Source organism: Strix uralensis, chromosome 1, assembly GCF_047716275.1.
Source record: "Strix uralensis isolate ZFMK-TIS-50842 chromosome 1, bStrUra1, whole genome shotgun sequence".
In the NCBI taxonomy this organism is placed as follows: domain Eukaryota; kingdom Metazoa; phylum Chordata; class Aves; order Strigiformes; family Strigidae; genus Strix; species Strix uralensis.
This window is the reverse complement of record NC_133972.1, coordinates 70,988,493-71,132,239: the sequence shown is the minus strand read 5'-3', so window position 1 is coordinate 71,132,239 and position 143,747 is coordinate 70,988,493. Positions and strand designations below refer to the sequence as shown.

Below are 143,747 nucleotides of genomic sequence, written 5' to 3'. Positions count from 1 at the left end.
GTAGTACAAAAAGTTATTTATGTGCTATATTTGACTTCACTGTTACAAGGTAATGTGAGTGTTTATTGCAACAATTTATGATCATGCTGCCTTAGTCGTGACACTATGAAGCCTACATATTTCTGCACATCATTTTTCAAATTATGGACTCTAAATGCAAATCTCTACCTATGCTACTCAGGTAGTATTGTTCAAACACATCTTGATGTGGACTTAATTGTATTCCTGGGAATTGGTTTCTTTTCTGGGGTATGCTAGTGATGAGAATGCTTTTTAGATTTTTAAAACAATCAGATATATTGGCACAAGTCATTGACAGACGCTTGTACCAGTGCAAGAAGAAGAAGAGAAAATTAGCAAAGTTCGAAGAGACAGGTGTGGCCACATGCCCTGGAGGACACACTGATTTGGTATTACTGTGGCTTCTGTGGTGTTATAGATAGAAAAGCTGGTGAAAATTTGAAAGTACAAGGGCTCCCTGCATTCATCTGAAAATGATTCACAGCCTGTTGTGCAGCGTTCCCTGGAGACTCGGGAGTCCATAAAGGTGAACCAAAACTCAAGCTCATTCTTATTTCACAAATCTTGCTAACTGGGAGCTATGGTCAAAGGTGGAAATCAATGTCCAGTGCTCAAAGGACAATGAGTAGGTACTCATAAGAAATAAAAAAAATCTAATGTTTCTTTGTGCTGGTACAAGTATTTCTTCCCGTATGTTCAGTCTGTCACCCACATTCTAGGCTGTATACAGAGTAATGAAAATGTCCTTAGCACCTTGCCATGAACTCTGTCTATCCAGGAATATGTTTTAGCATCTACTGAAGTAATAGAAAGAGTTAACTCATCACTTTCTACTGCAGTGAAGCACATTTCTTTGTAAAGTGCTGATTCTTGCCTGTTCTAGAGTGATCACTTCTTTTGTGGCAAAATGGCTGCTTTGTTTGCCATTTTATCCTTTTAAATGTGTATCCTTTCAACTCTGCAGTTCTAACATACTTCATCAGTACCCTCACAGAATGAAAGAATCATATGCACATGTACAGCATTTATTCTTTGATTTATGTATATGTTTCAATCTATAACATTCACAATCACAAGATGATTTAAAATGTATTAGGTAATAGTTACTTGCTGAAAACTTAGATTAGTCATGTTTATTGTATGAATGCAAATAGACAGTTTATCCAACATTTAGAAGTGACTAGGAATGATGGTTTTGAGGTTTAGGTCAGTAGGTACACAATGCTATTTTTCTTTAAGACTGTGTTTTATGAAACAGACATAAAAACATTTTAAATAAAAAATAAACTATTTTTACTGTAATTATCCCTCTGACAACCAGCCAGAGCATTACAAGCTAAAGTATCTTTGCTGTTTAAGGCCTTACTTGTGTGATTTCTATACAAGATTGCAATGAAGAATCATAAAAACAAGTAGAAGCTTTTTAGCCTATATCACTTCAAAGACTGCTTATTTTACTTGTAAAATGTCTCTGTAGTGATTAACTATTAAAAATATATGAACTGAGTAGATTTTAGGAGATTTTTTTCTTTTAAAAAAAAGTTGTGTTTAACTGTCTTCTCACTTGTTTTCCTTAGGGAAGATCTTTGTCATTTAAGACTTTCCTCATCTGGGTTTTAATCAGTATTTACCAAGGTAGGAGAGAATCCTAATTTTACTGAACTGAGAATTTTTTGTCTGCTATTAGCAATATTGTTTTTCAGCTGCAGGTTGAATTCCCAAAGCTTAACATTTCATCAGCAGTTATATATATTGCTTTCTGTTTATCTCGTAAATCGATATTCCAGTAGTGTGCCAGGCCTATTCAAAACACAGTGTGGACTGGTATTTTTATTGATGCATGTCACCTAAAAAAGGACATGTTTTTAATTAAATGCTAATCCAGAAAAATTTTAATGAGTGCTTATCACATTGCATTTATTTACACAGTAGTTTTCTTTCATGGAATGACAGAAGTACTGTCGAAGAAATCTGAATTATGTAATCAGTTAAAAGTAATTACACTTTCAACAGTATCTCATTTATTTGTAGCACTTGACAAAATCAGGTTAATTAACAGTTCATCAGATATATGGCACTAAAAGGTGTTTAATTTTCTAATAGTTTTATTTCTTCACAGTTTTACTTTGGTTGTTTTATTTCAAATGCAGAAAGTACAGTAAATATCACTTCTGTTCTTTTAGAAAGATCAATGTTACCTTATAAAAAAATTACTGAGCAAGTTTTCATAATAAGCAATCAAATGTTCAGTGTGCAGTTGTAAAAACTGGTACACTGAAATTTTATTGCACAGTATATTGTTAACTTTGTGTGCCTTTGTGTGCCTAGGTGGTATTCTGATGTATGGAGCCCTGCTGCTTTTTGAATCTGAATTTGTACATGTCGTTGCCATTTCCTTCACTGCCCTAATCTTGACTGAGCTCTTGATGGTTGCACTGACCATACGAACGTGGCACTGGTTAATGGTGGTGGCTGAATTCCTCAGTCTTGGCTGCTATGTGGCCTCTCTTGCATTTCTAAATGAATACTTTGGTGAGTAATAGTAAAAGTATTTTAGCAAAGAACTGTGCTTTATATTTTTAATATTTTTTCTCATTTTTTAAATTAAGAATAGGCAATGTTATGCTTTGTGCAATACAGCTTTCTCCATAAGAAATATGACTGAGGTGAAATTAAGTTTAAATAATGTTGGGTTTAAAATATTCTCTTACCCTTTTCTTCTACAGTTTGACAATCTTTATTCCTGTTAGTATGATTTATCTAGATGATAAACTTTACTCAAAGCATGCATGCTTCTCCCATCCTTGACCTATATCTTCACAGTCCAAACTGCATACCTTAAATTGGCTTTGAGATTTGCACTATGCTGCAAATACAGTTTTAAAAATATTAGCATCTTTCACTGAGTTGGTGAATTACTTCGTATGCCAGACCAAGTGGATCTCATTAGATCTAACCCACAAGCTTAAAAGAGCTGAAGTATTGCTCAGTGAGGCAGAAGGCTATTAGGGTAGATACTTTATATAAGAATCATTGTTTCATAATTATAGTAAACTTATATTAAGCTTGCTTTGCATTAAATTGCAGTATACTATACTGTGTCTTAAGGTTATGATTGTTCACAGTTCACAAGATGAAAGAACACATTTTAACTGCAAATCTTAACAGTCAAGGATCTGAGCATCAAAATAATACAGATTTCGTATCAAATTATTCTTCAGTAAAAACAACGATCTCAGTCTTAATGTGATTTTTACAAATATAACTTTTACAGAAATACATATAACAATTTTGATTATGCCTCACAAGGGGTAGAATCCAGCTCTTCCTCTCTCCGTTTTCCAGGAGCTGATGAATAGAGTTGCCCTTCTTCAATTGTCACTTCTCATAGCAGAATTAAATGTTATATGGTAGTTTCTAGGAGTCTCATAGTTCTGCTTTCACTCTCTCATGTCCCAGATGTTCAACATTAGGGTAATGTACTTATATAATATAATTTTTTTTAATCAGTAAATGCTTCGCTGCCTGTCCCAGGTGTTCTGTTACTTCCCAGATTTCTCAGCAGTCAAATTTTAATGAAGAAACAACCCTGCTGGGCTCTTGGTACTCATGTTGCACATTATTTCAGGTTTGCCAGAGTACCTTTTTCTGTTTTCTGACACTGATGCCTAGACTCTTTAATAGAGATTATTGGGTTGAGTCCTGAATCTCCACAGCCAGATTACAAATGAAAGGAACAAGCAAGAACAGATACAGGTACTGGCTCCTTAGTTCAAACTTCCAGGAACTTCATAAAGCAGAACTTGCTACTTCACCTTTGTAAGAATTTAGTATTGGTGACAGACAGTCCTTCCATCCTTTGTAGGTGTTGTTCAGTGAGAAACACCTTTAGGTGGTGTTCACAGATGTGTATGAAGTGCAGGGACCTTGTTTCTTGCAAACCTTTGCATAAAGAGGAGTTTTTTACTATCCTCATGTATTTGTTGGACAAGTCCAAGCAACAGAGTACATAAATGGTTGCATGCCTGGGGACTTAACTTCTGTATTTTTCATAATTAAGGGTACTGAAAAGGCTGCAATTTCATGGGCTTTTGTAAAGATGTATTTTACACTGTGTTATTCATCAGTTAATCTGGGAAAATGCATTTCTGTTAGTTTCACTTCTGCTTAATGCTTTACTCTTATTTAATCTGTCAAATTATAACTGGGGGGAGGGAGCCATTTTTGTGCATGTAATGTAGTATAGACCTAAGTGATGGTTTACAGTTCAAGGTGTAAAACAACTTCCATGTATCAGGGAAAACAATCCGGTCCAATAGTTCTTTACTTCATCGGCAAATAAACTGTTTCATTCAATGATGTTACTTATAAGCATCATCTCCTCCCAGAGAAATTATGACAGGGCACTCAAAAAGATTAAAATATTTGATACTGCTCTACAGCTCTGACTCATGGAATTAAATCAGTTTTTAGATTTCTGAGTTAATTGCACACAATGGCCTCATTAGATATGTCTCTGTGATATATTACATAGTCTTTTAGTATGTCTAAGCAGGCTTATACTAAAACTGTGTAACAAGTTTATATGTTGAAATCTAATATACAAAATATTTTTAATGAGTAAAGTTGGAGCAGTAAAGCATTTCTTTACTACATTTTCTGAAGTGAATTTTCATTCACATTAGAACAGTTCTGATCAAGCTGTTTATACAGTAAATTATACCTTGAAGTCAAGTGTAACAAAACTGCCTACCTACTCACAACCTTAAAACATGACCAAATATAAAATCTCTGTATTTTCAAACTGTTTTGGTTTAATTGCTGTTTAAAATATTCTGATTGTCATGTGAAAGGCAATAATATTCCAGTTACTGCTACTAACAACTTTTTCATTTCCGTTCTGTGTAGCTAACTTCTTTGTTTGGTTGGTTGGTTTTTTTCACATAACTTGTTTATTTTCTGTAAATCTATCTTTTCATTTTCATTCTCCCTCTTTGTGAAACAGGTATAGGCAGAGTGTCTTTTGGAGCTTTCTTAGGTAGGTGAATTTTAACTTTCCTTGAAGTTTTTTTTAAAGTCTTTAACAATTCATTAAAGAGTAATAAATTATTTAATATACACATTTGTAAATAATGGAAAAAAGCAAAAAACCACAATTCTTCAGGTTACCTGGGTTCTGGGATCTTTCCATGATAATTAAGTATGACTTTGACCATCACAAATGTAATCAAAAAATTTCAGTAGCAAGTGTAGAGTGTCACCATTCTTGTTAATATTTGTCACAAAAGATAGTTCTTTCCACTATGGCTTGTGGCAATATCACTATGTTATTTTCCCTTTAAATTTCTGGGCTCTTGTTTAATTCTAAGGTTTTAAGAATCATTCAGTCTAGTTGTTGTGACTGTTTCAGAGAAAAATAATCTGAATATGGAATAAAGGATCCAAAATGTTAGCAGAATTTCTGGTTGGGAACTTGTATTATAGTGTGTAAAAAATTATTCTTACTAGAAAAATAAGCTGGCTTAGCTTTTTATTATGAGAAAGCTTTTAAACTGAGATTTTGTTTCCCCTAAAATTACTTTGTGCTGCAAAACAGTGTAGGGACCATAAAGGAATTCTGAAGTTCCTGGCTGAAGAAAATAGTAGGCAAAATCAAAATGTTGAGGTTAACTTTATGTTGTTTTCTTGCCTTTTTTTTTTTTTTTTTTTTAATTCTGCATGGTCTTGAACAATGGCATAAGCAAACAATTGAGAGTTATATTGACTTTGCACTATGGAAGTTCCAGTTTCCATGTTACCAGCTCCCATTACTTATTTTCCCTTTTTATTTCTGCAGATGTTGCCTTTATCACAACTGTGACCTTCCTGTGGAAAGTGTCAGCAATCACTGTTGTAAGCTGTCTTCCACTTTACATTCTCAAGTACTTGAAGCGCAAATTTTCTCCTCCAAGTTACTCCAAGCTTACCTCATAAAAGTAATTATATTCCTATGGTTTTTCACTCACACCAGTCTGCAAATTGCACATTCACTGTGCTTTAGTGTCTACGGATTTATGTTGTTGGACTAAAGAAATTTAAAAAAAATAATAAAAGTGATAGAGTGAATAGAGCACAAAAAGAGGAGGAAACATCCGACAGGTACAATAACACAGAAGTATACTAACAAGACTATCAGATATAAACTAATTTTTTTCATGTTGATTTTTTTTTTATGTTCAGTTGGTATGATTATAAAATAAAACTGAATTCCCATTGATTTGACAGTGCTTCTGAATGGTTTCATTGCTACTGTAAAGGATTTTTTTCCTACTGTACTAATCTGCAAGTTGAATTGAAAGTTTCATTATTTATTACATAACTTCCCTTCTTTAATTATTACATAACTTCCTAATTCAAGTTCTTTCCTTTAATGTTTATATATGGAAAAGTTCATTCATCCATACTTACTATAACAAACCTAATACCTGTAAATGCCCGTGTCTGTATTAGCAGCTATTATTCCTCATCAGACATTGAGTAATATGCACTATTTGAATTATGTACAGATGTCTGCATAGCACAGTATTATTTTAGGAGCTGTTGTCCTGTTCTGTATTCTCCATTTCTGGCACCAGTAAATTACAGATCTGTGATGCTGACAGCAGTTCTTTAAATGCACATTACAGTCAGGTGTCACAAAAGCTGTTTAAAAATTAAATGATAAATTCTGTACATAACTTCACTGCACCTGTTGATCTGTACAGATATCAAAGACATGGCTGCTCAGTAAATATGTTTTCAAATTCTTATTCATTTTGTATTTGTAAAACTGCAAATAGTGTCAAAGTACATTTCTATATATGAGAAGTCCAGTAAACCTTGTATTAGCTAATATGTTTAAATTGCCTTGTAATCTGTTTACTTAGGTTACTCAGGTAAAAGAAAATAAGATGAACACATGAACATTATGGTAGGAAAATCTATCATCTTCCAGGTTGTAAATGTTATGTTTTTATAACTTAGTTTGGGTGCAAACTTGTTTAAAAAAAAAAATCAAAACATTTTTGCTTGTTGTAAACTGTCAGAGTTGAGTATCTTGGCTGAGTTATGACACTTTACAGTGATTGAAGATTTGTTCCAGAAACTCATATACTCTGATACAATCTGAAGGGTCCAAATACTGCATTCTGTACTGGAAAGTAGGAGATGTTATTTCAGTTTTCCATTGTAATATAACTTTGCTTTCTCAAGAAGTACGTATAAGGAATTTGGTGTAGTCTATTAATCAGTGGAAAAGAACAGCATAATTATCCATGCTTTATTTATTAAATATTTATGTGTGTGTTTTTAAAAAACACGTAATATGGATGCCATTTTTATGTTTGACTGTATGCCTGTGCAACATAATTCCTTGTTTAGTCTCTTATAACTTTGCCCTTATGTCATTATTATATTGGATGAGAAATATTTAAGTGATAAATATAACTACTTCCTGGGAGAGCAGAGGAAACTGCTGCAGAGCTATTTGGACTCCACTCCGTCAATTTTTGTTTTGAAAGTTTTTCTTACTAGCTATTTATCTGCGGTTTTTTTAAAATTTTCATTCCTCATTATAAAAGCAATAAAGCCTAATTTCTACCAAATATTATTAATGGTATATGTATTAAATAAGCTATTGCAGTAGTGTTTCTTTTAATTACACAACATTGCAGATTAGTTTGCTCTGTCCTTCTGTAAACTCACTTCTGTAAAACCCCCACAAGATGTCACTGTTCTTGCATACTAGCCGAAGCCTTTCTTCATATTATGTGGTTTTGGCAACTTAGTTTGGTTTTGGCTCTTAGTTTGTATTTTTAGTTTAGTCCTGTGATATTTTTGTGGCTGATTTGCTTTAATTTTCTATTTTTCCCCAATAAGTGGTAATTACTTTGAATCATTTAAGGAAAGTCACAAGCGTGCAGTTGTTCTGAAACATTGATGATGTTTTCTTCAGACCTTTTTGTCCTGTACATTGTGAGCTCACAACCATATGTATAAGATTCAGTAGATAAGCAAAAGCTTAGAGTTGGTCATCCTTCATCTATACATCAGATCTTTGACATTAGGTAGAAAATGAGGAAAAAAGCAGAAATTAAACTAGCAGTATGAAAGTGATAGTGTTACTGTAATACAATCGTATCCATGTGTACAGAATTTATAGTGTACATATATTAATCCTCAGCATTAAAACTGTGAGGTTAGTGTGATAGCAAACGTTTAGATCCTACACACAGATACAAGCCTTTCAGAAGTGGAGTCAATTCTCTGGAGTGCCTGCTGTTGTAGAGTATTTTCAATATACAGAAAAGGTCTAGTTTCAGCTAGAACTTTATTTTGAAGACTGCGTAAGTCTGATTCAGGTGACTCACCCTGCTTTTGAGGTTCAGTCACTGCAAAACTATGTATACCAGGAAAGTCTGCTTTCTATTCATTCATGTCACTCAGTCACAGCACTGTAAAGGGGTAGCGCTACCATATCACAGTGGTTGACAGGTAACAACATCAATACAGAATTTCAGTATTGTAATATGACATCTTTCAGTAGAAAGCTTTAATGTATTGTGGATTTCAGTACACATCACAATCCTTGGCTCTTGGATCAGAATGGTAACGTGTCCAGTGTGCAGGTGAATAAATTATTTCATAAGAATCTCATTCTGTTGTCATTTCATGTCAGTATATGTCAGGAATAAATCTGGAGCACCAGATCAGTTTACATAAACACAGATTTAGGCCTTGGATTTGCAAGTTACACCTAGAAGGACCTTAGTTTTATTTGGTATTAAATAAATGTTTACTTTTGTGAGCTGCTATGTCAGATATGTATTTCTGAAATGGTAATCATGTCTCTTTGAAAACATATTTGGAAAACAGTTTCAGAATTGGGATAGGATGGAGGAGCAAGATGTGAACAGGAAATACGTCTTCACCAAAGTAACATATGTAACAATACTGACCTATTTGGACCATGTTTAAATAAGCATGTGAGCTAAACATCTGCTAGATTTCCTACGTAGTTTGATGGAAGAACAAGGGAAAAGGAGAGATCCTGCAAAAAAGAAGTACTGGTAATTATTATATCGGTTTCTTTTGATGCTGTTCTAAACTTATGTGTTCATGTAACTGCTGGAAGACATTTTACTACAGAAGGTATTAGCTTGCAAATGGAAGCCAAAATTAAATCATTTCATACTTAACATTAAATCTGTAGCACTCTTCCATGAATGCGAGTGTTTACAACAGTGTTTTTATGTTCAAACTGAGCTTGCTGACACATACCATCAGAATTCAGCTGTGTGGTACATCCTGTTTTCTTCCTAAATTTCTGAATGGTTGTCCAAAAACATGCCATTGCTTTTGTATGTACATAGGAAGTGTGTATTATCTTGATGAGCAGCATCTGCTTGAGCCAGCCTCTATTATAAATGTTCTCCTACCTTGTGCCTGCAAGTGTGAGCTTAAACAGTTTTCAGTCTCCTTCTAATACATGTCTGCAAGAGGGAATTCTGCACCGGGAACCTTTTCAGACTGGTCACCAGTTCTGCAGGTATTTAAGCAAGAATTTTAAGATTCACGTATGTACTTAAACAGCTGTTAGTCATGAGGGTCAACTTCTGTAGATGAAGAGGAGATGATTTCCCTACATATGGCTTTTATGCCTATTTTTCCATGTTAGTAGGCCTGAGCAGTATAGTCTCCATACTCCTCTGCACCCTTATTGCTCGTCTCAAGGCATTCAGATTACTTTGAGGAAGAACCAACCTCATCTTCTGCTGGTGAGCTAGGTGGTGCGTTCCTGGGATCATCCTTCATCACTGGAGGTTGGGGCTGTTTGTGCCCGATCCACCTTTGCATATTTACTGTGTGAGTGATGGCGAGTCAGGCCTGGGGAAGGGCTTACTGTATCGATGACAGTATAGACTTCCTTAGAGGCTTTGGAGATGTGCTGTTAACAAAGATACTCCAACATGACACCTTTTCCAACTTTTGCAGAGCTTTGTATTCCTGAAAGAGGCTTGCGTCTGTTTCCAACTTGCATCCCTTCACATGTCCAGAGGAATTCATGTGCCTCCAACAGCCCCTGCTGGGCAAAGGAATTTAGTGTGGAGTATGTGGAGTCTGGACAGACAGTACTCCTTAAAAAGTGATAGCCACGGGAGGAGAGGTGGCTGTTCTGCTCTTGCTACTGCTGCAGAAGCTATTGTAGGTCCTGCTTACCCTGACATCCATTTGAATTTTAGCTACCATGGAGTTTCTCCTTATTTTTGCTGGCTAGAAAGGAAAGAACTGGGCCAGCAGCCTCTTACAACACTTCATTTAATAACCTTTCTGTATCTAGGCTGTTATTATTATAACTCAATTGAAACTTGAAGGCAATCAAAAAAGCCCTTCGATATGTTAGCCCCCTGTAGGGAGGAAAATCAGTACGAGTGAACGAAGACAACATGGATCGAACATCATATGTAAACAAACAGGAGGCGCAATATCTTTAACACTGTGTTAAAAAGCATAGGAATTCCTTTTGTAAACAAAACATACTTAAAGTGAGATACTTCCCAACAAGTATTAACTACCCAACAGATGCCCTCAGCAGGGTTCACAGCTGTTATTGTGAGTGGGAATTTGCTCAGCCAATTGCTAACAAAATCCTTCTCTAATAGGGAATGGCACTGAAAGACCTATTCAGTACTGCATCGACCAAAAACATAGTTTTGATCAAAATGTTTTACAGCAGAGGTTGTGGAAACCGGATGGCTTGAACAGGATAATGAAAGCACACTCCACAGTTGAGTTGACAAATTCTAATTTATTCTCCCATTTCTGACCAGATTTCAGCAAAACTGCAGCTGAGATTTCTCTTTACTGTAGTTTCCTCCTGGCATGTTTTCAACTTGTGATTGTAATCGGCAATGGCAAACCTCTAAATTGCTCAGAAGAAAAGTGGGTTTGAGGAATACTTAGCCTTTTTGCATTACTGAGCTATAAGAAAGATCATCATCTACTCAAGTTTTTTTTGTAACTATAATGCATGATAAGTATTTATGGCCCTGCCTTTATTCTTCTAGCAGTCAACTGTGTTTATTTCCTCTTCTCTTGACAAAAGTAGTAAGAATAAAGAGCTTTGGTTATAACATTCATGTAGCTTTAAGCAAGCAGTACACAAAATAGACCATTGTAATACTTATTTGTGGAACTGCTTTCCATTGTTTCTCTATAATGTACACATCTACTTTTCTCCATGTGCCCTCTGTGTTTTGCTCCGAGTTCTAAGCATGAATTTGATTTTGCAAAGTAAACACACATCGTGTGGAAGGAAATTATAGATAACTACTTCAAAAGCCTGTTGAAAATGAATTCCTGGCCATTTGGGCTGGAAGGCTGGGGGATGTTAATGGATGAGCAGACCTGTAAGGGGTGAGTGCACGTACATATGTTTTGTATTTATTGCAATCATCTATTGCCTATTTGAAGGAGAGATCTGGGAATTCTCAGTCAAGATGTTCCCTTGGGGAACACCTCTAGGCTGCATATGCTCAGTAGAGGAAGATGAGCTGTTGTCTCCCCTGTGTGTAATCACTGGTTGCTGCCTTCTCTTGCCATTGAATTCCAAATTCATCTGCAGGAACACAGCTATGTATGCACTTCCACAGCTTCTGGTTCCCAGAGTACCATCTCCCTTTATCAGAATACTGACTTCACCATGACAGTCCTCTGATTGTTGCTTATCTTGATCCCAACTGAACGGAGTTTATCCTAGCTGTAGGAGGTAGTTTTTCCATCTGAGTGTCATGAGCAAGATAGCTGACACAGACATGGTCTAGTACGTATTTATCCCTATCCAAATGCAACTAAAGCACTGTAGGCAATCTACCATTTAAAAACAACCAAAAAACCCAAACTAAACAGACAAATGTACAATTCTATCAGATTCTGGGAAGAGCTGAAGGGAAATGAGATTTAATGGCTTTTGAGACTTTTGCCCTGTGGCTGTAGTGGTTTTGCCTTGCTTTTATAGGTGCCTTTCAATTTTTGGCATAAACCTCTTCATGTGAGGAAACAGTAAAATATTTCAGGTTATTAAAAAAAGAATAATAATAATCATCTGATTTTTAAAAATATCCTAGCTGGAGGCTTTCACATTACTGTCCTACCTGTGCAGAGCTAGTTATAATTTTGCTAGGTCCTTTCACATTATTTTTGGTGTTAGAATAGATGGAGGGTAAGTGACATAGGAGGACATCTGTGCATTTGTTAGGAATTGGATGTTACAGTAGAGGATGCCAAAATTTAAGAAATAAGTATCTTGAAGTGTTTTAAGTTTACATATATTGTATGAGCTTAGAAATAAGGAGGAGGGGTGGGGGGATAAGAAATCTGCTGCTCACAGTAACAGGTTTGTGATGCCCTTGTGCAGACTTGAGAAAAAAAACCCCAATCTTACTAAAAAATAAAATAAATTCTATAACATATTTTCTGAAAATAAGACTTCTAAGACAACCCACACCTGAATGCCTGGGACTACTGAGGGAAATCATATTTTTAACAACCCATCTCAGGAACACAAGCCTGAAAGAAACGATTTCAGCCAGTCAAAATGCCATGCATTTCTGCCTCACTCTGCTATCACATCTGGCCCTGCTTGCGTTAGAAGAGATTTTTCCTGACCACGAATGACCCAGATGGGCTCTGCCAGTAACATCAGGCAGGATCCCTGCGCATTCACCTGTTGTCATGTTGCACTTGCGTTGTTGTGTTATCCTGAGAACAGAAGCCATGCAAAGGTGCCTCTGTGCTTCGGTCCAGTTGTGCCCACTCAAATGTCGCGAGACACCAGTGTAAGTAGTCCCCAGCCAGAGCAGTTTTCCAGCTGTTGAAGCAATCGGCTTCTGTGTAAACTGGTTTGTAGTGCTGGAAGGGAAGCAGGGCGGAGAAAAATAAGCTCTCTCTGTATAACCTGAAGCAGATTTCTTTGGGGGGAAGTGTGAAGAAAGCCAAGCTGCTAGTCACATAACCATGCTACTAGCTTACCATCTGTCCAAAAGCAATTACCTGGAAATGGCAGGTGAGGCAGGAGAATGAGGTTATAGCTCAGCTGTAACACAGAGCCAGCCCAAGTCACTGATCAGGTATTCCACAGCATGAGAGTCCCTCTTCCTGACGTGCAGGTAACTCACTCTGCCAGCTCAGTCGTACCAGCACGGTGAGTGATGGAGCTCACTGCCAGAGGATCAGGGAAAGGGTGTCTTAAAGCAAAGCCTGCCCTAGCGGCAGCTCCTTCGGGGCATGGGAGCAGAGATGCCTAAAACTGCAGAACTTCACATGTTCTGGTCAGCCACAGGAAATGCCTTCAGAGGCAGAAGGCTGGGGGAGAAAAGGGAAGCATGTGGGGAAACAATTTTGCCTGAGACACAACAAAATCATCCCCTCTACCCTCGCCCCCCCACCCCACATGTGGTGGGCTGTGGTGGAACATCCAGGCAGTGCCATGCTGTGGGATCAGTGCAGCAATTCACAGCTTCCACCTGCAGTTCACCAGCGTGGCAGGAAAGGACGTACTGTTAGAAGGTGTTGAATTCCTGCTTTTTTTGCTTTACCCTGTACCCAGCTCTGCTGCCTGCCATGGTTAGCAGAGGGAGCTTGTGACTCCCAGTCCATTGGGGAAAAATCAGAAGGCTGCTTGCAGTTATCTTGAAGGAGCTCTAAGCCAAGTCTATGGGTCTGGTCCCTTGCCACCCAATGCTCAGCATGGAGGTGCATCCCCTAAGCACAGCACGCTGCTTTGACATGGATTGAAGCCAGACCCTGCTCTCTTAGCAAGCCACTTGGAGCCACCCTGGGGACATCAGGAGCTCTCACATGTGAGCTGGTCTTCCTGCAAGCCATCTTGTAGATCATTTCATTGCCCTTGCCATTCCTCAGCACCTTGCTACCATTCTTGCTTGTGTTCTCCTCTGAGTAACATGGGTGTCTAGGGCCTCTTTGAAATCACAGCCTGCTGATCTTATAGCTGTTGACTCAAGCATAGTCACCTCTGCATGTGGGTCAGGGTTGGTGACTATAGTCAAGGCTTCAATTATTTTTGTTGTATTTATTTTTAAAGATGAGACACAAATTCCATGAGAGAGAGACTCATCTGGTGATCATGTGAAGAGTGTGATCAAGCAGCTTCTCGGGGCTGAGCTGCTTTCAGGCAAGCTGAATTCAGCACATGTGCTGCCAGTTCAGCTAAGGGAGAAATTTTGGAGGGAAGACACCAGATAAAGAGCCCTCCAGCAACTCAAGGAAAACATGAAAAACAAGGCCTCTCTATAGTCTTTCTTGTTACCTGCCAGTCCTGTTTGTGTCCCAGACATCTCCCAGCTCTTCTACTTTGCATCCCTCCTTTTCTGGTTTGATACTCTTCCAAGGCATGAAAAATGTGGGAACTGTATCTCTTCGTAAAAGAAAGAAAAAACGGGAGCTGTTTGTGAGTCTGCAATACAGCTTCCTATTATGCAAATTTCAATGTCAGTATCAAAACTTGAGGCAGGAACTAAGAACTTAAGAGATGTGAGGCAAATGAAGGGGGAAGACTAATAATTTCTATGGTTTTGCCCATACAACAGTTTCTATTCACATTTGGAGGAGGTCTCCACCAGGAGTCACTGGTGATTTTAAATGCTACTATTTTTAAGATGTTTGCTTTGTGAGTAGGTGCCTGGTTTCCAAAAAAATGCTAAGTACTCATTGTTGAAGCCTTCAGTCTCTTGACAGATCTCAAGCTGGTCAACCAAAATGATCAGTCAGAAGGGAATAAAAAGAAGAGTATAGGAGGAGCAAATAGATAATTGTTGTTGGTATCACATTATGGGCCCTGAGCAAGATGCTGGAGAAGATGATAAAGGTTATTTGGAGAGGGAAAGAGCCCCTTTACCCATTAATTAAGACATGACAAGGGAGTAGTTTTGCCATTACTGAGAATGGATGGAAGTGAGGAATGATGACAACAATAGTGAGATGGGGATAGAGCCATTGTGTAAGAAGAAAGGTCCTAGGACCTTGCCTAAGTGACTTGGGAGGAAAGAAATGGTACCTTTTTCTTACAAGGAGGCAGGGCTTTCATCAAGGTCGTAGACCTGCTGATTTAAAATCATGGGTATATGGGGGCTTGATGGTGTCATTTCCACAGAGCATGAAGGAAGGACTTCACTTTTAACCTGAGACTGGATCATCCTACTTCTGTTTGAGTGGCCCTTTGCCTTGGAGATTGCTTCACTTGTGTTTTAATTTTTTTCATGAAAATACAGTATGATTTTTATCTATATTCAGGAGTGGTCACTCTAGAAGTTAGTTGGTTAACTTTAGTGTAATTCCATACCTGTCACTCAATTTCCTCTCATCCTCCTGATCACTGCAATCTTACGCAAATATGTGCACTTCTGAGTATAGGAAATACATCTACAAGGACTTCTGTCCTGCTCCAAGGTCTGACTTGGTACCCTGGCTTGGTACTGCTTTGAACGGGTCCCAGCTCCTGCCCTGCCCCCGTACACTGCCCCATCAGTTCCCCTGCCAGAGCCTGGCTATTGGTTCCTCGCTTTGCCTGTCTTCCAGCGCCTGAACTGTTTGAATGCTTGTTAATCCTGTCAATGGAAAGCACAGTCGTGCTGTCAGACATGATTAGCGTGGAAAGTAATCGATAGAACTGAGGTTTCTTAACACAGCGTTATGATTGAAATAGCTGTAAACTAGTGTTAGGGCGTCAAAGGCAGAGAGAGAGAAAAACTGTACAACTCTCTGGGCCAGCACAGTTTCACACGCCACCCAGCCAGAATCAGCACCTGCATCCTTTCCCTTCTAATTCAGCATCCACGCTTTCCAAAACTGGTCTCGGGTTCTGTTTGAATTACTGATGTGTTTAAGAAGGTGAGAGTCAACATCAATAGATACGGGAGGTTTGCCTTACTATCTTATTTCTAAGGGAATTGCAGGAAGTTTCTTGTGAAAGCTGGTATTTTCACAAAAGCCAGAAGGGGGCGGTGGAAGCTAACAAATAAGTAAAATTCCGCATCCACTGTCATAATAACCAACCAAAAAATCCCCTCCTTTCAAGGTACGCAGTGCTCGTTTTCTAAAATTGTGTTTAGGTAGTATTGGAAAGAAAAGTTTCCTTAATGGCTTAGTCTTAAATCTTCCAGATGAGACAGAAATCACTGTTATAGAAAGGATTTATTTCCGGTGCAGTCGTCAAACACCATCACCCCAACATCTGTGGCTGGGGATGCAGTCTCCGCCTGACAGGTTAATTTATCAGCGCGGGTGTTGAAACAAGGTGGAGGGGTTTCTGACAGCAGTCCATCCAGGCTGGCTTCAAATGAAAGTCTTGACATTCAGAGTCTTCCCCCTCTAAAGTGAGTTTGTGTTTTTTCTTGAACTTTTAATTGGATGAAGGGAGGAGAAAAAGCCCTTAAGAGAAAACTACCTCAGGTAGCGTTTACTGTGATAACCTATGGATGACATTTCAGTAGCCATGGAGGCAGCTGGATCAGGACAGACTTCACGTCAAGGCCTTCATTAGCCACTTTTTGCCAGATTTGCCAGCCAGTAGGGTCAACCATCAGAAGCAACATATTCCTGTGCTCCTAGCAGGGCAGAATGTTTCATCTCAGCTGGATATTCCCCTCCTCACCACTTCTGAATCACCAAAGTCCATAGGACTGCTGTGCCAGACCCAGCATTGTGGTTGGGCCCATGAACCAACATCCTGGCAGCCCTTCCTCTGCCTACTCCTGCCACACTCCCGATCTTCGCACCAATGTTCCTGAAAGACCCTCATCACTGAACTGGGAGATCATGCTTTGACCCCTCCATGCTTATCCCGAGCTGATCTCTTACTGCCCTGCCTTTACCCTCCTCTGACCTACCACTGATACCAGCCTTAAACCCTAACTTGGCTGTTCATCCAAGCCAATCCCAGGATGTAAGTAGGAGTCTTTTACTGGGCTTTGTACTCAGTCACCCTGAACCACCTTCAGATCCCTCCTCAAGACAAATTTTTACTCTGAGGTCACCAAGTCTATCCAGCCATGAACTCCAAATGGAGGAGATAATTATGTGCCTGTGTATATGCCTGTGCATGCACAATTTCTGGGGCCTCTAATTCCTTGGGTCACTCTACCTGTTGGCACTTGGAGAACAGTGACCGGAGACAGGAGCCTCCAGACCTCCATACAGCACTGGACCTCTGCAGCCCAGCAACAAGTGGAGGAGCTTTCCAGGGGTGGAAGCAGAGGCTATGTGTGGGTGGGAATGGCCTTTCTTTGTCTTGCTAGAAGTTGCTGGCCACTTCTGTCAAATCAGTCTGCATTCACTTATTGGAGTGCATCCAGCAAAACTTGGAGCCAAATCCCAGACTTCCAGACTTGACAGCTTCGACTCATGTAACTTGAGAAACACCAAGAAAAGTATTTCATTGTGGCACAGCTCTTATGGACAGCTCAGGGCATCAGTGCTGGGCAGCAAGCAGGCAGCAGCCCCTCAGCAGTAAATGCAAGTGGCTTTAATCTCAAAGACTCAGCTCTAGTGACAGATTCTTCAGCAGAAGTCCCAAAGTGTCCCATGAACCAAATTTCAGCCCTTGTCTTCAGTCTGTCTTTTCACACCTGCCTTTCCCAGAATAAGCTTAGTGGATAGATCCAGCCTGCCATTGCTCTACCTCTTAGCTTAACAAAGGCATTACTGTCTGCATGTATCTGTCTGTGCAATTTGTCTTCCCTTGCACCACACACATGTCTGTGGGGAGTCTCCTTCTCACACACCACAGTTGAGAGACTTCTTTAATTTTGTAACTTACTTAGTGTGCTTAAAAAGCAACCTCAAAATAAATTTAATTGGACTCTTGGGAGGAACGGAGTAGAGAGAGGAGAGACCTGGAAGCGAAGAGGAAGAGATTAATTTGTATCATCTTCATGGTTTTCTTTAACTGTTCCAGGCTCGCATTTGATATACCTGCATTAACTTGAGGTGGAACAGTCTGTTGATGAGACCTGAGCCGCAGCGCAGACCTGGAGCCTGCTGTGAGGAGGTTGTGTGGTTTCATAATGCCTGTACTTTCAGTGTTGCGCTGGAACGTGGTTTAGAGCAGAGGAATTGTGAGGTGCTTTCTGGCGTTTTTGTTAACAATGAGGAAAATGATTCTCTGGCTTTGCAGAGCTGAGAGTCTCATGTTTGAACTGCTAGGGCTGAGTAGTTCATACTGAAAAACTTTTGCATGGCCTTTGAAAAGTCCTGCTCTGCAATGTGTGCCAAGCAGCTACAATGACTTAACACATTTGGTTTTCAGAGACTTGACCAAGGGATCCTAGGAAGAAGTCTGATCCTACTAATGTTTGCAAATGTGTCTTGTTCTAGCTACTAGTGAATTTGCACTCTCACATACAGCAACAGATGCAAGAGAAGAGATGGGGTTCTTCCCAAGACTTTCTGGTTCTGCATACTCATTTGGAAATCAATTTAATGCATTTTAATTGCCTATTTTTCTCCTTGGTTTTCTCTTTACAGCTACACACCATCAAAAAATAATAAGGTAGAGTCTAGCCAGGCAGGCTGCTAATGAGGAAGCTTAACTCAAGAAGATTTTAATTTTGAGCATTTGTTCTTCAAGATAGCTATTTCAGCATGCAGGGATGTCACAAAACAGGAATGCTGCCATTAGCTAATGGAACAAAGACATTGGGCTTGTATGTCATTTTGTTACATGAAGAACCAAACACCTACATCCTTGACCAAACTACAGGAGCCTGGCAATCTGTTTCAGGGTGCTGGTCCCCTCAGCCAAATCATCCCTATAAAGAAAACACTCATTGTGCATGAAATATGGTGTGAAAAGGACAAGGGAGATACAATGCAAGCTGTAAAGAAGGAAAGGTGTATGTTAAAAGCCCAATCTCTCGTCAGCCTTTCGTGATCTCCCTGGTAAAGAGAAGCTGATGTGGTTCAGTCATGACCTAGGTACCGCTGAATACCATATCTGAAACTTGCCATCGCTGTTGGAGTAGTACCCTGCAGGCAGCTGGAGACATCTGCGTTCAGCATCTCCATCATAACCCTTCATTTGCAACAGCACACAGTTTCCTGTCATTTCATTTTTTAGGCTGAAAAGCTCCAAGTTTCATCCCTGTCCAAGGCCACTGTCTTTGGAAACACTGAGCAGCTCAATGTTTGGTGTAAATCGGAGGGGAGGAGAGTATACTGCTCTACAGCATTGGGTTGTAGTTTGTCATTACCTGCCTTACATGAAATGTAAAGGATGCTCCTCAACAGTGCACAGCCACAAGTGAGTGAATAAAACCTTGGCACCTCATTTCATCACCTGGAAAATATTTCCTTTCTCCCTCAATACCTCTCATCCCCTGGGTTGTCCTATCATGCTGAAAGTACTGGGGAAAGGGGGAGCAGGGACTGGTGTTTACAGGCATCTGGCACAAGAGGCCATAGTCAAAATTGCTGCTAGAGTAGTCCAAATCCTATTCATAAAGTTTGTGAAGGTGAGCCCAGAAAAGTTTAAAGCAACGATTTTGTGTTTGCTGGCGTTTAACAAGGTTACTGACTCTGCATCAGAAAATGAGGTCAGTAAAAAGTATACAAGTATTGCAGTATCAATATTAGAAGGATAAACTTGGGTTAGAGAAGAGAGAAGTGCAATAAATAGGACGGTGCACATGAAGAGAACTAACAGGCCAGATCTCCCAGGGCTCAGTGCCGGGGCTTGTTCTGTTTAAGAGTTTTGTACAAATGAGCCCAAGGTTGGCGCGATATGCTGGGTGTCCAGATGCGGATGACATCATGATAGGAGGGGAGGCTGCTGATAAATTTCAGGAATGCACCAGACTACAGGAGGATTTGGAGACGCTGGGGGAACAGGCTAATACAAAGGAATTCAATATTACACAATGGAAGGTTATTCACACAGGGAGAACCAATAGCACATTTAAATGCAAGTTTAATGAACTAGAGCAGGAGGAAGCTAATGAAGGAAAAGACTCGGGCTGGTGCTGAAGAGCAGTAGGGGTAGCAGCAGCCCGACAAGTAAATAGTAGCGCAGCTGAGATTTGGAAAAGAGGGCTCATGCTACAGCTGGGGAGTCTTAAGACTTCACATCAGGTTGCTCATTTCGTGTGGCAACCAGGGTGCTCTTGGCATTGAACTCGTAGTCCAAAACAGGCCAGTCCCTGAGGGAGTCTACAAAGGGTACTTCACCACTGCCAGACCTGTTCTGTGCATCAGGACATGGAGCCGTGGTTCCAAGAGGAGATGCTACTGTACTGTGCGTCTTGGCGGAGACAGCTAAGGACATGTTTGGGCCCCCAGGGCAGTTGGTTGTGACCACATCTCAACACATTCTGCCTTTGGTGTCAGTCAGATCAGTCTAGATCTCCTCTGGCTGCAGGGGTAGATGCACTCAGGGACCAGCTACCAGCAGAGGGGAGAGGATAAGAAGGAATTACAGAGGCCTGTCACTAAAAGCAGACGTTCCAGGGGATGCAGAGCTTACAGGCTTGTCAAGAGGGAAAGGGGCCCCTTTTGCAGTGGGAAGTGCCACACGCAGCCTTTCCTAACTCCTGACCACCACAGGCTCAGCCGCTGGCCCCTGGGCTGCCGGGTGAAGCAGCACTGCTGCACATGCAGCCAGCCCAGGCCTCGCGTCCCTCCTCCTGGATCACCGCTTCCACAAAGCCTGCTGCAGCAATCCCGCTCCTACAGATGAAACATAGACATCTGGAAAAAACTGCTTTGCACTGCCTGAAAATGAAGGTGCGATCCCGCGCCTCGGAGGATGGATGAGGTGAAAGCCACCATCCCCACAGTGTGTAGGAACTGATACCTACCACGGGTCCCCACAGACATCGTAAATCTGACGTTTTCCTTCCCCTTCCCCCGGAGAAGGGTCTGCTCTGCTGCCAGCTTGACTCTGTGTGTCCAACCAGCCTTTCCTTCATTAAGTATTTTTGAGTGAGATAAAAAACTTGTTACCACCCTCTGTAACAGCAACTGGGGAAATCTGAAACACATGAAATATTTCTGGAGCTAAAACATGTTGTCTGGTAGAAAACTTCATCGCTGCTCCTTTGCAAGTCTGTCTATACTGAACAAGTACAAAAATTTGCCAATTCTTTAGTACAATTTTACAAACAGAGCATTATACATGCTCTTATTTTTTAACCACCCACTGCATTGCACATTTCAGGAAGAAATGCAGAGGATCAGCATTTTAGCTTTTGATGGTCATTTTGTCATAGGAAAGGAGTACCTGAATCGCCGTGTGGGACCCCAGACTCATGGAACAGAGCGAGGATTCAGCCCACTGTGGGAACCCACCTCAGTCCGGACCAGCCATGGAGAGAAGATGCTGCACACTGACCCCGGTCAGCAGCGAGGGGTCTGCCCAGAGCACAAGGCACATACCTGCCTGCAATTCCGGTTTGAAGAAGGGGCAAAGCCAAAAGGAAACAAAGCGGCACTGATGCAGCATGTATCATCATGAAATTATTTCTCTGAACTAACGTCTCGGTTTAATTCAGTTGCAGCTTTCTGTATATGGGTCTGGTGTGGCTGTCTGATGTCTGTCTTGATTTTTAAAAGCTGGTGTCTGAATGGGTGACTGTAGCTCCAAAAAGGTTTAAGGTCCTTTGCCTGCAGTCCCTGGCTGCATTCCTAAACAGTCGTTTAAAAAAGAGTCCACTAAATCAAAAGCCAGGTAAATCAACAGAGCACTCAACGTCGTAATGAGACCGGTTATAAGGTAAATTACAACATTATTCAAGCACGCAAAATTCCTCCTCTGGCATTTGTCCTGCTAAGTGCAACGCACCTTTAAAGTGGTGAAATGATTTCTGGCAGCCTGTGAAAGAGGCTGTGTCTGGGGGATGGGAGGCTGAGCCCAGCCCCTGCCTTTGCATCAACTTCTAACTTTGGGGGACTTCGAACAGCAGCTGGCTGCTGCTCGGGTGTGCTCTGCGCCTTGCTTGAAAGGGTCATGGATGTGCTTTCAAAATGGTGCGGTACTGGCCACAAACACCGGCGATGTGCTCCCTCACTTTCCAGCAAATCTTGTTACAATTCTCAAAGCAGGGGATTAGAAAGACTTTAATTAGGGACTTGGTTAGGGAGGCTTGAGACTTATAAATCTTTTGTTACAATGAATGAAACTCTGAACAGATGCTGATGCTTTTGAAGCTGCCAAGACCCAAAAGATGGGCGCGCAGACCCTGAGGAGATGGCCATTATTGTATATGTGAGATAAAAAAGGCTGTAAGGACAAGAAGCCCAAAACAGAACAAAATTTCTGTGCAGAGCATGGGTGGCTTTCTCTGATCTGTATCTTGGATTATGGGATTATGTGCATTTATTGTAAGAAAACATGTGATATTGGTAAACAGTGGAGAGAGAAATCCCTCCTGGCCATGCTTTCAGAACACTTTTGTGCAGACAAAGCTGAAAGATTCTCATTTTACAGGACACCATGCAGAGAAACAATTTGTCCCACATCTTGCAAGCAGGTCAGGGTGCAAGTCAGCAACAGCAGCCCTGCCTGTCTGTTGTGCCGTGCTACTAACCTATATCCTCTGGTCAGGCGACAACAAAGGCATTTTGGTTGAATTTGAGGTTCCCTGAGAAATGCTGTAGCTACTGTGTACAAAGCTCCACGCAAACCATCCCCCCCAGTCTGCGGAGGCCCAAAGAAAAGGAGAGAAAAGCAAAATGCAGGAGGGAATACACACACTCACACCACTTCTTATAATGTGAAACTAATCTAGTGAGCATAAATCAGGCTCTTTGGTGATTAAAACACCCTGTATAAATACTCTGCAGGTTTTGGGGTGTTCTTTTCAAGGATAGCACTACATTTACATGCAAGAGCTGGGGACAGAGGGCAGATTTACAGCTTTGATTGCACAGATGAACAGAAGGGATAAAAAGTGATCAAAAAGTGCCCATTCAAGCCTGCAGCACTTGGCTCCTTCCCGCAGCAAAGCAAGCATGTGTCAGATGGCCAAGCCAACACCAGCTCCAGGGGCCATGGGCGGCTCCAGCATTGGAGGGGCGCAGCCCAGCAAGCGCCAGCGATGTGAAGCACTGTGGTGCTCTGGCAGCGCTCCTCACCCAGCCCGCAGCTGGGTGGGAAGAGGGAGGGAAGCTCCTTTCCTGCTCCTGCTCTCCTTCCTTCTACGATATACAGATTTTTTTCTTCTGGTGATTATTCCAGTACAAACTGATTGCTGTCAGGGCAGTTGAAAATCAGCAGGAACCCAAAAAGGTTATGCCCTAAGATGGAGGCCCTGCGGCCTGCACTGCTCCCCACTGCACTACATCCCCTTCTTCCCAAACTCTCGCCCCAGTCCAGCTGCATCCCGTGAGGGCGAGTCACGCCGCACGGCCTCCTGTGAGCATCACCACAGCACCCAGCCACACGGACAAGTTTCTCAGCCTGACCTGGGCCACGTAAGCTGCTGCACGCTCGGTCTCAGCCAAGGCGGAAAGGTAGAGAGGGGCAGCCAAACTCTCCCTGGCAATTAACCTAATTACTGGCTAAAAGCATCAAGTGCTTTGTTTTCAAGAACAGCTGCCTCTGCTGCAGCAGGAGGGAAGGGGAGCACCGGCTCGCCCCCTCCTCCTTGCTGTGGGACCCGTGGATGGAGAGGGACTGCCCAGGGAGCCCGTACAATGCTCCGAGGCAGAGATGGACCGTGATAACAGAGGGGCCAGCGGAAGTGCTCGTGTGGAAAGCTGGAGAAGGCTGGCTGCACTGTGGTGAAGAGGGGTGAGATACGGCCTGGCCCAGCACCAGTGGCAAGGGAGAGTTTCTTGCTGGGGCACACATCTGCTCAGCCCTGTGCATCCTGCGGAGCAGAGCCTGCTGAGTCTCTTTAACCAAGTAGTAAGCAATAGGACAAGAGGTAATGGCCTCAAATTGCACCAGGGAAGGTTTAGACTAGATATTAGGAAGTATTTCTTTACAGAACGGGTTGTTAGGCGTTGGAATGGGCTGCCCAGGGCAGTGGTGGAGTCCCCATCCCTGGAGGTGTTTAAGAGTTGGGTCGACATAGCACTGAGGGATATGGTGTAGTTGGGATCTGTCAGTGCTAGGTTAATGGTCGGACTGGATGATCTTCAAGGTCTTTTCCAACCTAGATGATTCTGTGATTCTGTGATTCTGAGCTCCCACCAGCTTTGCTGTGATTTACCCACAAGGGATTAGGGCTGGTCGGGGGAGCAGCCTTGGACACAGGGAGACCCATGTCTGGTCTGAGTGCCCGAGCTGCCACGCAGCGAGAAGAGGGGCAATGGGGAGTGAAGCAGCGGGAGCAGCCGCATCTCCCCGTTGCGCATTGCCAACCTCTCCCCACACACTGGCTGTAGTGGGCAGCGCCGTCACCCAGCAGCCCAGGGCACGGCCCGAGATGAAGCTCAACAGGGAGACCTGCCTCATTCATCTTGCACCTGGCAGGCAAAGAAGTCCCACAGGAGAGCTAGCCCTGCCTCAAAAGGCAAGGGGGATCCCGTTCCAGGTCCCTGCTGACCCAGCGCTGGACGTCACTGTAAATTGCTGCAAATGCTCTAGACATTTTTCTTTTTTTTTTTTTTCTTTTTTCTTCTGTGGAAAGAGTTGTAGGTTTGTGTGTCGGAAAGTCCAAATTAATTAAGACCAATTGTAGCCATAGCAATTACGGGTAGGGTTTAACCAGTAGATGTAGGAAAGCGAGGCAAACAACGCAGGGCCGGCCAGGCGTGCGCGCCTCGGCGGCAGTGAAGAAGAAAGGACTTGGCATCTGGGAAGTGGCTTTTCAAACCGGCCAGGGTGCCTTTGCTACAATAATCCACTGAAACAACAGCCGTCTAAAAATAAGGTTGTTTTCTGTACTAAGCTCCTTTTAACTTCGTTAGTCATCGCCAGCTCCCAAAATAAGCTCCGTGTAACAGTCTCTCCTAGTAGCGGCTGTAAACAAACCCGGGGAGGCGGGCGGGAGGCGCAGGGGAAAGGGAAGAGGAGCAGCGGGCGGAGGCGGGGCGGCCCCGGGGCGGCGGGGCCGGGGCGGCGGGGCCGGGGCCAGGGCCGGAGCGGCGGGGCCGGGGCCGGGGCCTGGGCCGGGGGCGGGGGGCGGCCGCGGGCCCCGCGCTGCGCCGCCGGCTGCCTGCGCCGGCTGGCGGGGCCTTGGAGCGGAGCCACGGTGGTCCGGGCAACGGCATTAAACAGGAGGAAACAGACGGGGGATTCCGTCATTTCAGCGGGGAGCGGGGGGGCGGGCAGGAAAGGAGAGTCCCGCCGAGGGGAGCGCGGCGCCCGCCCCCCCGTCCCGCGCCTCACCCCCGCTCCGGCCTCCCGGGAAGGCGCCGGGATCCCCCCCAGCGCCCCCCTCTTCTCCCCGCGCAGCTCCGGCAGCCGCCCAGGCGCGCGCGGGACCGGGGGGGTGCCGCCCCCGCCCGCCGGTATCGCCGCGCGCCGCCCCGTGCCCGCCCCGCCCCGCAGCGCCCCCTGGCGGCGCCCCGCCGGCCCGGCCCCGCTCCGCGCCCGCGGCCGTCCCGCGGCTTCTGCGCGGGCGTCGGGCGGCGAGCCCCGCGGTCGTCACGGCCAGGCGACCCCCCGCGGGGGCCGGAGGGGCGGCCTCGGGGCCGGGGACGGCGCCGCCGGGGGTTGAGGGTTTTCCCCTCTTTTTTCCCATTCAGCTTTCCTTGAAAGAGAAGCGTCGCCCTTTTGGTCTGGGTTTGGGTTTTTCCCCACCCGAGGGGGCGGCTGGGGCCGGGGCGGGGGCCGGGGACTTGCGCCCCTCGCCGGGCGCGCTCCTCGGTGGGGACCGCCTCCCGCCGTGATTTAGTGGCGGAGCTCGCCCCGGGAGCAGACAGGATTTCGTTTATATTGGGTTTATTTTCAACCACATATGGGTGTCAGGCCCAAGATTTACGGGTTTTTTTTCGTCTTCATACACCAGATACGGTCCCCCCCCCCGCCCCACCTCTCCGCACGCCGCCGTCCGATCCTAACAGGAAAGTCGGGTCCCCTCCCGCCCGCGGTGGGGCAGAGGCGACCGAAGGGGGAGCGCGGGCCGCGGGGAACGGGGCTCGGCGCGGCCCCTCTCGGCAGCCCCCGCGGGGGGGCTCCAGCCCCTGCCGGGGTGTCGCGGCCGCGCCGGGGGCCGGGACGGGGCATCCCGGAGGTGGGAGGAGGAGTTCGCCGTGGGTTGGAAACCTCTCCTTGCCCCCGCGAGAAAGTGATGAGATACAACCGTGTTGCTGAGATATTTACAGAATAATAATAAATAAAATAATAGTAATAAATCTGGAGCGACTGAAACCGAGTCCACCGGGTCTGTTAGTAATTTAGCAGAATGGGATTTTCCTTTCTCTCGCCTGCCAGTTGATGCTCTTTTCCAAATTTCCACAGCGGGGGAAGCCTGCGATTTTTTACATAATGATTTCAGCATGCGAGGCTGCCTAGCTTTGCTTTGCCCCCCCCCCCTCCCCGCCTGCCTCCCCCTCTCCCCCGTCTCCCCCCTCCTTCCCTCCTCCTTCGCTTCGCGACCCCGGCGCGCCGCCCGCTCCCCCGAGGGGGGCACCCGGCTCCCGCAGGCCGCGGGGACCCCCGCGGGCGGCGGCGGGGCCGGGGCTGGGCGGGCCGGGGGCCGGGCGGACGCCGGTGCCCCGCGCAGGGGCGGGCGGCGCGGCGGGGCGGCCGGGGCCCGTCGGTGCCCGCCGGTGCCCGCCTCCCGCTGGCCGCCCGCCGGCGGCGGGGCCGGGGCCCGGCTGACATCACGGGGCCGGGGCGGGGAGAGGGGCCGGGAGGGGCAGGGAGGTGGGGGGGTGTTTTCCAGCTTTAAAAAGGCGGCGCCGGGCGCGCAGCCCTGCGTCAGAGCGAGACTTCCCCGCTCCGCACACTCACTGGCCCCCGTCCCCCGCCTGCGGCACCCGGCGGGCGGGCAGCGCCCGCCGCCCCGTCCCGCCGCCGCGGCGCGGGCAGTGCCTCCGAAGTCCCCACGCACACCCGCCCTCCTCTCCATGCCCCGGCCCCGGGGGGGCGGCGGCGGCGAGCTCCGGTGCCTCCGCGGGCGCGGCTACCACGCCGGGGGCGGCTCGGCCCCGGCCCCCGGGGCGTGAAGGCGGGCGGGGGGGGCGCGGCCGCGGGGCAGGCGGCGAGGGGCCGGCAGCGGCCCCGGGGCGCGGCGCCGGGGCTCCGCCGCCCCGCCGGGTGGATGCCAAGCGCTGCCCCGCCGGCCGCCGCCGCCGCCGCGCCGCCGTCGCGGGACCCAGCCAGCGGGGGAGAGAGGCCGGCGGCGGCCCCGCAGCGCGGCGCCCGCCCGCTCGGCAGCACCATGAAGGCGGCGGAGGAAGGTAAAGGGCGGCGCTGCGGGCGGGCGGGCGGGCGGGCGGCGGTGTCCCCCGGTGTTCCCCGGCGGCGGCCCGGGGGTTGGCCGGCGGCCGGTTGCCAATAGGTGTCTCCTGCGCCTCTCGCACGGCGCCGCCGCTACGGCCGCCCCTCCCGGGCCCGGGCCCGCTCCCGGGGCCGCTCCCGGCCCGGCCCGGCCCGGCGGGGCAGCGCGGCGGGGCTGCATCGCTCCTCGCCGCCAGCGCGGGGCTGCGGGGGCGCCGTGGGGCCGGTCGGGGAGAAAGCAGCTCGGGGATTCCCTCCCCAGACCCTGGGTTGATTTGGGGGGCAGGTCAGAATACACCCCGTCATCGCAGCCGGCCCTCGGCCTTGGGAAAACGAGGGAGTCTCCCCAAAAAGCGGGTCCCGGGCAGTGCCAGGCGCCGTACCGGCGGCAGCCCCCCCCCCCCCCCCCCCCGGCGCACCGAAACAGGCGGGCGGCCGGCCGGTTGCGGGGCCCTGCCGCGCCCCGGGGGCTGTGGGCTCCCCGGGGGAGCGCTTTCCCCGCCACCCCGGCTCTCTGTCGCGACTTCTCTCGGTGCCCCGTTGTAACCCTGCTGCCAAGAAGCGCGCTGAAAACACGGCGGCAAAGTTTCTGGAGAGAAAGATCGTGGGCGCGGGGCGTGGGAAGCGCTTTGCGGGGAGGCGGCTCGTCCGGGCTGAGCTCGGTCCTGCCAGGGGCAGCGTTTGGCTGGAGCCTCTCCTGCGCCAGTCGGGACAGTTTTTCTCCCGCCGCAACATCGTCACCCAGCGCCCCTCTGCCCACCGGCGAAACTCTCGCACCTCGCTTTTCCGTGCCCGCGCCTTGTGGCACCACCGCGCCGCCTGGCCCCGGGAGCGGGACCCCGCAGGCGGGAGCCGGGCATCACCTCCCCCGCCGCGGCAGGTGCGGGGCAGCTCCCGGCTGCCCCCTTCTGCCGTGCCCCCCCCCCCCCCCCGCCCCCCCACGGTGCTCCCGGGCTCCCAAGTCTCCCTCCGACCTGGTGCCGCCGCCGCTTTGCTGCCGGGGTTGCAGCGCCCGGCGGGGCTCGGGCAGGGCGCAGCGAGCCCGCACGTCGGGGAAAGAGAAAGTTGTGAAGACGGGGAGGGGGGGCCGCGTCCACGTCCGCGGTGTTTATTCCACAGCGGGGCTCCCTTCCCCGGGAAGCTGGACGGGCGCTCAGGACCCAGCTTTCCTTTTCTTTCTTTTTTTTTTTTTTTTTAACACAGATGTTTTCACTCCAGGGGTTCATTTCAGTTGACAGGATCCTGCCAATGCAAAAGCTACGAGCGCGGCTGTGACTGCGGCTCCGCTTCTGAAGCATGCGAGCGCCTTTTTGGATGAAAGTTAATTACGTCTTATTTAATAGCGCGGGCTTGCGTGCCTTGCACACGCCCGGACCTCCGAGGGCTGCACGCACGGCATTTCCAGAGCTCTGGGCTTCGAGGGCACTGAATGCACTAACTCGTAAAAATTACACCCAGAGGCAGCCGACACAAAAAGCGCGCTGGGGCCTCTTGTCAAAAAAAAAAAAAAAAAAAAAAAATTAAAAATCCCCCTTCTTTATTTCTGTGGCATTTCTGATGCCTGTGTTCAAACGTCGCCAGGTCTTGTCGATAGTTCTCTTCCCTGTTGATGTATTTTGTCAGGGACTGAAAAAATGAGGCCAGCCAGAAAGTGTGACCCAATCCAGGAAACCTGTCGGGGAAACTCAGGATCGCTGCCTGCAAATGAAGGTGCCCCTTGATTGCCGACCTACGACAATCAAAGAAAATCCTCTCTTTCTTGCTTAGCCTGGGAAGAAACTCGCAAAGTGTCCCGGTGGGAGGACCCCGCTTTTTTCTTCGGGACGTAGCGAGGTGCGGAGTCCTTTGCCTCAGAGAACGCGCGTGGGTCAAGGCCATGTAGAAGTTAAATTCTCCTTTAGGCTGCGGGGCTGGAGCAGGAGCAGCGCGACTGCTGTGTCCCTTGTCGGCCCTGCGCGGCGACCGGGACAGCTCCGCCTGGCTCCGGGGAGAGGCTCGGCCGGCAGCGGTTGGGCTGCTGGGTCCCTCGGTGGGCAGCGCAAAGGCGCCTGGCGGCACGGGGATGGGCCTCGCCGGGGCACATTTCCCCCCCCCCCCCCTCTCGTTTCTCTGTCCCCAGTTTAATGGCACCGTTTTAAACCGGATTATTAACCGGCGCGAGGCTGTTATTCCGTCCCCACATGTGGCATCACTTCGGTTTTACCTTTCCGTGGTCCATCTTCCCTCTTTCCCCAGGGGAAGGGGTGCCAGGCGAAATATTTCGTGGACGGCACCCAGATTTATGGCGCTGGCAAGTCAAGCCGCCCCTCAACGGTCCGGGACAATTCACCCATCCCGCGGGTACCAGGTGTGGGCGCGGCAGAGGAGCGAGGGCGGTGGGTCCTAGGGAGCTCCTCCTCGCTCCCCCCGGCGGGCGATGGGGAGCAGGCGCGGGGCGGGGGGGCGGCAGCGGGGTGAGCCCGGTGAAGGCGGGGGGAGCTGCGCCGCCGGGGCTGGGGGCCGGGGCGAGGCCAGGCGGCCGTCCCGCCGGTAGGCCCTGGCCGGGAGGCGGGAGGCGCGGCGGTCCCCGCCGGCGGGGCAGAGCCGGCGGGTGGAGCGGGACGCGCGTCCGTGCGGCGCGGCCCCGCTGCCAGGGTCTGGGGGGCCGCCCCTGGCCCGCTTCGGCACCACGGGGCGAGCGCGGCCCCGGTGGGCCGGCGGCGGGGATCTGCGCCTGCCAAGGCCTTTTGCACACCCGGGTGACTCAGCCCCGGCCCGTCGGGGGAAGCGGCTGCGAGCGGGGAACCGAGGGCATCCCCTCGGAGGCTGCCTCACCCCCGGCCCAGCGCAGACCCCGTCCCCGGCGGGTCCAAGCCCAGCCCAGCCCCGCGCGCTCTGGGGTGGCCCCGGGGACCCCGGGAGCTGCCGCCGCCCGACGGCTTCTGCGAGAGACGGGGCGGCAGCGCGGCTCGTCCCGGCGCGGAGGGGAAAAAGCGTAACGGGCTCTGATGGAAAAAAATTGTGTTTTCCTGGCACTTCGTAACGGAGGTTTCAGCCATAAGCCTGGAAAATGGTATTCCCTGAGTTTATAAGGGAATACCATTTCCATAACCGCTTTAAAAAACTATTCCTTTTGAAATCCGGCCTGAAGCTCGCTCGGGGAGCTCGAGAGTCGAGGCGAGCCGAGGGCCGGGAGCTCCTTTGCCTGGCGGAGGCTTTCAAACGGGACGGTGTCATCCGACAGAAGTGCACTTTTAAGCAGAAAAAGTCTCATTTCTTTTTCCCTAGCTGATTTTTCACCCGTAGAGGAGGGAGAGGCGGCAGGCCGGGGCAGCACCGTGCCTGCCCTGCGCCCCGCCACCTCGCACCGTCCCCGGGGCCCGCTGGTGGCCACCGCGGCCCGGGGACCTTTCCCGGCGCGGGGACCTTTCCCTCGCCGGCGCACGGAGGCAGCCGGTAACTTTAGGAGTCCCGCTTTAATGCGCTTTTTATAGCAGTTGGCACTAGTGGGTGCTGCAACTAAGTAAAATAAATAATAAATGAAAGCGAAGCCTCCTGGCTCGCAGACGCGGCGCGGTGGGGACCCCCGGAGGAAGCCTTAGCGGCCCTCAGCGAAGAGAGGGACACGCCGGTGTCCCGGCCGGGCGGGGACAGGCGACCCCCTGCCCCCCGAAGCCCCTCGGCCGAGGGCGGAAAGCGCCGCTCCTGCCCCGCTGCCTTCGGCGGGACCCGGTACCTGCGGCACTTAGTTCCCGCCGGGCGGGAGCAGGTGAAGTCCCGCTGCCCGGCTGCCCCCGGCCTCCCCATCCCGCCCCCAGCGAGCCGGGGGTCCGGGGCCCCTCCCGGTGCCGGCGCCCCCCACCCTACTCCGCGCGGGGGGCCGGAGGGGCTCCCGGCGGCGCGCAGGCTGCCCTGCACGGGCAGAGTCCCGGCGGGGGGGTGCGGGGGGGGCCGGGCACCGCGGTTGTTTGCATCGACCCGGAAACATCAACAGCCGGAGGGAGGGCGGATCGGAGGCGGCGGCGGCGGCGAGATAGGCCGCCCGTCGGGGCCGGGGTCACGTTACCGCCCGCAGCGGCCGCCGTCCTCCGCCTTGTCGGGGCTTGCGCAGCGCGCAGCCCCCCGCCGCCGCCGCCGAGGGGGAGCTCGGCCCGGTCCGCGGCAGCAGGTGTCCGGGCGTGACGGGGCGGACCCGACGGGGCGGGCCGGGGGCTGCGCCGCCGTCGCCTGGGTGCCGGAGCGGGCGGGGGTCGCGGCGGGAGCCATGACGGGCGTGGAGGCCGAGCAGGAGTTTGACTTCGATTTCCTCTTCGAGTTCAAGCACAGCGATGAGGGCGGTGGAGGTGGGTCGCGGCGGGGCGGCCGGGGCAGCGCCGGAGGGATGCTGCGGGGAGCCCTCCCCTGCACAGCCCGGTTCGGGGGGGAGGGCGGGGGGGGGGAAGGTTATCCCCCTCGCCCCGGGGGGAGCGCGGCCGGGGAGGGGGAACCGGCGGTCCCGGCCGCGCCGGGAAGCGGCGAGCGATGCCGCGGCGGCCGAGAGGGAGATGCTGCCCCGGCGCCCGGCGCTCTCCCTGGCGGTGCCCTTACAGCACCCGGAGGAGCCCGCAAAGGGAGGTGGCTCGGGAGGCAGCCGGTGCCTCAGGTTTGGAACTTCGGGGTCGTTTGAGGTCTCCAAAGGCCCGCGCTGCCCGCTCGCACGGCTGCCCCCTCGCCCTCCGCCGGGGCGACCCCCGCGCACAGCCCCCACCGCTCCCCACGCCCCCGGCGGGTAGAAGTGGGCATCTGGGGCTTGCCCATGACAGAGATGGGCCAGTTCAAAAACCACTTCTGTCCCCCCTCCTCTTCCCCCCGTGAGCTGGAGCTACTTAGGCTCAGGGTTTAGCTTGAAGGTCACCCATCAGTAAAAATAACGGGCCTGAATTCATCATGGGTCACACCGTTCCCAGCTCTGGTGTCTCCATCCGGCTGTCTCTTTTTTTTTTTTTTTTTTTTTAATGGCTTTTAACAATACTTGAGGTGGAAATGAGGCGAACAAGTCAGGAATTGACGGGGAGAAGGAGAAAGTTGTTGTTTCCTGGTATGAGGTTGAGTGCTACAGTGGCGGCGATAGCTGGCCACCATAAAAAGCTCTCGTACAAGTAGGTGGTTTAACGCAGCCTCAGAGTAAGGCTGTCTCTGTGTCTGTGCTTCATCTTTCACCTTTAAATTGAAGCAGGTTCCCAAGTCCTTGCCTGCATATCGCAGCTTGCCAGGACGCAGGTGAAGGCATAGTGCTCCCCTTCCTAACACTCCCCGATTGCCCGGCTTTCCGCCACGTTGCCAGTGTCCAAATGGTTGTTAGGAGACTTTCAGTTTTTAGGAAAAATGCCATTTTAAGAGTTTCACACCAAGCTTTTCAGGTGAGTGTCCTAGTAATTAGACACCTGGAAAGTGGAGGGGCGTAAGCAAATTAAGTGTCAAAGTCCTAGTGAGAAAAGTACCCAACTCCATCAGGCAGTTTTGAAAGCAGGAATTTAAACACCGAGCTGGACGTGGCTTCATCTTTAGCAATGTAAAATAGCCCTCACCTTCTCTGAAGCGCCTCTGAGCTGCAGGTGTTCAGCATTCCTATTTAAAGAATGTAAATAAAAGCTGGTGGTGCCCAGTGCCTTGCAGGATCAGCCCATTAATGATAGAAAGGAATAAAACCTTTGCTCTGTGAAGTTAACTAGATTAAAAAAAATGATTTTTTTTTTACGTTGTCACGAAGTGAAATGTAATATGTGAAGATGTGCTCACAAATCAAGGGGTCCAATTTCTTGTCCCAGTTATACTTGACATAAGTGTGGATTTGTTGGAACAGAACTGTTGCAAACCTGCCCTGGTCTACCTGATACTGAGGTGTGGCTCCAGATACTAAAATACACTACTGAAAGTGTCTTGGAAGTACGTGCACTGGTCCTGGGGGCCTCTATGGATCACAGTTGTGACAATGACTCCATGTTAAAGCGTTACCTTCCTTTTGTCCCTATCAGCACTGTCAAAATACCCTACACAGCTGCATTATGTAATGCAGTTTCATGCTTTTGTAGCCACCTCCATCTCCTGCCCCTGAAGACTGGCGTTTTATTTCTGCATGTCTAATTCACCCTGGTGGGGAAACCATCAGCATGTTACGAATGCTGACTATGTATGTGCATGTGATGAATTTTATAAATATGGAAGTTGGGGAGAAGAATGTGCTTTTTGAGAAGTTGTAGCTGATGGTTTTTAACTCACAAACCAAGGACTCGTTCCTGTTCCTAGTTCTGCCTTTGGGATTTTATATTTGGTGGGCATACTTTCTACATGCTGTCTGAAAACTTAAGATACCTAAATATATTTGGAAGGCTTTGGATCTTCTTTCCATTTTGAGTACTATTGTGTGAGAAGTTGTATGACACATTATTGTTCTTGGCCTTTTAAAAGATGACGTTTTAAAAATACGCATAATATTTCTAAAAGAGGCTATTCCTTGCCATGTGCATTAGGGGAACTTGTTGCTTGGAGCGCTCAAGGCTGTCTTTTAATTTTCAAATAAAATGGGATTCCAAAGGCCGGTCTTAGCCTTTATATTGCCTGTTGTATATATATGGCCTGGGCTGCAGATCTCCAGCAAACTTTGGTGTTTGAATTTCACCGTGGTCATGTATTTTAAGAGAACTGTTGAGTTCACAGTACTTTTCACGCAGGTAATAATTATTCCTGCTATTTTGTTTGTTTGCCTGTTTATTTTTAATAAAAGATCTAAAGGTGCTGATTCCGCAGTCAGCAGATGCTGTGAACTGCATTCACAAAGCCCACCTGGTGGACGCAGAGCCAGGGCAGCAGTGGAGCCCGCAGTCCACTGCCCAGGGCGTCTGGCTGCCCCGTGGGGACCCGCTGGTGGCAGTGCCCGTCTGTGCCATGTCACCAGTGTGATCCACCTACCCGCTGGGCCAGGAGGCTGTGGAAGGGCCCGTGGGGCGTGCGTGGAAGAAGAGCCTAGCCAGCGTCCCGGCAGCAGTGCCTTCCTCTGGAGCTGGAGGGAGAAGTGGAGGGGTTGAAGCTGCCTTGAAAGTGCTGCTTAGACCCGTTCTCTGAGCTAATTCCTGAAACAGAGAAGGTCTTACCACTGTTGTACCACTTTGGGGGTTTTTTCCGTGAAGAGTGAGAGGGTTGTGATGGTGGTTATGGTGACGCTGAGTGGCGCAGCTGCGTGGCAGGGCAGCAACAAAAGGGGACTAATTTTGGAAGGAGGGGTCTCTAATCCCCCAGGCAGATCTGCACCTCACTGTGACCACTGCAGTCAGATTATCCTTGTCAAACTAGCACCTCTTTCTCCATAGTTCCTGCCTGCCTTGTTGTTTGAATAGAGTGCGAAGCTCCAGCATGCTTTGAATAATCCAGTTTTATTTGTGGCACGCTCTGGTGTAATTTAATGACCCTTCCTCAGTAAATGGCCAGTCTCTGAAGGCAGACTAGAGAGTGAGTTCAAAAGGTGTTGTTGCTCATCGTTCCTGACTGTTACTTGACATGACATACATCAGCTGGAACATCGCAGAGTTGCTGTGAAACTGCGACAGCACATTAATTTTTCCTAAGTACCGTTTACCTTGGAGTCGTTGCCAGCGAGAAAGGCGAGCACGGGATCACTGGAGGATGACACCAGAGAGGGCTGAGCTGATAAACAAAAGAAAGAGAATAGCTGGCTGTGCTGGTGTTACCAGCTCGGAGGCTCGTTTGCATCCGCAGCGCTTGCGGGGAGCGGGTCGCGTTGGGACTGACAGCTGCAGTAACTAACCCAGCTTTTCCCTGTCTCCCCAGGGAAGGTGGGCAAGGGTGATGGCCAAGGGAGCTTGCCTCCTGGGAGGGAAGGGGACTAGCTCCCTGTGTGGACCGGCTGTGGCCAGGGGGGGACACAGAGTTTCCCTCTGTCCTGCAGGAAAGTGCCACTGCTGTAATAAACCTCAGTGAAGGCTGATGCTCTGCAAGCACGGCTTGGGGCTGGAGTTGGGGCTGGGTGCATTTCCAGCCTGCTGAGAGGAACCTGCAAAACAACATCATCCAAACTCACCGTTCAGCGACTGTTGTCCCTGATAGAAAGGTTTTGCTGCCTTTTCCCAGTATGGCAAGAGGTACTGGCACTGGGGACTCAGGCCCACGTGTGCTGGTGATGCAGAGCCTCCCTATATCACAAAGCACAAGATTGATGACTCCTGATCCCACCACGGGATCGGGACATTGCCCTTGGTTGAGGGCTGCCCAGCTCCCCACATGTGGCCTACCGGTGTCTCCGGATGGCAAAGAGAGACATGTGTACAGCCCCAGGACAGGGGAGGGAAGCTGAAGGAGTCCCTTCAGCAGGTCAGCAGTGAGGTGAGGCAGGGATGGTCTCTCCTCCAGACCAGCTTTGAGATGCTGGTCCCCATAGCGCAGCAGGGATGGAGGCACACGAAGGGCGGGTTGTTCCCCTGAGCTGGATCAGAGAGCCTATCAGTGCAAGTCTGTGGTGTGATCTGTCACCTTGCAGGTGTTCCACACCGACTGTGCAACTATTGCTATTGCTTTTATACACCTGGAGCTGTTAAATGGTTAGACCGTTGGCCGAGAGCACGCTGCTGGCAGCGCTTGACGTGGCGCATGCAGTAACCAGCAATTTCACTGGAATTTAAGCTGTCGCAGAGCAGTGAGACATCCATGTTTATCCTTCACCTGGCCTCTGCCAGTTGGGCTGGAGGATAAGTGGTCCCAGAAACCAGAGCAGGTCAGTAGATCCATCTTGTTCCAAAATCTGAGTTAACTGGAACCAGTTGGAAACTTGCTGTAATGGAAATTTCGGTTGTGTATAATTTTTTTAACAGAATGCAGTTGATCATGTTCTTCTCTTTAGTCTGCCTCCACTTTTGTTTTTGTCCTGTGTTTTTGTGTGTTCCAACTTTTCAGGGAGGGATTAGGCTCACTTACATAAGAGCATATCTCTTGAGCAGCACTGCAGTCGCTGAATGCTGAAGCAACATTGTTTGAAGACTCAGATTTTTTTGCTCTGAAGGTTCACATAAGAAGAGTGTCCTCAAGACAAACTCAGTCTGTGTATGTCCCCCTCCCAAGATAGCTTGTCTTGTGCTTTTCAGTTAGTGGCATTTTCAAGGACACTAGTCTGCAGTTTCTCCCCTAGCGTGGCATGCCTGCAGGCTGGGTTGTTAAGGAGAGCTGTGCTTTTGTGTGTTGTGCCATATCCCTCTACTCCAGCTGGGTATGTTACTAAGTGAGTATATTTGTGCAGCACCTCATATCATTCTTTTTTGTTTGTTTGTTTTTTCCAGAACACTATAATTATACATCTTCAAATGTAAATGCTGGCTTGCCTCTAAATGTGGCACATTCCTCATTGTCAACTCCATGTCATGGCCTTCAGACATCAAATCCCGTCATTTCAGTTGTCCCATCGACAAATCATCCTTCTGGATACGGAGGACACATTGACAGTGGGGCCTCCGAGTATTACCTGCCGCCAAACATCAGACCTAATGGAGCTCCAGCGCTGGAGAGCCCTAGAATTGAGATCACTTCCTACATGGGACTTCATCATAACAATAACCAGTTTTTCCATGATGAGGTTGAGGAGGCCATCCCAAATGCCAAGCGGTCGCCTTCCACTGCCACTTTGAACTTACCGAACATCGAGGCGTACAGAGACCCGTCCTGCCTGAGTCCAGCGAGTAGCTTATCTTCCAGAAGCTGCAACTCCGAAGCGTCTTCCTACGAGTCCAACTACTCGTATCCATACACTTCACCCCAGACCTCTCCGTGGCAGTCCCCGTGTGTCTCTCCGAAGACCACTGACACAGAGGAGGGCTATCAGCGCAGCATGGTGGCCTGCACTTTGCTCAGTTCCCCGAGGCACTCTCCATCAACATCTCCCAGGACGAGCATCACGGAGGAGAACTGGCTGGGGGCTCGCAACTCCAGGCCTCCATCTCCCTGCAACAAGAGAAAGTACAGCATCAATGGCCGGCAGACCTCCTACTCCCCGCATCACTCCCCCACGCCTTCTCCGCAAAACTCGCCGCGAGTGAGTGTCACGGATGAGACGTGGCTGGGGAACACCAACCAGTACACCAGCTCCGCCATCGTTGCCGCCATCAACGCCCTCACCACCGACAGCACCATAGATATGAACGACGGGATTCCCATCAAGTCGAGGAAGACTGCCATCGACCACACCCCGTCCATGACTCTCAAAACTGAACCGGCTGGCGAGGATCACGGGACCATATCGCCAACTGCCGATTTGTCACCAGAAGACTTCTCCAGCTTTCAGCACATCAGGAAAGGAAACTTCTGTGAGCAGTACCTGTCCGTGCCACAGCATCCCTACCAGTGGGCCAAACCAAAGTCTCTGTCTCCGACATCCTACATGAGGTAAGGAAACCCAGCTTAGAGTGCAATCCTGATAATATCTTTATTGCATGCTTTTTTTTCCTCCTTCCCCTTCCTGTCTCTGCTTCCTGCCAAATCTGCCCATCCACTCATTCCACTTAGCGGTATCTTGTGACACTGCCTCTGTTGTTGGTGTGGTGTGACCGTGAATAGAGCCTTGAAGGTTCAAAGAGGCTGTCCTAGGAGCTAGCCCTGTGTGGGCTGTAGCTGGTTATCTTCCTCCCAGGGGATAAGTCTTAGCCCGGGCAGACTGGAAATGGGGTATTCAGAAGCTTGTCAGGCAGCAGGACAATTTGGTGCCATCAAACCTGTGGCTTTAGTTAAATAATTCATCATGTCTTAGTATGTTTTTATTGCAGGACAAAGACATGGTCTCACTATTGTGGCTGTTACAGGGCCTTTTACATTTACGCATTATAGGCAGTGAATACAAACAGAATAGGGATATGGGTGTTTTGTGCATTATTTCAGCTTTTACTTCACTTTATCTGCAAGCTGCTTATCAATCTTCTCTTCCTATCTATGTTGGACAGTGATTTTTTTTTTTTTTCCCCCCACTTCCCCACCATTTTTATGTTTAAAGAAGAAAACCTTATTTGTCAGCTGATAATACTCAAATGTACTGGTCACATATATTTATCACAAGAGGACTCTGGATAGGAAGCACCACAGAATAGCCAGAATTTGAGTTACATCCATTGCTTTCTCTTTCAGTCTCGGTCTTTATTTTGAAGTCTTCTAAAGGCTGTATACACAGAAGCATGTGGCGCAGGAGAAGAGTTTGGCTTTCCAAAAGTTTGTAGGCTGTTCCCAGTCCCTGGTTGTGATGACCACCCCCTCTCCTCTTCTTCCCAAAGCACACCTGCCTTCTTGCTTTTGATAGCAAAGCTGTCTTTCTCAAAATGAAAGAAGTGGGCTTGTAGCTGTAGTATTTTGATTAGCGATACATTCCTTGGCTTTCAACCTTGCCCATCTCACTTTTCTCCAGCCAGTACCTCTCTGCCTACCGAAGCTGAGATTGAGTGATCCATGGCCCTTTGTATTACAGCATGTAGTGCTGCAGTCCCCTTCCTCATCGTTCTCCTCTTCCTTTCTGTGTTGCCCAAGTTTCTCACAGGACCCTGGCTCAATTCAGCTCTGGGAAATACAGCAATTCCTTTGAGTCTCGCCGAGCCATCAAGAGCTAGGCGGTTGCTACCTTTTGGAGCTGGGATAGAGACACCAAGAAAACCCTTCAGAGCCTTCCCGTGTACTTAAAAAAAAGCCTTTTATGTCCTCCCACTGAAGTGCCAAGTAGCCCATGTTCATCAGAGAGGCTGGCCCTTGGCTTTTGCGTTGGAGGGCTGCTTTTTGCCAAAGACTTCAAGGGCAATAATAGGACAGTTTGACCAAACAGGCTTTTATCTTTCCCTTGCAGCAGGCGGCCCATAGGTGCTTTTGCTGCAGTCCGTCAGGAGGCACCCGGCATGCCTGTGTGCTAACACAAACAAGAAAGGTGAAACGTACAAAACGGAGCCCCACTACGTTGTGTATTTTAACATTTTTTTCCACTGTTTTGGTCTTGTATAAAATATGTTTCCTGGTTTGCAATATGTTTCCATGTGATCTCATTAACTCGTGCTCTAGGGCAGTTGGAAGTTACTGTCGAAATGTGATTTTAAGTTATTTTACCAATCAGATACACTGACCGTGCTTCCTTCCACCAAAAATACCTCTCGTTTTATGTATATGAAAGTGCTGGGCAACTGAGCACGGACGTCAACAGGATCACAGCCTACGCAACAGAAACTATGTTATTTTAAATCTTTAAAAAAAAAATTGGTGAAGAATTTGTCACAACAGAGCTGGATTTTTTTCCTGTTATGTTACACATCTGTTCTATTTCAAATGCGAGGGCTGGAGGGGTGGGTTCCAACAAACAACTCGGGCTCCAAAATCTACCCGGTCATAATGATTTCGAGATAACCAGATTTGATTACCTCCTCTGTCTCTTCCTGAATACGCGGTACAATTTTCATAAAAAGCCAGCGTGCCTTGGAAAATCACTGACGCCTTTCCCTCCTTCTCTTGCATTCCCATCTCTTTGGGGGCAGGAGGGAGCAGGCTCAGGCAGACCGTCAGCTGGGTGATGCCTCCTTTCCCCGGGGTTTTATAGCGGGCATCAGTCTAAAAGGGAAACTGCTTTTTTGTATTCTAAAAATTGACGATGTTTTTCATTTGTTGTAATTAAAGCTCAATCCACTTTAGCCTTTTCAAATCCCGGAGCAAGGGAATAATAAGAGTATATGATAAGAGTGTAATAATGCCTGCCTCAACAGAAACATGGTCCTTCTGTGCCTCATGCTTCTCTTGGTTGCTTATGAGGACTGTGAGCTCAGAGGCTCAGCCCGGTCCCCAGGTTGTGGACTCTTCAGAGCAGGTTTGGGCTCGCACGTCCCCCTCGAGGGCTATGAACATGTGACTCTATTCCTGCATGGGAGAATTGCAAGATGGGGTGGGAGGGCAGAGCCTGACCCAGCAGTAGAGGCTGAAGCTGCACAGGGCAACCCAGCTCTGCTGGGCATTTGTCTGTGGTGCTTCAGTTGCAGCCCAGGGCCTCGTGCCAAATCTTTGGATGTAGAAAATATTTAGAGATCAAGCAGAGATTTTCAGGGGAAGCTTTGGAACAAACCGTGAGGTAGCGATGGGAATCGTACTTTTTCCAGACCAAAATGGGTTACCTAAATGTGCCAATCTGCCTCAAAAGCTACTGGAGGTAAATTGTTACACAGAGAGTCAAGAGATGGTCTTTGTGAAATTCTGCTTTAGCTTTTAGTTTCAAGGTCTTTTTTTTATTTCGGTATTTATGCATTGTGCTGTCTCACTCATATGCAAGAAGGTTCTGTCTGTCGTCCTTCTTTTATAGTTAATGTAGCAAACAGTTTAAAAAGAAGCACTCTACCAGGCAGTTACTGTATGAGCAGGTGGTGCTCTGTTTCTCAAGCACTTGCTGTCTCAGTTGTGTCCCTTTCTGTGATGTTTCTCCATCGCTCATCAGTACTGTGTAATGCAGAGTCTCTTATAGGCAAAAATGGCAAAGCCAAAATGGAAGTACAGGACTGGACTTCTGCCGTTGGGTATGGGGGCAGTGCTACTGACTATTTCCAAAACTAAAATCCCATTTTTATTTTTCACCCGCTCATTAGCATGTCCCGAACCCTATATTACAACAAAAAGTATAGGCACTCACGAAAGTGCCGGATTTCTGAGTATCTTACACATTTTTTACGACTTCCTCTTTATCTGCTGTATTTGACTAAACACAACCTGAAATTTCCTAGAGACAGTTTCTTACTCATTGGAAAGTAATGCATTGTAGTTACTTCAAGTGTCATCAGTTTAATCCAAGTGTGTTGGCCTGTAACACTTGAGTTTTCATTAAAAGTAGTGTTTTTTCAGGGGAGGGGGAAGAGAAATGGTTGGGCTTATTGGTTGGGCATATGGCATGTATGAGGTCTACCACACCAAAAGGAGCTTCCAGGAATAGACACGCAGTTCCAGGTGGCTTATAAAAGCTCCCTACTGTATTTTCTTGTGCAGTTTATTTTTTTTAACCGTTGAAAGCCACATTTTCTTCAGCTGCAGTCTCAGCCTCAAAATATACATGTATGTTCTTGACCTGACAGACACAGGGTCATGTAGTTTTACATATGGAGGCTGTAGTTTGCACCCAGAGAATGTATGGCTGGATACCTGTCTACCAGTTGCAAAAGCATGTTTGGCTTTTATCTGCATCAATGGGCTTGTTTATTTTTTGTGGATTGTTTGGATACCACTTTTGTGACTCTGACAGTATTAAACTCAAGCATGCAAAAATCATTCATTGAGGCCCCAAACCGCATGATTTCCTTAAAAATCGTGATTTTTAGAATGTTGTGTATTTTTTCCTTCTTTCTTTTGATTTGTGGATTTTGCTCTTGATGCTTTTTTTTTATTTTAAATAGATGTTTTGGTCCAGATCATGAGATAGAGGACAGCCTTACTTGGGAGAAGTTGAGTTTCTCAAGAAATTGGGGGTTTCTGAAGGTGGAAAAGGGCACCAGATATCTTGAGATAGTCACCGGTGCAGCAGCACCGGATTTGCTGACCTGTGTGTTCATGGCGAACTTGTGTGTTTATGGCAAGCGAGAGAGGAAGTTCCTCAGACAAAGCAAAGGCAGGGCTGTCTGGGCAAGAACCAGTGAAATGGGGACTTGTGGCTGAGTGTCGGTGACCATCTCCTGGGACTTCTTAGTGTTGATTGAGGGGCAGAAGCAGTGAACAGGGAGGAACCCACAATGCCTCTAACCTTTTTCCCTCTCCTGCTATATTCATGCTGGATGGGGATATTTAGATGCTTCAACAAGTTCAGTTTGCCACCAGGTAGCAGCGGCTTTTGATTACATTAGGTTGCTTGTACCATAAGGCTGAAGACTGCTTGGAAGACTGTCTCAGTAAACTGATTTTTGTTTGTTTGATTTAATCCTCCTCACGCTTTCTCCTGACTGTTTTTCACTTCATTCAAACGCCCCTGTGAGCATTTTACTAATGGCCTTCCTTCACCAGCTTGTTTTAGCACCATGTGGTTCTAAATTCAGAATGAGCAGAGATGCGATGCCAGCCACTTGTTACGTCCATTCCTGTGGCAGTGCTTTCTTGTTCTTTCGCTAAGCCAACAAATGCAAAATTTCCCATGCAAATCGATTTCTGAATGTGACATTTTAGGGCAGTAGTGTTAAGTATTATCTGGGAGTATGATGACGACTCGCATTTTCAGACTTCAGCGTGAGGAATTCCAGTGCGCCGCATGCACTCCATGGAGGAGCTACTTGCTCTGCATGCCAGCAAAATACAGCCAAGTCTGGGGTGGGACGCAGCATCTATTTTAACAGCTCGCAGCCAGATTGCTCAATTGTCAGACAGGAAATTAAAAAAAAAAAAGAAAAAGAAAAAAATAGGAGCAAAATCTACCCGTGTTAACTCATAGGTGAAATATAAAGCAGGTATATTTTTCTGACCACAGTCAAGTTGGTGGACACGTAGGCATCATCGTTATTTTCTTACTCTTCCAAAAAACACACGAAGATCTTTAACAGGCATCCGCTTCGATGTGAGACTCTGGTAATAAATAATAAATTGGAACCATATTTGCATTTGGTGCACAGTTGGAGCGGGGGCAAGCTAGCAGCCTGGTAAAAGTTTCAGCAGCCCTGTGGTTTCTCTGGTTTGTGTTTTTGTTTCTAAAGGAACATTCCCTGCTAGAAAAAATAAGTTTAGTGCAGGGCACCCAGTCTCAGCCACACTCCTTCTAAGTCACTTTGGGTGCTGAAACACACTTTCCAGCCTGATCTTCCAGGCAGTGGCTTGTGCTGCTGTCAGGCAGCTATCTGGGGTAGATGACTCCATGCTGTGGTACTTGGCCAACGAGCAGGACTGGCAGTTGTTCTGACACCTTTTGCACAGCAGCCTAGTTAAGGTCAAAAATGCTTGCAAATCTCTTTTTTTCAAGTGGCCTTGTGCATCTAGTAGCTTAGAAAGTAATGGTAATTTAATTCCCAAATGCATAGCAGTCATGAAACTGGGGCTTAAACACCTTTGCAAAGTTTAGTAGAAGTTTTTGGCTTTGTTTCCTCCCTGTCTATATTCCAGTGTGCTGCTTAGTATCTTTTTTTTTTTTTGTAACTTGATAAATCTTTCTGCTAAAGGCAGAAGTCAGCCAGACTGGATAATCTGTTTTTGATTTAATCATATTGTGTATCTGGTGTATGCAAAATAAATCACTATTCATCTGTTTTGTAATCTGATTTATGTAGGACGGAGTTACATTGAGCAAGTTTTCTACAGCCTAACACCAGGTTTTGTGAACCCGCCTTGAAACAACCATGTCTCATTACAGCATTTAGGAAGGCTACATTTAGATTTATTATGGCATAGAAAGGAATGGAATAAGTTTTCGGTTCATGGAAAATTCGGTCTGAGGGAAATCCACCAATGTATATTTGGTAGGAAGACTGCATGGAGACCTTTTATTTCTCTTTTTGACCCCTGTGGAGGGGCTCTTCTCCCCTCCGCGTGATGCCGGCTAGATGAGATAGTTTGCGTCTTTTCAAATGGATAAGGTTTATTTGCAGCAACCAGATTTGATTTTGCCACTACACCATTTGCTTGGTGACTTTTTCCTTTAACCACGTTTAGCTGCAGGAAATTAAGTGCATGATGAAGATAACCTAACATAGGAAATAGCTCTGACAGCCCCAGCCCGTGACACTGTTAAATGCATCATTCTGCTTCCTTTATCAGGAAGAGTGCCATTAATTGTCAATTTATAATTGGGCAGGTGGTATTTTGGAATTTCGATGATAGATTGCAGGCTAACAGCAAACTGTATTTTTATTTTCAGGTTTTATGTGAGAACATGAATTTTACAATTTAATTATACTGACATTTTCGGGTACTGATTTGAAAGGGTTTTTTCTTTGTTTTTTAAAAGAGATGTAATTAGTTATGGAAGTATTACTTACTTCCATGCATCTTAAAAAAAAGTCCCTCTTCACTTGAGGGTTACATGCTGCTGGTCAGAGTTGTCCTTTTTAATTAAGTGTTAAAAATTTCTAATCTGATGGATGTTGTGTTCTCAGAAAAAAAAAAAAAGATCCATCAAGTGAGAATTTACTTAAAACCAGAAACATCTGTTTAAAAATGTGTGCTGATCATCACCAGGAGAGACACAGCTGTTTTGCTCTGCTTTTTGTCATTTATCATTAGTCAAATATGGTTTATCCAGAATTTTTTTTTTTTTTTTTTATTTTTCAGACTAAAGTATGTGTACCTAATGTGCTAGGCAAAGAGTAGTGGCTATATACAACGGCCAATTGCCTGTAATTTTTTGCCATCTCTTCACTCTTTGTGTGAGTGTCTAGCAGCAGAAGAGCTTCTCCTCACCCCCAAGGTGGTCCCTGGCCATTTTGGGGGGAAGGTTTGCCCAGGAGCTCAGAAGATGTAGCGTCCTGCCTTTAGCCAAGGCAGGGGCTCCCATGCTGGGGCTGGGCGGGGGTGTGCAGTAGCCAAATTCAGGATTTGGCCCTAGCTGAGTCTTGCCTTTGCAAAGAGTTTCCCACTAGCTCCTGCTGGATCCAAATGTTCATGGGAGCTGGGAACCCTCACAGAGGCATCTTTCTTTTGGATCAGCTCCCGTTTGGGCTGAGCTGGGAGCTGTGTGGCTACTTTCTTCTATCCCCCTCTGTTGTTTTTGAGGATGCTCCATGTCCCGAGGACCAGGGAGCAGAGTAACTGGAAGTTTGGAGCCTTCGACTCACCAGCAAGCCATGCTGGGGTAGCAGAGGATGCCCAGGGAGTTAGGGTCGTCTTGGTCTTCACCCAGGGCTGGGACTTCGTGGCTCCACCTGACCCCTGTAGTGCATGTCTATAGGCATTTAAATCACAGGGCTCAAATTTATAAGCAGTGAAGAAAGATAATGTAGAGAAACTTAGCACCACCTGAAGTCCTATCAGTGTATATGCACACATGCACTAGCAGACACAAGTTAAATACATGGGTGATAAAGGACTGGATAAGCACTTAAAAAAAAAATACAGGCAAAGCAAAACAACCCCACTGTTACAAGTGGTTAAAGTCTCTGTCCTGCAGCAGGAGACAGCAGGGATGCTTTGAAGGGTGTAAGAGCTGTAATGCCTGAGGAGCCGCAAGCGTGCTGGGCTAGCGCGTGGATCACTGGAATGGTAAAATGGAGTATTCAGCCTCCAGCTGGATATGTGCTTGTTATATATGCATCCAGTGGGGAAGGTCTTCTGCATCCTTTCCTTCCCAGCCAGCTCATCTCAGCCGTGATTCACGTTGCTCAGACTGTCCTTGCATCAGGGCTGCAGCAGCGAGGCGGGGAACCGGTAAATCCCCAGCAGCCAGCCTCCTTGCAGGCTGGGGCGAGAGCTAATTAGCCCTTCATCTTCCTTGTCTGCATGCTGTGGTGAGACAAGCCCTCTCACTATGGCAGGTAGCCCCGATCCGTGGTGACAGCAAAGGGTTGAGGACCATGATTTTCTGCTTGCTTATCGTCTTCTCCAGGCTGATGGGAGAGATAATAAAGTTTGATGTAAGAGGGCAGGGTAGTATGTTGTGGTTGTGCCGTTTAACTACTTCTAAAGGCTTTTGAAGTTCACCTGGTGAGGAGAATTCACCAAAGGGAAGAATATACACTAGACATAAAATTAGTGTTTTCATCGTGAAGCTCTTTGCTTCGATTTTAAGATCAATAAATTTGTCTCAGGCCTACTGTTTCTGCAGTGCTTGTTTGTTTCTTTTTCTTTTTTTTTTTCAAACCAAAGCGTCAACTTGTCATTTCTTACAGCCAAGCTCTCCTGACTATTTTCAAGTGTGGTTTTACACTGGAAGTAGGTTTCTAAGAATGACACTTCTCTACCATCGCATACTGTCGGGCCTGCTTGCTTGTCTGATGTTAATGAGTCCTTAATATTTTAGTTAATTGCAGAGTCAATACATGTCCAGAAGAATGAGCTGGATTTTCTTTGGGCTTGTGCATCATCGTTAGTAGGATTTGAAAGCAATTTCTGACTTCAGAGCTTGCTCCCTTGCAGCGCGTGAATGAGAAAGAGATTGGCTTTGCTTTGAGACTCTCTGGCGTGTTTTGTGTTGGGAAGGAAGCTGGGAAATGGCTTTTTTTTCTTCTTTCCGCCCCCTGTAAACTGAGCAGATTTGTTGAAATCCATTAGATTCATTAAATGCAGAACTCCTTCAGAGCTGGCTTGGCATTCACTTTCACAGCAGATATCCTCTTCCTTAAATTCCTCTGTGTCTTTCTGCCTACCTTTCTCCTTTTGGTTCAAGAATCAATATGTTAAGATACTTGTAAGCTGTGTCTTAACATTTTTCCATTTTGTTTACAAATCGGATAGCATCTGGGCCATCAGATATGCTCAACCCATAAATCTTCATAAAATAACCATTACCTTCTAAATTACTTCTGTCGTGGCATTATCCATATTGATGAAATTTTAAATGTAAGATGGTGAAGAATGAACTGCGAAACACGGTCTCTAAAGTAATAGTGCTGGATGCTTGTGGTTTATGATAGTGTACTTGTTAATTTTTAATACGTTTTCCTTTCCATTATAGCCCATCCCTGCCTGCCCTTGATTGGCAGCTGCCATCTCACTCAGGACCTTATGAACTGCGTATTGAAGTGCAGCCGAAATCCCACCACCGAGCTCATTACGAGACGGAAGGCAGTCGAGGGGCTGTGAAGGCATCTGCGGGGGGCCACCCTATTGTGCAGGTACCAAAACACGTAACGATCAGCGCAGGTTGTTTATCTTGACGCTCTGTGGTGAGCACCCTTTCTTCTCCAAAACCAAAAAGTCACGGGAGATTTTTCCTGTCTTCAAAGATTACTGTGTGTGAGCACACATTAGAGCATATTTTAAGCTAGACAGACCAAGCCTTTATTAACAAGCCAAGAGCATCCACTTGCTCTTAGCAATGTGAATACGGCGCAAGCGGATTGCTGGTCTGTCCGTGTATGACTTAGCAAGTGTTCAGCTGGCAAGCGGTGACCGTGGACCTATCTGTGCAGTCAGATTCCAGACATGAAGTTTATTCTGAAATCAGCTGGGGACGTGCCTCAGTACATTTAGTCCTTAACTTGCGGTTGGATCTAATGAGAGCTGTGAACACATGTTGGAGGGCAGAGCTGTAGCAGTAATGTGGAAGTATGTTGCTGGTTTGGATGTTGCAGTGAATGCTGAGCAAAGTGAGGCTTTTTGAGTTTCTTCTGTTTAGCTCCTTAAACCCTTCTAGCCACTCTGGAAAGCATCTGAGGTCTGAATCTAGTTTCATTAATTCTACCAAACTCTACAGTTACTGTATATAAGGCATTTAATGTAATAACACTGTAAACTGACCCTTAATTCATTTATATGACTAGTCTCATTCATTTCTAAAGGACTTTTCTCAGCAGTGGGAAGAACAAGATTTAGTTGTTTAAAACAAAACAAAACAAAAAGCGGCGGGGGAGAGCCAGCTCCCTGTCCCTCTTCAGCGGCTTCTTTCTCACCCAGAGGTTAAACTTTCAGTGCATTCTGTCAGGGTTGTGACCCCCTGTGCAGCAGAGCCCAGGTTTTATCGCTGCCCGGACACCACAGGACCCACGGGTGTCAGGGCACTGCCTGTGGGAGGGAGGCAGACGCTGCTTGGGTTCATGCCACAGCTGACTCTTCCTGCCGGAGCAGCGGCTCGTTGAAAGACCGGGTGGCTCAAGATGATGTACAGACCACACGTGCAGGTCTTGTGCGCGTTTGTTTATTTGCTGTAAAACCCTGTTAGCAAACACGTCGTTCGGAGGAACGATGTGAGTGAGATGACACTGGCAGGGAATGCTGCCGCAGCATTTATGTGCTGCTGCAGCAGCTGAAAAAGGAAAGTGAGGGGAGTTGTCAGCAGCAAACACAGTTCGCTCTTTAGCTCTGCCAAAACTCACCAGTGACACGGGATTATGGAAGTCATCTGCTGAAAGACGAAAGGTTTTAGCAGAACATTTGTGAATGATATTAAAGAGGGGTTTGTGGCAGACACGTCTGATGACAATTAATACCTACTCTGTTTGTGGCTTGATGCAAGGAAATGTAAATGTGGAGGCATCAATTCGCAGCGGCCAGGCTGACGTTTAAAGTTTCCTACGTGCTTTTTGGAAAGACTGAATGTGATGCCAACATTTAATTGGACTAAACGCGTCCAGACATTTCCCCTCTCATCCCCCGTCCTGGTCTGTCAGGAGTGAGCGTGCTGCTCCCAAACACAAACAAGTGTCAGAAAAGAGGAGAGGAGAGGAAACTGCGGAAGGGCATGAAGGGAGAGGAGAGGAAGCAGCCAGTCCTAGCCCTGTCATTTGGCTCTACCGGTTTAATAAGGATTAATGTATTTTTCAGTCCTTTTATTACAACCTGAACATCCTTTTCTCCAAAAAGAACAGAAACATAAAGAGACACAGAAAAAGCTTCTCCATGCTGACATTGCCATCCCAGCCAGTTATCTGTTTGAGGAAATATTTAAAAGCTTCTGACTTAGACCAGAGTTGGATGGATAGATGAAAAGTACTTTCAAAAAGAAAGTACATACTTATAAATAGTTTTTAATAAGAGAAATAGTAAGTACTTATAAAGAAGTACTTTAAAAACAGGAGTACTTATAAATAAATGAGGAGGAGGAGATCTAGGGAGTAACTTTTGATAAATTGGTGACTGGCAAAAGCTGTAAAATGCATCTCTGAATCATGACATTGCAGGTGTTTGGGTCAGGTTTGATTCAGTCCATTGTGTTACACAGAAAGGAGTCCAATCTTCAAAGTTCACACCCAGACGTAAGCACAAACAGTATCTGAGTGTCTTCAGGTTAGAGAATTTGGATCAAGCTTCTCCCTCTAATATTTCCTGGTGTTTTCAATTGTGTTGACTCAGGAAAACCCCTCATAAAACTCCTCTGACCTCTTGCTTTACTCTTTTGTGTTATTTTTTTGCCCTGTGTGGGCAGTCAGGCCTTTCTTAGGTCACTGCTTTGGGGGAGCTTGCTTAAATTCTGCTTTTGTTAAAGCTCTTCCCCTTTACCTTTGACAAGAGGAGAATGCGGAGGAGGTTTCTTCCTACCCATTTCACACCCCCTCTCACTAGCATCTTGCTTCCCAAACCAGGAGATTTTCTACACTAGTACCTCCACATATCTGTAGGGCATGCTAAGGCAGAGGAGAAGTCCAAAAAGCATCCAATGCTCATGGCACAGTTCCCCAGCAACATTGCCAGGAGGTTGCTTTCTCTGTAGGCAGAGTGTTTATCTTTTTTTTTTTCCCAGGAAATGTTAGCTTCCTTGCTGCTGCTCCATCTTTTCTTGTAAGAGGTGGAAGGTCCAACAATCAAAGGTTTCCAAGGCAAGCGTGCTGGACGAGGAGAGTGGTGGTGTAGGAGGGCAGGAGTCTCTCATGGGTGTGACATGAAATCCGGGGTTGGAGACCAGTTTTTTCCTTGGCTCGAGTGGCTCCTCCAGGCTGGTGACTTTTCTCTGGAGCTGGAGAGGGCCACATGTAAAGCTGAAGAGCTTTGCACTGGGACCTGGCAGCATGCTGAATGCCCATTGATGTATGGGATTATTCTCTCCCAAACCTGAGCCTGGGAAAGGGCAGGCAGTCCTGAGCATGGCAGGCTGCCAGGGGGGTTTATACTGACCCGTGGAAGGGGGAGGCCTGGCGGGTGCTGGTGGCTGCCTGCGACAGCAAAGTCTTGCCCCGATCCGGTGCTGGAAGCCACCACTCGCTCTTTATCATCTCTCCATCATCTGCATGGGGCTTTCTCACTGGAGGCTCCCGTGGGCTGTCGCCCAGGCATATTTCATGCCAGCAGGATTTCCTATGGATTTCCTTCTGTGGGATGGCTGCACCCTCCTTTCTGCACTTAGGAACGATATGGTTTTGAGCGCTTCAAGTTGCCTGTGAGGGCTAATGAGCCTAGTGACGCAATATTCCTCTCTCACAGATTTCTGCTTTGCCTGTTTGGGTGTTTGGCTGCCGTGGCAGCCCCAAGCTATTGCTGTTCTCGATTGCTAAACGTTTTGAGAGTGGGATGAGCTGGCGCACCTAGTGAGCTAAAAATGCTGCAGAAGATTGGCAAGTGAGCAGTGCCAGGGAGCGGTGTTGGTGAGCTCATGGCTGGCACCGGCTTTTACCCCTTGGCTTGGGAAAGTATTTTGTGAGTTGTCATTGCCTTCGGTGATTTCAGACTGGGGTACTCCCCTCTCCAAGGCAGAACGGGACCCGGTGACCCAGCTGGCACCGGGCATTACGAAGCTGCATGCTGTGCCAGGTGAGGGTGAAACCTGGGACCACTTTGGGGAGTGAAATCATGCCTGTTAGCATCCTGCTGGCACCTCACTGTTTGCAGGGGTTCATGACTAGGGTGAGGGCTTCTCTGAATGAAGCAAGATGAAGTGAATGGGGACTTTAGGAAACCCACAGAGTTAGATAGCTACAGCCGAATTTTAAGTGAGGTGAATTTAATTCAAGGGGTTTACATCCAGAACGTCTTAAAAGCGTCCTTCATTTGGACCTATCTCCCAGTCTTCATTTTAAGAGTGTTGGTGAGGAGTTGCACAAGATGGGGATTACATTCCAGCCAGCGATGGCTCTGTTTCAGCTGCAGGTAAGTAATCTGGCAGATAAAAGTTTGGGCTCCCTGGAGAGGGATGGCACCAGCTTATAAATATAGGGTCTACAGATATTCTAATTAATAACTCATCTTTGGAATAAGTCAAGCACTTTGGCTGCCTGAGATGGAATTTTTACAAGCAGGGTGCGGTGTATCTGTGAGATAAAATCCCAATACTCAAGAATGTTTAATTAAAGGGTATGATGTACTCCCATAGAAGACTGGACTAAATGGTGAAAGAAAATACTCAAATGCACAGAGTAGTCTAGTAAGCACTTTCAAAAGTCATGGTTATTGTTCAGTTTTTTGACACGAAATATGCCAGGAATTTTCTTCAAGATCACTCTTGACGTGGGGTAGATGAATTGGTTAGAAAAAGGGAAGAAAAGGAGTTGTAGGGGTTTTCCTTTTTTATCTAGGTAACTGATACTAGCCAGGGTTTGTTTTCCTCTTGGAAAAATAAGTTAATATTGAAGATACAGTGAATGCTGCCTTGCCTTTCATGGTATCACTTTGCAGTGAGATGGTAGAGGTTGTGTATGGCGTGTGCGTTCTAATACAGAATTTGATCTGAGCCTGTGAACAGATGAATAGTCTGAACTCCCTCATTTTACAGGCAAAACACAATGATTTGTCTGCTGATTTGCATAGTCAAAGTGTTGTCTGTGCCAGGAGACTTGCTCACAGAAGTTGACTGTGTTGTTTCTCAACAAGATCTCAAGTAGGCACTTCGGGCCCAATTTTCAAAGGCCTTGAGGCATATGTTGGGATTTTTAAATCTCCTTATGACTAACAAGTGTCAAACTCTTCTCCAAAGCAATTGCTGCTTTGGTATTTTTGTACATCTCCACATCGCATAATTAGGCACCAACATGCCCCTGAGCTATTTGTGCGCCCTGGTAACACGTGGAGCGTGTTATCGTTTGCTTCCCATGGATCAGTTGGTTTTGCTGCTTTTGGATAACAAGCTCAAGTAGTCCAGGTCCAGGTGCTGGCCACTGCAGGTATCTATGAGAGTCCTTTCATCTTCCAGACCAAAGAGCTATGAATACCTTTTGCAAAGCCCTCAGGGAATAGAAAGCCTTGTCGATCAAAGCGTTGTAACTTCAGGGGACGGCACTCAGTCCAGCGAGCTGCAAATGCATTGCGGTTGAGACTTCATGTTTTAACGTCAGAGTCTCATGTAGCACTTCTCATGCACCTGGCTTCACAAATAGTTAACAGTGTGAGGTAATAGGGTTGTGCAGTTATACAGAAGGCAAGATAGGAAGAAGAGAGAAACGAAGAGCTAAAGGAAAAGACTGGAAAGAGGTGTTCACCACTGATGACAGGAAGGAGATTAAGTGATAAGGAAGCCAAGAGGAAGGCTTTTCCAGACAGAGTGGGGCAAGTCCTTCACAGCAATGCTGTGATGCTGCACAGCGAGGTGAGCCCGTGGTTAATTTTAAAATACGTAGTATGGGACTTCTCATATACCTGCAGTGCGTGCGTAAGTGTTTTTCTTGGTAGAGGTCCCCCAGTGCTGCGAGTTTGTTTTAAAACAACAGAGCTGCCACAAATGCTGGATAAATCAAGGGAATTGGAAGGAAAACAGTCCCTGGTGGGTCCAGCTCATGGCCAGCTGACACCTGACCAAGAGGAGTAGATGTGGAAAAAAAATGTGTTAGCTGCTTTCCTCTTCCCTCTCTGGGTCTCTCAGAGCAGAGAAGTGGGCATATTCTCGTTAGTAAGCAGTGATTCAACTTGTCATGCCACAGTGGACTTCCTCTCTCTGCTGCTCTTAAATTCTTTTCAGAAGACAGCGTCACCCTTTTATCCAGATGGAAATACAATCCTTTCTTATGCTGAGGATATAAAGACATTGGCAAGCACCTGTTAGCCAGGTTGCAATTAATAGCACAAAGCCATGCAACCATACAACAAACCAGACAGGGAGCCTACATTTTATAGCCTTGTATTAGACAGCCGGTACTTCTTAAGAATAAATCCAAGCTGAATGGCTTTCTCACTTCTTGCATCTGTATAGTTAAAGCTAACCTCAAACTAGCAGACAGATAATCAAAACTGAAAAGTAGAATGATTTGGCAGATGTTTTAAGGCTGCTATTGTTTCTATAAATCCAACAAATGGAAGAAAGCCCATTGAAGGCTTTTTATCATGGTTTTTCATTGTTAGAAGGTTGTATTTTGGGAAGGGGGAAGTTTCTCTTTTTTTGGTATTTCACATGAAGTTGGTCCCACAGGGTAGCTCCACAGGCACAGCCGTATAGGTAGCTTATGGCCTCCCTGAGGAGGGCCAAGTCCAGAAGGGAGCCGTTCTGGAAAGTGTGCTGCTGTCAGTCGGTGAAGACCCTGAAAATGCAAATTCAGCTCTGATTTATGAGCAGTCCTGGGGACAGGCCTCTGTTGTTTGGCGCAACAGCCCTTTCCAAATGAAAAATGAAATTTCCACCAGCCAGTGCTTGGGGGATGCACTCTGCTCTCCTTTAAAAATGATACCTCACCCACGCTTGGCCTGACGGATGCTGCAGTACATATCCCGGCTGTTATGACTCTGGGATATTCAATCTGGCTTTCCAGCCCAAAGGATTTAGCCCAGCATGCTAGGTTTGCCTTGAGTTTGGACTCTCTGGCTGCTGGCAAAGCAGAAGTTAGTGGTGGCCTTGAGGGAGGAGGGGATGGAAAGCATTCCCGCTCTTCTGCCGTTGCTGTCTCTGTTCCCTTGGGAAAAGTGATGGTGATATCAGCTCTCGGCTTTCCTCTCCTTTGGTCTCTCCCAGTTTCCTTTCTGTCTCGTCCTTTGTGACAAGGGAGTCAGTGGCATTGCTCTCACTGTGTGAGGTATCTTCTAGCTGTCCTCTGGTGGTGATTGATAAGGCAAAGACCTTCTAGGTTAGATGTAGGAAGGAAGCAAAGGAGTCCTCTTTATCTCCACCACTGCTCACAGAGCCATCCTTTCTGCTTCCCTTGTCAGGCTGGTTTTGGTGGCCAGCAGCACACACACCCTGAGTGTCTAGAAATAATGTGATGGAAGTCTCTGCAAGAGCAAGAAAGACAGAACATAAATGTAGTGGTCTTTCGTCTCCTATTCGTCATTTACTTTGTCCTCAGGTCTCATGCTGCATCTTTTCACTCGGTGAATTGTTTGCAGTGTGGATTGAGTTTTTTCTGCACATTGTTTGAAAGGGCAATTCATCATTATTTTGGAAGCATACCTCAAAAACGTGTATCACTGCTCTCCAGGGAGGAATCAGGACTCATCCTTGACTGTTTGAGTGCTATGCTTTTTTTGTCCTTTCCATCCCTTTTGCCCCCTGCTTAATACTGCATCTCTTCTGCTGAAAGTTGCAGAAAGTTGCCTTGTCACTTGCTCTGTCTCCGAATTTGCTTTCTAGAAGTTGCCATTCCCCTTTACTTCAAGCAGTCAGGTCCCAGGCAAGAAAAGAAAAATCCCCCATGCTTTTTTTTTTAGTACATAACTAAATAAAGTGAAAGTGTGCCTGTGGGCCCTGTCAGTGGGTGGTGTTCGGTGAAGATGGAAACAAAGAAATTAATACAATCAACAGTTGAAACAGGCGATTTCTTTGCAGTGGTGTGCTAGGAAAATCCCTGCACAAGCTGCAGCAGCCCAGCAAAGGCATTTGTGGTACTCCTAGTGAGGCTGTTGCAAATGTGCTTACGGAGCTTAATGTTCCCAGTTCCTTCCTTTGTACTCTCTGTCAAGACCTGCTAGAGCTTAGGAGACTGTAGTGTGATCTGTTCTCTCTTACATTTCTTTTTTAAAAAAGTATTAGAAAGAAATGTTTCAGCTTAAGTGAAGAAGAGAACAACAGCCAGTGAGATTTCTGAGGGTTTTGGCACATTTGAAAGCTTAAAAAACGGTCCTAATGTAAAACCAAAAACTGGCAATTGCTTAATCCATGCTCTAATAGATCTTTGTCTTTTGGGAACATTATTCGAATGCCTGAGCTATTCACATTAAAAAATGGTCCCTGCATCTGCATAGTGGTTGCTCTCTCACAAGGACAATTGGGGAGGGTGTGTGTGGGGGGGTGTCCCGGTAAATCTGTGGTAGAAGCACCCTTTCACTGAAAATGCATGCATCAGGGGGACACCTGGAAGTGATGAGAACGACAGAATCAGAAGGCCACAGTTCTGCAGACCTCTCTGAGCTGCAGCAGCTCTTCTTCTGCTTTCCCAGCGTCCGAGAAGGAGCTGCAGATGCTTCTGGTTAGCCAAAAGAAGCTAGCAATAGTGCTACAAATGGGTACCTGCTTTTCTAAGGAAAAATGCAACACGGGTAGACCTTTGCTTGCCTCAAATTACCAGACCTCAGTTACAAAAAAAACCCCAGAAACCTGAACCACATTCAAAGCAGTATTGGGGCACTCCTGAAGTCAGTCCACTTATCCTGCTTAATTCAAACACATGCTTAGGAGTTTGCTGACTCTTAGTCAATTTAGCTGTTTTTAAGAAAATAAGACAGTGGACGAGTAAGACATTGAGGACTGGGTTTAAAATGGCTTTACAGAGAGTCTCAGATGATATGTGAGGCTGTGTTCTGGGCGTGAACCACAGTTGTTACTTGACTTAGTTTTGGTTGCAGTTGAGAAGACCTACACCAAAGTTACCAATCGGCAAATCTGCTCCAGACTTGTCAGATTATTGTACATTGACATGAGCCCAAACACTAAAATGAAACACAGTTAAAATTAAAATGCAGCTTTACCAAAAGCCAGATGCTTCATTATGAGCTGAGCTAACCTACCTGCCAAACACTGCTAACCTGCATGAGGCAGGTGATTAATTTTTTACAAGTCTGCTTTGGCAACTAGACATCTGTCCTCTATTCCTAAAAGTAATATCTCAGGGCAAATGATTTTTTTTTCTTCTTGGTACTCCAAATTACATAAAACATATATGTAATGAAAATTAATATTGTGTGCATTCTGTATGAAGATGTACTGGGTGCCAGTTTGTATTTCAGATCACTTTCACACCAATGTAACTCTACTGGAATAATTTCTGGTTTTACACTTTCTAATATTTATATGTAAGAAGAGAAAAAAATCACATCTGTAACATACCTTGTAATCTGGAATGTCAGTATATGTGTTTATAATATAGATTTTCCATTTTAATCAGTCATTGTTCCAACTAACAGGCTGAATCAGTGGAAAATACGGTGTCAAATTACTCAGTTGCTCTCTTGAAGTACGTTGCAGCTTTCATTATGAGCAGGGGTTTATCATTTCTTTCCTTGTGAAGAATAGCTCGAGATCTTCTTTGATACATGGCGTGAAAGGGAGATGATCCATTACAGCATCCGTTATATACGTACACATAAGTAAAATATGTTGCATGCTGTCAGTGCAGCGAAATCAAATAAACTTTCTCCTCACTCCACATGTTTAAGAAATAATTTAGCAGGAGTTGCGTATTTTCACTGAAACAGTTGAAACATGCTAGTGATCAATTTACTTGCACATGGTAAAAATAATACAGGTTGCAGACAGATTTGTAATACAGTTTTTAAACACCTGTTTTTAATGTTTCAGTACCCAATAAAGCGGAGGAACTCCTGCTTTTGGTTTGCATACAGACATTATGTACACTGGGATTTAAAAGTCTACTGCCTAGGTTTCAAATGCAGCCCTGTTCAAAGCAGTAAACAACACTTGCAGGCACAGCATGGGTACTTTTTTGGGAGTCCCTTGGCACTTCAGTTACAGACACCGAAGTCGCCTTCAATGACTTTTGCTCTTTGGGGCACTGGTAACGTGGTGTTACTGCCAAATGTGAATCCTGGAGAAAACCCATCATCCTGATCAGAAAGGGAGCTCCTCCCTCGCCACTTGCAATGCTACTTGTGTAAAAATATTGCTGGTCCAGTTCAGTGTAACGTAAGGGGAAAAATGTAAAAGAGATTGAGCAAAATGATCTTTCTATTACAGTGCAACAGAGCACTTATGTACATCCTTAAATTTTCAAAATGTTGAACATGTGCTTAAGTTTTCTACGAAGCAAGGATACGTTGATCAACTGGCACTTAATTGTGTCATTTATTGTCACTCAGGTGACTCAGGTGCAAAATCTGGATTAAGACAATTTCACTGCCTTACGTGGGTGTGACATCCAAGAGCATGTGGGGCTGCCAACTGCCCAAAAATAGCATGAAAAAGGGGAGCAAGTTGCAGAATCTGCACTTCGTTCTTGCAGACCTCTTTGCTGCTTTTGAGGACATCCGTTAAGTTTTCCCTCTTAAAAATCTGATGCACTTTGGGCATCGGTTGCAGGTTCCCCCTGTGTTGCTGCTTCCTTCTGATGGTTTTCAGGTGTATGCTATTAACTGGATCCTCCTTTGCCTCTGCCTTCAGTCCCTTTGATTTTGGGATCTCTTAGGATGATTGCATCTTTTCTTTGCTCCACCACCATTATGCCTACCCACATCTAATGGGCATGAAGGCCCCATGTCTCTGAAGCTTTTACTGTATGTCTTGATAGCAAGTCAGGCATAATGGATGCTAGAGCCAAGCTTCCCATCACCATCCACAATCTTCCCATTACTTTCCTCTGTCTTTGGGCAAACTGTATCTTTCTTCATGTCATTTAAGTCTGTAATTTAGACCAGTCGCTGAAGTCTGCTATATTTAGCTGATTCCTGTCCCTGTGCCTGCATCAAAATAGCAATATCAGCATATCATGTGTGTTCTGCGCAGGACATGGATGCCCGTATTCACTGTACTTAATAAGCTGCACGTTCCCGTCCCCTCGGCTCTCTGCCCGTGAAAGGACAGTGGCTAGTGTTCGGGAAGCCCGCAGCATATCGTGGCTGTGCAAGTAGATAAATAGCAAGAAGGGAGTGGGTCGGAAAAGAGATCACATTTCGTTTCTGGAGAGCTGCTCAGAGCCGAGCCGTGCGTGAAGCCTGGGCGCAGTTCAGGCACAAAGGGTTAGTCCTGAGTTTTCATCCCCCTCCTAACGTCTTCACCTGAGACCACTGCCTGATTTAGCACCGCAAGGAGAGAGACCTGAGCCCGAGATGGTTGCGGCATATCAGGATTAAGAAGCTCGAGCAGGGCGTTACCTGTGCTTGCCTGGGGCCAGGATTTACCAGCACCGTGGCTCTCCTGCATGTGTGCGGGGACCTCATGCTTTGCTTATGAGTGTGGGGCAAAGAAGGGAAGCGAGTGACTATTTTGGATGAGACCAACCATCCCCAAAGCGAGCACCGGCAAGCGGCATGGCACACGGCGGTGGGGTGCTGGATGCGGCCATGGGGCAAGGGGACAGGCGCTGCGTGGGTGCTGCTGGCGGGTGCCTGGCGCAGTGGGCAGCACCAGGGCCAGCGGGGGGCTGAGGTCCCGCCGCCAACCCCCTACACCCTTCCCGCCCCCCCCCCCCGATCCTGGCCTGGCATGTCATTGTTATGATTGCTATGGAAATAATTTCAATGTGTTTTGTAGTTCTGAGATGCTGTGTCTTGCATTGTTTGGCTGGAAAGCTGCTTGACTGGTTTTAGAGGGTGGCTGTACATGCACAAACACTAGCTGTTTTTTTTTTCGTGGTGGAAAGTAGGAGATTCGCAGCATGGTTTTAATTAGAATCGCTCATTTAGTCTTTCACTGCAGTGTGTCCTTTAGTTGAAAGATAATTTAATTTTCTTTGTTTTGGAAGATTTTCGTGCTTGTCTGTGTGAAACATCTTTATTTACTGTGCCTCATTGTGCTTTGCACATAGCTTTGCTTGTGAGCAGAGTCAAAAACAACGACTTCCCTGGGCTGTATTATTTTCCACCTGCTGTGGCTTTTAATACAGTCTCACTGCTATATATGTACCAAGTGCCTGCATTTCTAGGAGAAAAATACCAGAGAAAATTGGCAAAGCATGCAGGGTTAGAGTTAGCTGTAAAACTCTCATTGACTTGAAGAGAAATAGCACGTCTAAAAGTTGTGAGGCGCTGAAGAGGTGTACTGGTATGGGTTTGGTTTTTCAGCTTGGAGAAGTTCATAGAAGATAACACTTGTTGAAAAAAAGGCAAAAAACATAGAAATCCTGCTGCTCTTTGCAGAACTCTGTATTAAGATCTTGTAACACCTCTTGTGTTGCAGAGAGTATTTGATCTGGTTGAAATACAATACAGCGTTGGAACAGTATAACAATATTTAGCTAGTGCCTGTCAGAATAAAAAAAAGCAACATAAAAGATATAAATCTCTCCCCATGTATACAGGAATTCATAAAATGGCTTGGAAAGTGCATCTTTTTAAAAAAAATATATAGATGGCATTTATTCATCAATAATCCTTAATAATCCTGCAATAATGTTCCAAATGGCTTTCAAATTAATTTTCAACCACTTCTCTAGCCATGATGTTGTTTTCATTACGTGGACCTTATGTGTCGTAGCTCTTATTCGGCAATAATATAATATTCCTCAATATAGACTCAAATATTGTTACTGAATATAGGTTATAGAATATTACTGACTACAAAATGTCATACAGTAATAGAATTTTACACAAACTCCACCCATGGCTGCAAACATGAGCTGCCAGGGACAAACAAATTTAGACCACAACTTGCAGGCACATGTGCTAGCATCTAGGTACACAAGTAATCTCAAGCACATGTCCTGAACACATCAAAGCCTCATTTTCTAATCCCTCCCGGTTGTGAGGAAAACCTTAAAATATGTGAACTGACATAGCCCCACTGCTGGCTGCAAGAGCCCTGTGTGAAGTGGAGGCAGGTTAGAGAGGTTTTGCAAAGAGCAAGACAGTGCAGTGGCAATGCTGGCGCTGGGCTATGCCTCTGCAGCTTTGGTAGTGTAAATGAAGCCCCTGAAACTCTCAATCCAAATAGAATTTACATGGGTAGTTCACAGGGCAGCGTTAACCTAGAAGCCTAGCTGTAATAGCAAGATGTTTTTAGGAAAATCATCTAATGAGTAAAAGCATTCTTTTGTTCCTCCAGTCTTGAGTAAAGTAACAGAAATAAAAAAAACCATTGTCTTCTAGCGTCTGGATTCTCCAGTTATTAATGAATGCTCTTTTCACTTTTTCTATTAGAAAGGTATGTAATGTAAGTAAGTTTGAATTTAGTATAAAAATGAACATTAGCAAGAGTACTGCCTTTTTATTACAACTTTAACGTGCACTTCAGTTTTGAAACAACAGCAACAGCAAGGCCATCCAAAACGTACCTGATGCTGCTCAAGAGTTTCCCTTGTGCTCCAGAGCTGAGATGGTGAGCGCTGCTGGGACTGGGGAGGTTGCTGCAGCCTTTTCACGCAAATGACTCAATCCTTGCAGCACCTCTTCTCTGAGAGAGGGAAGGGTTATTGGTTCCATCTCAGGCACAGGGAGGGAGGCTGGAGTGGAGCTGGCTAAGTGTCTATCTGTCAGCCATGACCACCTGCTGCCCACCTTGGGTTGTGGCTGACTCTAGGTCCAGGGTGCAGCAGGTCCCCAAAATCAGGGTGGAGAAGGCGATGCGCTGAAGTTAAGCTGTGGTGGAGCTGACTTTGACCTTTCCCTCTGGGAAAGAAAAAGGCTGCAAAGCACCACCGTTCAAGTTCATGGTCTTGTACCCCGGCTGTGAAAGGCTGTGGGCAACTGCCCAAAACGCGTGATGGTGTAGTGCAAAGCATTGTGTCTGTAGCAGGCGCTGCCACTGCTGGGGTCTTCTCACAGCAGCTCTGCTCTGCGTCTCTTTGGGCTAAGTGCAGTGTGCCTTTCTTGCAGCACTGCCCTGGGTTTGTGGGACGCTCATGCTTTGAACTGTGGCCCGGGCTTAGTTACAGGGGCAAGTCTACGTTTTGGGTTTATTTAGCTAACCGTAGATGTCTGCAACTGAGCTAATTGTCATAGTTTCTCTCTGTAATCACAAGAAGGCTTGTCGGTATAGAGTTTAGGGAGCTATTAATTTTATTCTGATGTGAACATCTGAAGCAGCTCAGGTAAGTCACACCTTCAGAGTGCGTGTCTCATTTTGCTGGCAGTGAAGCAGCCAAAGTGACTAGACCCTGTTGTTGTCCAGCCCATATGTGTTAAAGTTAGGTGACATGACTCACCTGGTTTTTCCCTGTTTCTTTTTGACTTGCTGTGTTGTGTATAATTATGTGTAACTGGGGCCAGCAGGCTTTAATGTCTTATAGTTCGCCAGGAGTGAGGTTTACTTCTTAGGTTAGATTCCCAAGTAAGGCTTGAGTATGGTGAGGAGGAGAGGTGCCTTTGAAGACTCTGGCATTTCTATCTCTGACCTGGGACTTGATCCATGCCAGAGCTTCGTGTTTGAAGTCAACAGGTTGATATAGATGTTGTCGTGACTTGGGTGTAAAAACACAGGTCCTGATCACCAGTACCTATTGTACCTCCCTTCAAAGGAGAAAGTGGTACCCTCAGCGTCCTCCTCAAATCCCAGTCATGCACTGACATCCTGCTACACTGATGACAGCAAGGTGTCATCCATTTGCAGCAGCAGATAAGCTACTCTGTAAAGCTTTTATTGGCAAGTTCTGCCATTAATATTTGCAACATTTTATTTGGCTGCCTTACTAGCTTTAAATGGGGTTGTGGTATTAGCTTGTCAGTATTTGGATGAAATTCTAGTGCAACAGCTGTTGCTAAATAATGTTACTCAATGTGACAATATTTAGAATGATTGATTGAAAATAGTCCATATATGTTGAGAAAGTTTATCTAAGAGTCTTTTGTGCTTATTTTATTTACTTGCTGTTGGAGATCACAGGCCTTTCAGTTCATTTTAGCCCTTGTGGCCTGTTGGGCAGAGCCACTCATGTTATGCTTGTTGGTCAGAGAGTCTGGTCTGTTGTATCCTTTTTTTTTTTTTTTTGGTAAAACAAGTGACATCAACCAATGGCATCACTGTTGCTCTCAAAAAACTCACTGTGTGGAATCCAATCTCTCTGTTTTTTTCACAGTTTAATCAGACTGTCTTGGAGATCAAAACCTTGAAGCTGAGCTATAAGATATACCTGACCTATTTTTGTTGCTGCATTAAGATGCTTTCCATGGAAGGCGCACTCGCAGAGAAAACTGCAGCATAATCAGAGCTGTAGGACCAGGTGGATCAAAGTTAGTTTGTGGAAGGAGGGTAGCACCAGAAGTGTGTAGTGACCTGGCAAAACACACTGCCCTTTTCTGCTCTGGGACAGGAGTCACAAATAACATGTTTATGAATCTTGTGCATGTGATAGCACTTTTTGAGGGTTGAAACAATGGAAGCAGAACCTGTCTTGAGGAACATACACGTGCAGACAGCACTTTTATGACTCTGAAGAGCAAGAGGGTTGTATTAATGTGCTTTATTCCCCAAGGAATGCAGGTGTAAATTGCACAAGGATTGGAACCAGAGGTCTGGGAAGCGTTACATTTTCCATAGTGAAGAAAGGGTTACCCAGCCACATGGCATGGTTACTGGCTTTTATTTTATAAGAAGGCTGAAGCACAAATTGATTAAACATAGAGCAGGCTGGAAATATGTAAAAACTTGTTATGAAATTTTCTCTGCTCTAATCAAGTCATGTATCTGTGATGAAGCAAAAACTATCTGGCAGAGCTGGAGATGGGAGCTCGATCACCCTATGCCCAGCTTGCTACTCGCTCTGCGCTTTTATAAAATGCCGTGAAATGCTTTCCTTCTTTTAATTCATTTCTACATTAAAAAAAATAATGGACAGAGGTACTGTGAAATTTGGAAGCCATCGATATTCATGTGACTTGCAGAAGAAGCAAGGAGGTTTATTTCAGACTTTCAGACAGCCTCCCTTCCCGCTCCCTCCTTTCCCCAAAACCAGAAAGCAGTCAGGGCTTGACTCATGGACTGTCTGATTATAATAAGTCCCACTTGGGACGTACAGCTATATAGCGTGCTAGTGCACTACGTGCTTTGTCTGCCTCTATCATTGAATTTTCAGTTCCTGCTCTGTGCTGTGGCCTTTGACTCCAATGGCTAATTAAATCTCAAGACGTCTTACATAAGAATTTTTTTGTCTTTTTAAAGGAGTTCTTGGCAAATCAGAGAAATTAAGAATTGGAAGTGTATTTATAGTAATTTTCATGGCAACAGAACAGTAAGTCCAATATTCATATTATGAATATGGCTTGGTATTTATAGCTCTCCAAATATTTACTGAGATAAAGCCTTTAAACATAGCCCCAGCTTTCTGTCTTCAGTAGCAGTTTAAATAAATGTCATTGGGATAGGAGTTAAAATTTAGGGGGAAAGCAACCATTTCTGGTCTAATACTGTCTCACCGGTGCCTATGAACCCCAAGAGGTATTTTGCCTGGAACTGTGTTGTCCCTGTCCTGTGTGAGCCAGTGTTCATCTTGATGTGCTGGAAAAGCACCTCAAAAGCATTGACCCGTAAGCGGATAACCCCTGGGGGTTGTTGGGCACCCCGTTGCCCTTGAATTTGCAGGGGTGGGAATTCAAAGTCATGCAGTTACTGCCGCACTAGTGAGCCATTGAGTGATAACGTGGCATTCGGGGAGCATGGGGTGTCTTGGATTTGGAGAAGTCGCTGATGGATATTGGCAGTGGTGCTGTGCAGTGACTGGGATGGGCATTGGTGATGGCATCACACCCATCCCACTTGTGCTGATGGCACCTGACACACACCCGAGGATCCCGGGCCAGCCTGTGCTTACCCACAAATGGGATCTTGCTGGATGCGAGTGATGCGTCAGCGGCATGACGAAAGGCAGGTTCACAGGTATAAGCTTGCCCAGGGTATCTGCCTAAGAATAGGTAATAAATTCCTGTTGCAGTGCTCCTGTGAATTTATTTTTTTTTTAACTCTTACGTGGCCATGGGTATGACTGTCCAAACTGAAAAGCTGTTATGGATGCTGAGGACAAATGTTTGAGTGGAAACTGAGTAGACTGAGGGGTTGGGTAGTTTCAAGGAGAGCACTCCCTGAAATGTAGTCCATTGCATTGGACTTTCCCCCAGACCCAGATTTTTAATTTGCGGTTTCCAGAGCCCCTCTCTCTGTTGTCAGCATGCATTTACTTAATTGCAGTTTGAAAGATTCCTGCACTTCAGCTTCGTACTGCTAAGGATCCCACCCAAATGCGAACACATGCAGGCTGCTAGGGTGGAGAGCCCCAGAAGGTCACAGGTGGTGGCCGTGCCACAGGACAAGCTATCCAAGGGATAGCAGTGCTCCGCCTCGGGTAAGTGTGGGACTGTTCACAAAGAGGAAAACTTCTTCATTCAAGTGGACTGCCTAGCATGAGTGCCACCTCCATCCCTCCACGGGAGAATGACTCTTCCTGACCCTGTCCTGCTGCACCCTTAGAGATGGGCCATGGTGTGGAGAGGGCTGACTGCCTCCAGTCACCTGGAAGTGGCACTGGGGAGTGTGGTGAGACAAGGATTAGGGGAAGGACATCTCCTTGGACTCATGGTAGAAGATGGCAGAAGAGCAGTAATGATTTCCTGGTGTCCCAATGAATAAGGTACCCAGAAGCTATAAATTCATTCTGTTAGTAACTCCTTTTCTGATGGGCATCCCTCATGTGAGTCTAACAGTTTTAGGAGGAGTGTGACTTGATTGATTTCTAGGTACGTGTATTTTTGAGGAGGAAAATCCTTCCTAGAAATAGGGAGCAGCATCTTGCGGCTGTTTAGACAAGGAGATTTCATGGCTGTGCTGAGAGCCAGCAGCCACGAAGGCTGTTTTTCCCTGGATAGAGACGGAAATTACTTGTGAGCCAGTGACTGAGTGTACAGCATCTCTATTACATTAAGATTAATAATTCCTCACAGCGTATTTGCAGCTGGAAGTTTTATATAGATCTTTATTCATCATGATGTGAACAGCTGCTCTTTTGCTGCACTGTTGAATTACAAGTCCAAGTGGCAGCACTAGAAAGTGCCACATAAAACACACTCCTGCTGTTTTCCATTCACTCCTTCTCCTGTCCAGCTCTCGCCCTCTGCCCAGGCAGAGTCCTTTGCAAGAGCAAGCCATCTTATTTTTATTTGTGGACCAGCTCTGAATACATTTGGATCTTAAAACAGAGTTTGAGTGAATCCAAGGAAAATTAGTTTTAGAAAGGAAAAATAAATCTTGAAAGTAGCACAAAAAACTGTAGGAATTCCTGTTACGTTTTTATTTGAAATAAGTGAAGGACTAAAGGTTAGTGGCATGTATGTTAAGTTGCACAGGGCATAAATTATACACTTTTTTTGGTTAACTCTCAGACAAAATTCAGCAGAAGCTATCACAGCCAGAGAGTCACCTCAGCTCCTAAGGAGGTGTTTTATTTTCTTTTTTTTCCTTTTTTTTATTCTGAAGTCTATCTGCTCTGCTGTTTTGAATAAGACGCTTCTCTTTTTTTTTGGCTTGTGCTCTCACCAGAGAACAGAGTGTACAGGAGCATCTGAGTGGCCCAAGTTTAGCACCTCCATTTTGAATCCACACTGACAAGTGGTCTGGAGCTGTGCTTTGCACCTCATCTGAAAACTGGCACCCCTACTGCATGCCTGGTTGCTGGTGAAGGGAAGAGGTACCCAGTCAGGACGATGTGCCTCTCTCAGTCCTGGGTACACTGTGGGCTGCAGCAGCCTGCGTCATTTTGGACCACAGACCTAAAAAGCACAAAGGGTGTGCGGGTGGTACGGCAGTGGCTGAAGCATGTACAACTGCAGAGCATGATACTGAAGGTGGAGGAAAACAGCTAGCAAGAGACAGGGGTGCTGCGAGACCCTCCAGCAAGACAGGTGCTGCAGGAGTTTGTTGGTGCCCTGTGGCTGCTGCGCCTCTGGCTGTATCGGCATTGCCAGGGTCGCTCCTCGCCCCGTGGGGTCCCGCATCTCTCAGCTGGGAGCTGCCAGCCCCTGCCTGGAGCTCGCTTTGTAGCACAGAGTACAGCTGCCTGCCTGTTCCCTGCCTCTGCCCTGGGGTGCGCGGTGTACCCCCTCATCTGTCAGAGGGCTGCCCAGCTTCCCTCCCAAGCAGAGGAGTCCGGGGTGGTTTGAGTCCTGCTTAGTCAATAACCCATCTCCCATGGCACGTGGTGTCAAGCTCTTTGGTTTGGGAGAGGAGGCTCAGTGGAGAGCCTCTACCATCTCCTGCCTCAGGGCACCTGAGGTGTGTTTTTTCCTCAGGCCTCCCCTAGCAAAGAAATTTAATGCCAAAATGGATCAGTATAGGCAGAGGGGATTTTGGGATGAGGAGGGCAGTCTTTTTGTGTCTTTTTTTCCCCAGAGACATAAGTTGCTGGCTCCCTCACCCTTTAGCAGCAGGTCCCTGAGTGTTCTCAACCCAGGGGCATGGAGGCAGGGCAGTTCTGTGACTGGTTGGGCAAAGGTCAGGCGGGATTTCTGCAGATGAGAACAGATGCCCGGGTCTCCTGACCTCACCCTCGGTGCCTTCGCTTCACATGACGGTCATTGCCTGCCAGTCCAACTTTTCCTTCTTCCCGTTTAATCCCGTGATGCAACAGTTTACGTCTTCTAGTGCTTCTACGTGGTAGCTAAAAGTAAATTATTTTTCTTAAAAGTCAGATTGATGACCCTATTTTTATGCATGCTTGGTGCTCACAGCTGAAATCAATACCCAAAATGTTTGTGCACTTTCTTTGTAGTTTAAACACTTTGATCTTCAGTTTGGTTTTAAAAAATCAGGACACTGAGCACTTGCTGTTGTTAGTTTTTTGAGGTTGTATATACATTTTTAAAACATGACTATTTGTTTCATTTTATCATTCATCATGTGCAGTTACTGTAACAAAAAAAAAGATCTACTGCTTGAGAAAGTTAGCACTAAAGCTGTTTGGTGTGTAGCTCCTGAAGCTCTGCCTTGAAGAGACAAGCAGCAGTTACTTTAAAAATGTAACTATTTTATAGATTTTGTCCTGTTTGACCTTTTTTAAAGCATTGGAATTACATTCCAAAACATTGATGGGAGAAAAAGGGAAAGAAGTCCCCTTTCCTCAGACTGGGCATTTAGTCTCACTAATGATTCTCTCCAGGCTGACTCAGGTTATTCCTTGAACAGTTCTAGAAATGCAGGTGGGACAGACAGACATGTAAGACATTGCTCAGTGTAAGCACTGTGGTACCTGCTGCAAGCAGCATGCCCATCAGTTACATGGTCGGATAAGAAAATGTAGATACTGTTCTTACTATTTTTAGAGGCATAAATGGGTGTATTTACTTGTTGTCTTTATTATGTGCCAAACTTAGAAAGAACAAGCACACATGTAGATGCATTGCTGATGTTACCTATGGATTGTTTTTGGCACAGACACATCATTATCATTAAGGATGCAGCCCCTAGTAGCCTGGAGAGTCTCAAGTGCAAGCTGCTGACTAGTTTAGAGGGTGAATGCTAAGTTCCTGGTCATGCCTCACTTTGTTATTAGTGGGAGCTCTGCCCTGAATGCATTGGGATGGGCTAAGCCCTAAATCAGCCACTATGGTCATTTAATGTATTTCTGGAGTCAGAGCCTGGAGGAATGCACCACTTTTGCAGTCTTTTCCCGGAACTCTCAATAAGTACACTTAAAAACTATTATGTAATGTAGGTCCCTTTTTTCCTGATGGTGTGGGTGGGTGCGGATGGTGTACCTGGCTGGTGTGTCCCATCAGAATGAGACCATTATTTCAGTGGTCTCCAGGAGCCTCTCCAGGCACAGAGGGCTTCTTGTTATGACAGGTAGCTTTCTGAGCATTTCAACAGATGCTTCAGCATGTCAAAAGCACAAAGCGCTTGGAAGGGAGCACACAGAATATTTCAGCCTTGTTTCTTAAAATAGATGTTGTGGCTTAAATAATAGAAGTTTTCCTCACAGACCCTAGAATAACCACCAATGCTGAAATAGTGTTTCAGTTATTAGACACAACGTTTGCAAGAGTTCCTCAACATTTGGTAACTGTAGCGAGGTTTGGGAAGGTTTTGCTTTTTTTCCTAATGCTCGTATTAAAAGCACCTCACCTCCTTCTGCGCATTATTTTTCAAGTCTGTTTAATTATGATCGCCACATTTCATGGATATGCACCAGGCACACAGTTAGAATCCAGGCAGTCTGGGTACGCTTATGTCTGTGATAAACCTCAGGTTATCATTGCTGTAGGACTGAATCAGAGAGTACCTTGCAGTCAGATGTTGTCTGCAAGGGGTGAAACAACACTGTTTCCCTCGCAATTTGCTGGCTGACGGAGGAAGACGCCCAGTGTTCAGCATCGCAGCGCCTGGACATGTGAAAACATTTGGCCCTGATGCATGGTGCACAGCGTGTCTCCCAGGAAAGGCTGGGGTTTGCTTTGGCACCCACACCAAGATGAGCAGCAATCTATGGGTGAGAATGAAGACGTGTTGGTGGGAGAGGGCATTGTGAAAGCGGTGACGGAGAGGTGTAGGAATCCCAGGGAAAGCTTGGTGCACTGGAGCAGTCGCCCAGCCGGTGCAGCGTTTCTCTGTGCGTCTTGCGTAAGATGATGTAAGGTGACAAAGAGCTTAACTGTGATCAGTCCTGTTCTGGTGTTAATTACCAGTGACTGCATTGCTTTTGATAGAATTAGAGGAGTGTAAAACAAGTCCACAATTAAGTCTGATTTTGATCTTGGCAGCTTCAGACGATATAAATGCAAATATCATTTGAGACCAGTTCAAATATTTTTAACAGTGTTGCTCAAAAAGGAAAAGAGCAGAGTAGTCAGTGGTCGGTCAGAACAAGAGAATTTGACATACTTTCATTTCAAAACCAAAAACACTGACCACAGAGGTCTTACCTGCATACTTAAGTTTTGCCTGCATCTTTCCTTTGTTCTAAACCAGGCAACTGCTATATCCTCACCTTTATTTGGGAAGGAAAACTCATTCAAAAACATTGTGCACCTGATCCTTATTTGCAGCTAAGTCCCTTTACACTTTCACAGCAGGGGAAAGTACAGCTCTTTCCACTTGCATATACGTATTGCCAAGCAAAGCATGCTTGGTAGGAAAGGCACATCCTTTATTATGAATGCTGCAGCCGAGAGCAGCCTTTGCCACCCGTACTCAGCTGCTGAGTTATTAAGAGAAGAGCTTCAGACTGTGTTACACAGAGAAAAAGATAAAAATAGGGTGTCTGACGCATGCATCCCATGTCGCACGCCAGGAAACAGAATCATTATACCACCAAGTACAGTATTCCAGAGCATGCGTGGAAAATATGCATGGATGTGAACACGCGAGATCTTTCCTCACTAAGAAAAATACTCAGTCCCCCTTTTCCCCCGTCCCATTTTAGATCTGTCCTGTTCCACATTCCCTTTACCTCTTGACAAATCTTAACAACCTAGAGTACTGCAGCTCTGCCTTTACTGCTACCGCTCCTCTTGTCATTTGCTGAACGATGTGACAGTAATATCACTCTCCTGTATTTTGAGGGAGCTACAGAATATTCTCACTGCACCCAGCTGAGCGTAAGCAAAATCTTGCCCATTCCCCAGACATCTGCAGCACACCAGAAACTCCCAAAGCACAACGCTGTCTGTCACAGAAATCGTGCACCGGGTGCATAGTCTAAAATTAGTCATCCACAGTATGTGCCCCTTTAAATGTTAATCCTTGCATCGTTTTCTTTTATTGCTTCTGTTGGCATACACAGTTATGTGACATAATATAAAAGTAAATAATGTGATGCAATGGTTAAAACTCAAAGGGAAATATGTATCAGAGGTCAGATGCCTTCTACTGCAGAATATGACGTAAAACTTACAGTGACGTGAGTACAGATTTTGCCTGTTTGAGTGCAGCAAAATCAACCATGTAGTGATTACATTAGGTTTTCTGGATGTTTTTGACACTTCCCAGCTCTTGAAAACTCATGTTTGTTCAGTGCTGTAGCCACTACTTGTCTTCAGGCACAGAAGTAGCTGTTGGGGAGTAAGTGACTGTGGGTAATGGATCCAGAGCAAAGCCCAGGACAGCTGTATGACAGAGCCTTTAAAAACCCACAAATATAAATTTAGTTTCAAGTTCACAAACCTTAAAAAATAATGCGAAACATGCATCTGAAATCTTATTATTTATTTTTCAGCAAGTGAACACTTCTCAGGGGAGGGAAGGTGAGCAAAGCTGAGGGCTTAGGGTGTTCGATTGCCTCCTGGTAGGAAACCTGTGGGAAAAGCACAAGCTGAGACTCAGCAGTAGGTTATGAGATATGGCAGCAGCCAAGTTCAGATTTAAAGATAAAGCCTGAAATAGCAGAACCCAGTGCAAGACCAACATTTTTTGACCTCTTTGCCCAGATTCAGTAAAACATATGGGTACCTTGGTGTGTGATTTTGCTTTTGCTGAATTGAGGTTTGAGTTACTCACTAGTCTATTTTTACCTTTTAAGCGGCCTTGTAATTCAATATGTGTTTGTTTTAATTTTACACTCTCCATAAAAAGCACCGTCCATGACGAGTTGGAGAAGTGACCGCTGGTAATGCATAGAAATTTAATCAGCTGGTGTGTCACACTGTCTTACTTTTCCCCCCTGCAAACCTGCGTGCCGCTCTCAATTAAAAATACCCTGTGATGCCTTGTGTCTTCTCCGTCACCTCAGCTTTGCCGCTGAAGCTCTGGAGATGCCGAGGCAGGGTGAGATCAGCCCAGGCCGAATCCAGGTCACTCTGCCAGCCCCGCTCACACGTGCCGGTGGCAGCAGTGAACAGCCTGGGCTGCGAGATGGCGGGGATGGGGTAGTGATGAGTAGGACAGCGGCTTCCCTGTGGCCGCCGGCTATGCCGGGAGTTCACCTGTGATCCCTGCTGGCAGCTCAGGCTGTGTGTCCACCCACGGGGGTTAAAGCCAGAAAGGCCTCTTTTTGCAGCGTAGCATAAGTGTGGGTGTCAAGGGTGGTGGGAGGCGGGTGTTCGTGTGGGGCTGAACGGAGGGCAGCATGCAGGCTTGGCTCTGCTTTTCTCTCTCCGTCGTTTTACCGATACCGCAGATTTTCAAACTACTGCTAATGTGTTTTCCATTTGACAACACTGATATAGAGCACAACCCCCCCATCATATCACAGCCCCCTGGCTCTGACCTGCCTTCATGTGGTGTCTCAGCAATGCAGAGCTGATAAAATACTGTAGTGCTGGAAATGAGCCTCCTCCTCCTGTCCCTGCACCCAGCATCCATGTGGTTTAGGTAAGGATGTAAAAATTGCTACACCAAATAAAACAAATTAAAGTGCTTCTGTTTTCCTCTTGGCTCTTCTGACCAAGGTGTGGGGTGAAAAATCTGCACTATGACAGATTAGTGATGGAAGACATGCCTAGGCACAACATTCTTCCTTGCTCATGCACTGGCCACAATGATACCTGAAACACTGCCATTATCCATTCCTGTTGCCATCAGTGTGTTTGATAACTTTGTGCCTGTGTTTGCAGTCACCAGAATTTTTCAGTGCTCTAGGAGCAAAAGTGACTTAAGATTTTTGTCCTTAATAGCATTCCTGCTGTCAGATGGTAAAATTCCCTGGAGAGATAGGTCTTATGTTATCATTGAGCCACAAATTACTTTTAAGATTTAAGGTGAGTGAAAGCAAGCAGAACACAAATGTCAACAACATCTGATACAGGTTTCACCACTTGCTTTCAGCTTTATTTAGTTTTGAACTTACATGCACCATATATTAAAAATGTTGCTCCTCACCAAATTGTGATCAGTGGCCCGATTTTGATCTATCAGATGCAGTGACAGTGGATAACTCGTGCCCAAACACGCCATTCACGGAGGAAGCTAAACCCACAACAAAGCAAGCAGGTTTGCTCTGTGATGGTACATCTCCTGGGACAGCTCACCTTGCCCACCCTTCTCTCCTATACTTGCTGCATCCTCCCTTCCCTTGGGACAAGGCTTCACAGCTAATTACTGCAAGATAACTATTTTTGTGAGACTTATTTCCTGCATTTAGTGGAGGTTGGAGCTGTCTCGGTACAGCTCTACCCATGGTCTCCTTCACACCAGGGTGAACCTGGAGTAGTTTTTTCAGGAGGTGGTGGGTATGAGGGCAGACTTTGCTCCTGCTCCATTCCCAGCCCGTGGCAGAAATAACTCTTGTTGTTATCAGAGCAGTCACTGTAACGTGGATGAGGTTCAAGTCAGACCCAGTAGCTTCAATGAGATTTTTATGCGATTATAACAAGAATTTGACAGACATGGTGAGCTACTAGTTGTGTATATGTGATCTGTCTCCACGCTGTCCCAGGAGGTATTTACCAGCATAAAAATCAGTTAATGAGGGGACGTGTCACAAGCAGCAGCCTGCTGCTGCATGAGGGATGACCTGGGGAGCTCAGGGATGGATGAGCTCTGTCCTTTCCACTTGCAAACTCTGTCGATTTTGCCATCCTCAGTACTGGGAGGGAACATTGACTTCATTGAGGTTTTTTTGCTGAAAGCCACAGCAGAATTTATGCAAAGTTTTCTGTGAGCATAGCAGGAGTGCTCAAAAGCTCACCCCATCTAAAGTGCCTCAGGTCCTTAAGGATAATGAGACATTTTCTGAGTGCACCTTTTTATTGTACCAATATTACGTTACAGGAAAAATGGAAGGGGGGAACTTAACACATAGCACCTGTCACAAGTTCTCTCCTTGAATTAGGCTCTCCTGCTTATAAAAATTTAATTGATTCCTAGCAGTTTATGTGCATGGTGCTCAGTGGGTGTTTTCTGTTCTCTTGCCAGCTACACGGTTACTTAGAAAGCGAGCCGCTCACGCTACAGCTGTTCATTGGGACTGCAGACGACCGCCTGCTGCGACCCCATGCTTTCTACCAGGTTCATCGAATCACTGGGAAGACCGTTTCCACCACCAGCCACGAAACAATACTTTCCAACACCAAAGTCCTGGAAATTCCACTTCTTCCAGAGAACAACATGAGAGCAATGTAAGACCCAGGCACTGTATCTGACTTCTTAGCAGTTCCCTCTTGGTTGCTTTCCTTGATTTCTTCTGTGTTTTTTGCGGGGTTTTGTACACAATTTTCCTTTTCATATCTTTTTTTTTTTTTTTTTAAGTCCTCTGTTATAGTAGGTTTTCACAATTTTACCAGGACAAATTGCCCCTAATCAGCTTAACAACAAAATGGACTTCACAAATATTTATGACAACTGATTGCTTTCATTCTAGAGTTTCAGCCAATGTGCTTATTTGCCATTTAAAATAAGTACTCAGTTACCAAGCTGTAAATATCTCCTACCTCAGCTCCTGCATTTAGTTTCTAAATATGACACCTCTTGCTCCTATACGCACTAGCACAAGGAACAGGGCCTATTAAAATTTATCTTTGGATGTCAAAGGAAACTCTTAGAGAGCATTTCCAAGTACCCTAGTGTTTCTTTGAGACGAATAAAACCACTCTTATTTCTTACATAATAAAAATCTGCATTTTTCATGGCATTTGTTTAGAAGCAAAGCTTCTAGAACTAAGAGGAGTAAAGGTGATACAATTTAAAAATTGGAGTTATTAAACTGGGGTTTAGTCCTGTGCAGAAATGCAGGCATGGATGTCTTAGGATCTTTGAATTAGTAGAAGTCTAAGTGATAATTAAATGCCCTGTAGGTCCATTACACACAGGTGGATTTCATAATAGGATTGTATATAAAGGTTCAAATATCCCTCTGTGTATGTGACATATGTGAGACCCTCCACATTATTTAATTTTGTCCTCTCTGCCCTTCTTGTTCAAGTGATCCTAGCCCTTATCTGAGTTGTCTCCTGCCTCGTTCAAATGATCCTAACCCTTATCTGAGGTGTCTGCCTTGAGAGGAATTCGTTCGTGCTTGCATACATGTACAACTCTCGGTGTGTCTATAAATTTGAATGTATTCATATTTATATATAGATGAGTGCACCTTTGTGTGTATGTATAGGGAGATAGATAAGTAGGTAGATAGACAGAAAGCAAGCAAGAAATCCTGGCCCCACTAAACCAAATACCATGGGAAAACCCTGGGGATCTTACTAAAATTGCAATTTCACTCCTTTTTATTCATACAGTTTTCCGTGCCTTAATGAAGTGAAAAATGGTATCAGACAGGTGAAGTCCTTCTGCATGTGGTGGTTATTAGAAGTTGTTTTGCAGTGTCATGTACAACATGCCCCGGAGTGCCTCATGTAAATAGAAGAGCTAGAATGTGTTTAGCTGCATTGCCAGCTGGGCTTAGGGTGATCACTCAAGACCTGAGGACCTCTTGTCAGTGCATTGTGTTAAAAGTCATGACAAGCCTGCAAAATTATTGGCTCCATTTGCTGTCATCATAAGCTGGCATGACTCCATTGAGGTTATTGAAATTTCACCAATTTGTACCCACACAATATTTATTTAGCCCTTTATTCATCCAGTTTGAATCACATTTTTGGCCACCTAGGAACACTATTACCATTTCAATCATCTTTCTCCCTAGAATAAAGGTAGTTACACAGTTTAGGAGCCAAGCTGAATATTTTTGTGACATGTGTGCCAGATTGTAGTAGAGCTCTCTCAAGAACCACAAACAATGCTTTGGCATATATGAGCCTTACACGTCAGTCGTCTAAAACCTCATGTAGCACTAACAATGAATTGAAATTTGGAGCCAAGGACTTTTCTCACACATACTTTGTGTATTCAGGCCTTGATTCAATGAAACATTGAAGCTCATCTGCACGTTTAAACTTTTGCACGTTTAGCTACTCCTATTGACTCCAGATTTTAACGTCCGTGACTTTACAAGCCTGAATTTAAATGCTTTTTCTCCTCTGAACTTTATTGGCTCTGAATTAATAGTCATTAAGTACTTTTTTATTTATTTTACAAGTGTTGCTATAAGAGAGACAATATTGAGAACTTTCTTTGTATCTTACGGATCTTCACGTAGAATTTTGACATGGGTACAAATATTTCATGATTCTTATGGCTTCACCTGCTAACAAGTGCTGTTGAGAAGCTTTAATACTTTCATTAGTTTCTTGGATCGTATCAGCAAGGTCCTTTTTGTTATTCTGAAATCCATACTTTAGAAAAAATGCAGATCAAAACCTTGCTGCCATAGTTCTTGTTTGCAGTTTGCTTCAGAACAGAGCTTCAAAGATCTGGAGGGGGAATTAAACTCTTTGAATACAAAATAGAATTAAACTACACATTTTCAGTGTAATAAAATGCATGCCAGAGACCAGTACCCAGAAGAAATTGCCATGTAGGCTTTGTAGTCATGGCCAAAGCAGAGGTATTTTTGCAGTGGATTTTTGAGTGTGTATGTTTATATATCTTTTGTTCTGGGAACTTCCTCTATTGAAATTTGCTTTGACAAAAATCCTGACTTGTAAACTCATCCAGGAGAAAACCGAACTTAAAAAAAAAGGAGAGAGAGGTCAGACATAGTAATAGATCTATCTGAAAAAAGCACGTTTTTCCCTAACATGGAGGGAGGACTCTGAGGTTACGTTTTTTCATGCAGAGCTTCAGCTCAGCGCTCAGCTTGGGAGTATTTACAACTCATTCAAATACAAACACATTGACAGTAGAACTGACCTCAGGGAGAGCTGTGCTCATTAATAAGCATTTTCAGGACTTTGCCCTAGAATAAAAATCATGTCAGATTTTTCTCCAAATTAGCTGTAACAAGTGAAATTGTAAGTAACCCCATGTTCTAGGTTAGTAGCACTTCATGTGCTACCCTCTCATCCCATTGAGTTTTCTAGTCTTGCTATTTCTTTGGGCTTTGGTTAATCTGTAAGTGCCATCCTTACAGGATGTGTTGTGGAGGAACGATCTTTTAGATTTTCTTCCTCTGGGAAATGAAGTAACATCCTAAATTTGTGTGCTCCACAGCAGCTACTACCTGTTACTACAGATAGCCCCAACTTAGCTACATGTGAATGCAAGTACTAGGCTTAACAAAGTCTCCTGTGTTCAGCCTGATCATTGGGTTGTGTCTGACTCAGGTTTTTAAGAAGGATGTACAGGAGAGAGGGAAAATATGCAAGCTCATGAGTCTTCCTGAAGTGTGCTTGAAATGAATTGAATTGCTCTGTTTCCTTTTGGATAGCATTGACTGTGCTGGGATATTAAAGCTCCGAAACTCTGACATCGAGCTCCGCAAGGGAGAGACGGACATCGGTCGGAAGAACACGCGTGTGCGACTGGTCTTCAGGGTTCATATCCCGCAGGCCAATGGCAGGACCCTTTCCTTGCAAGTAGCCTCCAACCCCATTGAGTGCTGTAAGTAGCAACAAACATCCTTCTTTTGCTGGGTATTGTGCCACCCCACAGGCGCTCTTTGTCCAGCGACGTGCTATACATTGGTGTTGCTTTACCTGTCTAGTTGGTGAACCTTAATCTGCTTTCTAAAAGCATGTGATTTATACTGAAGACAAAATACCCATGTCTTAGAAAAAAATGTGTAGCTTTGTGCATTGATTTCTATAGGAAAGAACGCACTCAAAACAAAAGTAGGGTGCGCTTAAACTAATAGTAGACCTGGGAGTGACAAGCCTGTTTCTTTTGGTGACTCCCTATCATACAGGTAACTGCTGTAGGAGTTTTGGAAAGCAGCTATCATGTCCTCTTCACGCTCTTGTCTCCCCATCATAAAGCAAAAACCTGCAAACAAAACCCCAGCCCCTTTGATGAGGAGCTAGCAGTATGCTAGAGCTGACACACTTGCAGAAGATGCCTGTGGCTTCAGAAAACCTCCAGAAACCAGCTTTCCGCACTGGGGTCTCTTTGATTGAACACACTGCTTTTTATCAGATACACTGGGGCATCCTCCAAAGACACCTATATCATTGTTGCTTCGTAAGCCTTGTCAGCCTCCCACACACAAAACAAAACCTATTTGCTTTGGGTAGCTTTAACACTCCAGCATAAGTGGTAGAAACTGAATTTCAGTCTGACTCCCAATACTAATTTGGTCGGCTGGATGGACTGAAACAGTTTTTTAAGGTTTTGTTGGATTCCACAAAGTGACTCTTTCTGATCCTGACAGGGTAGCGAGTAACTTAACAACTGGAGGGTGTGTGGGGGGTGAGTGCTGGGGGCATGGAGCAAAGGGTATGGGGAGGCAGGCTTGACCATCCCTAGCTCCATGCATGCTGGAGGGTCGTGTCTGTGCTTGTCCCTGTGTCATTGCCAAGCTGAAGTCCCACACAATGTGTCTGGCAGGTCCTGGAGTGTGTCAGCATTTGATCTTTTGGAGGCATGGTGCTTTTTCAGGGATTGTCAATAAAGAGACTGCAGGAAAGAGCATCCCTGCTTTCCTCTTGCAAAAGCAGTGGCATTGGTGACAGACTTTCAGAGCAGTGACGCTCCATCCTTTCGCCTAGGGTAGCACCACTACCTCTCTGGTAGTCTGAGTCTGCAGGAGAGGCAGAAGTTGTAGGAAAGGGTAGTGCTGTTAGACCAGCAGTGATAGCTTCTCTCCTTCACTGTCATTCATTTAAATAAACAAATGAGCATTGCACTTGGAAGGCAGTTACATTAAAATAAGCCTATGTTATTTATGAAGCATAGCAGAGTCTTCTTACCTATAGCAGGTAGACTGGCATAAAGCCCTGTCTTCTATCCAGGATATGTATGAGATGAGTAATTTCCCCTGTTTCTTATTCAAGGGCAAGTTCTAGACTGACAGGCAAAGCAAAAAGTGTGAGGAGTCATGGTTTCGTCCTGCTCCTGTTGAAGTTGATGAGAGCTTTTCAGTTGCTATATAGCAGGCTAAAGCACAATTTGAATACATCCTGAACTGCTCTGTGCAAAGGTGCCAAGCTGAGGAAGCCACTAAATATGAAGCTGATTGGATTTATATCAGCGAACTGCACTTTTGATGGTTGTGTAATGAGCAAAAGCGTAGTACGTGCCTCCTGAAAGGAGCGGAAAACAGGAGAAAAAATAAGTGCTAGCGTTATTTTCAGTGCAGAATGTGGAATAAGCTGGTGCCAAAAATTTCATGCATCTCTTAGTGCATGTGACACCAGGAGGAACCATGTAATCTGGATAAAATGTCACGTCATCCTTGAAGCACAGCCACGCTTGCTCCGTGTCCCAGCTGGGGGGAATAAAATATGTGCCACGAGAATACCGGATTCTGTTTGCATGGATCCACGTGTGCTTTGGCACTCAAGTTCTGGTGGAAATACGCTCTCTAAACTGTGAGCTTCTGCTGGATCATGAGGCCCCTGGCTGCTGCTGCTGCTGCAAGACAGTTTGCAGAATTGACAATACAGTTATAGTGACTAGCACATAGTTGTAGTGACTATAGTGGCACATTTTGGACATGGATGGTCATCTTGTCACATGTGCGTTATAAACAGCATATGTGTTATAGATAACATAAGAGAAAATTATTTAAAATAATTTCAATAAAAATATACTTTTTGATATAGTACAGATGAAGTTGAGTTTTAAAACAGCTTGTTCTTTGTGAGCCTGTACTGCTATGTTTGATAACCCTATTGTTTACAATCAAGGCACTTGAAAACCAACCATGTTTCCTGCAAACCTTCTGACCTTTCTTTGTTTCTATATCAAACTCAGCTTATCTTACGACGGTAAGCATTAAGTTACTTACTAATGCAGTACTTACTTATTTGTGTGTGTGTGTGTGTGTGTGTGTGTGTGTGTTTGTGGTTGCCTTTTTTTTTTTTTGTCTTCTTTATAACTCTTCAGCTCAGAGATCTGCCCAAGAACTGCCTCTGGTGGAGAAGCAAAGTACTGACAGCTTTCCTGTTATTGGAGGGAAAAAAATGATACTGACTGGCCATAACTTTCTGCAAGACTCCAAAGTCATCTTTGTGGAGAAAGCACCAGGTATGTCTTTTCAATCTAGACTCCGGTCTGCCTTTTTTCCCTCATTTTAAAATCTCTGCCAAATGATGAAAGCATAAATACAGTAATGACATTTTCTTCTGCACGTAATATGTTTTCCATGTCACTGGGCAAAGCTGTGAAAGTGATCTGAGCCGTGCTTAATGCTGAGGTTTCACGCTATGGCAGGTGTAGTTACAGGTAGACAATAGCGACATTGAAAGTAAACGTTTGGCATTTGTTTTTGTAGCAAACCATGACTGTACTGGGTAAGACCTGTGAAGGGTGTTCAAAGCCTCTGGTGGCATGTCCCCGTAATACCTGCAAGATGATGCATTGTGTTAAACCTTTCTGTGATTTGCGGAAGAGGGAGTGGTGCTGCTGGTGGTATGTGTGCGCATCTGTGTCTTCTTCTGTGGCAGTCAAGACTGGTGGCATTTACAAGCTGCTGGCTCAGGAGGACTTGCAGCACACACACGTTCATTTGAAGGACATGTTTCTGGTTTGCCTTGAGGACTGGGGGAGGACTGAACACGGCTGCCCCCTCACCCAGTACTTCTCCTGTGGTGCATTGGTGGTGGGACTGGTCCTCCTGGGAAGGGATCCCGGGCCGGGCTGATGCAGGGCAAGCAGCATGGGGCGGGAGCTGGGGCTGGAGCAGGAGGTGTCTGCAGGAGTGGTGGAGTGTCTGCAGGAATGGTGGGGTGATTGCAGGAGCGGTGGGTCACAGGGTGGCAATGCATAACACGCGTGAGTGCCCCCACGGGAAAAGGCAGTGGGAGCAGAGCTGTGAGTCAAAGTCAGGCTCTGAAACGAGATCGTTAAGGGTAGTTTTGAGTCTTGTTTTGGAAAGGGTTTCCGTGGCGCTGGCACAAGCCACAGATTCCTCAGCTGCCGGCTGAACCCCCCCCCCTGAACTTTAAACAGTCTTGGGCGCTCCTCAGGCCGCCAGCGCTGGCTTTGACACTGCTCCTGTTTAACTCTCCATGTCCATGAGGTTCCCGCACTGTTCTCCTGCCCGTGACCCCTGCCAATGGTGCAGAAAGCCGGGCCGCAAGAAGGGGTGGCAGGGCAAGCAGGGGAGGCTCTGGAGACAAACACATCCGCATCTTCGGGCTCAGAGGGCTCAGGGAAAGAGCAGAAGACTTCCCTGAAGTTCCCCGTCAGAGTCCTGGGTTGGTGAGGTTTAAGTCACCAAAAGTGCGCGTGGGACAGAGGTAACGCCCCGACTCCTCGGTGAGAGCTAGTCAGCACTGTTCCTGTGACTCCCAAGCACCCCGCTGCGCACAGTTGGGCTGTGGCTGTGAGATGAGCAGAACACCCTTTTTGTTTCTTAAGAAAGTTAAAAAGAGAAGGAAGAAAAGGTGGTATTGCAATTAAAAAAAAACTGAACTCTGCTCTTTGTGTAGCATGAGGGGAGGGAAGAATGTGACTGTCTACTTTATATTTAAACTTCCTTTGCTGCACAGAAGTGAGTTAGTGTGACATGTCAGGAGCAAAGTCCTCGATCTGTCTCATTTCAGGAAGGAAACCATGTTAAAGGGTGCTTTCCTTTATACTTATTTTCTCTCCTCTTCCTTTATTGAGTTGGACAAATCTTATAGTATCATGTCCCAAAGGATTATGATGGTGATGCTACTCACCCACCAGCAGGTACCACAGTGTGGAGTTGAACACTGTCTCCCTTAGCATTAAATGCACCAAAAGTAGGATGGTCACTGTATAGCCTTAAATTACAAAAATGCAAAATGGGGCCACCCTTGTACTTCTTAACCAGATAGATACCTGCCTCGAGCAAAAGGAATTTGAGGCTGCACAAAGACAGCATATAGATAGAAAATAATTTATGTAAGTGACATTTTCTAAACATTGTGAGAGATGAAGGAGTGTACTTCTGCACACTGGGTGTGCTGATGAGAAAGAAAATGATCAAAAGTCCTTGCCTGTCACCCTGAAAAACTCCTGAGGTGAACTCCTTGAGTGCATGGGTTGGCAGGATGGACCAGTGCAGGAGTGTCTCTTCTAAGTGAAAACACCACCAGAGATCTCCCTACACTCTTCGCCCTGGCATGAAGTCAGGGGCAACACTGCAGGAGTCAGTGAGCTGCTATGATTGAAGAGTAACCAAGATCATTAAGTCAGTATTGAAAGATCTGATCTGAAACTGTCCTGCCTGGTTTTAGTAGTCTCACAGTAGATTTGTGGCAGTTGCAGGGCAGTCCTGCCTCATGGAGGTACGCTGCAGGGGCTGAGCCTTTAAAACTAAGAGTGTTCAGCATCTGCAAGAGCTGCAATTATGTCAGTAGGAATAGCACACAAAAAGCAAAGCTGCCAGCTGATCTGGGCTGAGCAATTTCTAGGGTATCTGTGATGAGTTGTGTGCTCCATTGCCTAACACAGCTCCATCCATTGGAAACAAAGAAGCACGATGCATCGTTGTCTCAGTGGCAGACTGCTCTGGCTCAATTTTTGAGCAGAGTCACTGTATGTAATGTCAAATGAACAAACATTACCAGCCTTCAGTTCGTTAAATCAGCACACGGTGTTTCTTTCCCTTTCGGCTCTTGCATGTCTATGGAAGTAGGTCAAGAGAGGGAACACCAGCATAGTTTCTCTTTCTCTTAGAAAGCTGGTTATGAACTTCTGTGATTAGCTGGAGACACTCATTAGTTTGCTGCTTTTGTTTTTGAATTAGAAATGTTAATCACGTTTCTAGTGGGTAGCAGCCAAACACAGCTATTACAAAGTAATAGGTCACAGGAATCATTGCACTCATAAAGAGAACGTATCTTTTATATAAAATTTAAATATTATACTACATGAGCTCATGTCTTCAGTCCTCACTCAGGCAGAGTCCCCAAGCCAGGAAGCAGTCTCCAGAAGCTCATCTAATTCATGCTAGTCTGCATACTTAATTGGTTAATGCAAAGAGTTTGAGAACACTTTTTGTTTGCTTTTTGTTTTTTCTTCCCTTCTGTCTGAATAATTTCTTTAAGTCTGCCGAGTGCATTGTGGTCCGCTGAATGTTTTTCCAAGCATGAGTCCCAAGCTCTCCGTCTTCAGGGCTAACCCTCAGCTGTTGTAGTCTCTGGAGGAATGGCATTATCCTGGCCTCCTTGCGTGGGGAGTCTGCCTGAGCAGTGACTCATACAAGAGGGAATCCCTGAAGAATGATCAAATCAATCCTTCAGCCAAGGAGGCAGCGGCTTGGTGCTTTCAGCTTAACCCTTTAGTGGCTGCTTTTCAGCTGAGAAGCATATGAACCAGCAAAACATGCTTTGCAGCCCTGCAACTCTGCATCTCACAGAGGAGGAACGAGGCAGCTGAGCAATGAAGACAAGGCGCACTGAAAGGAGCATGGGAGGAGCGCTGTGAGGACCTCCTCTGAAAGGAGAACCCCTCATGGTGTGGTCCAGTGCTCAGGCAGAAGGCACCCCTTTGGATAAATAATGAGTCTGTTCAGAAGTGGACTAAAATTTGCTCAAGCCTTTTACAGTACTATAAAAAGGTTCTCATATGTTGAAATGAGTCCTTATTTTATGGGATTTTGGTCAATGTTTTATTGCTTGCACATCAGACCATATTTTCCAGTGATGAACGATGGTATAAAATGACCGTCCAAGAAACCTAGAGGTAGTAAAAATGTGAATGCTGACTTTGCTTTGAGAGGTTCACTCTTTTAAATTTAGGATTTCCTTAGACTGTGGAGTCCCATGATGACTTTGTCTCTTACAAATTACACTAATAATTTTTTTTCTTACCTTCTTTCACTTTCTGTCTCTCTTTGTAGTCATGCTTTTTTCTCCCTGAGTTTCAAAAGGGTCTGGTGAGTCTGTGTGTCATGGTTGTTGGGTGCTAGGTTTAGGACGTCCAATACCAATCTGTTTTTCATCAGAAGAATTAGTACTTTCTAAAATACAAAAAAGTCTGCAACTTCATGCCGGCAAGGGCCCTTAGTGTCTGTATGCTGGTATGCACTGTGGAGGCAAGGTGTGTGATTTAGTTACAAATGTAGATGAAATGAAGTTGATGTTAGCTATGGGAGGAGGTGTTTGGCTAGGAGGCACAAAATATTTCCTGTCTAACACACTCATATGCAAGAGCACAGATAGTGATCTGGAATTATAATAAAAGACACTGCTTTAATTACTTATCTTTTTAAAACTTGTTATTTCATTTCTAGATCATAAATGTACCAGGCAACAAAAATCTTGAGGGAGGTTCAGAAAATGCAGAGGTGTTTGGAGAGTATGTTTTAAGGTCTGTGTATCTGTCAGCTACCTTTTTGGGTAACAGCTTCTACAAATACTGTGTATTTGTTTTCAATGCTAGTTTTTGGAGGGTAATCTGAGTTACTGAACACAAAGCGGCACAAAAGCCTAGCAGAAACGACCAGACTGCTGGCTCCTAGTATATCAGATTATGATTAGTGATCTATAAAACTGAATGCAGTGGAAAAACTCCTAGTTTCTCTTCACTCCGTTCACAAAATGATTCCGGTAACTGATGAGTGAAAGCTCACTGATGAGACACAAAGCCAATATCCCAAGCACCAAAGCACAGGAAAGTTATAGGTACGTTTTCCTGGCATGCTCTAGGATGTTGTAGAGTTCCCCAAGATATTTTGGGATTTAGAAAGTGTCTTGCACTAAGATCTGAAAGAGTTAATCTATCCCCAAAATCGCTCCTTGCTCAAAAATTGCTCCATGCTCCCGTAGCTAGAATGGTTTTGGCACTGGAACTAGCTCAAGTATTTATGGACTTCATGGATTTGGCCAAGTCTAGACATACCTAAGAGATCAGGTTAAACTGACTGAAATCATTATTAGCAAGTTGCGATCTATAGGAAGAAGTAGATCTTTGGTGTATTATTATTAATTATCGTTCAGTTGAGTTTCTACTAGTTAAGTTAGCGCTCTAAACCCATTTCTTTGATTTTGTGCTTAGTGACCAGAGCTCAAGGCAAGAGTTAAAGAGTGAAAAGGCAGAAATGTAACACCCAACTTCACTACAGGATTAGTTTCTCAAATAACACTGACTTTGAAATTCTGATTCTGGGCTGTTAATGTTGAGGGCCATTTTGTCCCAGTCAAAGGCCTGAATTTGAGCTTCCTTGTGGCAAATGCCCCTCCCTGAAGATGCATCACTCTCTTTGATGGACGTTAATAGAGCTCAGAGTTTGTAATGCTGTATCTCTGAGTAACTCCAGGCTTAGGGACTTCAGTGGTTTTGAACGTGTTGTTAATTACTCAGCCTTCACATCAACAGTGAACCTAGCACCTACACACTCTGTAACCTAATTGCATAATATGCTCAGCTATTGTGCCCCAAACCTCTGAAACTCAAGTTCCCCAAAGACAGAGAAATAAACAGGACCTAAGCATCATTTCCTCCGGGGATTTTTCTTTTTTTGAATAGGTTCAAACAATTAAAGAGTTTTTCAGATTTAGTTACTGCTTCAAAGTGTTCATTCTGCTGTTGTTTTCATTTTGTTAAATGGATTTTTCTGTCAAAACTGTTCCTCTTCCCTGCTGGAACAGGTTTTGCTCTTAGAAGATGAAGGTGCTGACGTGGCATGGTAATAGTTATACTAGAGCAGATGAAAGATAGCTGGGTGAAATCACCGAATTTTTTGGTGTATATGCCAAAGGAAATCACGCTTTTCTGTAAGTATTTCAGATGGGAAAACTTACAGATTGCCTCCTGTTAGACGTGTGGTCAAGCTTGGTCAGCTGAATGTTTGCACAAAGTAAATGCAATATGGAAAAGAAGGAAGCTGGATGAATTTAAGTGTCCACTCAAGCATTTCACAGGTTTTTTGTTCCTCTCAAATTTCACTGTCTCTGGCAAAGATTAGACTCAATTAGTTGCTACAGATGTCAGTCTGAGAAAATCAGTTCTGTTTCCCATATGTTGTATGAGCAAAAGTTACCTTGTTGTATGTCAGGTAACTCAAGTGCAGTATTTTAGCTTCAGGAGAACTTATAAAAACATTTGAGTGGCATGTGGATGAAACGTATGTGTTGGGGAAGCATGTGGGCTTTTTGGTTTGACTCAGGTACACTTGGGAGCTCAGGGTTTGGAGTCTGTTTTGACGTGATGTGATGTGCTGGGGAGACGGGTGACCTGAGTCTTGGCAGAGCTCCATTTGGTAAAAGATCTTACATTCTCGGAGATCTTTCCATTGCTCTTTCCATTGCCAGTAGCAGTCACAGTTTGGGGGGCAACTGGCCAAAAAGGGGTCATGTTTCACACGGGTAATCATACTGTAGCTCACATAATAAATAAGCAAGTGGCAAAACTCCCTTTCCCCCTCTAGTCGGATGGACAGATACTACATAATTTTGTCTTTATCTGTCTGTTTATCCAAGTTCAGGACACACGTTCCAGTTGGCAGTGAGTGGTTGCACACTGACTCATGCGCAGTGAGGTTAAAAATTCTGGAAACTAGATAAACTGGAAACTTCAAAGGCATACAAGTTGGGAGCACAGAGTTCATGTGAAGGTCACTTGAACCTATTTCCTAGAGATGTATTGATAGCTGAAGGGGGTTTTGGCCACTGCCCAGAAACAGATCTCCTTGGGCAAATAGTGTCATCAAATGGTGGAGTCATTTGATGGTGGAACCCTTTCATGCGCACGCAGGAGCAGTGATGTAGCTTGTAGGAAATGTCAGCACGTTTCAGTTTTTCCTGGCTGTTTAGTCTAGGGAATGGCAAAGACAGAGCGGGACAGCAGCCATACACATGAGATGGTATCAGCAGCAGCAAGCCTCATCCAGGGTGTTGCTCTCACAGTGAAGAATGAGATCAATCAATCACGGATACTTACTGTGGACAACAGAGGAATAAGGAATACCCATATGATCTCTAGCTAAAAGTCACTTGTATGAGTAATCCTGTAAATTTTTAATTACTATAGAAACTATGACTGAATGCTTGAAGATTATTCTTTCATGTCTTTTCCAAACTAAGTGGCTTTAAGCAGCTGTATCTGTGCAATCAAAGCTTTGTCTCTGGACTTTTATAACTAGCACAAGCTTTCAGATAGTTTTTACTGTTAGTGTTCCAGTAGGACCCTCTGTCCAAACACACAGGAATTCACAGCCCTTACCAGAAATCTGAGAGTGTAATGAAGCAATCAGTGCCTAAAGACAGTAGATGAACAGAGTGTGGTGGGTTGACCTCGGCTGGCTGCCAGGTACACACCCAGCCATTCTCTCACTCTCCCTCCTCAACAGGACAAGGGGGAAGAAATAAGATGAAAAAGCTCATGGGTCAAGATAAAGACAGGGAGATATCTTACCAGTTACTGTTGCAGGCAAACCAGACTCTGCTTGGGGAAAATAATTTATTGCCAATTAAAAATAGAGTAGGATAGTGAGAAACAAAGGCAAAACTAAAAACCACCTTTACCCCCTCCTCCCTTCCCAAGCTCAACTTCACTCCTTCATTCCTGACTTCTACCTCCTCCCCTGGAGTTTCACAGGGGGACGGGGAATGGGAGCTGCAGTCAGTCCTTAGCAGCTCCTCTCTGCCGCTCCTGCCTCCCCACACTATTCCCCTGCTCCAACATGGGTTGCTCCCCCAGGAGACAGTCCTTCATGAACTGCTTCTGTGTGGGTCCTCTCCACAAGGTTCAGTCCTTCAGGAACAAGACTGTTCCAGCGTGGATCCCCCATGACCACAGTTTCTGCCAGAAAACCTACTTCTATGTGGGCTCCTCTTCACAGGCCACAGCTCCTGCCAGGAGTCTGCTCCAGGAGTGTGAGTTCTGCATGGGCTGCAGGGTGGATATCTTCTCCAGTGTGGTTGTCTCCATGGGCTGCAGGGGGGACAACCTTCTTCACCATGGTCTTCTCCATGGGCTGCAGGGGAATCTGCTTCTGCACCTGGAGCACCTTCTCCCTCTCCTTCTTCACTGACCTTAGTGTCTGCAGCATTTCTCTTTCACATATTCTCAATCCTCTCTCTCACAGCTGCTGCACAGCATTTTTTACCCCTTCTTAAATACGTTGTCAGAGAGGTGTCACCAGCTTCGCTGATGGGCTCAGGTTTGGCCAGCAGCAAGTCCATCTTGGAGCTGGCTGGAGCTGTCTCTGTCAGACATGGGGGCAGCTTCCAGTATCTTCTCACAGAAGCCACCCCTGCAACCACACCACTACCAAAACCTTGCCACATAAGCCTACACAAGGGGATGCCTCCAAAGTACTTAAGTTTTTGGAGGGATCATCTACATAATTTGGAAAAGCACAACTCATTGTCTCCTATTACTTCCCTGACATCATTAAGAGTTGGTTCATGTCTTAGGTGGGCATCACAGGAGAAATGGGGAGAGCTGAGGGAAGAGGATCATGTTCCTTTTAGGACTGTTGAGGGAGTAAGAATACACCTTCAACGTGGAAGAAAGTACAATAGCATTTAAGAGAGGAATAGAGGGATAAGACATTTCCAAGATATGTCTTGTTGCAGGGAAGGGAGGGACCTCTTAAGACTGAGCCTGACGTTCCTGTACAAGAGAAACAAGAAAAGGGACATGAAGGGTACAATGATATGGTAAAAAAAAAAAAAAGGCAGTTCAAAAGCTTACTGTTTAGTCTCTGCTAAAAAGTCATGAGGGATTGCCATAATGGGATGTCTCTGGAAGATGAGAAGTTGTGGCCATATAGATAAAATGAAGAGTTTGTGTCTTAAAAAATAATCAAGAAGGAAAAATTGAAAGCATTTGGATCAAACTTACATCTTAAGACGAGAAAGTAGGAGTAGCTATAGTACAGGTGGTGGTGGTGGCGACATCAAGCACAGAAGAAGTAGAGGAAAAGAATTGTTCATGGAAGGAAAATTTGGAACTTGGTTTAAACTGGCTGTGAGGTTTGTTACTCCAGTAGTCTCTGAGAAAATATGAGACAGATTAGACTGAAGAAGCTGGACCAGGAATATTTTACTCAGTTTCAGCTGCGAAGTCACAAGTTCAGCCTACTAGAGGTTCCCAGAGGAAAGTAAAATTGTGAAGACAAGGAGATGACACGAATGTAATGAAAGACAGAGTGAAGTATTGTCATGAGTGCTGTTGGGTGACTGTGCTGGGTGTGCTTGGTTCAACCTGCCTACTCTAGAGAGATTTTACAGGGATGTCAAGCTGCAGTTTTACTTGGAACTTGAGTGTCTTAGACCTGGCATTACTGAGAGTTATTAAATAAAACCCTCAGACCAACGGTGATTTGAATAGAGGGAGGTGCCAGAGAGCACAAATTGCATAACCAGCTTCCATTCTGCTGCAAATAGGATCTGGCAGGTCATTCTAATGGTTTTGGCTCAAAATGAACCCTGATCAGTCAGTTGTCAGCACAGTGCCTCCTTTTAATTACCTGGACTAAAATTACAGTTCATTTGCAAACACTTGAACTCAGAATAATTAAGTCTGTTAGACATACTGTGGTAAAAGCAGCTAAAAAGGCTCACCATTTAGACAAAGTGAGTTCCTCAGCTTTTGGCTTGGCCAGCTCAGCAACCGAAGAGGAAGAGCATGTCTGACACAGGTGCCACAGTACTGTAAGATACAGTACTGGATTTTTATCACCTGGTTGTTGCATGACTTTTTAATTGCTAATTTAAGGTAAAAAAGAGAGAAAAAGTAACTTGAGAGGATCATATGCATGACAGACAGACCTAATATTCAGCTCAATACTGCAAAAATGTATAGCTGAAGGAATGGACAAATTCCATATGCTGCAAAAATGCTTATGAGAAGACACAAACAAATATAGCAGCTTTGATGTGGAAATACAAATAGGTCAGTTATGCATGAACCCTGCTGCACATGGACTGGTGCATGCCAGAACACATGCCAGGGGTGGGGAATAAAGCTATGGAGGAAGTCTCTGTAGCAGGACAGTAGGCTGTGAGGAGAGCAGGGAAGAACGGCTGGGGGTCTTCCTGCCAAGGAAGAGGGGAATAAAGTAGGTTAAAATCAGACCAGCCGTGTGGTCTCATAGCAAAAGTAGTGGAAGAGCAAAGGGGAGATGAAGGTGACTGGGGAGGCAGATCCGGACAAGGTGCTGGGCAGCAGGCAGGTCATGGCACCAGCAGGAGCAGCAGCAGGAGGTGGAGCTCCTCTGCAGGTGGCTCTGGGCACACACACGCCCAGGAGGCATCTTGCTCCTCACAGAGCCCTGAGAGAAGGCAGATCTCAGGAGAGTGAAGTACCGCTGAGCTGATTAGAAAGAAAGGTCCTGCAAATACTTACTTTCCACTGCCTCTCCATTTCTGAATGTTTTCTTGCTCTCTTCCTGCCCCATCTTCCCTGTACATCCCATGGCAGACTGCTTGGCTGGTGTTGGTTCATCCTTATAGCCTGGCCCTTGTAAATGTTTTTAAAATGTGCACCGGTGTGTAAACATGGGCATAGACTCCCACCCACAGATTATTGGGCTCGCTGGTGTCCAGCTGAGGAAAAGTGATTCACAGCAAGACACCTGCAAGACCAGCCTAGAAAAGTGCCCCGGCTCCTTGTGGCATCCCCGGATCTGAAAGGCTCTGAAGTGAAATCCATCACTAGTACACCCGTGCCAGTGCATATCCACCGGCAGGTGAGACACCGCCAGTGGGTCGTGCCCAGGACTGGCATGGGGAGTGCTCTCCTCCAAGCAACAGAGCTGCCTCTTCACCTCTTTCATTGCCAGCCGAGGTGTAGACCTGGCCTGATCTGCCCTTTGCCTGGAAGCTGATAGCATCTCTGCACAAAACTGGATGACTCTTAAGTCTGAGTGACAAGACTTTGCCTTAGTCTTCATCTCTTCTCTCGCTGGAAATCCATCCTTTCCTTCCAGACGTGTTCACAGATCAGTCCTCTCAGCACCGTGAGTGTACTTCCCAGGGAAAAGGGGTTAGGGTGCAAATTGAAAACTTGTAAATCCTTCACTCCTGAGGGATTTGAATATACATTAACAAGGCAGAATAGGAAGGTAGACAACCTTTGCAGAGTACCTGAAAATTACACTGTATGATCATTCTGCATTGCATCTGTGCCCTGCCTGTTGTGCACATGTTAAATGAATCTGGGATGTAATACAGGCATTATTGTTCAGGGTAATCTCACAACACATTAATCAAGTAGTGGGTTCCTTTGGGAGGGTAGAGCTAGTTTCACCATCTTACTTGCAATATATGAATGTAAATACAGATTTACAGTCCAGCCAGTGCAAACTGTTGAGCCGCAGGCTGCAAGAGTATAAAACGTATGCCGTGTACAGGCAGTGAAATCCTAGATAATGTCTATTCTTCTCATATCACAAGTGAACACAGGACTACTAAAGAATATAGACTGTTTTAACCTCCTACAGTGGAGTGAAATCACTTAAATATATCTGAATGCTCCCATTATGCCCATTTCATAGAGGCAAGGTTTAAGTGGTTGCCAGATGTTATACCCTCCTGAGTTTCAAGGCTTGGGGGTTTTTTTGGTACTGTATATTCTTTCCCCTTTCTGGCATCCATCGGTCTGTAATGAAAGTTATGTTGGTGGTTTGACTGTTGTGAGCCTGTGAACCCCTGGCACTATGCTTGCAGTTCCCTGGGGTACAAAGGTAAACCCAGCCCTGGAAGCCCTGGGGGATCTGCCCTGATGGGCAGCAAGGAGGGGAAGACAGTAGAAAAATTTCTTTGGAAAGTCATTACAGGTCTTTGTGTTGCTCTTCCATGAAGAAAATCCATATGTTGTGGTCTGCTAGGCTTTATGTGTGAATAACTGATGCCGCTGGATTTACACAACTACTTTTTAGCGCTGCTTCTGTGTTAAAACAGGCCTCTACAGTGCCTTTTTATGTGGAAATCTTGTAGCTGGGTGTGGTGGGGAAGCCGCTTAGTGACTCATACTGCAGGGAATTCCCTGATGAATTAGAGTATTTTTACTTCTGGACTTGTGCGCAGTTTCCTTTAACGCTGGAGCAGTGGCTGATAAGAGCAGACTACAAAGACCCATTCAGCATTGAGCCGCTGCATGTTAAAACAGGGTGTTTATGCTTTGCAAAGCTGAAAATCCTACCCCACGTAACATGGTAGGTTCGCGGTATTTTCGTCATTAGCAATCCCAGGTGCTCTGAGTGTCACAGCGCCGGAAAAAAAAAAAAAAAAAGGCTGAAGCTGCTGGTGGTGAAGTGCACCCAAAGCAGGGATGGATATAAATAACAGCGATCCATCTGTAAATATCAGGCTTCCTGACAAAACCCGGTGTCTTCAGCTGGTGGCAGCGCTGATGGCCACCTGTCAGTGCAGCGCCCAGCCCAGGCGCAGTCGGGGAGCCTGTGCGGAACAGAGGGTTCCTCACTCCCCCAGCGCTGCTGCACTTCTGCACTGCCTCTTCAGAGGGGTTTGAGGGTCGCTCCTCCAGCCCTTGGCAGGGGTCCCCAGGTGAAGCCTTAGCTTTGTTGGGTCAACTGCTGCTGCCGCTGGCACTAGGGGAGCGGGGTACTCCTCCGGGGACTCCACAGGGCTTTTGCCCTGCGGTTCTGTGTGTGGATGTTTTGATTTTATTTCACTTTTGTAAAAAAAAAAACACAAAATAAACCCAGTATAACACCTTAAGACAACTTTTTAGCTATATAAAGAGATGTCTTTCTGTTCAAAATATTGCAGTATAAATCTTAAAAACGCCAAGACAAAGCCAGGCATTTGGTTTGGAGAAGACACTTATGACTTGGTAAAAGTAAATAGCAAAATGAGAAGGAATGAAATAAGACCTTTGGAAAAGCCGTTTTCTCCCTTCTCCCTTTTCCTCTCTGCCTCCTCCTCTCCTTCCTCTCCTGCCTCTGTCTCCCCCCCTCCCAGTATAACAACTGCCCATTTGGGTACGGTAATTCCAGAGAGTAAACTTTAACGGGAATGCCTGAAATGTGTCTGCTTCAGCTTTGTGTTATGTCTGTAATTTGAATTATTTGCATTTTGGAAAGGTATAAATTGCTCTGGTGTACTTTGGTTGGCTGGCAGCCAGGAGGGAGTTGCCTTGGGCCCCGAACCAGGCGGGCTGCTGCAGATGTGGCAGGCGTACAATGGAAACTTTTGTGGTCGAGCAGCCCTCGCTCCTCCAGCACACGCTGATGGGAGGCGGCATCCCGCCTGCTCACCAGGGTCCCTGGCGTATGGGCACTGGGGGCAAAACCGTTTTCTCCAGCGTAGGCAGATTGTCTTGATGCTTTGGGCTCCCACAAACCATTCCAGAGCCATTATTCCTTTCTCTTTTTTTTTTTTTTTTTAATTTCAACTGAACTGTATAAACCTGCAAAACATGTTTACTGTAAGAGGTTGACGTAGTGGTCTAAGGTTTCCCTCCTGGAGCTGGTCCCAGTCCGTGGGCGTTGAGATTTCCCTCTTGGTTCACCAGACGTAATATGAGGAATTGTCTTTTTTTTTTTTCTTTTTTTTGTCTCTTGCTTCATAACAACTTTTCCTCCCTGTGTTTTTGTTAAAAGAAATGTCACTAGCTGTTAATGAGTTGTCTGTTCCCTACTTCTTCCCTCTCTTCCCCTTCTCCTCAGTCGCGGAGCAGTAATGGTCTGGACAGTCTCAAGGGAATTTCTTGGAGCGAAACCCGTATTGTTCTTATTAGCTTCCAAAGACGAGCTACAGCTCTGGATTTTTATTTTCCTAATAGTTTAGATTACAGCATTTAAAATATTTCTGAACAAACTCTCTTTGTCATCACAAAAATTTCAAAAGTGCATAAAGGCAGTGCTGCGTGAAGTAATTGAAAGATTAGCTAGAGATGGAGTCATTTTGAATTTTACTGAAGTATCGGCAGGAAATAAAAAACAGAAACCTGAATCAGATCATTCGTCTTGCAAAGCAGAAATTAAACATAGCAAAAAACCTGAACTTCTGGTAATCCGTTTACAAAGGCAAATTGAACACATGTTAACTACTAGTCTGGATGTCTGTAGATTTTTAAAAAAACCCACCAACAAGCCTCTTACAGAGCAGAAGTTCCTAGACTTTGCAAAATGTGTGATAGCGTCAGTTGTGTTACTTTTACAACTGAATGAATTAATGGGAGGGGAGGGGCAGGCAGGGAAGGGAGGGCTACAGAGGCTCTATGGGGAGGGGGCGGGAGATAAAGTTGGCTGCTCCCAGACAAGGGATGTGTCCCGGCTTGCCGAATTTCGGTCAGGTTTTTTTCTACTGACGGCTTGGGGGAAGCATCTGTTGGATAAATTGTGAAGCGATCGCCAGTCGTCCTGAGAAGCCTGCTTCAATTCTGGCACTCTCAAAAGGCATCACTGAAGAGACTAGAGCACGGTCTGGCTGCTCCTTCTCTACCCCCAGCCGAACGTGGCAGTACCAATTAAAGGGATTCCTCTTCCAGTGTCATAGTTTAAAATGTAGGAAGAAACTAAGGGTAGATCTGCTAATTGTTTCCTACAGAAAGACCTGCCAAATCCACTGTGCTATTTGTGCAGCAGCTTTCACGTTACGCTTCTTTCCATACGTTATGGACGTTAAAACAATCGCCAGGGCTAGTCCCTCAGCAGCATTCCTTTCACAGTAGGACAGCTGTACACAAAAATACTATTTACAGACATTTGTAATAAATCAGGCCGTTCTAAATGCGTCACCTCCATCCTGGCCATGAAAGCAAAGAGAGAAGAAAAAGTGCATTCACTCTTTTACCTTGCCGAGAGCTGTTTTTCTAAGGCAGGCCCATGTCTATGTGATGAAGTTCAAAATAACTAATATTTGCATTTGCATGTCCCAATGCTGCAATAAATATACAAAAGAGATGACATAAAGTCTCATTTTCCCTTTCATTCTGGTGACATCTGACAATGGTGGGAGTCATGAAGCTGCATGTGTCCCCACTGCCCAACTTAGACAGCAGTCTGCCTGTGGCCTTTCGTACACATTTGTGTTTTTCTAGGCCTGCAGAATGGAAACCTTACGTTTTGCATTATTTTTCTAATTTCTTTGCTGTTGAGTTTTGAAGCCACAAGGAAGAAGAAAAACCCTGTTATTGACCAGTGACTTCTGTATCAGTGAGGTGCAGGAAAAATGACCAGACAAAACCAGTTTCTTCCAAAAGACGGGTCCCCAGAAAAAATGATAGCTGTGGCTTAAACCTATGTTTGCTTGAAAACTGAAATACAGTACATTAGGAAGATCCAACACACCACTAGAAGTAGCTCTAGAAAACTGTAGGTGGAACCACTGTAGCTGAGCTAATCCAACTTTAAAATGGAGTCAAAAGTATGTTTCCCAGCCTATGGCCTTGCCTTTTGATCCAAGCATCAGAATTATGACAAACCAGACTAGGAGTATATTAAAATGAACTGCTGCATGGTTGAGGAGCTTCTTTAATATTACTTTTTGTTTTGTTTTGTTTAATATTAATGTTGAATATGACTTACTGCATAGGTAGTGATCAAAAGGCCTTATAGGTAGCAGTATATCTGTCTGAAAGTTTGGGAAACTAAGCTGTAGAACAGTTGCATATTTTGTCCAAACTAGTGGCAGAATAAACTCCTGGTGGCTTTCCCCTGTCTCAGTATCATGCGCTCTTGTTTGTGGTTCCCCTCTTCAAAAAAGCTTAAGTGGACTCCTGTTGCAGGTTACCCAGATGGTCTCCTGGTTGGGCAGCATTGGGGCAATGGGTTTTGAGAGCTGGTTTTCATATATGCAGTGCCCGTTCAAAGAGATTTTTTTGCAAAAGTGATTCTTTTGTAGGCTTGGGAGAGGAAAAAGGGACGGAACTAGATAGCTCTTTCTTTTGTCTTTTAGATGGTCACCATGTGTGGGAAATGGAAGCCAAAACCGACAAAGAAATGTGCAAGCCAGTAAGTCTGCCTTAAATATTTTAACATCAAGATGAAAAATATATATTGCCTTCTCTAGCACTGTTACTAAAGAGGGATTTCCAAGGCTTTGGCACTGTGTCTCCCCACTGAAACAGAACAACTACTTGGGCCTCCCCTCCTGGAAATCTTTCTTTAATGGGAGCGTGGGGTAAAAAGCCTTTGTTGGAAGTTGTCCCAAAAGTAGGGGAGACCATTTGGAAAATATTTTTTCATTGTCCAGGATGGGCCAGCCCTGTCTGCTCATCTTCTGTCTTGCTGGGTCAGTTCTTCCCTCTGCTCCCAAAGCAATTTCTGATCATTTTCCTTGGCTTTCGTCTACCCTCGGCAGAAGAAATGTGACTCCCCTCACAGGAGATCAGCCCCCACGTTGGAGAAGTGTGGCTTCCTCAGCCATGACTGTTAGTGGGAAATACGGCCACTATTCCATCTCTGCAGGAATATGCAACAGTTTGTAAGCTGCAAACCTGCTGGAGACATGCAGGCAAACAATTTAAAGACCTCAGCTGAATGCAGGCCAAATGCTAAGACGAGCGTTCCCTTTTATTCGTTCAAAAAGTGCCAAGGGAGGTTTTGATGGTCATAGCAGATTTCACTGTGCATTTCTGTAAGCTGATGCCCTAGCAGTTAAGTCATTCCTTAGACCCGTGTTGCAGCATTTGGTTTCTGACAGTGGAAGATTATCTATACGCTCTCCAGCCCTTATTCCTGTAGCACTAGATGTTCTTGCAAGATCTCCCATCCACAGAAAATAGCATGCTTAAAACTTCCCGAGTTGTTATATGAAAAAACATTTCACTGTGGAAAATTGAAATGTTTGAATAATCATATGCCTATCCTAATTCTCCTTTGAAAGGAAGTTGTGTTAGGTTGAGATATACTGGGGATGACCTTCCAGCCAAGCAGTTGTGCTTTCTCCTGCTGAGTTAAAGACCGCAATTTGATTGTGGTCCCAGCTTCTTGTCAGAGGAAGGAGGGATAGAGCCTTGTCCATACACAGCATCGTATTTGCTGTCCAAAGGGAAGAGGTGAAAGGCTAGTGATTTTGTAAAGACCTGAGCCATGCTAAAGTCTTATTTCCCTGCATCTGGAGTTCTTAGCACAGACACTGTGGGTGACAGGAGCCCATCCCTGCCCATGAAGCCCACCAGTTCCCCTGCAGAGAACGTGTTCCTCCTTGTGAGCCCAGGCACATCCTTCTTAGGGTTAACGTCTTAATACTATTTTACAGCTCGACTGCCTTAGTTGTGCCTTGACTTTCTGATTTCTTGCTTTTGCAGAATTCGTTGGTGGTTGAGATACCACCTTTCCGCAATCAGAGAATTACCAGCCCTGTTCAGGTCAACTTCTATGTCTGCAACGGAAAAAGAAAGAGAAGCCAGTACCAGCTTTTCACCTATCTTCCTGCTAATGGTAACAAAATATATTCCTTATCTCTGCTAGTAAAAATGAGAGATAATGATGATTACTTAGAAAGATATATGGCTCTGGTAATTCTTTAGTAACCTGAGTAATTTGGAGGTATACCTGCTGCTATAAAATGAGAGTGAGAATCAAACCTTGAGAGCTGCCTTTCTCTCTGCTGCCCACACAAGAGACCTTCTCTGCAGATTATTTTCTTCTGTATTGGTGGCAGAGGCCTGTTGGAACAAGGACTTTTTCTGCTTTTGAGAGCTGAAGAGCCCCAGCACAAGCTCACATGTGTAGCCACAAACTGTGAATGTGCTGAGCTCTCTGCTCAGTTTCTGTCAACCCTCGGTCTGACTTTGTGGCCCCAGAGGGTACACTGTATTTGAATAATACTTCTGAATTCGCACCACAGCATTGTAAGCATGCTGGGCTCTGAGCTGGAGGTGGTGTGGGGATTCTCCTTCCACTCATCCTGTACTTTGCTGTCTTGTGTGGGGTCAAAATAGCACTCCAGGCTGATGCCACTCTTGGGTAGCCATGAAGAGCACAATGTGGATGAAGATCAGAGTGCTTCATACAAAATGCTTCATGTATAGGAAATGTTCAGGAACACGTGTGTCAGGTTTTTTTGGAAGATTATATTGGTGACTGTGAAGTGACAATAAAGTCACTCATGCTAGCTGAATTCCAAGCAGACTTGTATGAAGATTTTAATAGCAAGTAAATTTAGATTTTTTTTTTTTTTTTTTGAAATGGCTCTATTTCTGAGAACGCTTTTTTGGGCAAAGCAGGAAAAAAGGGTGGTTGTTTTGTTGTTGTTTTTTTGGAAAGAAGAAGAGTTAGAAGGATGATTAGGTTCATGCTTTTTTGTAGACTTTCCAAGTGAAAATAGTCCTTCTGAGGGAAATTCCCACAAAGCACTACTTGAGTCATGTCACATGGCTTGAAGAGACCTGCCAACTTTTTGCAGGTGAAATCCCATAAAATACACATTTGGAATTTCACCCAGTTAGCTTGCATGCACTTCAGACTTTTATCAGGACTTTAATTTAAAATAAAAGTACAGGAAACCTGACATGGGCAACTGACTGCTTATTGTGTATGTACTGCATAGCTATGCTTCACTGCATCAGCCTGCCTATGCAAACTTTATCCCCAGTGGGTATGTCTGTGTATATTTAAAGACTGTTCATTTCTTAAATTGGAAAGTAAAAGAGTTGTTATTCTCTTGCACAACACTTTTCAGCAACAAAAATCTGTTGTGGAGGTCAACAGGTATTGCCTTGCCACCCAAGTTACCCTCAAAAGTATTTCAGATACATGCCTGTTGTTAACTTCTGTTTATTAAGCAGCATCTTTCCTCTCCAGCATTTACATAGGCCATTTTTTACCATTTTATTCCAAACCATGAGAATAGTATTCACTGCTGCAAAGTTGGTTTATGCTACCACCATTCTGAGTTTGAAACATTCGACGTTTTATTTGATGTGAAGAGATCGAAATGTCTACCTAGTGGCAGGCAACAGAGAACCAGCATAGGCTTTATTCTGCAAAGACATCTTTAATTATGGTAATTGTTGAAAACATTGATAATCTTGTTTAGTCTTCTGTACTGATCTAAATTCATGTGAAATCTTTTTGTTTCAGTGTAGGGAATCCTGAAAGAAAAAATTTAACACCAGAGTAGGGTAAAGGGTAGCAGGTATTCATAGTGAATATGCCTTCTCCCCATTCCTGTTTGGTTCTCCATTCACATTGTCTTTATGTATGTATATATATGTGCATATAGGTAATTGAAAAATGTCTTAAGTTCTTTGCAAACTCTCTCATAACAGCGGTAAGAGGGAACATGCTTCTGCAATCATCAGAATTAGTAGTATAGTATGTTTTTCTTACGCCTGTGTTGTAGCTGTAAGATTTTGCCCTTATGTTGCTGGTGGTTTTTTCCATCGTGCCTTTCAAAGATAGATATGATCACCTTTACTAGGTATTCAGAAACCATACACAATGACTGAAACAAGTAATTTACGCTGCTGTATTTCTAGGAGTCATTTTAGGGTGTTCTGCTTTATTTGATTTCAGTCACAACATTCTTTTAATGTTTCAAGACATTGTAGAAAACCAAAGTTTAGCTCATGAAGGAAAAAATATTTGAGTCAACAACCACTGTGTGAACAGCATAAAAAAATGTAAAGGAGAGAAGCACTGTTTTGGTCCAGGTAACACTTTGTCTCTTTTTTAAACAAATCCCACGAACATAGGAGGTGTGTAGGTTTTTGACAAGCAAATGTCAGAGTGATCATCAAGTGTAAGATGTGGTTTTACACAAATCAGATGATAAGCTGCTGCTTCTCCTCTGTGCTTTAGAACTAGTCCACTACTAACATTTCAGTGCCCACCATGATTTTGCAGGTATTTCTGTGTGAGGGATCTTTTAAAAGCTGCATGACACATATTAGACATACATTTTAGAGATCAACTGGACTGTACCAAAGCAAAATACCATGTATGGACTAAAGCCTAAATATTCTGTGAGCCCGCTGGTTGTGCTCCTGGGGTGGGTGTGGGCACATGCAGACAATGCAACCAGCGGGAGAGCCATGGGCTCACTGTGCGGCTCCCACCCGGACTGCAGAGCAATAGGGGTTTTTTTCCTGTAGCTCCTGTTTCTCCTCATTCCCTAGGGGAAAACAGCCAGTGGATCCAGGGACACGTGGCCTCATTCATCCCACCTCCTGTGGATGGTCCTATAGCGTCTCCATGGAGTACAGCTCTGTGACACGCAGCCAGCACAAGCTGCCCTCTCCAGCAGAGTGTTACAGTTTCACCACCATAAAGCTGCTCCCATGTTGCAGAGATATGGCAGGATTGTACTTTTCCTCTGTGTTAGCTCGAAGTGTTTTGTAGTGCAGGGACTTACTTGGTGAAGATGAGTTCCTGCCTCAGAAAGAAAAAAAAAATGCTGTAAAAATTAAAATCTTATTGCTCTGTAAATGAAAAGTTTAAATAACAAAACAAAACAGAAAGTAGAGACTTCACAAATGAGAGCCAAGGTCTGGAACAAGGGCTTGCTTAAGTCTTTGGCTTGGGACAGACCGTAAACATAAGTACTCATAATCCTCTTTTAATTGAAATTTTGATTTACTGTTCTGCTGAATTTGAGCAATCCCCGAATCCTGTATTAGCCTATATTGTACAGAAATGACTGTAATGTCATTTTTTTAGTATTGCTTCAATATTACACATCGCTGAGCAATTGCATATCAGTTTTGCCCTGGAGCCTGCAGAGTGTAGGCTCTTGAGACTCCTCCCCAGACATGCCTGGCACAGAAATATAGGTAGTTTCCCTACCATTCTGGCACAGGTGAATTCCTGCAGCTCATATGGTAAGTACTAATATGTTTTGCATTGCCACATCCCATCAGAATGTGAGGAGGAAGGCGTGGGACTGGACGCTGCAGTCAGGAGTCTGAGCAAAGCACAATGAGCAGACACTTGGATATTCGGCTTTTAAAGTTCCTCCACTACTGCAGCTCTGTGCAGACGTGCTCTGCGGCTCCATTATGTACAGCAGAACATTTCGGAAAACCATTGGTGAACCTTGCGTTTGTGAACCCTACCCTCTAGAAAAACGCTTTGTTTTCATTTCTGTTTATGACTGCGTATCATTTTGCTTCTATGAATTTATTACACCATTGGCCCATATATGCATTTCAAACAGGAGTAGTCGTCTTCTGAAATCACTAGGTGTAAGCAGAAGCATTTAAGGTATAAACTAATCTGGAGAGGCTGAAGAAGCACACAAGCAACCAGACATGTATGCTGTGGTTCCAAATCTTGTGCTTTCATCTGCTAAGAAAGCTGAAGGAGTTCTCCAGCTCAGAAGACTTTAAACAACACACTGAATGATAAGGGTTAGATCTCCATTTATTCAGATTTCTTTTAAGTAGGTACATCAAAATAGAGGAAATGTATTCAAGAACTTATTTTTCGCAGATAGTAGTGAATGCTCTCTATGATTTCTGTCATCTAATGAATATTGATATCAAGAACAGTGAACATATAAAAGCTTTTCTTTGAATTTTATTTAGACAAGTAGTGATAGCAAAGACAGGCCAGTTTGTCTAGGAAATATTTAATAAGCTGGAAAAAGGAAAGTTGATGTGTTTCTTTTACTGGAATGAAAAATACGCTTTTGCAAGAGTTGATGATAAAGTATTTCCGGTTTCTGTTTCTGTCAGGCTTCTTAATTGTCAAAGCATTATTAAAAAATCGTTTCACTACTTCTAGTATTTATTAAAATGGTGTGGATATGCTGGGCAACTTTTATTTTGAGACGCATTTTGGCATCCATAGGGCCAAATTTTCCAAGCCTTCACTCAGCCAGCTTTTCTGCAGTTTCTTTGCCTCCCTGCAGGCACCTGCAGAAGCCCCCAGGGTGCTGAGCTCCTCTGAAAAGCTGGCCATGCAGACAAGTGACTTGGTGGGGATGGAGGTCCTTTGAATGTGCGGGTATGGAACTGAGCTGAGAGCCTGCCTGTGGTGACTAGATGTGCCTTAGTATTGTTTACAACCTGGCAGCATGAAAGTGAAGCTCTTGGTGTGCTTCTGAAAAGGGTGAGCGGTGCCCACTACGCATTGCTGTCAGCATCCTCCTGACTTCCTGCCTCTGCTCTAAAATTATCTCCTGCCTGCCCTACAGATGAGAACAATCAGCAGTTTTCTAGTGATTGCATTGAGCAGCCGTGCCTCTGTTTCACCTCGGCTCTTCCGCCCACAGCTCACTTTCTAAGTTAAAAGGCGACATCGGCCACCTTAGCAGCAAACAATAAAATGAGGATGAAATGAGTTGCCACTCTAAGGGGAGACAGAGCACGACTTTTGCTGATCTTCTCCTGCCACCTCTCACCTCTTGAGTATTCGTTGAATTTTCATGCTCGAGGCTGGCAAAATTATGTCTGCAAAATGGTGGTAATTTGGGGGCGGTTGGAGAAGCGGGGCCAAATTCAGTGCCTGGGTTGTGAAAGGATCCTCACCAGTGGCACATGCAACATGGCCGCGGCAAGTGCCATGGCAGGCAGCGCCTCGGCAGTGCCTTGCAGCTGGCCTGGGGAGCCGGAGGAAGGGCCGTGGAGGTCAGTAGGAGTGCGTTACACCTAGGCCCACCTTCGGTCAGTGCCACCCTCCCGGAGCTGTGTGTGAGGTGACAGAGCGCGGCCGAGCCAGGCCCGAAGCCTCGGAGCTGCTGCAAGTGTGTCCATCCAGCCCAGGGAGCAGCCGGGCTGCCACAGAGCCTGCGCAGGTCAGGGCAGGGCAACAGGAGGGACTGGGGAGGGTGCGGAACGGTTGGCCCCAGGGGATTTTATCTTAGGTGAAAATATGAATCATGGTTGCTCATTTTTACACTATGTGCTGTTGCAGTTTATTACATTTTGGCTTCTAGGTAGATGATTGTTACTTTTGACATTTAACAGAGTAACAAAAAAAGGCAAGATTTTGCGGAGTCCTGTTTCCATTTAAGAGGATCACAGAATTCATCCTCGCCAGGTGCATCAGCTCCTCTGCTCCCCTCCAGTAGCCAGCAAGGTCTGTGACAGAGCAGAAGAGACACATATTACACTCACCAGCATTACGCCCTCGGGCGCTTTTGCTCCCAGTTGCTGGGTCCCCACTGGAGCTGCCCATGCTTCATCCAGGTGACGTCCCTTTTTGGCTGTTGGCCTGAGCCTAGCCAGCCACATCCAACCTGCAGATGCAGCCGTCTTGATCTTTAGAGACAAAACTCTGCCTCACTGCGCAGTGCTCCATCTTCATCTGGAAGGCCAAGAAGAAGCATTACCTGTGTGATGTCCCTGCGACAGGCAGGGGTGGAGCGGCACTATATAGAAGTCCCTGACTGTATCTGACCATCAGGCTCTGTCGCAGCAGCAGTGATCACTCATAATAGTTAACTCCCAGTGCATAAAGTTGTCTTTTGGCAGTACCTTCCTTTTCAAATATTCCCCTTCAGATGACAGTACTGAGCCTGTAGTTTCAGTCACCAAACCCCTTTGCATGAGGTCTTCAGGACTCCCTCCCTTATTTCCCCGTGATTTCACATGCATATGTTAGCAAGTGTGGGGGTTTAGGATCTTCCAATTAGCTTAAAAGCCAAAAGGTAAAACTTGTGTGAAGGAAAACGGGGTTTAGAATTACATGGGCTGGATTACAGGAAATGCTTATTTTTGTTCTCCTCGAGTGGCTGATCACCATAATTAATCTAGCCCAGTGATTGATCCTAGAGTGGATGTGGTGGTGGTGGCTGCTGGAGGTGAAAGGCACCGGTGAGGATGTGTTTTGCTGGCTGTGGGAGGGACTGCATCCATCTCTGAAGATGAAGACCATGTCAGAGCCGAGATGGCTGAGGTCAGCTGGGTCCAAACCCCTCTCTAGAGAGAGTGGAGGGGAGAGAGCTTTCCACAGGACTGCCAGGGATGAGAAGCATTGGGCTGCCCCCGTGCTGCTGCCTTGCAGGACCCCTGCCCACAGCCCCCGCTTTCCCATTCTCCTCCCCTCCTCAGGAGAACAGGAGTAATGTCAGCACGAGGGGTGTAATGTTGTGCTGCAGTGTCGAAAAAGACCTCACCCCAGCGAATTTTACCGTGTCTGTCAGAAATGACATAGAAGGCCTTGGCCAGTGCAGCCTGGGTGTTGTGCACAGTTAAACCTCCAGCTCATGGCAGTGGCAGAGCCGGATGCTGTGCCATGGGAGCAGCAGTAAAGCAGCCCAAACAGGCATACCACAGGACTTGATTTATCCTTTTCAACATTGTAGGATTCAATAAGGTGTTAGGATGGAAAATGAATTGTGCCTTTTAGGAATTTTCCCATTTTCTTTGAAAGAAAACTAATGCAACCCAAATGCCCTCCACCTACCTTCCACTCCTCCCTACCCAGTTTAACAGTGTATGCACCAAGCTACCATATATAATCTTCTGTCTCATAAATATGCATTGAATAACCTAATATTTTAACAGCTGTTGAAAAGCATTTAGTAAATGAGTTAGCTGGAAAGCACTTTCTAATCAGATAATGGCGCTGTCTGAGATTATAGGCTGAGATGTATGCACAAGGCTTCCATCTACCTGGAGGCTATTCTTGTATAAAACTGTACATATGCATCTGATCCCATAAAAATATATACACATAAACTGAAAGAGGGCAGGCAGGCATGAGTGAGAGGTAGCCCTCCCAATGAGCAGTACCAGTAGCAATGTACTACCGAGAGAGGGTGAGTGAGTTCAGATACTTGCGTAGATAAAAGCTGCGATAGCACACGTGTGCTGCCTACAGCTTCTTCATAACATGAGGCTCCATTTATTTCTGAGTCACTGTGCTCTGGTTTTATGAACTAAAAAGCAAAGGCTTGATAGTAGCTTGACCTTTAAAATATGTTTTGGTTGAACTGGTGCCTAGGAAAAAGTATCCAGTTCATGGACAGCATCTGCAAAGGTCCCTGTAGTGACTGTCTCAGGAGATCCCTGGGGTTGAGTGCCTGTCCCTTGTCACTGAGATTGCCACTGCTCCAGATACATTGGCAGGGTGTTTCAAAAAGTTTTGCTCATCCACTGCTGCTCTGGTGTTATAAAACATGGGGATTATAGATTCTGAGGGCAGCCAGCCCATTGCCTCTCCCCAGCACCAGACTGCTTCAGATTCAGAACAAGGGGTGAGGTCCTCGCTCTGCTCAGGCCTGCTGGATTCAAGCCACAGCAGCCAGGATTTTGTCTTTGCATGAATCCAAAGCAACTAAGCTGTACGTGGGGATGTGTCCACATCCCTCACTGTGTCTCCAGTCAGCCAGCAGTGGAGCGGTGGCAACAGCTGGGATGACCTGTGCAGCGTCTTCTGAAGGAACGTCTGGTTCATGGTGAAGAGGGTGTGCTGCCTGGCTCAGAACTGACTGACGGGGGAGGATTTTGAAGGCACAAACAGCATTTCACAGCTCAGCTCAGTAATGGTGATTTAGCCACCTAACTCCTCAGACTCTTTGAAAGTCTCATCCCAAATTCTTACCGTTTAGTCCAGAAGTTGAAGAAATGTGTGTGCGCACATGATGAAGAAAGTAGTGTTTTGATTTTCATATGCTAAGCAAAATCTGTGTGCCGGTGCCAGGGAACTACATCATAGTCTGCACCGTGAAAGGTGGCTATTTTGTTTGATAGGTTCAATCAAACTTAAGGGTAAAATAAATATATTATAGTGCCATAAATGTCTGCATTGATAATACTACGTGGAAATGGGAATTTGTTAGTTTAATCTTAATCAGGATAAACATCTGTTTAATTTATATGATTATATTTTCTCAGTTCACATATTTTAATAGCACCCCCCAAAAAAAAGTTTAAAAACCCATCTGGATTGCTAAAGTGTAAAAGCAAACAGACTTTTTAGAATTGTCAAAAAATACATATAATTTATATTTAAGCACTTTCTGACTCCCTTTACTGAATGTGCGTGATTTATTATTTTTCTTCAAGGTTTGATATATTAACTTTTTACCTGCTAGAAAGGCCTTTCATTTAAATGTGGGCTTGTAGAACTGACTGAAATATTTCTCCCAGATTCAGACCCACACAGAAGGACCATTGTCTTCCACTCAGTGCTTCGGTATGATGTCATAACCCTGGTCTCTCTGAGTAAGAAGCTTTGATTTATAGCCAGGGCTGCTGCCAACGCACGGTTCTCAGAACTTCGTATTAAATTAGATGACATAATGACATGAGTCCAGAGTCTAAGAAGGCATCGTCGAACCACTGAAAAGCAATTAGCACAGATTAAGTTGCTTATCAGACTAATTGAGAACTGTGAGCTGTGTCACATTTTAATATTCAGAATCGGGGACTATGTAAAAACATCTGTTGGACAACCTTATGCTTTGTGAGGTAACAAGCATTTAAAAATTCACCATACAAACCGAACTTGCATTCATTTTTTCCTTTTTATGACAAGGGCCTGATCCTTCAGCAGGGTAAGGGTCTCTTAAATGAGTAACATTACTTTTGAATCTGAGTGTTACATAAAAACTGCATCATCTTTTCTGTTTACAATTTCACAAATTCTAGCTTCATTGCTGCAATTTATTATTGGCAAATCTCAATGTATGGCGCATTCAGTCACAATTTTTCATTCTAGCCAGCTGAGAGTCTGCAAGACTGGGTGTTATCTCAGTACCACTGAGCAGCTTTGAGATAGAATGCTTGTTGCCATTTGATATGGCTCTGCTGAATTTAAGAAGTAGTCCTGATTCTGCTAAAAGTGCTTGCAGATTCTGAACAGCTGTAGGGCTTTCCAGTTAATTGCCAGTCCAGGCCTGCTGTTTGACTAGGCGTGTCTCTTTTGGCTGGCAGGTTTTTACCAAATCATTTAAGATTTTAAATATTTGAGCTAGAAGTTAGTCAGGCCAATACTGTTCTCTGTTAAATATTAATCCTGAGAATATTAAGTGTACCGTCTGTATCATGTCGCATCTCCCTGTGTGAAATACTCACTTGTGCAAGTAAGTGATGGTGGGAATGGATATGTGCTAGGGCAGGTAGCTTACCATGCCTCCACAGGGATGTATTTGAGAATGAAACCCCATGAAACCCCTTTTTCTAGCTCGGGTCTGTAAAGATTTGCAGTTAATCAAACATGAGTCAATAGGTAAGCGGTAATGCTAGTCCACAGCTTGCTGGTGATCAGCCCTGGCTGCTCTGGAGGAACCCACTGGGTTCCTGCCTAGGAGAAAATGGTGAAGGTGGGCACGTAGGGTTTGTGTCCTCAGCTGCGCTAAGTCAGCTGCAGCTGCTCACCCCAGCCAAGCGTCTCGGCCCCGCAAAAGTCAGTGAGACAGTGGATAGAGTGTGTTAGGAACTGGTAGCCTTATTACATGCAAGTATTGTTTGTGTAATGCCATAGACACTGTGATGGTAAGTGGGTAGCCAGTGAGTACAGGTACAGGCTGTTCCTGGATTGGTTTTGGAAGGTGTGCCTTGAAATACAGCTCCTTCCTTGGGCCCTCTGCAGTCATTTGCAAAGTGGAAGTAAACCATTGCCCTTTTAAAGAAAGAATCTAAGGTGATTTACACCAATTTTTGACACATTCAATGTATTGTCAGAATGACCAGGAGGTCAGACCCAGACCCATTTGAGTTGAGTTTGGAAATACAAACATTGGCAAAGATTTTTGGCCTTTATTAATTCCACTCGGTGAAGTTATGTAGACTGGGGAGAAGCAGATATAAGATAGAGTGTCATAAATACACTGTTAACTGTTGTAATGTAGCAATTCATGGTATATCTGTCGTCCACAAGTCAATTAATATACATGTTAAATACAAAAGTTGAGGTCAAGGCAGAAAGGGAAGTGTTAATGTCTTATGTTTCTGCTGACATGCTCAGCTTTGCAGGTCCGATTCCAGATCATCTGGATCATTAGTAATGGGTTCTCCAGGAAAAAAAAAATCCTACAGAGCTTCCTTCTCCAAACTGGTACGCTGTGAAGACATTTACGCTTTTTTAAAGGGGAGTGAGTGGCTGCCATCCCAGCTTGGTAGGATCTGTACATTCACTCTGCACAGTGTTAAATGGCTGTACAAATGGCAAAGCACTGAAAAGTCAGATACAAATCCCATCACCATTTCAGCATTAATACTTTTTCTGTCTTTCAGTGTGATACATATTCTGGTGATGAGATTAGCATACAAACAAATACGTGATACTTAGCAAGGGGAGACTTTTTTACTGTGTTGAAAAAACACATTAAAAAAGGTAATGGCGACAATATCAGTTCAGAGCAATACAAGGGGACAATGTAAACATATGTCAAATAAAATGGAGGTCCCACTAAATCTCATATCACTCCTTCTTGTTTTCCTCTCTGGCTACCAACCTGACATGAGCAAACAAGCTACTGTGACTTACCCTGACTGGTCCTGTAATTAAAACCCTCTGAACTCCAAATCTATGGGCAGCCAGGAGTGTCCTTGGTTGCTGTCACCATCTCCAAGAGAGTTTTTGGACTAACAGATCTGGAATAGAGTCCCTTCCACCCATCAGTCTTCTGCCCAGTGCAGAGTAGGACTTACTGGTTATCCTCTGTTGGTTGCGGCAAGTGTATTTCAGTGTAGCAACATATGAAAACAGATTTCTGTTGTTCATGGCCACTAATCACACCTGCAAATAGACCCCATGGCAATTGCTTTTATAAAGAAAAAATTAAAAGTGAAGTGGCAGAAAAGTGCGTGGTAAATCAAGTAGCAAAGATGTGCCGTGGAAGAGCTACAATGAAAAATCAGCCTGAGATCAGGAACCTGCCTTCTTTAAAGCCTCCAGCCTGCCTGCCACCAGGTCTATAAGCCTTTCCTAGGTTATAAGAAGTCAGACAACTCCAGGGTTTATTGGAGTTGAATTGCCAGTGGTTGATCTTGGAATTATTTAGCACAGGTGTTTCTATAACAGTGATATATTGGGAAAATTCAGTGTTCAACAACCATCATATTTCCAGCTGTGCTGTGGTTAGTGCTAGTACAGTGAACCTAATATAAAACATGTGAGAATATTTGCTAGCTCAGGAACTTGTTAAAGGTATTTTCTTACAATATCTGAGCTGCTGTGTTTATCTAGGTGTGTTTCTTTGGTCTTGCACTTTCATAAAGGGTGTGATATTGGTTTTATAAAGCTGTCACTGAACTTGGAATCTGCTTCTCTGCAACCAAGTGCATTAGTAGCCCTGCTAGCCAGTGTGCAGCATACAAGCAGGTGAAAATAAGATTATGAGGAATCCAATGACAGTCCATTATCCTTACCACATTCGTCTTGAGCAGCACCTGTGCATCTGTTACATATATAGACATGTTTTTACCAGGGGTGCTAGAAATATTGAATCAAGTGATGCAGGCATCTATATGTAAAAGAACATAAAAGGAGTGAAGTTAACAAGAGGCTAGGGGGCTGTAAAACAAGGGTAGTGAAGTGCATTCACCAGCAGCAAAATTTGTGAGTGTTAAAAGAGGTTTTATATGTACACATGCACACACGTGCATTTTTAGGGGTTCAAAAGACTTGTACGAGAACATACTAAATGACTGGGGAATGTATAAGGGTATTTGTAAAACACATGCAAATAAAAATACAGTCAGAGACACTCATGCGACACATGTGTGCTCTGAGCTGAGTTGTGCAAAGATGTTTCATTAATAACTTTGTGTCACAACAGGTTGGTTGTTCTAATATTCTGACAGATATTGTCTGGTGTCACCGTAAATTTCCAACAGTACCTTTAACCGAGGCTGTTCCTGTGGATCTCTCTTTGGGAAAGAAGATAAATACCACTGTGCATCCATACTCAATTGTTGTATGCATTAGAGTTGCATCTGGCTAGAAAAATTACATCTACAGACTAGCTTGGCCCTATTATTTATAATTTTCCTGATAGAGAAGGTGGGTGTCTTTTACCTATGCACTGCATATGTTGTAGGAGAAGCAGCAAAGGCACCTCTCTTTGATTTGAGAGAGAAAACCGATGTGAGAAAGACACTTTGATTTGAGGAAGCATCTCTTCTCTGATTTGAGAAGGCAGCTCTACATTTGTCATGACTAGGTTGATGCTCACAGACACATTCTGTCCATGTGCTGGTGGTATTTAGAGACATGACTTGACAGCTCAAATAGAGGCTGTTCTGGGACAATGGGTAGAGCAAGCAGAGGTGTAGAATAGGAGTCAGCTTTTCTTAGTAGCCAGAGACTGAGTTAACATTTGTTAGGAGCTGGCATTAGCAGTTTGGGTCCAACTCAGAATGACTGAGTTGGATGCAACTTATTGAATATTTTATACCCATTGGCTGGTCAGTAAGATTAAACACAATCATGTAAAAACTAAATAAATCAAATCCTACTCTTTAAAAAATACTCTCATAATTGAAAACTTCTTGTACATACTAGTTTGTCATGTATCTTTGCAATTTTACTTTTGCTGAACTCTGAAAGCCCCATCTCTACCTTATTATGCACCAGTTTACCGAATGTGCAGACATTTATCAAATGGGCCATCAGTAGCCGTAGAAATGCAGTAGTATATCCAAGTTAAAATTCTTGCTTTGATTACTACAAATCCATGGAGCCCTTGGGTCCAAAGCTTCCACTGAAGCACAGCTATTTGCAAATAGATTTTTATAGCACATTAGTGCTGGAGGAGAGTCCAAAGAAAATAGTCCTTTTCAATATTAGAACCAGCTGTGACTTTCTTGTGCTGATGACTCATTCATTTTTTTTTATAGGGTGGGAGAACTAGGCAAAAGACACACAGAGTCTTATTCAAGACGTTGTTTGTTTTGCAAAGGGTATCCTAGCCACAAGCCAACTTGATCATACCAATACGCAACTTATGTTTATTTAAAACTTTTTTCTTTTAACAGTTCCAATTATAAAAACAGAACCCACAGATGACTATGAGCCTGCTCAAACCTGTGGACCAATGAACCAAGGCTTAAGCCCTCTCTCTAAACCATACTACAGCCAGCAGATCATGATGCCCCCTGATCCTGGTTCGTGCCTCGTGGCTGGCTTTGCCTCCTGTCAGCAGAGAAACACCGTGATGTCACCCTCTCCCAACGCAAGCCCCAAGCTGCACGACCTTTCGTCCTCTCCTTACAAGTGCATCCCCAACCCGGGCCACAGTCACCTCGGACTTCAGCAGCCTGCTGGAGGTGTCCCCACCATACAGGAAGTGCCAAGGTCTATAGTTGTGCACCCAAGCTCCCCCGAGCAATCATCTCACATCATGCTACAGCCGCAGGTGAGTCAACATCTGAGCAGTAGCTGTCCCCTTGGTTATCAACAAACACTCTATCCCAACAGTCCCTCTTCTCCAGTTCCATCTGTTACCCAAGAGCCAACCTATTTGCAGTCCTGCAGTCCAACTCATTCATCCATAATGGGTCAACAGCAGCAGCAACTGCCGAAGGTTCACAGAAATGAGTCTCCAACAACCCAACCACTGTCATTGCCAGAGTTGCATGAGGAAAGTAATCATAATTTGGCCCCTATTCCTGTAACGATCAAGCGAGAACCTGAGGAATTGGACCAGATGTACCTGGATGATGGTAAGTCTTCTGCAGCATAGGTTTGTGTTCAACCATGTTGCTATATCAGTGAGTTCCCTTAACCTCCTCCTTCTCTTGAATCCTGGTGGAAAAAATTTCAATTAACAGCCTGGTGGATTGGTGCGGACTTTTGCTTGGATTGTCTCTATATGGGAAAGGGCTCTTTAATTTCGTTTGCAATAATGAAACCATATTATCTAAGCATTAAATGCTGTTAGTTGCCATAGAGCTAGCTGCATGACCGATAGCTATGTTGTAATAATCTTAACCATATGGTCTTGGCTTACGCCCATGCCAGTGACCTGTGGAACTGCAGTGAAAACATATTTAACATTGTCCCATCCATAATGCAGTGAAACGTCTGATGTGCAAATCCGTTCACTGGAACTAAATGATAAACTGCTCTACTTCAGTTGAGAAGGTTCAAATTAAAAATGGAGGCACGTCTTTCAGTGTAACTTTTCAGTCTGGTGGCATCTGACATAAGACTACATTTTTTTCCATTCTTATTGTGGACTTGGTGCTGCTTTTTTTTTTTCTTCTTTTGTGAGTTTCTATATGTATATGTATTCTACACGCACCACTGAAAAGTTAAAATGCTGTGATGAACTTGTCAGACTCTAGTTTCCAAAGATTTATTAGTCGAACATAATAAAAGGGATAATCTGGAATTTGATTATGTGACCTGACTGAACTGTGATTTAGCACTTGCTGCTAAGTATCCCAGTAGTATTCTGGACCCTCACCTTAATGCAGTACGTGAGTTCCCTTCCAATAGCCACATAACTTTATATAACATACCACGCTATTTGAAGAAGAAATGCCTTTGAAATGGCTGCATTGAAACTAATTGGTGCCAAGGAACATCTGAATGTGATTGTCTTTCATGGAGAATTTAAAGACAATTCACTGCACTGTTTTTAAGAAAAGGACATTTAGTCATTCTATTTTAAACAGCATGATACTCCACTGAATTAGGATTACAAATGAATGTTTTGGAGCTTGAGTAGCAGCCTTTTGCTTTTCAACTCTAAGAAAATGATTTTTCTTAACAGAAGTTATTATTGGTTACATGATAGACAGGTCTAAGGAATTTTTCCTCATTAGGAGTTCAGTTCACTGAAGTTTTGCACAAGACATCTTTTGTGATGAGGTTTTCTTCATATAGCATGCATTTTTTACCACATACCTATGCTGTAAGAAGCAAGATTTCAACAAACCAAACAAGAAATTACACAAACAGAAACAAAAAGCCATGCCCAAATTTTGGTTTTGAGAGAAACCAGAAGTTATCTATGGAAGGAAGAGAATACAGATAAATCTAAACCTAGTCCATAGCTATCTTTCTAGAAAAGCACAAGAAATGGGCAGTCTTTCTGCCTTACCTCTCCAAAATCCATCAACCGCTCCTCTGACAGCACTGTGAAAGCTTTCTTCGGCTGATCTCTGCTGGAGAGATGGGACTGTGGCTCAGGGACAAAGGGTGCCACGTCTACTTCGGGTTTCTACTGGAGGAACAGAGGAACTTTGCTACCATATGGTCTGAGAGAGAGATTTTAGTTTTTTTCAGTCAATCTCATTCTCTCTGACAAAGCATAAATGGTTTAGTGTTTACCCCCATCTCTCTTCCATCTCCTCTTCTGGACACACACACACACCAGTCCTCTCATGGATAATCAGAAGTAATTGTAGAAGCCTTCATGTACATCTGCACTGATACTTAAAGTTGACTTTGAAGATCTCTTCAGATAGCCAAATCCAGATATACTTCCCTTTGGCATCCATCAGGCTATCAAAATCATTCTGTGTCTGACCACAAGAATTACAGACCAAGAAAGAATTCATAGATACAACAGTCATGATAACAATATATAATAGAAAAAAATTAACTTACGTAGTTCCAAAAATTAAACACCACCAGTTCACTCCAAGGGTGGTAATCAGAAATGGTAACCAGAGGAAATCCCTTTTCTATGTCTAAACTGATATTTAGGTTTGTCTCAGGGGTCACACTGATGGAGTATAACCCACATGAGCTGCCCTTTCCTGTCTATGCCTTATTTCACCACCTGAAGAAAAGGTCATCCACTCTATGGTTTGTGTTGACAAAATGAAGCCCTTGTAGAAATCAGGAGTAGACTACTACTGTCTTCTTACTTGTTTCAATATTTGGACAGGTGAGAGAGAAATATGAGGCAGAGGTGCTAAAGGCAGGAAGCGTGTCTTGTGGGACTTGTGTTGGCCAAGACCCTTGTTCAGACCACGCAGAGCCCCAGCATGCCTCAGACACACAACACAGGAGCACAAAGCTGTGAGTCAGGCCGGAAGCCCATTTAGGTCTATGCTAAATGCATTTCATGGAGGCAACTTTACCACCACCAGTGCAGACATTGGTTTCACATTACGTTTAGTTTGATGTAACAGCAGGCTCCCATAGAAAGGGTGGCCTTGATCTGTCTTGCCCTTAGCCACACGTTCTTGCTCCTTCCTTTGTGTCATATCAATTGATTATGGAACAGCAGAGCAGGCTGATGAAAAATAAACCTGCCAAAAATAGCAAAACCCACATAGTTTTCCACTGGGCCAGCTCATGGAACCACATCCAATAGCTCGGCCCAGCCCACAAGAGGGGCACGAAGTCTGTTGCTGCAGGTCAAGGAGTGCAGCGGGACCGCTCTGAGCGGCAGCAGCCCACCCATAGGCCAGAGTAAGGACTTGAAGCCACATCTGATGTCAACTTACCCTCCCCAGCAACTATCTAATGAACTCATCCTGTCTCAGCAAAAAATCCCCTTCTCGTGCTCACCTGTTAGTTATGGAAGGATGATATCTGGGCTGCCTCGCACAGTCTCAAAGGGCAGTTTGGCCACTATGGTGACTGCCTGGAAACCACCAGTAATTACTCCTGGTGCCCCAGTAGGTGCTGTTCACTGAGATCTGCACTGAAAAGGCAAAGCACCCCACATATACAGTGCCTTTGTGCCTGGTGCCGTTTCATTCAGACCCTTGGCCATAACAGTGGAATAAGGGAGAATGGGTTTTGCAGAGTGGCTCATACCAAACAGAAGCAAGTCATTTTTCATGTGGTTGATTTTTTGGGGAATAGGAGCTTTTACGCCATTGCTATTGTTTCTTGTTAATATCATATCCATCTTTAAGTGTTTTCCTTGTTGGAGGAGTGGGTGGGATATCTGTGCTTTATGACCATATTCTCAAAACCAGAATATTAAATCATACGCATGAGTAAGGACAGTTACTCTTTTTTTTTTAAATAGATTGCTGCTCTACCTCTTTATAATTTGTTGTCTCACTGATTCAGTTCAGATCCCTTCATACAGCCTGATTTAAACTTCTTTTCAGTATTTTTTCAATCTTTGCACCTGTGAACAATATGAAAGCCAGAGAAATTGGATGTACTTGACTTCCTTCCTTGACTGCTACTCTTTAAGTATACCAAATCTTTCCCTCATCCCTAAAGTAATTTTAGAGTAATTAAATATTTTAATGACATTAAAAATTAAATTCACAAAGCATCACTCCGTTAAAAAAGTGTATCTTCACAGTGTTTTGTAGCTATTTAATAATATAAGTTTTACCTGGAAGTACTTATGAAGTGTGAGGTATAGACATCTAGCATACTTATGGGACTACCAGACAAATAAAATACCTAACTTGTTATGCCAGATAATATTTGGTAAAATTCTGGTTGCTTGTTTACCACTTTGAGGAGGTTTGAGTTATGTATCTAATATATGTAGAGCAATCTTGGACCAGGTATAAACAGAAATTTTTTGGTTTCAGCTTATGGGATCAAAGCAATATTCATTCCTTTTGGTCTGGAGTATCTCCAAATATAGACCATCTATACTGCAGAGTATAGATGGAAAAAAACAGTCAGTGAGTTTATATAAATATATATCCTGTATATAACATTTTTCTGCTTCGGTAATGGTGGGCAGCTGAAGTGATATAAAGGGAGCACCCAAAGAGACTTCAATGTGACAAATAAGTTTTGGTCTTGGCAATCTTGTTTTAAATCAAAATCTACAGTAGCCACCTGGGCTACTCATTAAATGTGCTGTCCAGTTCAGTATGTGAATATATGATTCAACATATAGAACGTATTTAAAATTCACCCCGTAAAGTGATACCTGATATATTATGGCTATGCTTTTGATATTGAAAGGTATCTGGCTTGTGTACCAGCACTCATTTCAAATAATTCTGAGTTCAACCTCCTAACAAAGATCATGACTGACTCCCTTTGCTGCTTTCACAGCAAGATTTGATTTAAAGCACTTGAAATGCGACATTTATGCCTGGTTTTGGTCCTCTACGGGAGCCCATGCTCCTTTGCAGCAGGAGATGGGGTGCCTCCTGTCCTCACCAACAGAAGCTCTTGCAACAACCTGCAGGGTGCTGGAACACCCTGGCAGAGGACGCCAGGGCTAGCAATGGCTCCCTGGGCATGTGCCACCCCTGCCCTAGGCAGCGAAGGTTACATGACATTCCCGTTTCAGATCTAACCTGGGAGTGGTGTGGGGTGCTGGGGTGGTGGAGCTCATGGAAAATCCTTAGACAGTCTTGATGGACCTCTTCATTATAAGTCCATGCACTAATGTTTTAAGAGAAAACATTTCATGTTATGGTGAGTCTAATGTGCTGTACAGCCCTTTGAGGCATGAAGTGGAATTGGCATTACCTGAAGAGGTGACCAGTCTGGGGAAGCTACAAGCTGATGAGAACTCTTCCTGGTCCCTTGAACCAGTTGTTCTCACAAGGGGATGAGAACATTCACCTAATTTATATCTCACTTTTGAACGTGCTCCTCTCTCCAGCCCTCTAACTAGTACTTGGGTCAAAAGCTGTGCTAGTCTGCTCTTGAACTAATCCTGCTTCTTTTCTGTTGACCAGGGCAGCTCAAATAATTTTTCCAAATTTTAACTGCTTTTCTTAGTGGTAGAAGAAGCCCCAAGCCAGAGGCGGTGGAGTGTAAGTTCACACAGCTTTCAGGATGTTCAGGCAGCTGGGAACTGGCCAGGCTCACAACAGGAGATGCTAAAGGTGACTTGAAATCACCTTCCTTATCCCCATTTCCCTTTCCTGGACCTAGTGTAGCTGGGGTGGAACACAGAACTGAGCTCCAAATCTTTTATTTCACCAGGATGGAGAGAGTTCAATTAGGCATACTAATGCCAAGAAACATTTTTCAGGTTGTAACTGGCACTCCCACAAGCTATTACGTTTTTTACCTGCAGCAGAATGACACTCAGTTGTGAAATTATTTCCTGCCATTAGAAGCATCAAAGAAAGTAGTTTTCATTACAGCTTAAAATGAAGCTATTTTGAAAAAGCAAGAGGGCAACACATTGGTTTCAACAGGAAAAAATGTATGACATGTTCTCAGCAGATTTCAAGGTGTATTGTACACACTGTGATCCCATTTGTTATATTAATGTGCAGAAATTTACAAAAGCACTTTTTAATTGAAAGTGAAGCACCATCCTGGAGGATTCTTAATCAAGGTATGGTTGAGTACTGAAGCTGAAGATCTTGGCTTCTTTGAGCTTTACCTGGGTTCTAATCTGAACTTTTGGAATGAAGTCCCAGTCATGTTGAAATCAGCAGCACGCTCCCATTGCCAGCAGTGGGGCCAGGGTTCCACCCGTCATTGAAAAAACTGTTTTCCAGAACGCCCCAAGTCCTGTGTAGGAGCCAGAAATGGAATAACAATACCTGAAAGACAGATCTCTTGTCTGAAGTTTTGTGTATTCATTCAGTTTCCTCCTCTCCATGCATATACTTTCATAAAGGTCTCTATCCTGATCTTGACTTGTTCAGATATATAAATCTTTGTGTAGTAAGATGAAAATACATAGGCCATAAATGAAGGTATCTGATGTTTAGATACGTGGCTAACAGAAAGTATCAGAACCACATCATCATCTTTTTTTAAACAAGGAGGCTTTTGTTCTTGTGATTGTCTTTGCACAGCTGTGAGTTTTATAGCACTGTGCCAATGAATGCACTCATTGCGACTTTTATTTTACTCTGAAAAGGTAAATTGGGAGCATTAAGCCCCCAATAAGTATGTAAAAGTGGCAAAACCACAGGTAAAGTGTTACTGAAAGCTACAGCCTTGCCAGCCATTTCATTTTAAACATGGCTCTTTTAAAAATAACTTTTGCAGTAAAAGCTGTAACTCCTGGATGTAATATGAGCTATTGCTAATGTCATTCCCATGAATTGCTTACAGTGTTGAACTGTTAGATGTCTGACAAGTCCATATATCTCCTATACAGTATATATATGAAAGTTTTTTGCCTCTAAACCATATGTTCTTTTTTCACTCCTCTATATTCTTCAAATGCACGTGGTTTGGTGATATAGTTTATTTGAACAGGAACCATAGCAGACAGAATTATTCTTTTGCTGAAATGTATCCTTTTTCATACATCTCAGCTTCATGATTAAAGCGATTGGCTCTCGAGGCATTAAGTTTAGTCTGCTGCTGCCACAATTATGCCTTTGAAAACTCCTGAGTGCACTCGGTGATTTCCAGTAGTCCAGATGTCATTAGAACAACACGCAGGTAGTCTGCAAAGTCCAGTAACACTGTCTACACTTCGGTCTGGCTTGGGCGAGCTTTTCGCTCCCTCCCTCTTGGCCAAGTCTCGCAGCTCTAGGAGAAAACAAATAGCTTTCCTCATGGAAAGTTTTACTTAATCTGGCAAGGTGCCTGAGCCTAGACCCTCCTCGTCTCTAATGATGATTGAAAGTGTACATGCTACCGTGATAAAACATGCTGAGTCGTTAACATTTGGGGCTTGGGTTGTACATGATGAGTAAGGGAGGACTGAAGTAATGCGTTCGAGTCAGACCTTTGGTGGACTTGCACGTCTGGGTTTGAGGGGTATCCTGTTACACGAAACCGCACACCCGCGGGATCAGGTTTTGCTGTTTCTAGCAGGTTTGCTGAATTTGGTCTCCCTGGAGGGCCACCAGAAGAAAGCCTCCAGAAGAGCAGCTGACCAGACTAGGTGTCACTTCTGGTTTTCTCCAGTCCCAAGTGTGCGGTTGCCCACAGAGCAGACCTGCCTACCCCTTAGCTGCAATATGCTGTGAAATCTAGCAGTGAACTTTGTTTTCTTCTAATATCAGCGCTTAGATTTCCAGGGAGGTCTTTGAGTCTTAGGCTTTCAAGGAAATGTCAGGTCCCTTCAGAGAACTCCTGAGAGCCTCCATCCTCATTCAGTGTTGGCAGACACTGGCAAAGGGAGCAGGAGGCTGGCCAAGTGATGGGAAAGCTGCAGAAATCAGCAGGCAGTGCTTTGCAATGTCTTGGTACTCAAAAATATTTTCATTGTTGAAAACCTAGCATTTGCTTGATGTGCATCTGCATGCGCACCTTCGCATTAAACATTTTGAGTCATTAAGTATTCAGCTGAAGCCACATTGCACACACCCCCCCCCTTTTTCAGCTAAGAGCCAGCTTCATGCTGCAGCCCTGCTAGTGACTGTGCAGTTAGCTGGGGAAGAAGCCGCTTCTCACTCCCATGCCTGATTCATTCTCCTATTTCCATCGTAATGGCTGTTGGCATTGCAGTTTCAAATGGTAAAGGTTTTGTGGGTTATTTTCTGTAAATTTTCCTTGGAAATCAGGGAAGAAGAAGTCGCTGTATCTGAGCCTTGGTAACATTTACATCTGCTTTTAAGCCTGGAGGAATGCCAAGGAAAATATGTGGCTTGCAGAAGCACAAGCTTCATGAGAAAGCTTTGTTCCGACGCAATTCATTTTAGGAATATGTTGTTTGTTTGAAACATTTCTGCTGAGCTGTGCAGCGTTAGCTGGTCAGGTGTGGGCTCGTGGCTCATGTACAGCCTCCATGCCGTCGTGTCCTGAACCCGTCCTGGCAAAACGCTTCTAGGGAAGTTGGTGTAGAAGACCCCTCTTCTCCAGGGAGCAGAGTATCCCACAGACCCCTGATGTATCTTAGCAGAGCTGGGCTGAGGCAAGCTGTCAGCTCAGCCCAGGGAACACATACGTGTCAGAGGAAGCACTCTCATGAGTAAACTCTCTGACTTCACGTACAGCGCTCTTGGCTAAGCGCTAGCAAGCTGTAGTGTTGCTAGATCGCAGAGCAGCGAAGGGCCTGCCTCTGCTCCCACTTAAGTCAATAACACAGTTCCCTTTGGGTTCATTGGGAACAGGACCAAGCGTATGGCTGGTAGTTAAAACGCATAATAGCTGCATTCATTGAAATCTGGTCGCTGATAGACAGGCAGAGAGGGAGTCTTTTCTAGCCGATTTCTGTGTGGCAGAGTTAATTGTTTCATCTCTATCTGCCGGACCACTGCGGCACTCGGTCATGGGCCTGATAGCGGCTTGACCATCGCTGTCGAGAGCAGGCTGCTTGATAACCTGGCTCCTGGTCTTTCCTCCTCTCCAAGGAGCTAATGCTGATTGCAACGAAAGGGGGCACAGGCTTTCCAGAACAGGCTTATCTCCAGGCTGGGAGGAAGCTTATGAAAAAAAGCAGACCCTCAGAAAGTTCCCCTCCTCCTTTGTCACTGAGGAAGCCTGCAAAGCCTGGACATTGAAAATACCTGGAAACAACTGGTGAGTAAGAAATGCAGTAGGAAAACCATGGTCCTGTTCCTCATTGGCTGGCCTGGCTGGGCTTGTCTGCAAACCAGGGAGCTGGACCAGCCCTCTGCCTGCTCTGAGGGCTTTGTTTTGTCGGTAGGTCTTCTACATATTGCACATTTTGAAGACTACTGCAAGACAAATATTGGAAAGCAAAGTGAGATGGTGCTGCAAGTGTGTTGAAATTCCCAAACTGTATTGTCCCTGAGCACATGAATGGCAATATGAGCACTTGGACAGTCTTGAAAAGCAATGCTACGGGCTATCAAAGTCCATAATTTGTGTATAAAAATCTCTGGTCCTTACGTAGTTATAGGTAATGTTATCCAACCATCATGTATGCACAAGAACATTCCTCGCTTGCCTTGCCTTGGCACAACTAAAGCATGACTTTTCTACTTCATTTTGGCTCTTCTGCAGCCATATGACAATGCAAAAGACAAGATTTGACTCTTCATGTCTGTGCTGTCCAGATGCTCTTCATGTAAAATTTCTGTGGGAGCTAGGGCTGAAGATTTGTTCCATTTCATAACTCTTGTGATATCTTTGGGGTTGCAGAATAGGTATTGCAGTAAATATTACTAATCAATTTTGATACCCTGGGAGCAGCAGTCCGTTCTTTTTCTAGTGCTTCAGGGAAAAAAATCTGTTTCATTGCCACCTCATAATCAAAATCTTCTTCGAATTACTTAAGAAGTAGAAAAAATCCTATTTTGGGTCACAAGAGAAGCTTCCAAAAATACAAAACTGAAGAATATTTATTTTAGCTTTTATTTCTATCCTGTATATGCAAATTCATACACACATAAAGTATGTGTGTGCATATATATGTGCGTGCACATAAGCAGACATATATTTAATGAGCTGTAAGACTTGGTATACTAATTCTTTTGCTTCTTTGAAGTTGTGGTGGCTGAGAGTGATGTAAGTCTCTTCTACTCATGACTGACTTCTCTGAAAATCCTGCAGGTGCCTGTTGAGTAAAACCTTTTAGAAACATGAGGTCAGGTGGAGATGCCCATCCTGTGGACTTTCTGAAATGCCCATTGCAGCTCTGAAATCTGGCTCCATGCTGCTGCATGTCTCAGAGCTGCAGTTGTCACTGCTGCTGAATGTTTCTCAGGCATCGGAGCTTTTGCTATCCAGCTATTCTTTTGGAAGACTGAAGCAACTGGTAAAGGTGATCTCTTCACTATTAGTTGACTTTTTTTCCCCTGTGATAACTCTACGTTCCACCATGGTCCACACTGCACTTGGACTCAACTATTCACTCGAGGGCTTTCATGTCAGAGCATCTGCATGAACCATTAACAACTTCTCCAGGCATCTTATAGTAATATGTCTCTGGGTCAGTAGTACTGGGAGGTTCAAATGTTCTTCTCAGTCTAAAATGACTATGTGTGAAATTGTCATATAGAAAGAGGTTAGTAGAGAAACTGGGCCTGATTTTTTCAATTGTGCACAGTCTTGTTTGTTTTCTTTCTTCTGAGAAGTTTCCCTGACTCATTAACTGTTAACCGTTGTGCAAGACAATACAGAGCTGTCCCTTGGGCCCTAGCAGTCAAAGGCTAGAACTTCCTGAAGTTGCTAGAATTGATGCAATGCAAATTCAGGTTTTGCAGAAAGATATAATGAGTCCAAACTCTGGCTAGATGTACCTCACGCAGGCACTGCACAAGCTCTCTTTGAAAGGTGGCCCTGGAAGGGCCGCCAGCAATCGAGATGGCTGCTCTACTGCAGTTCCTAGGTAACTTTGGAAGAGTTCTCAGGGATTTTTGCTTATATTTCTTCCACATAGAGAGTATGTTAGGGTGAGGAAAGATCTTATTGCAAAAGAAAAGGAAGCAAAACTGATTCCAGGGCAGAAAATGCCATCAACCACAGGAAGACTACACTTTTTGCATCAGTGGACAAACATGGCAGTAATGGCTGCTTCAGAGAACTTTCCAGGAATTCTCCCACTGTTTTCAGAAACCCAGGCTGGACTTCTGCAGGCCACACAAATGACCACTACAGTCTGTTTAAACTGTAGACTCACAATTGGACGTACTGTGTCAGATCACCACTCGGTAAGAACCTGCAAACCTCCATTGTTGCCAGACAAACTGCTGGTTTGTGCCCTATTCCGCATATAGCCAGAATTGTAAAGATAAAGGTGACCGTCTCCTTTGCAGAGGGTTTAGATTTACCTTTTTGAAATGCAATATCCCAGATATTTCACACTATTTCAGTGGTAAACAAAAGTCCTAAAGAGGAACCAGCAGTGCTGAAGTCAAGGAAATGTTTGCAGGAAGAATATGCTAACGTGAAAGCATCTTCTGGCGCTACTTTAGTAGCTACTTTACAAGTCCAGAGGTAGCTGCACCCTTTAGCTGAGTTGATGCATATTTGCTGGCAGAGTCAGATCTGTGTGACAGCACTCCAGGACCCTGAGTCGGAGCTGGGGCTCTGCATGGGGCTGCTTCCTGGCAAGGATTCAGCACAATTGGGGGATCAGAGCCCTTTGTGACAAGTGCAAGCAAGTGCATGTATGTATACACTTTTACTCTATTTGAGAAACATACTAAAAAAATAGAAGCTTTCTCATAATGCTGTAGGACAGTTAGCAAGCATTTTAAAGTTTCACACTTAGAGTATGGCTGTGAAACTACCTGGTGGTGTAATTAGAGTGAAAGAAGACTTGAGAAAAAGAGAAATGAGAGGAAGGTTAAATATAACAGCCCATAAAAAAAAAGATGAGCAGAGATGAATTTTGTAAAAAAAGGGGAAAGGGTGAGTGTGGGTGTGAGAGAGAGGAGTTTGTCTAAAACTGAAATGGTACAAATGAGTAGTAATAGCCCAGGATTTGACTGCCATGGAAAAGTGTACCTAAAGAATACCTCACTTTGCCCCAAAATAATTTAAGTATAGAGAAAAATGAGAGGAGATGATGAAATGAGCAATGTGCTCATTAAACTTACATATATCTGTGGAGAGAGTGTATCTGAGCAGTAAGCTCAAGTCAGAGGAGCCTGTCTGTCTGTGCTGATCTGAGGTGGCTGCACTGCGTGGAGGTAGGAGGTTTCGGTGGCCCAGCTCCACCGAGGCAGGACCCTCAAATAACCCTGGGAGTTATTTCCATGTTCTATTGCCAGGTTTTCTGAGCAAGGAAAGGCTTCCGTGCTACCACTGGGTGGAGAGAGCTCCTGTAGGGAGCCCAAAAAACCCTTGGAAATATGGTGGAAAAGAAGGGGGTGGGAAGTGCACTTTGAGTAGATGCAGTCACGTCACCTGAACTTAGTGAGAAATTTTCATATCAGTTTTAAGACCTCTTGCAGTGTAACAAGGCATTCAATAAAAACGAGAAAAATCAGAAAACATGATCCATTGGCTCTTCCCCAATTAGAAATTACCCAGAAAAAATACTGCTAGAAGGAGTAGGAGTGATCAGCCTTTGACAAGGCAGAGGAGGATTTGTAAAAGCTCCTTTTCAAGGTTATACGATTGAAGAATAAAACAGGAAATCCCTTTACTTTGCAACTTTTGAAAGATGGCATTCAAATTAATTTAGGATATGATCCAAATGTCATGAAAAATTTTTCCATCAACTTCGATGGATGTTCTAAAACAGGATGTGTTAAATCAGGGGAAATAATAACAGAGTCGCAAGTAAATTAACAGAAGATTCACAACACTTTATGAATCACTGTATTAAAGAATCAATTAGAGTCAGCTATTTAAATAAAGGCAGAGTAGTAGCAAAAAAAATTTGAACTAGAAAAAATTAGAACATCTGCTGAAGTTTCCAAAGCTATATTTAATATTAACTTGGGAAAAGCACCTGGACTGAATGGTGTCTCATCAAAAATTTGTAAGTGTTTCCAGACCAAAATCACTCAGATACTTTAAAAAAAAATCATCTGCTCAACTAAAAGAGAAAACTCGTCTCTAAACCGTTCCCTACTGCTGAATTTTGGTATGGGGAATATCACCATCTTAAACCAGAGAAGCAACAAAATGCAAATGTTTCTGTATGATCCAGTTTTTTGTTGATAAAGATCTAGTACCAGAGTCTGTGCCCTGCTGGCTGCTGCACACAAGCTGCACCTCCTGCCCCAGTGAACTAGTTTGCTGGAACAGGGCCGGCCCTTGTATAAGAGTACAATTAGCTAACAGTGGGGTAGACTTTATTATTATAAAGAATATTTTGGATTCAAGCACTCAGCGCAGAGGAGAGTATGAAAAGTGAGCAGACTTTTGGTAGAGATGCCAGATTTCCGTCCAAGAAATCTGCAAATGGATGGACCATTTCTTTCATTGTTAGGTGAATATTCAGAAGAAAAAATCTGCTTTTGAACTTTGAAGCAAACTTACTGTCTTTTTTTATTTTAGTCAGGAAGGTAGTAGGAGACAGGACTGCCTATGTCTGATCGTGTGAGTTGTGACCCTAAAAACGTTTGGTCAGCCAGCTAGAGATCAGCCAGCCGTATACCTGATGTTTCAGTGGCTATATTTATGGCTTCTGTGATGATGAAATCTAGATTTCTGCAACAACCAACGTAATTTCTCTGCTGTCAGTTAAGACCTTGTTTCAGAGAGGAGCTGGCAGATGCCTGTGACGCCAGATGAGGCTGTATCATGCTTTCTGTTGTGCATGGTCCCCTGAGCAATGCAGACCACTGCCTCCCTGTGCCTGTTTTTCTGAAAAATGTTGGTGTTCAGAAAGTTGTCTGAAGACAGATTTAAATTTCATATGAAAAACTTTCATTGAGGGGAAGCACCACTACAGGGGGAAAACCCCACCCCTTGACACATTAAAATGATTACAAGAATTCTTCTTTAAGATGTCTAAGTAGAAATATTTCTCACAACATGGAAAAGACATATAGATTTTACATTTCTGCTGCAAAATTATAATCTTGTGGGAGAACTTACCTTTGGTTATTCTTGATAGAGACAACTAGAGAAAATCAGCATAGATCCATCTAGATGTAGTGCAGATGCACTGATTTCTACCCGTTCCCAAACCCATTTATTTAAGAATGAGTGTACAAGTTGCAGGGATGATTCTTCTAGCTACCTCCTTACTTGAGATTACCCCACTTTTAAGTACAGACATTTCTGTGTATCTTTTTCTTTTCCTTTACAGACTTGTATTTATATTATGTATCTGTGTCTCACATGCCAATGGAAATCAGGAAAGGAAATGAATTTGTATGAATGGACTTCATAAATCTAATGATTTACCAGTAATGAAATCCTGGTTTGCAGAATGAGAAATAATAGGGCTTTTCCAAAATATCTTAATCCTTGGCTATGATTAGTGGCATAAAATGAACCATTCTTTCCTATATGTCTGAAGTCCAAGTTGTACTCCATGTAGCTATGTGATATTCTTTCCAGTCTCATGTCAGTAAATAATTGCAGTGCTGCTCTTTAGTCTGTCTCTGACCTTCACTGTGCTCGCCTTTCTTGAGCAAAACCTGAGAATTGTGACAGTTTGATCTCCTTCTGTGATCTGATCTAGTCTAGTGTGAAAGGAAAGTTCATTAATCCTACTCCCAAATTCCTTAACCAGTTTACCATAAATGTACTGCTCTATAAGCATATGTAATACAGCACAGCCATAACAGTGCTTAAAACAGGATTAGACAATACCTCATATTTTCTAACTACTTCTACTTTTACAGAAATACAAATTAACTTTTTTTATAATGTTGAGGGTGATTTTTTTTGTAAAAAATAATTACTTTAACTAGTTTAGGTTTTATGAGTTCAGGCTAGAATATTGTCTAGTCTGTCTAAACTTGGCCATTTTGTGTAATTCTAGTTGTTATTACCTGAACGTGAACCAAAGATGATACGTGTTTTAAGGAGCCTCTTTCAGGGATGGGAAGAACCAAGTAGCTTAACATCATCTTGTTTTAACAATTAAAAATTGGCAGCTGTGTACTCAAACAAACCAAGGATTTTTTGCCCTAGAGAAATTGTTTAGAATCTAGAAAAGAAAAACCCCATGCTACTAAAACCCTGTCTAAGGTTTTCTGCTGTTCCCTAGAAAGAGGGTAGGGCTCTAGGATCAAACTGTACCCGCACACATGTGCATTAAAGCCAACACAGAAATGTGGTTGTCCTCTTTGAATGGTAGAAATCAGAAGTAAGTCTGTGGACATCAGAGAAGTTGTATATGCTTCAAAATTCAGGCAAAATAAGAGAACAGATTTACTTGCCTTTTTTGTATATCAATATTAAAATATTTCAAATAATCTTTAGGGAATAGTGAGCAGAATAGGGTATTTACAATGTGGTGACTGATTTCTTTCCTACCATGCCAGCAGATGTACTTTGTGCATTTGTAGACCACCTTTACCTATCTGCCTGTGTTTAATAAGGAGTTGATGCAAAGCCCATTGAAGTGAATAGGAATTCTTCTGTTGTCTTCTGTGCTCTTTGGATCAGGCTCCAACTTACAATCAATAGAACCTATCACTTAATGCTCTTAAAAGAAGTCCTATGTTAAAAAAAAGAAAGCCTGAAAATCTCTAATAATGGGTGAAAATTTAAGGGCCCAAAAGTTGATGCAGACACAAGTTATAGTTCCCAAAGTAACTGTAAAAGATTATATTACATTAATATGTAAAGGTTAACAGCACATATAATAAACTGAAATACGGTCTGTATTCTACATGTAGTGTGACTGACTTGCAGGGTTTTAAGAATCCTTACTTTGGTTGGTTGGGTTTGCTGATGTTTAAAGCAAAGTTTGTGTTGGTTACAAGGCTTTGGCCAAAGGGATCTGAAGGAGCCCTACCTTCTTGCACCTTGAATAGTGAATAAGTATATTCTGGGTGAATGCACTGTGACTGTTTCTGTCCCCCTTTATGTCAGTACAAAAGAGAAATTTCTCTCCTGGAGTAGTTGTTGTACAGGTAGGTAAGGTCTCTTTGTGCCATTTTGCAGGTCTCTTGAGTTGCTGTACTCTTTCTTGTGGTCTGTAACAAGACAATGACAACACTGCACCATGCATCTCCATGGCAAATTGAATCATTTCAACAATCTTCCATTTTCTGCAAAGTTTTTCACTGAAGTTGGGGGCCTTCTTTATGTGTGCAAAGCTTTCTGTTGCAGCTCTCCATAGATATCCATGACAAAGAGAAAGCATGAAAGCTTCTAGGGCAGAACATTCATCCTCGCTTATCTGGCCTCGGAGACATTAGCTAATCAAGGCACGATACTCCATACAATAGGACAAGTCCTGTAAAGCTACCTCTGTTATCCCAGTGAACATGGAGAGTTATCATTCCCATGACCATTTTACAGGATTTGTTTTCTTCTGACAACAACATCCACAGCCTACCGTGCTATCAACTCCAACAATGAATCTGATGCTGGCTCTGTGTGTTATCGGCTCCCTAATAACTGTCTTTTTTTTTTTTTTTTTTCTTCTTTCCCACCCCATTTGTGAGAATTTGTCCCCTGGAGCTCTTCTCTATCAGGCCCCTGCAGCTGCTGTTATTTTAGATATGGCAGGAAGTAGGTACCGGAAAACAGTGAGAGCTCACAGTGCTCAGAAAAATCTAGAAATTCCTCTGATTTACCCCAGGCTCTGGCTCCAATCAAAGCCAGTTGCAAAGAAAAAAAAAAAGTGAGAGGGGGGCTGTTGGCGGGGGAAAAGGCCCAAGCAGACAACTGTGTCTGGGCTGCGTGTGTCAGGAAGGAGAGTTTCAGCCATCCCCTCCTGCCGGGTACTGGGGAGATGCTCGGCACGGCCGTGCGAGCCGAGGAGCGCTTGGCTGGGAGCAGCGTTCCATGCGGCCGGCACGGCAGAGCTGGGGCCGGCATGTGGGCAGCCCCACGCCAGCAGGCCCTGCGGCGGGCACCCTCCCTCGCCAGCCAAGAAAACCCCCTCTCACCTCCCCGGGGACATGCATTTCTCAAAGCTCATCCATCCCTTTCTTACACTCTCCCTTCTCGTGTCCAGTGTGCGCCTAAAGCAGATCAGCTTACCCAGTCGACCAGCCGTCCGGCTCCCATAAATGCTTTTAGCAGCACTTAGCGAAGGGCGCCAGCCAAAGGCACTGGTCGAAAGTCACTAGAGCAAGAAACTTACATCACTACTACTATTATTATTATTATTATTATTACTGCTATTATTATTATTATCATTTTACAGCTTAGACAGGATACTTCTTAATCTGCTAAGCAAAGACATTTTTAGCCACTTTGAATGCCTTTTAAATCAGGCTCACTCTGGAGATGACTTCTAAAAGAAAAGAAAAAAAGAAGAAATGATAAAGAAAAACACCTCCAAACCTTTCAGTTCGGCAAGCGGTTTAGAAAAAAAGACACCACCACCCCCATACACAAAGACATACACAGAAAAGATACTACCTTTAGAACTGGTTTTAATAAAGAAATCTTCCTCTTTGACACAGCAGATAAGGAGGAAGATGTCCGCCCACAGACATCTCACACCATTAGCAATCTAGTTAACATCTGTAAATGTTTTAGGGAAAGAAATTACACTTTGAGACATTTCTTTTTTAATTACAGGCTCCAGATGAGATTTGTTAGAGCAGGGAAATGTATCCCATAGCGACTGATGTCAATAGCAAGCAGTCCCTAAAGCCAGCCAGGATTGGGAAAGCCATGCTGTTTGCTGCTCTTGGCACTGCTCCCTGCTTTCACAATGTCAAACTTAGAACCGCCTTTATATGCACTTTCCATTTTTTTTTCCACAGTAGCTGTTGCCAGCAAGCTGTAAACTACCGTATATCACTCAGATTTAAGAACCTAAACTTTAAAACAAATTAAACTCTTGTTGACATTGTAATAAAAATCAGAATCGAACTGAACAGCTCAGTAAAACTGCACTTCAATTATTTTATGGATTTAAGATTGTTTTCTAGGATTCCCAGACTCCCAATACAGCAAAGTTATTTCCTCTTGGCAGATGTCTGGAAAAAAAAATTCATTGAATGGATAAAATTATGTGGCAGACACTAGGTTGAAGCCTAAAGGGAGGAAATGGTGTCTCCCCAGCACCTGTAAATATTTGCTCTGTGTCTTGACCAGAAGAGCCTTTCGTCCATGCTTTGAAAAAAAATTTCAAGGTATTTATTTTGTGAGTTTTTAAGAAAATAGAATTTTCATCTGCCAAAACCCGGTTCCTAACTAGGTGTTTATGTGGTTTTGAACAAGAACAGCAAATACGGGTCTGACCCACCCTTCAGAGCCATGTCCAAATGCAGGTAAATGCATGCAGCACATGAATGCTCCCAGTTGCTGGCCCCTGCTTATCTTTCATCTCCCTACTTAGCAGTTAGTGTTGGGTATTCTTTTTTTAATTCTCTTTTTTTTCCTATTCTGTAAAATGGAAACAGAGGTTTCCATCCGATTAATTGCCAGGTTTCCATTCTTTATAATGTTTCCTCTCAAAACAGTTTGGAATGAAAGTATTTCAGAAATGTGTGTAGACGGCAGCTACTGGAGATAATAATTTGTTTCATGTAACTGTTTTACAAAAGGTGTGGTACACGAGAAAGGCTGTTGTGTGGAGCAGACAACAATCAGCTTGTGCAGCCTTTCACCAAAGCCTTTGTTGCGCTTAAATTTTTTTTTCTTTCATCGCATCAGTAAAATGTCCTTTATGTCCCTAAGGCCCCAGCCTAAAAAGTGTTGCTTTCCCAGAGTCTTCAGCAAGAGCTGACTGTTGTTGAGTTGCTCCTGTCACAAGGATGCTTCTTGAAGATTGAGCCAGATGTTGCACATCTGCATGCCCACAGCTAGGTCCCAGGGCCTGCGTGTGTAGTTGTGTGGATTTTCCAAAGCTGCTGTGTTAGGCTCCATGCGTTCACCTCCTGATCCGAATTGGCTGACTTGACCTGATTGAATCTCACGTAGGCAGCCAGTTTTCTTCATTGTAGCATTAATAAATTTTTTAAAGCTACTCTTCAATTACTGTTAAAGTTCTTCCACTCATTTTGGTGCCTGGAGTACCTCTGAAAGTGCAGGCCAAATTCCTACTGGAGTTTGGATGTGCTGCCAGATCACAGCCCGGGCCATGGTAGCACCCTGTCGTTTCTCAGTTATCGAGAAGCAAGGGTTTTGGAGTCCAAGTACTCAAAAGGAGGCAGAAAAGATGTCTGTCGCATATTGCAACTGGTTGTTTGGAAAGTGTAATGCAAACATTTTGAATAAAATTTCAGGTCCTTAAGTGTGTTTGAGAGATGAGTGCTGTATGCTTGTGTTTCTCAAGTGCCTTTTTCCTAGTTCTCTAGTGCTGGGCACAGGTTTGCTGTGCTTCATTCTTGGGGGAGAACAAATTTACTCTCTAGTAGAGAGCACTGATCTTCAGCACGGTTCTTGTGTCAAGCACTGAGCTGCAAGGGGGAAGGTTTCTTCTTCCCTGGGAGCCCAGCTGTGATTCTTACTGAATTTTTGCAGCCATATCTGGTGGGTTTTTTGTTGACATTGCTCTGTCAGTCCAGCCTAAGGAGCCATTCTGCAGCTTAACACAGCATGTGGGAGAGGAGAAAAGAGGAAAAGACATTTTGCCGTGTTTGCAGCTCTGTCACACTGGGACCATGTACAAATAAGAGTATTCTTCCAGCTGCTCTAATCTGAGACGCTTGCTATAGGCAGTTTTAGCATCCGAGGAGTACTGGAGTCCAAGAACTGTCTGGACAGGGTGGTTTTCACAGCTACGTCTTCTGTGCCGGGAAGAGCACACCTAATAACACCCAGCTGGTAGTTTCCCCACCGTGGCCCAGCTTGCATTGATATGTCTCCAGTGTGGCTCCACTGAATCAGCCTTTGGATCAAACCTTTCCAGCCAAACTGGATGGGAGTTTTGTCATGAAAAGGTCTTTACCTAGTGTAGTTAGTGTGGTGCAAAACCAACACAAGAGTATCATTAACCACTGCCGGTGCTCTTCTCCAAGGAGCAGAGACAGAGAGGACGTGCATTCCTCTTTGAACTGCAGGGTTCCTCGGTAACAGATTCTGCCGTGGTTAAAATAAAATCCTGTGGCATTACGTACAGCTCATGTTATGGTGGTGGCCAGGTCATCATGTCACAAGCAAATTTATTGCATGACGATTTGCCTGCATCATTTTTTTTGCAGGCTGTTTGAAGCCACCAGTGCAGATTGCCAGAGCTAGCCCTGCTTCTGTGCTCACTGCTGTAGATTAGCAGCCGTGTTCCATCACCTAGGGATTTCCCCCAGCTAGCATGACCTTTCCTAGGCTAGCCCCGAAAAGGCTCATAGGTGGATTTCTTTTCCCTTATCAAACGCATTAAAAATTTTATTAACCCTGCCCAGCCTTCTCTTCCATTGAGCAGCATGTGGCCACTCACTGAGTCATCTCATGGCCATTTTATGTGCCTGAGCAAAACCCCTGTACATTAGGGGTTAGCAAACAAAGCTGAGCCTTCACCACAGCCTAGATGGGAGTGTGGCCCAAACAGTGGTCACCCCCCAAAGCAGCACGTGAACACATCATGTATTATATACACAGCAGCATGCGAGTGTTGTCCCTGCCTCAGTGCCCTCAGTGCCAGATGTCCTTGCCTTAGTGCCAGATGATGTGAATAATAGCATTGATCTTTTCTGTTTAGCACACACCTTGAGGTTTGCTGATGAAAAGGGCTATAAAGAGGTGATGATGATGGTGATGTTAATAGGGCAAGTAGGGTCCATTTAAAAAAACAAAAAACCCTCTTTGAGTAGAAAAAAATCAGATAAACCCTGTTTTAACCGATTTCCAGGACACTTTTAGTGTTGAGGCCCAACATTACTCATACTGAAGTCCATCAGACTTTGAGGCTGGTTGAGTGGAAGAAGAGCTGACCTCTTGGCCGTTCTCTGCTGTGGAAAGAAAAGGGCACTCAGCAAATACTCCTGTGTGACCCAAGGTGCTTCTTTCTTTCTTCCATTCATTATTTCTTTGCTTTATTTGATATGCGCAGCTGCACATGAGCCGTTTTTTTCACAAACAGCAGTGCAAAGTGGCTCATTTTGGAAGATTCCAGATGATCACTAGGGGCCACACTGTTATTACATAAAGTCAATTAAAGAGCATACGTGCACATCCCATTGATTTGATTTAGAACTAACAAAAGCTTCAGTAATGTGCAATTACAAGAAACTTAATGACCCCTTTATATTGAATGCAACTTCTGTGGCACCTAATATGCTTTGATAAATTGCTCATTATGTGTAGTGTTGGAAAAGCTTCTAAAAAGATTAATAATTGTATAATCGATAGAGAAATTTAGTCTTATTGGCTTTTTTTAAACTCTGAAATCAGTAAGTCATAGAGAGTATGGATCCTCTCTTGCTCCCCTTTTTCCTCCTGTACCCCCACAGATATTTTTTTCTGAGGCTAATCTGTCACTTTTCCAGCATGTGAAGAAATCCCTTCTTGTGTTACATGGAAAGGTCTGGCCTGATAGGGATTGCCATGTGAGGTCCAAAGGCTGATGGTGCCAGCTGCCAGCAGAAATCCCTGGTGCAGGGCTGGATGCGTGCACGTGGGATGCTCCTCTGGCAGGGCAGGAGGTCCCCAAGTAGCAGCCTCCAGCATCAGGCTCAGAGCTTTACAGCGTGGTCCAGACCCACTCCCCCTCTCCCATTCACTGCCTCTAAGCTTTGGGAGCTGCCAGCCCTTGGGGCCATCAGGTGGGCTTTAACCTTCCTCTTCTAGCAGTGGGATGCTTCGAGAGCCTCGTGCCTCAAGTGTTGCCCACGCTGCAGTTGACTGCTAGTTGTGAGGTACAGCAAACCTTGTGGGATGGGATCAGAAATATGAGAGTCAAAAGGAAGAAAGGAAGTTTCATTCCTGTTACATTTGGGGGTTAATAAATACCATCAGAGATGTCTGGAGGCTGAAAAACAGGCAAATGCAGAATTGCTTTAAATTTGTTTCGATTTTGAATCCACTGTCATCATGCTTCAGGGCATGATTCATGAGTTTTGAATGCCAGGGTCTGACAGCACTATTTTACTCTTTAGTGCTAAACTGGAAAGTAAAACTGATCACCAGGATCGGTTTGTATTGCTGTATTTCTTATGGTGGGGACAAATTTCTGTTGTCTCTAGCAAAGCAGTGCAATGCTCTTCCTTATTCCTTCCTGACTGGTACCCACAAAGCTTTCAGCAGTACTGACCTCGGGTTTTGGCTGCCTTAGGTAGCATTTGCGTAGTTCTTCTGTCATGTGGAAATTTTGTCTAAAACATAAAATATGTCCGTTTTGTTTCCCTTACAGATGCTCTTAGGAACGTAAACACATAATTTTGGTTAAAATGTGGTTTATTTGTCCATTGCCCAGCCCTACCCTCACGTGTGTGTGTGTGTGTATGTGTGTGTCAAACGTGGCTTGCATTGAACTGGGGCAGATCCTGCACCCCAAACTCCAGCTGCTCCAGGCAAGGTTGGCCTCAGTGAGAGCTACTGAAAATTCCCCTTGACTTCTCTGATTCTTTGGTATAAAAACTAAACCAGGTTGAGTGCAGCCACCCTCAGACTGAGAGTATAAGTGAGCTAAAGTTTAGACCCCAGTGTGTTGGGAATCACTGCGGCTCTGCTGATTCCTGAGCTAATTCCCAGCAGATGGGTAATTCATCCCTGAGCATTTGCAGAGCAAGGGATGCAGGGTGTTCCCAGGATTGCATATGGGAGGGATGAAAAAAATCCAAAACCAGGAGTTTTGGTGCGATTAGATGGGACTCATTTAGTCTGGGCACCTAGTCAAGAACCCCAGTTAAATTACTGCCACACAGGGCTGTCATCACATTACAGTGAGGAACCTTTCCCATTAGCCCTCCACAGCCGCTGTGGGAGATTTCACATTATTTGGAGTTGTTGAGCTGAACAAGGCAGAGGGTAGAGCAGGTAGGAAAATGACTCCATGTTAATGTCTGTCATGCACAACAATACCATACATCATGCCAAGCCGACGTTCGTATGGGAGGATCATGTTTTATTAAAACCTGCTACTTGTTGTCACTCACTTGCTCCACTGTCCTATTCGCTGTCTCCAAAAATAGTGTGCCCTGTGGTGATAGTTTATTATGATTAAACAGATAAAAATAAGTTTAAGGTTTAAACACATCCAGGACACCTGAGGTAATACAAGATCTGACTTCTTTATGGAACATATGAAGTTATATTTTCCATTGCTTCACAAGACTTGTTTTGTTTGGTTTTTAATTCAGTAAGCTTTAATGTGATCTATAGTTTCACATTACAGGCTGGCACCTCAGGAATTTGTATCACTATTTTCTGATTTTTTTTTTCTTATTCACAGGACAATACTTACTAGTTTTGAAAAAATAATTTCTTTAAGACAGCCCTATTTTTTTCAGTGATTTAAGTAATAATTCTATGCTGTTTGATGCAGCTTTCATAATGTCAGAAAGGAGTGCTGCTTATTAGTACTGAGGAAGTAGGTACCCTGATAAAACCTGTAAGATTTTACTCATGTGATGGAGATAATACCAGGAGCTTCATTTCTTTAGTCACTGCCTATATTTAGCCTTTTTTTTTAAATAAAACCTGTACAGGGAGATAAGGGAAAATATTTTTTCCTCCTGTATTTCGGCTTCCTCTGCATTCATTTGCAACTTTGAATTCCTCTTCAGTGATGCTAATATGTGGCATTTCATCTAAACTGAAGGGCATATGAGAGCACAGGAGCCTGATGGAGCAAGATGTGGCATCACTGGTGGAAAAATCCGAGGGCAGTAATTACAGGCAGCAAAGTGAACGTAATACCACGAAGCATTACTACAGGTAGCATGGTGTGAGTGTCAAACTCGTAGACTCACTCCAGCGTTACGTTTCCCTGTCCCTCTTCATATGCTGAATAGTGTCAGCGTGGTCAGAGCTGTACCCAGTGGAGAGGAAAACACAGTCTCCTCTCCACAATGCCCGTGAGCAGTGAGCTGTTGCCAACAGTGGACATTCAGAGCACTTAGGGGTACGTCCACGCTGTGTAATGAGGTATGTGGAGAGATCCCTGACCAGGGTGTCGATGTACTCATACTGATGTAAAGCTTGACCTGAGCTCGTGAATTCTGCTGGAAGGCAAAAATGATAAGCCAAACTGACACAGTTTTGCTTTCAGGACTGCTACTCTTTTATGGAGATTGCTCAAATGTGACACGTAGCTATGCAGTTTGACCAGTGTCAAACATGGTCCAAATGTGGTATCCAAACATGGCACTGCATGAAGCATTACTGTCCAGACATGGCAGAATCCGGGCGCAGTTTCACACAGGCTTTTCACACATGTAGCTCAAAAGATGCAGCTGGTATTACTTGTATTTTCCATGACACATGCACCAGTTGCTTTTGTTCCTTTTCGGCAAGAGAGCATTACGGCATCTGAACCTCCTGCTTCAATTCTGCTCCATGGTAGAGATGATGGTCCCCAGCGGTCACAGGTGGACATGAAGTAACAAGCAAAGGTTGGTTAGTCAGCTGTGGAAAAAAGCTTGATGTGACCCTGAAGGCCTAGATGTCTTGGGACATGCCATGCAACTCTTCCTATTGATAATGAAACCAAAAACTGTCCTGAAGGAACCAAGCTGATGCTGTCACTGTTTACGCAGGAGCAGGGACACTTACACATCCAGTGAATCGCAAGGCATCAGCTCAGTGCAAAAGCTCTCAGCTCTTTTTCTTCAATTCTATCACACCTCTTATAAAAGAGTAGGGCAGAGAGCTGCGAAGCTCATTTGTGGAAGAGAAGCGTGCAGCTGGAAAAGGGTGCAACAATAAGTACAACCTGTGGCTCTGCTACTCGGTTTCCTTGTACAAGCCTTTCTGGGCCACTGCTGAAGTGAATTAGAGTCAGTGGAAAGGCGGTTGTTGACTTCCACAGCCTTCGGTGTTCGATGTGTGGAGAGACAGCGGCTTAACACAGCCAGAAACTGGAACCTTTATGTTACCACTAACAAAGTGAACAGAGATGTTTTCAGAGTGCCATCAATCCCTCCCAAAACTAACACTCCCAAAGTCTACACTCAGCTCTTTATGATTGTGGGTTTGACCATGGCTGTCAGTTCACCTTCTATTTTTTCAGACTCTTGGAAACATGTGTCTTTAGGAGTATGAAGTTTTCCAGTCTCTCATATTTGTAGCCCCAAAATGCTCCCCAGTTGTGGAAATGCCCTGCATGTGCCTTCTCCCCTGCACCACTGACCTTGTAACTTCTTTGATCTGAGTGGGATCAATATCTGAGCTGGAAGGCAGAACTTTGTCTTAGAAGAACAGGTATTTTATTAAAACAAAAGGCCGCAATGTTATTCATATTAGTAGTCAGATCCAAGGAAGGCAGAAATCTGCAGAAATTTAAAGTTTTGCCAGTTGATGGAATCCATGTACAGCCACCAAATGTTAAAAATATTCCATTTCCTATGAAGTTCACATCTATATATGGAACCCGCATTTGTTCAGATATATCTGGTTGTCCTGTTCTGTAGAGGAACCCAAACTGTTGCATCGGTAAGACACTGATTTTGCTAATTAGTAAAGCAAAAATTTCCATTGCAAGGGCATTTTAAAGCAAAATTAAATACAAGAAGAAAAAACTCCTTATTAAACTAAAATGTGGTGTAACAGTTTACCACATCCTGCTACCGTGGCATCTGCTGTTTAGCAAAGGAAAGGTTCCTCTTTCAGACGCCTTGACAGGTAGAGAGGTCACGTGTTACCTGCATTTCTCAGCACTATTATTTTTTTTACTTTCTGTCAGTGGAAAAGCTGAACGTGACAATGGAAAATACCAGTTGAGGGAAGGCATTGTGGGGAACTGTAGGTGTTAGCTATACAGTGGCCCCCCACCTCAAAGCCAGCAGAAAGTGAAAAAAATCTGATGACAAAGGTGCTGTAAATCATTGTACTCAGCTGTTTGATCTGATAGGGATCAACCTGTTGCTTTAAGGGAAGTATTGTGCTAATCTAGGCATTGAAAATTAAACATCTTGCATGCCATTCCAGATCTGCTGCTAAACTGTATGTAGGGCCTCCAGCAAGCCAGGTGATGCTTTGGGTCTCATCTGTTCTGTCTATGAAATGGATCTTTTTGAGTACTCAGGTTATTTTGTTTTAAAAATTAGTGTAAAGCCTTTGCAACCTTTCTTTGAAAAATGTTGTGCTCATTCAAAACACAACTGCTCCTGGAATGGTACTACAGACGTGAATGGACACGTATCCAAGCAGCAGTGGAATCAAAGACGAGCATTTGCTTTAGGAACGAAACTCAAACGCAGGCCAAAATACTGCTTGCGCTGAATACTGCTGTTCTGTGGAGCACACACAATCTTCTTGTAGTAATAGATTTGTAAGCCAAAACTTGAGCATTCAAGACAGGAACCAGCTGACTCTCCTCAAGTATATAATAAATATTTTGTTAGAAAGGTGGGAACTAAGAGAAAAATACCAATTTTCTCTGCACAAGCAATATATCCTACCTCTCTGGAGAGTTCTGCAATGGTCCTACAGGACCGAGTGGAGCCCTGAGGATACTAAGGGGAAGGAGTGTGGTGGATGGTAAAGAAGATGGTGAACAGGGAACAATCAGCTCGTTCACACAACACATGAATGACATTATCGAGAAACAAATTTAAAACAGAAAGGAAATACTTTTTTCACCAGCACATCCTTAAACTGTGGAACCAGTTGCTGCAGGAAACCATGAAGGCCAAAACAGGTTCAGAAGGTTATTAGAAAATGTCGTGGAAGAAAGTTCATCAAAGTTCACTAGAAACAAGGATGCAGACCTCCTCTTGCTCATGAAGCCATCCATCAGAGTAAAGGTGTACTAGAGAAAACATCACTGGAAGTGTGCTTGGTTCCTATGCTCTTTCCCCAAGAATTGGCTACTGTCCATCATGGTAGATGCGACACTGGTACGGATGGACATATAGGAGGCTTCAGCAGGCCCATACTTAAGTAACAGAATTTTTGATTTGCTGTTGGGAAGGTCAATCTTGGGTCAGCCTACAACAAGAATATTTGATGTTTTCTTGCCAAAATAAATAAAAAATCAGTTCTGGGCCAAACAAAACATTCCAAAACATTCCGTTTGATCCAAAATAAAACATTTCCTAACATGCAACAAAAATGTGAATATATTTTGGAGTATTAAAAGAAGCAAATTTTCCAGAAATTTGAAATAAAAAATGTTGATGCTAAAGACATTTAAAACTATTGGAGAAATGTAATCTGTATTTTCATGTTATTTTGGCTGACCTAAAACTGCATTTCCCCACAACAAGTTTTCCCTAAGCTTCTTGGACCTGGAGGGAAAGAGGATTGTCTTCATGGTAGTGCTAGACCATGCAGCTGGAGGTGGCGGGGAGCATCCTTCTAGCCGAACCCAGCAAGCATCACCCAGTGCACTTCTCATGCGCTTGCCACCTGGTTTCCCCCCGTTCGCACCCGCCAGAGGGTTTTCCTTCCAGCCTCAGGTGCCTCGGCGGGCAGTGCGGGAAAGCCCGCTCTCAGCACACTTCCCCTTTCAGCTCTCGTGTTTAGTGCTTTTTGCTAGCAATCTGCCTCTACAAGATCGGCTGCTTTGCCAGATCATGTATTGCCCCACCTGGGCCTTCTGCATGCTCTCTTGTCCCTCTCTGTAGGTTTTTTCCACTGCCTTATTGGGAATTTTTGCATTTTTGATACTGCGGTGGCTAAAACGGAACAAGCAACAGTGAAATAAAGAGATCTGTGTCTGAGCTGCGCTGTCTGTGGGCCACCATGGATGAGAGAGTTGTTGACCGTCCCCTTTGGCCCCATTTGATTGTGAGATCCAGTGGCAGTGGGTGCACCTTGGTTGAGGTTCGGTTGACTCCTGAGTCCACACTGACATTGTCTAGTGACTGTTGTTGAACAGCTGTCAGATGTTGCTATATGAGGATACCAGACTTGACTGCTACTCATCAAAGTCTACCTCTGTTAAGAAAGTAACGTATAATAAAAATGAGCAATAAAGCCAAAGGTCTAATCGGTATCCTGTTGGAGTCACTAACAAAATTATGAGTGATTCCAGCTGGGGGCAGATTGGTTTGTCTGCTGAGAGCTGGAGAGAGTGTGACCGAAGGAACGTGGTGGTCTCATGGGCGGAGCCAAGGCAAGTGGACTCCAAGCTGAAAGGAAAAGTCACGTAATCTCTAGGGTAAGCCATGTGTCCTACAGCACTTGACAGAGGATTCAGCTGAGGGTACCTAGCATGGCTGGAAAGGGCAGCCTCTGCGTGCCTAAGCCAGTTTTGGAGATGGACCTTTGGCTCTTAGACCCTCATATCATCAAGTTGCTTCTGAAATAGTTTTACTAAATGCTTTAATAGGGGAAAGCATTGGCTGGTGGGCTGGAGGATGTTACTTCTGAAAGTTTTATTGAATGAATCAATCAAGACTACCTCAGTGTGTGCTGTAGCAGTAGTCTGAGATTCGCGATATCTGAGTGTTAATCCTGACTGAGATGGGGAGCTCTTTTGCTTTTCCACTTCCCTGTCAAAATCTGTGAAGCACCAGTGATGCTTATGTTCACCATTTTACAGAAGCGGTGTGAAGATTCATTATTTAATGTTTTTAAGCACTAGCTAACTACAAAGACCGAGGACTGCCTTGAGTAGTATCTTAATTTTGTTTGATGTAACAGCAATTTTGAGGGAAAGTTAGCAAAACTGTGACACTGTCTGGCCCATATGAGGATTTGTTTTCATTGTCACACTCTACTACAAGATATCACTGTGTGTTTTTGCTTCATACCCAGTGTTGCTTTGAGAAGTTTATCAAAGAAACTATCTTTACAAAAGCATCATGAAGAATCATACCACAGAAGAAGTGTGCTGTTTGCATTCAAGACAGAGACTCGGTCTCAAAAGCTGTGCCGGGTCTTGCAGCATCTAAGTGGGGTAGCACTTCTTGCTGTGTTTGGATGCATACAGGGCAGTCTTTGCCACAGACCAGGGCTTGCTGCTTGAATTTGTTTCCGCTGTTTGACAATATTAAAGATGTACTCCGTGGCACTCTCGAGAAAGAACTGCTTTGTCTTCACGTCTCATTTCCATACCGCTCTTAGTTTGCTGCCATAAATAGGTAGTTACAAATGCAACTGATATTTCCTTTCTGAAGTATGGTGTGCGTATCCATTGGTAGAAGTGGTTTCGGTGGCCAGGACCTGTGACACAAATCCTGACTGATTCATGTGCTGCAATTACTAAATGGGCAATAGGTCTGCAGAAAAAAAAAACACCCAAAACCCCAAAACCCTACTTGCTTCAGGAAGTTGGTTTTAGACAGGCTTGGTCTTTTCCAGTAAACATGTGAAGTTATCTGGATGGCTGTGAACAGCAGCCCACAAGGAAAGGAAAACACGGGCTTTTCCGTGGTGCTTCCATGACATGGGCACGTGTTTCCCACTCCCAGCAATGTTAGGGAAACTCAGAAGTGGTGATAGCCCTACTGATGGCATTTTGTCTATCTTCATGTAAATCAGGTGGTGGCAGTCGCTGCAGGGAGGTGGGGTGGAAATAAAAGGGATGTTGTGTAGTCCACTGTAGATGGCCTTTGCCAGGTTCAGTCATTTCCTGTCCATCTGCCAAAAATCACAAGCTGATAAATGGACATAATTGGAGTGTGGGAAACTATTGCTTGATGATCTGCAGGGGAGGGGGAAAAGAATGAAAGAAGGCTTGTGAATAAAGAAAACAACACTTTATCAGTGGAGATGCAGCCTGACTGGCTGATGCTGAGATAGCGGACCTTGTTTATTCTTTCCTCTGACTCTTGCCAAGGGTTTTAACTTGCTCATCCCTCCCATCTGTCTGTGCGGATAGGAGCAAAGCCTGCATGTCCATGTGTGTTGGTCACCACAAAAGGAGAGTATGTATTTACATGTGTTACCAGCTCCAGGGAATGGGCAAGCATGCAGCAGTTTCTTCTTTCTTTTTTTCCTAATATCTTCCCACAGTGGAAAAAATCAGCACGTGAAGTCGTATTCTATCTAGGCATTGCAGCTGCAAGTACCCAGGTTCAGTGGCTGGCAGCTTTCTGCCATCAGTAACTACCATGGCTAACATACTTTCCAAACATCTCTTTTTATGGAAGCGGTAGATTATTCTAAGATTTCCTGTGATTCTCTTTGCTTTACATTTCCAAGCCAGTTCTAGACCAAATGAAATGTTTTATCTGTAACTGATTTGAAATGTTAAATATGTTTGATGCGATCAAGGATCCAGGATGCTACTATTCTTGTGATGCCTGGTTTTACATGGTATTTAGCATGTTAATAACCTTGGTTAATCCTGCTCTTTTGCACTGTGATCATCCTGTACAAGCTATCTCGTGATGTTACACTTACTGTTCAGAGCTGTACCGAAGCTATCAAGGAGCGGATGCAAGTTGGGGGGGGCTGTGTACTGAAGAGACCCACCTGCAGCAGTGGGATGCTAATCGATTCCTTTTCTCTTGTCTTCTTTCTCTGCAGTAAATGAAATTATAAGGAATGACCTTTCCAGTACCAATGTCCATTCATAGCTTTCAATACGGGCCTACTATGAAATCCACACACACTTTTGACTTAGCTGGAGTGTCAGCTCGAGTAGAGAGATCCGAATAAACTGAAGACGTTGCCTGGTACCAGTCTGATCTTCCACCTTACTGAATGTCAGGAACTGAAGATTTACCTCTTGCTTACAAAGAAGTAGCTCCTCAACTTCAACTGATGAAACAGCTTCTTTAAAGAAAATCATCTCAAAAGAAAGAGGAGGGAGTACACTCCGAGACGGCGCATTTCATGGGACAAAACTAGGAAACTCAGCAAAATCTGAGTGCTTCTTCCCAGTGCTGATCTTTTTGGCATGGCACCGCTGGAATACAGCCCTGGAAGTGCCTTATTTTACCAGGTTGTGGCATCAGGGCATTTTTAATAAGCTTTGAATTTGCTACCATTAAAAGTGTTGGTAGGTGCAGAAACTATAGAGCTTGCATTCTGGAGAGTGATATTGGAAAAAAGCGTAGGACTCTGCAGCAAAGTAGGGAGAGCAACCCCTACTCCAGTAAGATGTGTTTATGAATTCCAGAATTTCTTCAGCTTTTCCTCTGCTGTAATGTACAGCCTATTGCCTTATTCTCAGTGCATTTCAAAAGCCTCCTGATTTGTCATCATCTCAGCTTTCTTTTGCATATTGTCTTTATTACGTGCTAATGAATCATAGGGTTGTTAGTAGTAGCATGTTAAGATTTTGATTTTAATCTGGCTTCAGTCATAGCACAAGTGAGTTGAATAGCACAAAATAAAAAAGGTTGATGGACAAAAAATTGAAATCTATCTTTTACATGATAGATGAATGTGTATGCATGTACATACATACTAGTATATATGCATATATTTATATATGACAAATAATATAGATGATTGCCTAGTGAGGGCACTGAATTTAGCAATAATTTCAACTTCTGAGAATGCATTTCAGATCCACAACAAATATTTCAGCTACTTCTTTTGAGGGTTTGTTGCACCTAAAGCAGGTATGCATTTTCTTTCCTCATGCAGTTAAGCAAGCACTTTAGATAGGCAAGAAGGATGCATACAAGATACATGTTATTTACCAAATGACGAAATATGAGTTATAGTAACTGTAAATACCAATATGGAAGAGTGTAAAATATTTGTTCAGTTATAATGTTATTATTCCGCAGAAGCCTTATAACTCTCTGCTACATGTATGAAAAAGAATATTACCAAAAAACCACAAAGGTTTAATATGCAGCGCTGTATAGTGTGTTTTCAGATTAGCTAATGTTTCTGGAGCTACAGGTAGGCATGTAGTGTAGCCTTTAACATTGTATTTTTTACAATCAACTGCTTATTATATAACTAGCAACAACCTATTATTTCATATAACCAAAAAATAAAAACAAAACTAGAATAAAATAGCATGACTTAAATTAAAAATGTTTAACATTAATATTGTGCCTTAGGAATCTGTGCCCCCTTCTGGAAATACACCTGAACTACACCTCCGTGTTGGGGTGGCTCCTTAACCCTAATGCAATGACGATTGAACAGGTTTCACAAAAAGGTGAAATCCTCCTAAGCGTTTTAAAACATTATTCTGTATAATTATGTCTTACTTTCTTTAGAAAAAAAATGAAAGCCATATTTGTCACATTTGCACATTACTGTGAAGACATGAGAATATAATATGGCTATATGTACATAATATGCTGTTATTGGTCCTTATAATATAGTCTGTTATTCCTCACCTGTTTAATCCCAGTTATTTACCCTGTATTTAGCATTGTAGACGTTGCATGAAACATTTCTTATAGACTGCCATATGAAAAGTTAAAAAGCTTGACAGATGTCAGCTTGACTTGTAGCTAGAAAATAGATCCAATAAAGCAAAATGTTTTGCTGGAAGCTAGTCTTAGAGTGGTTCATTTTATGTTATCTTGACAAATCTTCCTTTCTCATATAAAATAAGCATTTTTACATTATATACATATATATAAATATATATCTCCATCTCTTCTATTTGAAACTGTTTGCATCCTGCTGCATCTTGCTAATATAACCATCTTAGTATGGAAGTAAAGTCTCTTGTCAACAGACTCTTCTTCATTTCCCCCCTGCATTTAAAGACATTGCTGCCAAGGAGAGAAAATGATATATGATATAATTCTCAGATTTTATTCTCTCAGTATTTCAGAAATGTCAACAAAGTGTGCATGGAGGACTCTCTGGTTATGCCAAAGCATTTTTTAATTCATATACATAAATACCTTGGGTGAGGCTTTTACGATACAGGACGATACACACACACGCACAGATACATCCTCCACCTGTTCACATTTCAGCAGTAATTTTCGCAAGGGTTTCAACTGTATGGTTTGGATATGTTGCACCTCCTTCATCCTTATTTTTATTTTCCTCTTTAAGCTATTTTGGAAAAAACAAACAAACAAACAACCTGTTACTTTTAAGCCTGGATAATGGAAGATTATGCATCTCTTGTATATGTATTCATAAAATAAAAATGAAAGCAGAAATATTTCCCGTATGAGACTGCGATCTTGTTTTTGTATGTGTGTTATGGTTGTTGCTGTCAGTTTATGAAAATGGTTTTCATCAAACCTTTTTGAAAACAAAGCAAAACCAAAAAGCTGCGACGCTCTGAATTTAGAGCGCAGTCCTTATAGGTATGTTCAAAAAGACTTTTGCCAGGCGTGATTATGACTATTTAAAAAAGCCCTCTGGATGAATTTTAAGTGGTGAAACAAACTACCTTATTAATCATGCAGCAAAGTACTTGCATCTGTATATATTGCTTGGACAACAGTTTCTTTTGCTCTCCCTGGCACTATTTCTGAAATGCGTGGGTTGCTAAGGGTAGGCTGTAGGTTGGTGGTCTTCAGTGCGATAGATACAAGAGACATTTTTGCTAGTCTGGAGGCTTTCATAGCCCGGCAAGGGGAGGGCTGCCCACAGACTGGCAGAAGGAGATGGCCTCAATTTTTCTATACCAAAGGCAAGTTAGGAAGTGTATAAGCACAACAGCATGCCTACCACAGCGGTCCAGATTTAGGTAAGCATTTAAACATGTTTCAGAAATTCCTCAAGGAGACACAAATATGCATTTAAGCCATTGTTGAATGAAGACCTTTCTCTGCCTTGGGTTTGTCTTCCTGTGAGCACAGGGTGACACACCCTGCTCACTCTGTCCCACCTGGCTTCCCTGGGGCTGCTACTGAATCCATTGCAATTTAAGGAGAGGCAGATGCTCCAAGCCCATTAAAACTCAGATACGGCCCACCTCTTTAAAGGTCAGTCAAAATGCT

The 143,747-nt window shown here is 44.6% G+C and overlaps 2 protein-coding genes across 8 annotated transcripts in view; both read left to right on the top strand.

Moving 5' to 3' along the window:
- Positions 1–7,643, top strand: part of ATP9B (ATPase phospholipid transporting 9B (putative)) — a 172,258-nt gene extending 164,615 nt beyond the window's left edge. For 3 of the 4 annotated variants that reach the window (XM_074870554.1, XM_074870536.1, XM_074870565.1), the window contains 4 exons: positions 1,599–1,656; positions 2,350–2,553; positions 5,027–5,059; positions 5,858–7,643. In XM_074870554.1, the coding sequence (XP_074726655.1) occupies positions 1,599–1,656; positions 2,350–2,553; positions 5,027–5,059; positions 5,858–5,994 (432 nt within the window). In that variant the 3' untranslated portion in view covers positions 5,995–7,643. The remainder of the gene's footprint in view (positions 1–1,598; positions 1,657–2,349; positions 2,554–5,026; positions 5,060–5,857) is intronic. The other variant, XM_074870545.1, reaches the window with a different exon arrangement.
- Positions 7,644–27,259: 19,616 nt separating this feature from the next.
- NFATC1 (nuclear factor of activated T cells 1) lies at positions 27,260–142,978 on the top strand. 4 transcript variants are annotated; one of them, XM_074870525.1, is made up of 10 exons: positions 27,260–27,402; positions 36,745–37,843; positions 47,031–47,190; positions 72,798–73,000; positions 76,144–76,316; positions 78,759–78,899; positions 94,661–94,716; positions 96,015–96,147; positions 109,581–109,960; positions 140,392–142,978. In XM_074870525.1, the coding sequence occupies exons 1-10, from the start codon at positions 27,264–27,266 to the stop codon at positions 140,392–140,394; spliced, it is 2,487 nt and encodes an 828-aa protein (XP_074726626.1). In that variant the 5' UTR covers positions 27,260–27,263; the 3' UTR covers positions 140,395–142,978. The 4 variants fall into 4 exon arrangements, with proteins under 4 accessions (XP_074726626.1, XP_074726598.1, XP_074726616.1 ...); XM_074870497.1 differs by having other exon boundaries at positions 109,581–110,267; XM_074870515.1 differs by lacking the exon at positions 140,392–142,978 and adding an exon at positions 110,037–110,233.
- Positions 142,979–143,747: the final 769 nt, after the last annotated feature.

Excerpts from the sequence above, each read along its gene's own strand:
- NFATC1 (XM_074870497.1), top strand. The coding sequence starts at position 27,264 with ATGCCAAGCGCTGCCCCGCCGGCCGCCGCCGCCGCCGCGCCGCCGTCG. Across the intron at positions 78,900-94,660 it reads CTTTGTGGAGAAAGCACCAG|ATGGTCACCATGTGTGGGAA; the intron begins GTATGTCTTTTC and ends TTTGTCTTTTAG. Across the intron at positions 110,268-140,391 it reads CCAGATGTACCTGGATGATG|TAAATGAAATTATAAGGAAT; the intron begins GTAAGTCTTCTG and ends CTTTCTCTGCAG.